The 115388-nt window shown below is 40.8% G+C and overlaps 1 protein-coding gene across 1 annotated transcript; it reads right to left on the bottom strand.

The window, feature by feature from the left end:
- Positions 1-9046: 9046 nt before the first annotated feature.
- On the bottom strand, positions 9047-97508 carry MAP3K2 (mitogen-activated protein kinase kinase kinase 2). The gene is made up of 17 exons (XM_074966768.1): positions 97422-97508; positions 56029-56098; positions 46382-46521; positions 43067-43107; positions 39294-39393; positions 36957-37070; positions 35952-36051; positions 33113-33243; positions 31523-31602; positions 26374-26441; positions 21872-21964; positions 19624-19830; positions 18779-18927; positions 16903-17034; positions 14932-15061; positions 12779-12956; positions 9047-10299 (listed from the first exon to the last, which is right to left on the bottom strand). The coding sequence occupies exons 2-17, from the start codon at positions 56033-56035 to the stop codon at positions 10074-10076; spliced, it is 1896 nt and encodes a 631-aa protein (XP_074822869.1). The 5' UTR covers positions 56036-56098; positions 97422-97508; the 3' UTR covers positions 9047-10073.
- Between the last annotated feature and the right edge of the window lie 17880 nt (positions 97509-115388).

The following is a 115388-nucleotide window of genomic DNA, read 5'->3' as shown; positions in this document are numbered from 1 at the left end:
GTGTTAAAAATTCACACCTTCTTTCCAGTTTTCAGAGTAGCAGCCGTGTTAGTCTGTATCCGCAAAAAGAAAAGGAGGACTTGTGGCACCTTAGAGACTAACACATTTATTTGAGCATAAGCTTTCGTGAGCTACAGCTCACTTCATCGGATGCATTTCCAGTCTGACCTTTAAGCCAACTTTAAGCCATTGGATCTTGTATACCTTTGTCTGCTATATTAAAGGTACCATTATAAAATAGATTGAGCTCCTTGAGTCTAACACTGTAAGGCACATAGCTACTGTTTCTACTGAAGTGTGAGGATGTGAAGCATTATATTAGTGAAGATTACTTAAAGAGCTCTAGTTTTGCTCTCAATTATTTTTAAAAGTTGTCCCTTTTCCACACGAAAGTTCTAGTTCTGAATGACAGCATACTTTGAGCCAGCTCCATTCTTACTTCCTTAAACTCAGAACAGATGATGTCTCTCCCTTGCCTGGTATGGTTGTGAAAAATCCCTCAGCATTTTTGCAGAAATGATCGTTCCAGGCAAAAAAAAGTTAAATTTAGGTGACAGGTCCCAATCCTGCAATTTACAATGCACAGACATGCTGCTGCAGCCCCATAGAGAGCCCTGTTGATTTCAATGGGGCTTCAGGCTGTAGTCTGCCTATACATTGAAAACTGCAGAATCAGTGCCTTAGAGAATATCAGTTAAAACTAAGTCATATAAATAAGTCACAAACGGACTACATTTTAAAAATACTTTTATGCTTATTGTCAAGCTCTGGGACAGTCACAAGGTTGCACTACATCAAAAAGCTGCCGAATATCTGCAATTTCTCTCCAACAAAGCGTGACTCTCCTCCCCAATTCTGAATATAGCCTGAATATTCCCTTGTTTGTATAAAGAAATACCCAGAAGTCAAATAAAAACATACCTAGTAAAGATGGGTTTTCCCCCATTCTACAACAGGAGTGTGTCCTTGCAGATGGTATTTCACATAGACAGCTACCTGCTGGAGCTTACTCGTGTCTAACAACCTCCTTTCGGCATGAGCAGGAGTTGAACACTGTGCTCCTGGTTCCCATCTCAGTTATGCAGGCCAGTTTTTACTGTATAACAAAAATCAGAGGCATTTGCTTTACAGCATGAGAGGGTGATCGTTTTTTATTTCCACGATCTTGGCATTTATAAGAGGACCTTTGTAGATTTAAACATTCTAGCTCATGGATGTTGAGAGATGCTTTCTGTACCATGTTATATACTTTGCTTTACTTTGAACAGACTTGTCTAGTGTTGCAGGCAAATGTAGTATGTGAAGTGTGTAAATTTGCTGTTTTGAAAATATAAAATAAATGAAGGGAAATACAATTGGAAATAAATATTTTGTTTTATTAACACTCAAAGTGCCATTATCTATAGTCGTTCCATAGTTCATAAGGTTACATCCAGTAAACCTCTGCACCATAACCTTTCAAAAATGAATAAAAATTTGGAAGAAAAAGCAATCTTTCATTGTGCTAATTCTTGCAGGTCCTCATGCATGATCAACCTAAACAAAGATGTGTACCAACAATATATAAATTTCATATAAACAAAGTCATTGGTCAAACACAAAATATAAACATGGCTTCTTTTACATCAGATACAAAAAAAACCCAACCCAAACAAAATAAAAGCCATTTACCAGCAAGAAAATAAAACAGGTAAATACATAAAAAAGTAAAAAAAAATCAAAAAAGTTTTTTATACATTTTTACAAGCACAATTTTGAGAATGGAACAAAGTCAAAATGTGCACGAAAAGTGGAAGAAACCACACCGTACCAGGCAATTAGTAGGTCCTTTGTTTGACAGAGTATACTGGCTCTTTTCCTAAACTATGGATTTAGAGACATTCAACAGTGCACTGTATACCTAGCATGAGAATTTTTACTTGGGTATCACTTTAAACATTATACAGGATTTTTTTTTTTTTAAAGCCACAAAAATGTTAATCAAAATGGAAGTCAAAAGTTTGACTGGTATTCCTGAAAGGAGTAAGCCACATTTTTAAAGCATGTTCTTATCTCATGCGCCAATCAATCAACAATATAGTAACATGCTTTATCTTTTCTAATACCAGAAAACTAGAAATGGGAAAGGATAAAGAAAGAGAAGCATTACCATTAAATGTAACACAAAGAACAGGAGATGGAAAAATCTGACTTTTCCAAGATTGATTTTTTCCCCCCTCACATTTTTTCAAGTAGCTCTGAGAATTCAAAGATTGCTTTCCCCTTTTCACAATAGTGGATTTTCTCCGTATCACTGACACATTAGCATTTTGGTTTTTTACAAAAGTCTTAAAGAGAAATCCCACTGTTGTCCCTCCAGAGTGTTTTAATATACTTCTAAGTACAATTCATGTCCAATTTTGGAAATACAAATACATTTTGAATGATTAAAAACAAAATTAAAAAAATATTTTCTGAACATCAGCCAGCTGAAAATATATTTATCTAGTAAATTATCTCTCAAAGCTTTTATATATTTAATTATTCTAACTAAACATAGTACCCTTAAAAAACAAGTTCATAAAAATGTAGAAATGAAACTGTGGAATAAGACAACTGGGATATTTGTGTGTGTGTGTGTGTGTGTGTGTGTGTGTGTGTACACACGCGCGTGCGCACACACACAGAGTTCATATACAGAATTACAAGTATACTTTAAAGTTGGGAAAGTTGTTAGACACATTATAGAACTAGTAAGCAATGCTCAACTCCTGAGTTCCTCAACCAAGATATAACCATAGGCTAATACACTTGTACACAAGATATTCCATTTAAAGCAGCAACAGCAGTGCAGTTACTGATAGCAACATCTCAAAAGTAATAAAAAACATACATCCAAACAGTAGTACATTGCACACATACTTGATTCTCATACGCCCATCAACAATTGGTCAGAGTATTAAATCAGTGTACAAATTAAACATTTTCAAAAATGTGCAAAAAAGTCAACATTGATAGAAAAAAACACCTTTGTGTATACATTACAAACTGTGCCCAGCATTCAACTGAGAGTAAAAACATATACAGAGAGAAACTGATAGATTAAATATAGAGAATTTAACAGCTACATAAAAATGTACATTAGATCAAAAGGGCAAATTTACACATTTATCCATAGCATTGTGAAAATTAAAAAGCCTACTTTCAAACTTATCCAAGTCTCCAACATTTATTTACAATGATATACCATTAAATGAACTGTGTGACATCTGAGATGGCAGACAAGTTTTAACAAACCATTTACATTTTAGAATGAATGACAACAAGATTTAAACCAGTATTAGCGAAAGATAAACACTGTGAAACTGACAAAAAATGCAATGCTTGTCTTTATATCCACATTTATATATTCTTGGGGGAGGGGGAAAGAAGATCTATTATAGGGGGAAAAGATGCAAAACTTTCTGAAATATTTCCCACCTTACATTCAGTGTAAACCCATATTATCTTTCTTCTCTCCTCCCCACAAGGAGCCTGATCCTGCAATCCTTACCAGCAGGAGTCCCACCAGCATAACGACTGAATGATCAGGGCCAAATTTTCACTAATTTTTATCCAGTTTTTCTCCCCTTTTAAAAAAATAATGGAAAAAAAAAAAGCTAGTCAAAATGAGCTTACTAAATTCTGTCCTTTCAATACGTGAGAGGTCAACTGAACTACACCTTTAGTTGCTACAGATTTTCCCCAAGGTATTGCTTAAATATGATCCAAAAAAGGTACTGAAGTAATGCCAAAGAAATTTAAAACATAAACCAGCCAAACAAAGGTTAAATGCAAAAGCACTCTTTGTTCCTGATGTGGAGTTTAATGACTTAGAAATCCTATCTTGGGGGAAATTCTGCTCCCTCCAGTGTGCATTCGTGGCTCTCCCCTTAAGGGCAGTGGAAGTCCCTTGTATCTAGGGGTGAGATTTGGCTCTTAAATTAAAAGGACTGCTTCCCGCAGCAACCTCTGAAGTCTTCTGGTTTGCTATGGCACTACGAGCAGTTCAGATCATAAATCTACTTTTCTTCATGGCTTTCCTTAAATGCCCCCAAGCTCAAACTTGGCTATAAAGAATATCACAGGAAAGGAATTTAATCACCAAGTTTGTGCATTATGTTAGTGATGTCAATAAGATCGTGTAGATCTTTGTTCAAACTTTTCCTTTTAATGCTGGAATGAATTTTGCATCTCAAAACAGCAACGAGGAGCCTCCAAACCTATCCTTAAAAATGGGCAGTGCTGGACATAACTTTTACTAGTACCTGTTTTATTCCATTTAGCAATAGTTTACTGGTAGATAAGGATGAGTAACAGTACTAATCTACAAAACATCACTTTTGGCTCTTGTAGCGGGGATAGAAAAGCTTTGGTTTTTTAAGTGATTTGACACTGCATACTTGTCATGAATACAAGATAGGAAGTTCCCAGCAATAAGAAATGGTATGGGCAGTAATACCTTTGCTAATCCAAAAAACACCATATGGGTTTGCATTCAAGCACACAAAAATATGCTTTTTTATATTCATGATAAAGTTTAAAGAACTAGACGATTAAAAAGCTAACAAATAAATTTAGTTCTAAACAACTGTAGATCTGACCAATTTGCTCAAGTCTCTGAAGCGGCAGTTTGACACTGGTCAATGTTGTCTGAAGGAATGGCTTACTACACTGCACTGCACCTTCTGCTTCTAGCGGGAACGCTTTCATTCAAGACAATGGCAGAGTTAGGATTATTTAAAAGAAGAGAACACAATATCATTGGAAACAAAGGTAGCTCATTTGAACCATCTGCTAATTTGTGCAGTAGTATTGGCTCCGTCTTAACACTTTTCTTAGCCAAACTTCCTTTATTATAGTACAGTACCACGTATAGCAAGTGGCATGTCTAAGCCTATGATCTTGGGCAAGTTATCTAGCCCACGTCTCAGTTTTCCAATCTGTAAAATGGGGATAACACTAACATCCTTGTTGGAATGTTTGTACAGTACTCTGAAAAAGGAGAGCACTGTAGGTGCTAAGTATTTTTATCATTTAAAAACAACTGTAGTAAATTCTCAACCTAAAAGTCTGCTACAGATACTAGTTAAAGTACAACTTTTGATGCAGTTAGTGAGTTCTGCCTTGGAAACTTGCATATATTTTTAAAGACTATTTTGGTGGCACTGAATAATTAGACGGCCATATGATTTAAATATGGTGTCTATACAAAAACAAAATTAAGGCATACAGATAAAAAGGCACTAGCTGAAGAGACAGCTGTTAAATTATTTTTCAATATTATAACCAAAAGGACAGTTTAACTCAATTCGAAACGTACCCTGAACTATTACACAAAAATTTTGCCTAAAAAAATTGGAAGGAATTATGTATGTATAAAGTATAGTTTGTGGATTAGATTTAACTGAAATTCTACTCACAATTCTTTTTTGTAAAGTAAGCATTTTCTTAAAATCATCACTGCACATCATTCTCCCCTTAGACAGGACTGCACTTGTACCAAAGCACATTGTTTGTTTTTACAAATGGAGTCTGTGCCAGCCAGCAGTTATTCATATTTTTCTCCATTTCAATCAGATAGAAACCAGCTTATTAAAAAATACACAGAAAACTGTAGTTTAATTAATAAGCTTATTTCTGACTGGCTGAAGTACAAACCTACTGGTTATATAAGCCAATAAGAATGCAGCATATCAGAATTATGCAGCGACTAGCTCACTATTAAAACCAATTTACAGACAAGTGGTTAAATATTTATTACTAAACAGATGTAACAGAAATAAAGTCAGTGTAATAAAAAATAGTTGCCAGATCAACAGCTCCTGATTTGAAAATAAGCATTTCTCCTCTCCCAATAAATCTTGACACTTCTGTAAGCCCAGTTCTGCTTTGGTATTGACATAGGAGGAGACCAAAACCCTGTGACAACATTCTGTCCCACTGACATTTTCTCATAATTGGACGTAGTACTCACAAGTTAACGATTCTAAAATACTCTAATGTTAGTTGGTAGGTTATTCAAAGTGGCGCAGAGAAATCTTGCTTCATGACCCTCATCTTCAATGGGATTTTAATCATGCAGCTCCATGCACCTTCAGAATTATAGACATAAATTGTATTAGTTATAGTGCCAGTGATGTGCTAGATGCCTTATGGACATGTAGGGATCTGCTGCACCATCATTAAAAGCAGATAACGCAAAAACCATTTTATCTCAACATGATCTTACCAAGTTTCCAAAAATGCAACATGCAAGGGAATGAATGTACTGCCTGTTTCTCAAAAGGCAGAATTTGACTAGCTTCAATAGTTCCTATTTCTAGCTCAAAATATAGTTTTATTTTATACAGTAATTGTTTAAAGGGTTATACATAAGTAGCTTAGATCGGTTGGGAGGTTCTCCCAAGGGTAAAAAAAATAGTTCAGTCCTTCTTGTGATTCATATGACAAGATCTTAATCATGAACAACAAAACTGGTGAAATTAGTCATAAGTAAAGAGGTACTATATTGTCTCAGTAGCTTTCTGATATGTCCAACAATTTACAATCCAGATGGAATTATATTTTAAGGGGAAACTATGCCTAAAAGTTTTTAAAACTTTGTATTATTCTGCAAGTTCTCTCTTTTCCCAATCTCAAACAAGTTTACCATTGTCAAGACAGAAAGCAATCTTTTAAAAAGGCACAAAAGCAGCCATCTTGGGTTTTTTTGTTTTGTTTTCCAGTCACAGCTAAGAAATGACACTGCAGCATAGAGAAGCCAACTCTGCCTTGCAAACAGGGTATGTTTTTAAAAAACTTCAAGCTTCAGAGAGTAGTTTCTTTTATTGATCCAAGAGTATCTTTAAAATTTCTGAGTGCTGCAGTTAAACCTGGTTACATTTTCCCTTTAAAGTTCATTTTTTTGTACTTTTTGGTAATATAAATAACTTTCTTACCCTTTCAGATACCACTGTCTATATATGTACATTTTCAGCTTGGCTTTTGATACCTTCTTAATTCGTTTGAAATCAATTTCAGATATATGGTTTGTACATTATGTAAACTATTAGTCTACAGTAGAACCTCAGAGTTTCAAACATCTCAGGAAAGGAGGTTGTTCATAAGTCTGAACAAAATGTTATGGTGATTCTTTCAAAAGTTTACAACTGAACACTGACTTAATACAGCTTTGAACCTTTATTGTGCAGAAGAAAAATGCAGCTTTAACCATCTTAATTTAAATGAAATAAGCACAGACAGTTTCCTTACTCTGTCAAACCTTTTTTAGTAGTTTACATTTAACACTGTACTGTGCTGTATAGTCTTTGCTGCCTTTTTGTCCTTGCTGCCTGATTTCGTACTTCTGGTTACAAATGAGGTGTGTAGTTGACCAGTCAGTTCGTAACTCTAGTGTTCATAACTCTGAGGTTCTACTGTATTTTAAAGACAGTCTCTACATAACTCTCCATACTGTCCCCACTGCCACTAAATTTTGCTTATGAAGCAAAGGTCCTTTACAGCACAAAGGTTCATGCAGATTCTTTCCATAGACTGCTTCCACAGAGTGACAAAGAAGCCAAAGAAAGTGAACACAAGTTTACTTTAATTTTGGCTCATGGGTTTTCCCTGACTGAACTCTCATCTCATGCATGTAAACCCTGCACTGCTGCTTACCATGACCAACAAAATGACCAACCAGATAAAAGTCACAATAATCACAGAAAACAGACAACTAGAATAGGCCACCTGTCCAAAATATTGTGATCGTGGCCCCAGTAGAAGAATAATTGTTCACCTACTACAGGTAAATGGATTAGGATAGATCCAGACTCCTAGTTATGCTGCTGATACACAATTTAGCAGCTAAATTAGCAAAATAAAAATTCAGAAACCTCAAGAGTCTGTCTCGTGAGCCAACACTTCAATTTCTCATTGTAGCCCCAATACATTCATTTCTTAATTTTCATGCACCTCAAGCTTTTGATAGTCCTAATAAGGACATAAAGCACAGTGGACTCTTGGAACCATTACACAAAGTCTTGCCAGAATGGTTTGATGTCCAAAGCATCAGGACATTCTGTCTTTACATAACTGTGAGGGTAAGATAGTATGATTGATTCACTGGTTGCCTATCAAGAATCAAACTTAAGTTATATAGGTCAAAGAACTTATTTCCAAACTCTCTCTCAAATTCTGTATATTGTATACTTTTATAAAGATGGGAGGGTTTGACTTCTCTCTCTAAAGTGAAGTCAGTTAGTAAATGCTTCTCATCAGTATTTTTCAGTGGAGCTGTTCAAGGACTGTGAGATTGTGTCTCAGAATTTTACTCTTTTACTGCCCTGTTCTAGAGATGGAAAAGATAAATAAACAGTTTATGACTGTCTGAGATCTAGCACAGTTTGATCCTTCTGGATTGCGAAATTGTAGACTCATACTATTTAGTTGCTTTGTTCCTTTTACATCTTTGGTCATTTTTAATGCAAAACTCAGCGGGACATATTGTGCTGCTGCTCTTTGTTTAGTTAGACTTCATTTTCAAAATTCATGTACAATTGCTACGTCACACAAGCAGCTTTAAAAATATTCCACTTTTTCTGTATGGTCTGTCCCTGATGTTTCTATGTTGACTGCTTTTAATGCTTTCCTTAGGAAAGAGGCATTTTAAAGTTTTTTTTATCATCATTGCTGCTTGAAAAATATATGACATAAGAAGTCTTGAAGTGCCCTGTTGTCATTTGACACTAATGGAATTAGACACAAGGAATTAGAATTCATTTTATTTCAGGGACTTTTTCTAACATCCTAATAACTGGATTGTGTTATTAAAACAATCGCATTTAAAACAATTTGAGAAGGATTATTATATTCAGAAAAAAGAAAAGGAGTACTTATGGCACCTTAGAGACTAACAAATTTATTATTAGTCTCTAAGGTGCCACAAGTACTCCTTTTCTTTTTGCGAATACAGACTAACACGGCTGCTACCCTAAAACCTGTTGTTATATTCAGGTGCATGACCTTCAAAATACATTCCTTCTCAGTCTCTGACAATTGTTCTGAATGTCTTATTCCTTGCAGTTCATTTGGATAGTCAGATAATGCATACAGTAAATAAGGATTAATTTTTTTCTTTGACATTCATTGGATGGTGAAGGACTTTATCTCACACCGTTTTGTGTCTTACAATCACCTAAGGGAAGTGACTCCTCCCACCCCCTTAACTTATATAGTAAGTGTATCTTTGGCAGCTGCAGGGCGTAAGGATTCTCCTGACTTATTTCTATTTATCTGTTGATCTTTTTGGTTATTTTTTGTTTCTTCATTATAGAGACTACCCCCTGAGCTTTGCAGTCTCTAGGAGTTTGGATCTATAATAATTGATTTACCTGTAATTCTTGATCTATGAATGTAATAGAATAACTTTATACCAGCTCCCACCAACTACTGATTTAGAGTTATGCTCCTGCCTTATTTTCTTTTGGTCACAAAGGAAGTGTCAGGCAGGTGCTCTATTATGCAGAGCATTCTCTACTGAGGGTTCTAAGTTCTTTGAGCTTTCTAATTAATTTCCAGAACTGTGGGTTCATGCCTCAAGTGTGATATTCAGAAACTGATTAACAAGCTAAAATATAACTTAAAACCCTCAGCAGCAACTACCTACAGTACAAAGAACAAATCACAGATAATGATTTTATTCTCCCTGCATGCTAGCTGCTTATGTATTTTTCCCTGCATCCTGAGACAGTCAGCGGTGTTACAGTTCTTGACAGTCCAAGTCACATGTCTGTTTTCCCCTTAGTTAAGGAATGAATATGTACTAAAGTGCTTTATCTGTGAACCACATCAGTACATTACAGAAACAAAAGGTTCTAGGTCGGGAGGGGGGACCCTCATTCTAAATACAAAAATTTAGATTCTTGCTTATAATCTAAGTGAAACAAAGAATCAAGAGAAATATGTTTTCTCTCTTGTCTTTTTTCCTCCTTTTTTTTGTACAAAAATAAAAATAAAAGTGCAGTCAAATAGAAAATAAATGCAGTAGATGCAAGCTGAGTTGAGGCAGGCTGTTAGTGATAATGTGCAAATGTGTGTCTTAGCAGTTCATCTGCAGATGGTCGCAACTTGGCCTCGATAAAAATCCGCTTGAGGAAATCCCGACCATGGTCCGAGACATGAGGTGGCAGCTGTGGATTGGTTGGCTGGGTGGCAATTTTAAAGATGGCAGCCATTGCTTCATACTCTGCCCAAGGGGGTTTCTCAGTGAGCATTTCTACAACCGTACAACCTACGCTCCTGAAACAGAGGTGAAAGTAAAAGAACAGGTTACAAACAGAATGATGTTCTCCCCCGTGGAAACAAAAACTACAACATGGAAGCTTACTGAAATGCCACAAATGGAAGACTGTTGCCCACACAACATTGCAACTCAATTCAATTGAAAAAAAACAGACTTTTATCACGTCTATAATTACGCACTTGATTTGAAGGTCATGCTAGCTACTGCAAATCACAACTTATGTCCTGCTCCACATGTCAGCTAACCTGAATGCAATTATTTCAGTGGCAGATGTTTATGTGACTTGCTCATGTGACCCTGGAATCCACCTTGTGCCTATAATTTTCCACAAATTGCGACTGAGAACTTTGTTTGGACCCTTGGAAACATCTCCATTTTGTCTTCATGTCCTGCTTCATTTTTCTGGACTGAATTTCTAACAAGGAAGCTCTAAACAAGGACTCATAATCCCCAAGCTATTTGGGTAACTTCCAGATAGACTTTTTCAAACTAGCAGTTTATTCCATCATTGTTTATTCCATCACTGATATAAGAATTTATGCATATAATCATTGCAATGAATTCCTCAACCATTTTAAACTACTTCTTTTCTCTTAAAAATAAATCTTTAGATTTTAGCCACTAAAGGACTGGCAACAGCGTGATTAGTAGGTAAGATCTGAGTTATATATTGATCTGGCGATATGGCTGATCTTGAGAGACCAGAAGAACCCTGTTTGATGAAATTGGTTTTCAATAACCACTCATCATAAAGTATAGTGTCTAGGTGGTAAAATAAGTGCTGGAATGCCTAAAGAGACTGCATTTTTTACTTCTTGTTAACCAGTGTGGTGAGACAGAAGTTTACTTTTGTTACTGGCTTGGTATATCTTATGATAGAATAACCATCAGTTCGGGGGTAAGTCTGCCCTATTTCTCAGCAGTTTGTCCTGAATCTGGCATCCTCAGCTGTGACCCACTGACACATGGTGAGTTTATCTAGACAGCACGTTAATTTCTTACTTGAAAAATAAGATATACAAATGCTAGAGCCAGCAATCTGAATTTCTGGGCCAACTCCACAGTTTAGTGGCAGTGCTATCAGACAGTGGTGTTAAAATTATTCTTATGGAGAAATCCCTGTCCCTCCTCGCTCTGGCTTTAAGGTTGCTGCAATGGGAACATTTTAGAGAAATGTGCTCCTCCCGTAAGCAGCGGACACACTGTGAGTATCCATCAGAGACAGGCATCTTTTAAACTCAGGAGAGCTTGGCATTTTCAGAGTCCAACTTAAGTCACAGGACAAGAAAAGAAAAAGGGGGAAAGGGAACTCCCGAGTCGTTTTTTTTTTTTTTTTTTAAAGGGAAAGTCTAAATGGTTAAAACGGAAACCTAAGACTAACAATGAACTAACTACTGGGGACTAAACTGAACTAATAACTATTTCGAATTCTTTTCTAGGTAATTTTGTGACACTGCTGTTGGAGCTCTGTCTGCAGCCAAGGACAGCTGAGAAGGAACTGAGGGGGGTTGGGACATGCGAGCACTAAATGAAGTGCCAACGACATCGCGAAACAGCTACTGCGCACGGGCATCCCGACCAGGCACTGCTACCAAAAAATCTCTGATCGGCGGCGCCAGGACGCACTGACACCTGAAGTGGAGCACCCACAGGGACAGCACTCAAAGAAGAATTATTCTCATTCTTGTAAGACGGTGATATTTCACTGTGTGTCCTGTGTCCCAAGCATTTTGATGGGGAATGGGACACTATATAAATAAAATTATTAATTTTGAGACCTTTTGAGTATCAACCATCCAGAGTACAATGCACTTGCAAATAGTTGTGTCATTTCACTCAAAGAGCTCTTCAAATCACAATGCTCCCTTAGTTCTACTGCTCTGAATGTTGCAGTTTCTTTTTTTAAATAAAATCTTCAGTATAAAATATGTTGGTGTTATATTTTGCGTGATAGCTAAGTAAACTCAACACGTAATCCATCCTCTTAACATATGGTAGAGACCTTCAGGTATATAAGGGAGCAGAAGGAAGAAATAAAACTAAAACAGATTAGCCTCTTCCCCTCTCAACATGGTAGTACTCATGATATGGTTTGGGCAAATGCTACTTAGGTAACTTTCATTAATCACTGAACTGAATTAATTGTGACATTTTCCTATGTTAGTGCCCCTCTAGCATTTACAAGTATGCCAGATAGGCCTAACTTCATGTGAGCTTGGTCCACAGTGTTCTCTTGTGGTCCTAAGTCAGTCAGCACAGTCGCTGATATACAAAAACCAATCTGTTTAGTGTTAACTGATCTCCTGCCCCAATATACTCTTCATTGTCTACATAGCTTGTTTTCACCTTGGGCAACCAGAAACACATAATGAGTGCGCTCATGCTTAAAATAATGAAAATTTATATTTTGCAGTGAAACCATCTCCTCTGGGGTAGTATGTAGCTGTCTTTCATTAGAATAGCTCTTTGACCTACCAGATATCTGCTTTTCTCCCATACCCTTCTCCACTGATAACTTCAGGACTCATCCAGTATGGAGTCCCCATGACAGACTTCATTCCCGTGCCAGAGAGACAGATAGTCTGAAGTCGCTTGCTGGCACCGAAATCACCTAGCTTCACATTGCCTGCTGAATCCCGCAGAATATTTGCTCCTGGAAGAAAAAGAAAAATCTCTGCTTTATATTCAGTAAAAGCCAAACAACTGCATGAGAGTGAATCAACACACATTTGGTTTAACTGATGCATTATAACAACAGCCCAGTATATTACATGGCACAGAACTTGCCCCTTGCTCAGAACTGTTCTCTAGAATCTGAGCTTTCATTTTAAAAATTATTTCTAGCCCCTGTGGTTGGAGAAAAAAACCTCTGAAATGTGAACCAAGTGTAACTGATGCAGTGTCATCTACCTGCATCTGCAGAGTCTGAAAATTATAGTCCTGAGGCATAACCTGCCCTATTTGTCTCACTCAAGTCTCTGTGGATGCCACAATTCCACAGCTGCATAATTTGGCATATTTCCAAAATGCCATGGAATTCATCATTTTGCTGCAGCCCGGCAACCAACATTTTTGTGTGTGTCCCTGGGCTGCCTGCACTACCTCTTGCTCTGCAGCTTTGCTCATAAGGGGAAGTTAATTGAATTACAGTGCATGATCCCTGCAGAGTTCGCTGGAGCCAGGTAACAGGAAGTTGGGGAGCCAGAGCTAGAATCCAGCTTGCATCTAAGGACCAGAGGAGATGGACGCATAGTTTGATAAGCTAGGAAGCAAGAGACTAGGTCAGCTAAGGAGGTAAACTGCTAAAGCTAGCTGCTTCCAACTTTCCTGACTCTTGTGAGAAAAAGGAAGATCTGAGCTGAGTTCTCTGGGCAACACCCTGGGAGCTGAGGCCCAGGTAGCGGAACTGGGCCACCCGGAGAACATAATAAAATCCCACCACTGACAATCATGAATGAATTTTACATTAATGACTATTTTCCACTCTGAGCCATAGCTGTGTGTGTACTGGCGGTCGTGGTGGGGATGGGGGCAAGAGACTATTTCATGGCCTTAGAATAAAGTGATGTTGCTGCAGAATTTAAGAGTTCTTGCTGTGGAATATATGGGGCCTGATTCTAATCTTAAATGAAGTTATATTTGAATTAATTTAATGAACAAAAATAAAGTCAAAATCCGGAGGGCAGAATATTAGGGGCACCTCTGTCATCTAAGAGTTTGCAGGTTGTTTCTATATCCTTCAAAAATTGACCAATTTGGAAAAAAAAAGTGCTGGATTAACTCAGAGCTTCTCAACCTTTTCCATTATCAGAGTGCTCTAGGGGTCTCCATTCCTCTAACCAGGACTACCTATCCCCCACCATTTAGCAATGTAAAAATGGCAGGGTGGCCACAACTCCCTGACACTGATTTGCAACCCCCTGGGAATTATGGAGGTCCTTTTTATGAACTTTCTGAGAAAGTTATTGACTTGCCAAATCTATCTTATATTAAGAATAAATAAAAGGGAACTGGGTGGGTAAGAAAGAAGTGAAGTAAGGAAGGAAAGTGCCTAGAGCACTCGGAAAATCTGCATCTTCATATCATGTTCAAAGTGAATGACATACTTTTAGGTTTACAAATTTATTTAACTTGGTATAAGCATGATAGACTAAATCTGTCACCTTGAAATTTACAAAAAAATTATATTGACACAAACAGGAAAATAATGTAGCAATTTTAGCAGCTATGATATAGTTATGTCCACCAGATTTAATCACGCTCGCTAAGGGTTTCAACATTGTGTTCGCTGGATTGTTGTTCATAAATAAATGTTTTGAAAAGTCCTGATATTAAAACAGTCATATATACCCCTATTAGTATCCCATTACTCACTAAAACATTTTTTTTCTCAGTTTGCAACACTGACAATTTTCAGGTTTGAAAAACATTACAAAGACTGGACTATTGAAGTAAATCCTGATGGAACTACTTGAAGTTAAGCCAATATTCTGGCATCACAAATTTAGCAGTGACCCTTCAATTTTATTGCAATCATTTCCCTTTGGTTTATGAAGCTTCAAATGTTTCAAGGTCATGTTGCTTATTTGGAGTAGAGAAAGCAGAACTCACATCTCTTCTTTAATTACCTTTAATATCTCTATGTACAATCATATTACTGTGCAAATAGTAAACTCCCTCCAAAATCTGCCGTGTGTATTTTCGGGTCACATTCTCTGTGAGTGCTCCATATGCTTTTAACTGGTCCTTAATGGAACCCTGTGGCCAAAAAGAAAAAGTATAAATGATTATAGCACTTTTAAGAATGATAGAATAATTTATTTTTAACCATTATTAAAAAATAACTGGATTGTATGAAGTTTGTACCAGAAATTTAGAGATGCAAGGCTCTACGACTTCTCTGGATCAGCTTAATTCACATTAACAGTTATATCTCCAGCTAAACTAAATAATTCAGCCTTTAACAGGAGCATAATGATACACAGAAATGTTATCAAGACAATGAATTTTAAAAATACCAAACAGTTTAAATGTTGCTGAGCTGCTGTACAGGTAATACAGTAGAGTATTTTCCTTCTAAGCATGACTTTTTAGAGATTTACTAGTTACATGATGATGCTGTGTTTGGCACTGTACATGACACAGCCATTGACCGTACCCAATCCATCTTACACTCTGAGAGACAACAAACGGAGAAAACGATCTGGACAACCCAGAGCATGACATTTAAAAAATGTTATTTAATAAGTTTTAGGTCTCAATAAAACAACAGGCAGAAACTTTGCATAAAAAAAAGTCTCAGCCTACATCTGATGTTTTTCTAAATATCTTAATACAATTTGGGTTGGCCATTTTAAATTACACACGTTTAATGGTTTAAAAGGAACAGTATCAAGACAAAAACCCAAAACTATACAGATCTTTAAAACTGCATATTTTGATACTCTGTCCTCCAGATCTCAGAAAATCTTACAAGTCTCTAAAATGAGATCCTCGTCTCATCTAAAATCCTAATTTTTCTTCTGTGCAGCCTTATAACAACAAACTAGAATGCAGCAATTACTTATGAACATTTAGGGATACATGAAACAACTGTATCTTACTATACTCAGGTCTGCTTGTTCTATTTTGGGAATAAGTGAAAATCTGCAGTTTTCAGAAAGCAAAATATTTCCATAAAGGAGTAGGCAGACAGGAGGGACAGTACAACACATGCCTCTGTGCCAACAAAAAGACAGCTGCAAGATCTAATTTTCAACTTATCTCTGGCTATTATTAACTAGTTTTTGCCCTCACAACATCTTTGATTGGCTGACGCAGTAACCTAGTAATAGTGCCCAATGCACTAAGAGAGGGACCTAAACCTTAGAACTCGAGCTTGATCTCTCTCTCTCTCCCCCCAAGTCAACAGGAGTCCTATGTATGGCTACTGTGATACTCCCTTCATAGGCTTGCTAATTGGTTCAAGAGGCAGCTGTGTATATTCCTCATCTGTTAGAAGCATCTCTAGAACACAGTCAAGCTGGAGGTGGATGCAAACTTAAAAAGGAATGTTAAACTTGAGATACATGATTAAAAGTTGTTAAAAAAAAGCTCACAAAACTGTTTTTAAAAGACATTTGTTGTAAGTAGTCAGCCAGAAGCACACAAATATTGTGCTCTCTAAATTAATTCTAATTCTGAATTAATAAGCAATTAATACAGTAGGCAAAACTCAAATATAATGTTATAATGCAGTTGTGTCTGTTTTTGGTTAACCATTTATCATCAGACATTTCCTTAACATCTGTGTGTGCTCCTGCAAATCTTATCCATTTATATCATTGGTTCTCAAACTTTTGCACTGGTGACCCCTTTCACACAGTAAGCCTCTGAGTGCGACCCCCCCTTATAAATTAAAAACACATTTAACACTATTATAAATTTTGAAGGTGAAGCGGGGGTTAGGGGTGGAGGCTGAGAGCTCGCAACCCTCCCTCTCCCCGTAATAACCTTGTGACCCCCTGAGGGGTCATGACCGTCTGTTTGAGAACCCCTGATTTAGATTGTCGGCACACATTCTGTAGAAATGATTGCCTGCAATGAGCTCTCTTGCTTACCCCTGGCATGTATTCCATGAATATAGAGAGTGTTCTTTCGGGGGGATCCCTCAAGCAGCCATAATACTGAACAATTCTTTCATGCAGCAGGTTTTTCAACAGCTGAATCTCACATTCAAGTGCATTTACCTCCTGAAAGGAAAATATTCAGTAAAACTTACTATAGTTGGGACAAATGATCTCACACAACTTTTAGATTTCTGTTAATAAGACTGACTTTATGAGGATTTACTCTGCAGTTTATGTAAAGTTAACACATTTTCTTGTTAGAAAACATCAGCAGTAGAAGAGGGAGAGCAGATCTACAGCATAATCTGAGAAATGTTTGACTTCTATAAATTCTTTAGGGATATTTTCCCGTTATTTCAGTTTCTTTTGATTTCAAGAATCATTCTCAATCTCATATACTCAGAAACTAGAACCTGTCAGGTACTTTATTTTAAAATGTCAACGAATTCAAGAGCTGTACTGTAATATTATGTTACAAATTTTCAGTTGGATGAAAAATTCTCAAATTAAGTCTTTCTTCGGGTATCACTAGAATTAGTTCATAAAAGCTTATCTCAAGTTAAGCAATACATTTATAAATCTAAACTATAGTTCACAATTAATTATATAATTTTAGTTTTGGTTTTCCTCCCAGATATATATTTCATTTTATTATTTATTTTTATAGCATGGAAGTGGTTAAGGGTGGAAAAGCCATTTATTCCCTGCTGTAAATTTCCCTATACAAGTTCATTAAAAAATAGGTATGATTTAGAATTTTAAGCATTCCAGAGATTCCATATGGAAGCCCTTCATCAAAACTTGGTATTTATCCATCACAGACCACTTGATGTTGCCACGGGTGTGTTACAAGAAGTAATGGCAAGTTTGGGTATCTTCTGAAAGGTAACTACTGCAAAAATGGCATCATGTGGTTCCACGTTTATTGTCTCTATGATTTCCAGAGCAAATTGGTTATTTTTACAATAATTTGTTTTTAAAGCACCAGCACTAAAAACTACAGCTGCAAGTCAATCTTTGTTCTGTCTAGCTCCTATGCCACCAGCAGTAATACAGTCTACAGCTGGAAGTCAGCCAGTTAATTCTGCAGATGACGCATGAGCCGGAATGGAATCCAGCCCACTCTCCCCACAACTGTACTGACTATGGAATCCTAATGAATGAAAAGAAGAATTTATTTTTGTCAGTAAAATTGGCAGCTACAAGTTGGAATACAAACAAGGAGCAGATCTGGGCAGTAACATGGTACCGCTTTTACATTTCTGACTGTAACTGTATTTAAAGAAGGACAAGTTCAGATTAGACATATGGAAATACTACCTGTCAACAAAAACACTAAAACAATGCTCTTGGGAGAGCAATATAGGGGACCAATTACAGTAGGTTCATTGGCATTGGACTTTACCTATAATGTCAATTTGTACATAACTGCAGTCGTATCCATTAAACAGTGTTCTTCATCAAAACATTCTCTATTGGTTTCATTATCAAATAAAGCTAATGTACGCTACGTTCCTATATTTTTCACTTTACTACTTAAAGTAATATTTCTGTAGAATGTACCTTCCATGTTAGATTATGGTTTAGCTTTATAGCCTCAGGCTGTGTTGAATTTGATAATACATGTTAGTTTCAGAGAGATATATCTGAAGATGAAATCATGTGTTACATACCACTATAATCATTCAACCGAGTTATGAAGATTTTAATGAAACGGGATATCTCTCTGTCGTATAGACTCATAGAAGTATATGTCCTCAAACATTTATAAAATTAAGTGAAAGCAAAAAGCAACATCAGTTTAGACCACACAGAAAACCACTCTTAAAGTGATCCCTTTACAAATATTTCTTTCAGGGTCTCTTACCTTGCTTGTCTCTGGACTGTCAGGGTCAAATTGAACCTGTTTAACAGCCAATTCTCTTCCGGTGTCAGCATCATAACATAGATATACTCTGCCAAAAGCACCCTGACCCAGCAGCTTGCCAAGTCTCCAGTTAGTTGGCGCTCGTGGTGCTGAAAAAAGTATGTTTTGTTTTTAGAATGAGTTTGTTATTCAGTTGTTCAAGAAAAACTGGAACACAAAAATAAAACTCTTGAAAAAATACTTTTTTAATTTTAAATCTCCATGTAAAAAGCATGGATTTATAAAATTTCCTCTAAATAGAAAATGTGATCCTGTCAGCTACCTAATAATCTATATTTTATCCATAAAAATACATCCAAACACATAAAGTACAAGATACGCACATCTGAGGTACTTACTAAAGTACCTGAAAAGGAGACTAAAATACATTTCATCACTGAAGTATTTTAAGAGTACCCTTTAAAAACAAGACACGATCTACACCAACTACAAAGCATACATAGCTAGTATAAACACACACACCCAACCACCATACTAATTAAGTCCCCTGTTTATCAAAACAAAAAAATTAAGCCCATAGCAGCAAGAGCAAATAAAGTTATCATTTGACTGGTAAGCATCTTACTACTTCAGGTCCAGATGTATAATAACATTATTAAATGTTAAGAAAATTAGTGATTAGTTATAATGTAAGTTATAATTATAATGTAATACTGTAATATTATTATGGATATGCCTTTAACAACATGTATTTTAGTAATTTTGTCGGTTCTGATGTATTATATATTTAACAAGATTTTTTTTAGATTTTCCTTTGAAGACTGTAATGTGCCTTTTTAACTTACAGCGGCTAGGTGGGCTGATGTCCATTACTGACAGGGTAGGATTGTCTATGTCACTTCCCCTTCTTCTCATTCGGTTCTCCTCATACTCTGGAGTAAAGGTGCTGCTCCCACTGCTTGTACTCAGGGAGTGATCGGTGGGGCTGAAACTGACTGGAGACCGGAAGCTGTTCCCCTGGGTCCTTCTAGCCCTTGGAAAGGTTTTACGACCTGTAATGATGCACAAAGACTACCTAGAATACTGTACCATGAAGAATAAGTACTAAACAATACGTGTCTGTATACTGCATGAAGTGTGCACTGAAAACATAACAATTCAAATCTTCCATAGAATATGATGAAATGATAATGAAAGTTACTGGTTTAGCCTGCTGAGAGGGAAAGTGTGCAGAATGCCTACATGTAGAGCTCAGACTTAAACTAGCTTAATGACTTAGTCCAAGACTGGCTAGCTGGGAGCAGTGTGTAAGTAACATCTGCAATTCCTGCAAACAGTTTCATAATTAAGTGACTCTTTCTACTGGTGGTTTGAAGAAAATGGAGACAAGTTCCAAAGGCAACAATACTTCTATCTTCACTGCTATGAGAGGCTATATGTATTCCTGGAAAACAGGCCAAAGATACACTAGAGTTCTAATGGCCCATCTAGTGAGGAATCCTCACGCAGAGGGTGTTTAAGTTCAGATGAAGACGAAAGATAGTCCATAATGGACACTACGGGAATTACCTGCCTGTAGAAGTTTCTTCCCGTCAACCACTAACTGATGGGAGCTAGGAAAAAACTTCTACAGGCATGGAAGCATGGATTCCCTCCCCTCTTTTTTCTCTATCTAATGTAACTCATTATCCAAATGTCTAATCTTGTTTTGAAATACAATACCTTCCAGCAATTAGCTCCACAGGTTAATTATGCATTAAGTTAACAAGTATTTTTGAGTTTTAAATTTATTGCTTTTCAATTTCATGACCTATCCTTCTCCTCTTTTATTATGAGAATCAGTAAACAGGAGCAACAATTTAGCTACTCTATGCTATTCCAGATTGAGTAACAGCGAAGTCTATTCTGGGTAGTAAAGTATCACAATGACTCATGGCATTCATTATATGTTCTGTATAGTTTGTGCATAGGCTTTTGGCAGAGATGGTTTCCATGTACAGCTGCTCCCATGATTCCCTAATATTCTAATCTACATCTTCACAGGAGCTGGGGTAGCTCAGCATCTTTGAAAAATCAGGCTACTTTAATTTAGGTGACTTGTGGTAGGGTGGTGCCCCACCCCCAGGCAAGATTGGGCTATAACAGGCCAGAGCGGCTGTGCGGAACGGCAGCCAAACAGAGAGGGCCTGTGGGGGAGCCAATCAGTGCAGAGCAGAGGGCAGCCAATCGGGGCCAGGCTAGACTCCTCTATATAAAGGCTGCCCAGGAGAGGAGCAGGGAGTTTCTCCCAGACCTTCAGAGGGGAAGGTCTGTCTCCTGAGCTAAGGAGACCAGCACCTTGGACAGCGCAGCGCAGCGCTGGGCAGGCTCAGGGCGCGCCCAGAGGAGAGCTCCAGCCCAATACCTGTCAGACTGCAGGCCCTGACCAGAAGGGCCTAGAGGGTGCAAGGGGTCAGAGGGGACGTGACCCAGGGAGGACGGACAGATGAGAGGAGAGGAGGAGGATGGAGAGGCTGCCACTACAGGGTCCCTGGGTTGGGACCCAGAGCAGTGGGAGGGCCTGGGTGTCTCCTCCCCCCCTCCCCCCCTTACTGCACCTGGCTGTGGAGGAGTGGCCGTGACAGACTGCAACTGGCCCTTGAGCAGAGGGACTAGACTTTGGGGGTTGTGGTTGGCCACTGTGGCAGAGGCGAGCTGGAAGACTGCTGTTAAACCCCCCTGGCCCAGAAGTGGGTAAGGATGGACTAAGGGGCACTGTCGGAGGGCAGTGACCAGAAGCGGATGTCTCCCATCAGGTAGCAACGTGGCTCTGGATATGAACAGGGGAGCAGATGATGAATGGGACACCACTGGCAGAGGGTGCCCTGCAGAGGACAGAGCTAATTCCCAGACGTGCCAGCGGGAAGCGCTGCAGTGGTGAGTCCCAACCCCGTCACATGCCTAAACACATTTGTGACTAACTTTAAGCATGCTTTACATTTATTTCAGAGAGAACACCTGTTTGCTTCTCCAACATTTTCAGATTATATTTAACTCTCAACTACTTTTTTGAAAAAAGAATAAATATTGAAAATGTTAGTGTCCCATACTCACCATCATTGTAATCTTGGTGATGATATGAAATATGATACCTTCGGGGATAAGTCCCGCCTTTTCCAAATTTCTCAAATATTGGGATATCATAGTCTATGGGGAACAAAGAAAATATTAGCATACATTGCAAAATTAAACACACGAGGAAAAATTCATAAAACAAACCAAATTTTAATTGGTCTTGCATCACAAGTTTTTAAAAAAGCAACCCTACACTTAACCCTGAAGTGGACTCTTGTATAAAGAGACTTGTAAACTGGAAGGCTGTGCATATAAAGATCAGCAAATTAACATTCAGCCTGCTAATCATGTTTTAGTCCCTATAAATGATAAAACAGCAAAACAATAAAAAAATAAATTTAATTAGATATCACATCCACTCAAACATGCTACCATCTGTTTCTAAGCAGGCACAAGATTACAATACCAATAGAACAGAAAATTATGTCTTAATAGATTTTTTTTCCTTCAATTGGCAAGTAAGGTTTTTATATAAAAACCTTAGTTAGTAAACTATCTGGAGCGGCAGCATTGTTTGTGGGAATTTTCTGCCTGAAATGTTAAAAGCAATCTCCTGTTTATGCTGAATGGAAAAAAGATTCATGGCACTTTCTGTAAAAATTTCTAAGGCATCTACAGACTTCATGTGTATGGAAACACTGCATCTCTGTTCATTTAACGTTCAACACATAAGAAGGGTTTGTCCTAGCATCCGTGGCTAAACCCCTCCCTTACTGGCGTATCCAGCTGTCTGCCACCCACTACCCCATAGGTCACTGCATGATTCCTATCATAAGCAGGGCTGGTTGCACCACCTATTAAGGTTGTCCAACACTTCTCCTTAAGACCCCGTTTTTCAGTTTTGTACCTTGCCAAACTATTTGGGCTGACATTTTCTATGCTGGTTGTCTGCCTCAGGCTCAATTTGTCTGGAAAATTTCTGCCAAAAGGGTTTAGATGTTTCTGAGAATGAGGCTCGGAAAATATATATATTTTAACCATGTTAAAAAATTCTGGTGACTTTCTTTGAAATGCTCGAACACCTGTATGCTTTGGAGTAGGTTCCTGAAATTTGGCAAGAAGTAGGAGTGGCCTTTGTTTCAAGGATGTGTTTTTTGCCATCTGGTAAAAAGGCCACTCAAATCTGGCTAAATTATAAACCTTTACAAAAAATTGTTTTCACATACTCAGTTTAGACTTGCTAGCTAAAATCTCAAAAGATTCCATCCTCCTGAGCATGCTCCAGCCTCTCAGCTCCTAGCACTGACCAGACTACACATGTATCATCCTCACAGATTGACTGAGCATGCTCCAACCCAGAACTACAAAGGCTGGGTACGGAAACAGAGAGCAAGTAGCTGGTCTCTCCTGTGCTCTCAACTCTCCTGCTGGCACTCAGGCAGTGTGAAGGAGTAAGCTGTCTCATTCGAATGCAGAAGGGACAAAAACCGGACCATGAGGGAGAGATAGGAGTAGATTGGAACAAGTGGCCTGGTGAGACAGGGATTGGCGGTGGAGAAACTGTGATTGGGAGTTGGGGAGGGGACAGACTGGGAATTGGGAGCTGGGACAGAGTTGGTGAGGGAAACGGGAGAGGGGTAGAAGGAGGAGCTGGTAGCCAGTTACCTGAGTAGGGAACACTGAGATTAGACGAGGAGCTGGGGAGACTGGGACCTGGAGCCGAGGAGGAGGTGGGGGGGTGGGGATGGGAGGCTGAAATTGGATGAGGAGCCCAGGGAGAGAGACTGAGCCATAGGTGGGGCAGGAGAAAGATATAGACTGTATGAGGAACCAGGGAAGGACGATGATGAGGGCTGTCTGGGCAATAAGACTGACGACAAGGAGCTGGGACAGGAAAGGAGGAACTGGAGCTGACTGAGCAAGGAGGCTGGAATCAGAAGCTAGGAGTGGGGAAGAGTCAGCACTGGGACAGGTTGGAAGGAATGGGGCAGAAGAGGTCAAGCTTTGAAGTAGGCCAACAGAGGACATTCTCTTCCAGAGCCTGGAATGGAACCCAAGATTCTCGAGTTTCTCAGTTTCTGCTGTCAGCAAATACTTGTCAACCCCACTGCCAAAGTATGTGTCATCTTCCATTAGTGCTGCTCCACATAGAGGATGACAACCTAATACTGCAATCATTTACTCTGTTAGCTCAAGTGGCAGAGATGTGGTGATCTGAAGGTTCAATATGATGACACCTGATGGAATTAGTGTGTAAGTGTAATTTCATAAGTTTTTTAAAAAAAACTTATCTTTAAAAATTCAGATTGCAGAGTCAAGCACACAAGTTAAGAAATGCCAGAATTCAGGTTGCCTGTGCAACCTTAATTAAGCTCCCTTATGTGTATGCATTATGACAGTCTTTAATGATCAGATCCTATTTTTTCCATAGGACGCCTGCCTCATTCACTACACCTGATAGACCTACTCTGGGAACAAATTAGGGATGTGCAATGAAGCAGGCTGTTGGCTATAGGACTACTGCCTCATTTGTTGTAGAAGTTGGAAGGTATGCAGTGACTGAGATAGGAAATAGCAGGAAGAGACAGGAAGATCCCATGGTTAAACCAGTTGAATGCTGCCCCAGAAAATTTGATTCTATCGTGTCTACCACAGAGTTCCTGTCTGATGCTAACCAAGTCACTTAAACCAAGCTTTTCACAGGTGGCCACTGATTGTCATTTTCCAGGTGTCTGCCTTCAGACTCTGGGGTCTGATTTGCAGAAGTTCCGAACACACTCAACTGCAACTGAAGTCAACTGGAGTTATGCTTCAATATAAAAACTACTACATAATACTAGCTACTCTGAAAAATCAGGTCCAGGCACCTCAAATTAGGCACCCAAAATTAGAGAATACTTTTAATCTTAATCTGTGCTTCAGCTCCCCATGTGTAAAATGGGGATAATATCTTGTCACCTCACAGCAGTTTTGTGAAGATTAATTAATAGATGTTTGTGAAGCACTTGGATACTATCGTGATGAGTGCCAATGAAAAACCTCTGACAAAATTAATAATCCTGCCTTTACAGAAGGGTTCGAATAGTGTGCACTAAGTAAGATCTAGGACCATATACTGAACAAAAAGGATCAAACAAAATATTGAATAGCTGCCCATTAATTGAGCATTGTCTATTCTGTGCATTGAATGAGGCATGGGACATGTGGAAAAAATAGTGAAATAAAGGCTCAGACAGGTTAAATAAATCACCCAAGGTTACACAACTATTCACTGGCAAACTGGAACTATGGTCCTGGTCTGACTCCTAGTCCTGCGCCACCAGACAAAGGTGTCTCTCTTGCTTTTGGATGAGAGGCAAAATTATCTTATCCTGTGACCCAGAAATCCCTTGGTGCCAACTGGCAGACAGTGCAGAGGGTTTCACAGGGATCCCTTGGGTATTTGTAGAATAGTTCACCAAAGGGTGGTATGTGAGGTCTCTATTGAGAGCGAGTAGCCACTGGTCATTATAATCAATGCAAAATGTGTGTACTAATTGGATAATACTTTAGGAGTTCTATATCTATACTGAAAATTACGTTCTTAAGGTCTTGGAATTAAGGCAGGTCACCAGGTGGTGACACACCACAGAAATGCTCCTTTCAGGCAGGAGGTAACAGACACCTATCTCCCCATTTGGCTGTTTGTGTATTATATGCCTGAGATGTATGCCTGTATGTATATGTATACTGAGCCAGGTGCCAGTTAAAAGATTGCAAAATCTACAAGAGAAGAAATCTATAGGAAGGAACAAACAGAAGGGGGATATTCTTCTTTATGAATAAAGACAAAAGATTGGTCAGGCCTATCTTGGCAGTCCAAAGGGACACACTGAATTCTTCACCTAGGAAACAAACTGACAGCATGCTTGTCTCATGAAAAGAGGGGCACAGCCAGCCAGGCTGTAAAGCACTGCAAAGATTCTGGGTGAGCAATACTCTACAAGACATGAGTATCTTAAGTTTAGGCTCTACAATGTGAGATTTTATTTCGTTTGTAATTTGTTTTCAATACTTCTACTTGCTACTACTTGATTCTCTATGCTTTGTTAAATAAACTTATACTTGATTTCACTATAAACAAATCTAAGTGTTGTGTTAAGCACAGCACTGATCTGAGGTGAAACTGGTAAGCTGAGGTGTTTTGAGTCTTTGGAAGCAGCGAATCTGTGAATACGGAGAGTGTTCAGCGGATGAGAGGATGTACTGTAGAGATACTTGAAGGGTTGAGGTGTGCCAACCACTGACCTGTAGAGGGACAGCTGGGCCTGTGAGGTCTAGAGGCAAGTGCTTGTATGGCCATGGCTGGTAGAGTTGGGGAGCTAAGCCATGGCAAACACAAACAAGGTTTCCTCACACTAAGGGAAGGTGGTAGTGAGGTGCCTCAAAACCCTGGGTACCCCAAGGAAGCATCACATATACTATGTACATGCATCCTGAGACATGTTACTTACAGCTGGATGTATCTGGTAAGACTAAATGGCCCCAATAGATTTACCTACCTGAAAACTCCTGGTGGTTATCTGGATAGCTCTGTGCTCGTGGCATCCGAGATTTGGGGTAGCTATCTCTAGAAGCGTAAGACAACATTTTAGATGCTCTGTTACTGGAGAGTCAGAGTAGTCAGGCAAGCACTTAAGTTTTACTGTTTTATAATTGTTGAATTATACAGTACAGTGTATGCTATCGTAGACATGAATGGGACTCAACTTTGAAATACCAAAGCTTGTAGATATCAATTACAATGGATGGATCTTGCTTGGGATAGGGAGGAAACGAATGGCACTGCTCACTAGTACAGTCTCTTAGTAGACACAGCAGTGCCAATGAAGCCACACAGGAGCTCGTGCTTTGCACCTTCATGGATAAACAAAACCAAAACATCAGTTACAGGATATTTAGCAAGAATTTTTGTAGCCTATTTAAATATTTTTTGCCAAAGAAATGCAGAGTCTTGCAACTCTCTGATTTCCTTTTTCCTTCTGTGAAGCTCAATAAAATTGCTTTTTAAAGTTTTTTATGAAAACACTTGAATTAAGGGGTTTTTCATGTGGTCAAATTTCTTACCTAGAAATTTGTCTTTATGTAACTCCCAGCCACCAAACAGGAATGGATGGGATTCCAGTCAGACAGAACAACCAATTGCAGTAGAGCACTTTCATAACCATACCACCCCAGCATCTTCCTTTTCCAGATAAGAATTTCTCTAGTAGGCAACAGAAGCAGAAATGGAGACACAAGCCTAAACCCCTGTTAGGAGTCCTTGAACAAAATAAGAGGCAAACTAAATGAGGATGACAAGAGTGTCTCTGGATTGGTTGAGGCAAGTCAAAAAATTTCTATGCAAGAAACGTTTTCATAGGATACTTTCAGTCTACCAATCAAGGTTAATTGGTTTTCTTAGAAAAAAATTAGGCAAAAAATGAAGGCTGTTAATCAATCGCAGTTAACTCACGTGATTAACTCAAAAAAAAATTAATCACACTGTTAAACAGAATACCAATTGAAATTTATTAAATATTTTGGGTGTTTTACTACATTTTCAAATATCTTTCAATTACAACACAGAATACGAAGTGTACAGTGCTCTCTTTATATTTTTTATTACAAATATTTGCAGTGTAAAAAATATTTTTCAATTAACCTCATACCAGTATTGTAGTGCAACCGCTTTATCATGAAACTGCAACTTACAAATGTAGTTTTGTTACATAACTGCACTCAAACAAAAGAATGTAAAATTTTAGCACCTACAAGTCCACTCAGTCCTACTTCTTATTCAGCCAATCGTTAAGAGAAAAGTTTGTTTAAATTTACAGTAGATAATGCTGCCTACTTCTTGTTTACAATATCACCTGAAAGTGAGAACAGGCATTCACATGGTACTTTTTTAGCTGGCACTGCATGGTATTTACGTGCTAGATATGCTAAACATTTGTATGCCCCTTCATGCTTCAGCCACCATTCCGGAGGACATGCTTCTGTGCTGATGAGGCTTGTTAAAAAAATAATGCGTTAATTAAATTTGTGACTGAACTCCCTGGGAGAGAATTGTATGTCTCTTGCTCTGTTTTACCCACATTCTGCCATATTTCTTGTTATAGCAGTCTCGGATGATGACCCAGCACATGTTCCTTTTTAAGAATACTTTCACTGCAAATCTGACAAAATGTAAAGATACCAATGTGAAATTTCTAAAGATAGCTACAGCACTCGATCCAAGAATCTGAAGTGCCTTCCAAAATCAGAGGGATGAGGGGGTGGAGCATGCTTTCAGAAGTCTTAAAAGAACAAACACTCTGAAGCAGCAACTACAGAACCCAAACCACCAAAAAAGAGAATCAACCTTCTGCTAGTGACATCTGGCTCAGATGATGATGATGAACCTGCATCGGTTCGCACAGCTTTGGATAGTTATTGAGCAGAACCCATCATTAGCATGGATGCATGTCTTCTGGAATGGTGGTTGAAACATGAAAGGACATATGAATCTTTAGCGCATCTGGCATGTAAATATCTTGTGACACTGGCTACAACAGTGCCATGCAAATGCCTGTTCTCACTTTCAGGTGATATTGTAAACAAAAAGCAGGCAGCATCATCTTCTGCAATTGTAAACAAACTTGTTTGTCTGAGTGATTAGCTGACCAAGAAGTAGGACTGATTGGACTTGTAGGCTCTAAAGTTTTACTGTTTTATTTTTGAATGCAGGGGTTTTTTGTACATAATTCTACATTTGTAAGTTCAACTTCCATGATAAAGCGATTGAAACCTCACTGATAACTGAAAAATACTATTTCTTTTGTTTGTTTTCAGTGTAAATATTTGTAATCAAAAGCAAGCACTGTATACTTTGTATTCTGTTGTAATTGAAATCAATATATTTGAAAATTTTTTAATTGTGCAATTAATCGTGATTTTTTTTAAATCATTTGACAGCCCAATAAAAACCCTAACTACCTAAAATCGAGTGCATAACCTTTTACACACCAGCTACAAAGTGGATATTTCAAGCATTGATGCAATCTCTCTGTACCATACATAGATTTTCTTATCTGTAAAATGGGGATAACAATTATCTCAAAGGGGTATTTGAGAGACTAAAATAATTGTGAAGCACTGATTCTCAAATGAAGAGTTGCTATAGAAGTGCAGATTATTCAGGAGTAGAAAGCTTTCTTTCCTACAGAAATGGAGTACTCTTATTAGAAAACAAATGCTATGAGGGTATGTTTGAGGAATGGAGATCTATGATTCAAGTTTTCTTGAGAAGTCTGAAGCTTCTTGAAACAACTTCTTAAACATGGTATCAATAGCTATAGAACTACTAATCTTTCCTTCCACTGGAAAGAATAGTAATTTCTCTCTCTCCTTCTCTAATTGGATAAGCATAACTAAATGAATTCATCCAGTAAGCAATCTTTTGCCCCTAAGTATTTCCAAGCTTCTGGAAAGTTCAAATCTCAAAAGTTTTCAAAGACCCTTTTGTGATACTTTGATGACATGAAATTGTAAGCTAACTGTCTTTCCCAAAAAATGGACATGAAGAGATACATGCCTTAACTCTGAAGGCTATAACTACTTAAAGTTTAAACAATGTGGAGTCCTTGTGGCACCTTAAACTAACCAATTTATTTGGGTATACATGGGCTATAATCCACTTCATCATATGCATCCAATGCAATAGGTTATAGCCCACGAAAGCTTATGCCCAAATAAATTTGTTAGTCTTTAAGGTGCCACAAGGACTCCTCATTGTTTTTGCTGATACAGGCTAACAAGGCTACCCCTCTGAAACTTAGTTTGCAGTCTAAGATGTATCTGACCTTCAACTCCAAGATAACCATATTCAATATGCCACTGATATCAAGCTAGATTTCAGAGTGACTCTCATACCCCATTGCTGTGCCAATATTTTGACTCATGGGACTCCAGTCTAGTTCTGAGTCCACTTAGCATGTGTTCCTGGACACAGCACTTTTTCCCTATTGGTATAAACATTTGAGAAGCGGAGATAGATCAGAAGCCCCTGTTGTTATTCTCTGTCCTATGCTCCATAAGCACAAAACAAGCTGGGAATGAATCTCTCCCCACACTTTTTACCCTCTTCTAGCCCTGCATTGCTAGTACAGGAAAGGAGTGCTGTTGATGTTTTGACAGTAAGAACAGATTAGAGGAAGACGTTCCTGCGGTGCTTTGGACATGGGAGGCTAGTCTTTTGGCTCTTGTCAGAGTGGAACAGGAAGAGAGCAAGACTTTTGAATGGATATTTATAACTCCATGAGCGCTTCAATCATCAACAGTTAATTACTGGCATGATCACAAAACTTTACAGCAAATTAAATTACAAGACAACACAAAGGGAAAGCATGGACATGTTTCATTTCTGATGACAATGCAGAAATTTTGAACCATGTGCTGGGTTGAAGAATTTTATTTATTTGAGTTATGTCTACCCACACCTTTAACCATCACCCAAAATTTAAGTATATTTTAGGGGTTTTTTTCCATGTATCATTATAAAGTTTTGATTCAAACTTCCAATTTCAAAGATTAATTTTTACTTTCCCACAAGAGAATAAATGCCCTCTCCACAACCATATGGTGAGACCCTCTCAGATCATCCTTCAATTTCCAACCCCCCGATTATTATAAATGCCGGAAAAAATGGACTTTGCAGCATGCGTGGAAGATAAATCCTTCCACAATGATATCTTCATCAAATAAGGAAAGGAGGCACAAGGAATTTACCTCAGCTATGACTGGCTGTTCTGCCAGTCTGACTGGTTCAACATGGGAACAACCATCCATTTCAGGTTGGTGGATCTGTGGTTCATAGATGTGTACTAATAATTTTAATTAAGTATTTAACTCCACACCTCCAAATATTAGACAAGAGTGGCACAAAATGACAAAACCTAAAGCAAATTTAAAACCAAACCAAGATAAGTTGACTGTATCTACTTGTTTCTCCTGTACAATGATTTCTTTCAGAACAGAAAATATTCAACTTAGCAAATACGAAGTCAGTTAGTTCATCTGGGAAATCTTCAAATTTTGTTTTATTTATAATATTTGGGCATGTAGGTGGAACTGAAATGTTCAGTAAAATGTGCCAACAATATAATCTTATGTTTTGAATGGATCTTTATCTGCAATGACTATACACAACTATCACTCACCTTCCCGTTTACGTTTGACTGTTTGCACTGATTTATCATGTGTGCAGTAATATTAAGCACAATGCTGGGTAACCTATTAGTAGAATGGAAGTTTCTTGCAGATTATGCCAAATTCTAAAGTGGATGTTTAATGGAGCTGTTCATGGCTGTGGAATACACTCAATTTACAAACAAGACAACGATGTCCAGATTTACAATAAATCTCTGTGTGCAACAAAAAGCAGCAAGTCCAGAAACTGATGTATTAAATTTCATGCATCTTCAAAAACAACAGGCTGATATGGTACTCTTCTCTTCTGTGCATCAGTAAGCAGTTAAATCCCAATAAGTTATATTATTTTTGCTTTTCTGTGTGTGTTTGAAAAAAGTACACCTAGAAATTGTTTCTGAAGGTTGACTTACTATGTTCTGTGGTCAGTACTTTCAAGCAATCTAGCAGAAAGAAGTGCTGAATGTAAGTAGTTCTTACCCATCTAAAGGACTGTCAAGTGAGGGGCAGCTTCCTGAGCCAGAGTTTTCAGGACTGCTCAAGGACAATGGATCCAGCATCTAGTAAGTAACCATAAGAGAGGGACTGAAATTTTTTTTTATTGTTGATGGTTCTTTGCATCACATTTTATAGCTCAAAACCCTAACACACTGATCATAAAAATCAGCAGTTATAACTGATGTGGCCGAAGTCATATTGTATGGAGTCCTGCTTGTTGAAAAGCACTCTGGTGCTCTTCTCCCACCTAATACAAACACAGTGTTTGTATTTAATTTACAGTGTTTAGGAAACAGTAAATTATAGCAATTATGTTAAAAGAAATGTATGTAGTACACACACAAAGAGGAAGTATTTGCAACACCTATATTAGATGAACAAAATTGCTTGGTCTCTATCTCAGGCTGAAATTTTTTGGAAAATATGAGCAAAAAAATTAAGCTACTAAAGGTAGTTAGCTGTGGCAATGTTTCAAAAAATTTTGTTTTTAAAGAAACGGCTCCAGGAGAAGGAACTTGAAATTTGGAAAAGAGATGGTTATGGGGTCAGAGGTGTGTCTTTTGCTGTGTCTGTGACAATCCAGGTTACATGCCCTTTTGAGTGGCTGGTCCAGAGAGGATAACAGTCTACTACTTCTACCAGCTAAGTGAGTTATTCCTATAGATTAAATGCTATAGAGGCATATGCTATAGAGCTGAAGGTCCTAGGTTTAAACACTGACTCATGGAGGTGGTTGTTACAGTTGCATGTGCTATAAATATTTTACATTTTGGAGTGTCCATACATGCAATCCTTGGTCTCTAATTCCCTGTGAGCATTTGTGTACTTGAAATGTCAGACTTTAGAAATGTCTGAAACTGACTTTATGCAGGCCAATGGTAATGATTATTATGTACAGAAATGGGCTGGATCTGATCAGAGGATTGGTAGGCAGCGTTGTTCAGAGGACAGGGCCTGGCGCTGAGGGTCTGGAGATGTAAGTTCTACTCCCAGTTCAGACACTGACTTGCTGTGCAACTGACAAGTCACTTTCACACTATGCCTCTGTTTTCTCTTCCACCCTCTCTCATCTCATCTCATTGTAAATGCTTCATTGTAAGTACTGACTCTTACTACTTGTGAGTACAAAGTCTTCCTGTAGGGGGTCCTGATCTCAAATGGGGCAATGAGACACCACTGTAATAAGGATAAATAATAATGGCCCAGATGTGAAAAGTACTACATATCCCATTTTCAATCCTCTGAGCTATTCAGACCCCACCCACCTTTTCCATCAGTATCCAGATAGGATAGAGAGAGAGAGAGAGAGAGCAGGAATTCTGGTAGATCCTAATAGCTTCATTCTGTAACAGTTGAGTAACAGACAGATCAGAGGAACAGAATGACATGCCCCTGTGCACCTGCTAGAGGAAGGTGGTAATGCTTACTAGGTTTATAGTACTTTACTTTACTTAAACCATTATAGAAACATTAACTGAAAAGCTGATAGGTGGTAATTGGTAGGTCGGTCAGTCAGTCGTCATGCCCACAGTGACATTTAATCAAGTGGAAATGGAAAAAAAAAATATTTACTTGATCCATGCTTTCTGGAATGAACTCTCCTTCACTATTGATACTAGTGAATGATCCATTTCGTACCACCTGGTGCAGCTCATCTGGAATGTATCCCGGGGGAGGTGAACTCCTATCACGTGTATTAGATCCTTTTAATAAAAAAAAAGGCAATATTGGAGAACAGTTTTCTTGGACTGGAGATTAAAAACAATCCTCTCCTGCAAAAAAGCTTACTATGGTATTTTTTCTTTTTGTAAAGCACAAAGTTTGCTTCTACATCTACCATGATTTATTTCACAGTCTTTAAAAGCTGACTGTTGCTCTCATGGAGCCTGATACTGCAAGGTGCTGATTTTCCAATGGCCAAGGATTCAAAAAACAACCGCTTCCCCGCCCCCCCACTAGGCACCATCAACTAAAACTTTAATGTCATCTCCTAAAATTTAATACTTTAAAATGTATTAAGTGACAAAATAAAGCCCCAATCCTGCTCAGTGGATGTGGACTCTGCTCATGCGGAGCAGCTTCCAGGATCAGGTCTGAAGACGACAAATTAAGGACTACTACACATCATAGGTAGGATTGCTTAAGAAAGTCAATCTACATATTGAAGGACTGGAAAAGTGTATTGGGGTACTTGAGTTTTCCATGATTAAAATTAATTTCCATTGTTTCTTATAGCAGAGAACAAGAACAATTCAGTTTACTAAAGAGGGTTTAAAGGAGACTGCAAATAATCCACTACCATCACATCACTATGCCCTTTCTATTCTGGAGAGGGTTCCAGAATGATTCTTTGGGATAAACCCCCAAATTAATTGACTCATATTATATGAAAGTGTGTGAAAGGAATGAATCTTAAGGTGCGCTTCAGACATCTTCCTTTCTCCCCACAGATTAGTATATATTTGTTTGTTTTCAGTGTTAGCTTTAAGGATAGAACTTACTTTTAAAAATATATATATATATATATATATATTCTCCTTTACATTCCTCAATAACCCCAAATTAAGGGCAGTCATAAGCTTCATGGGGCCCAGAGCAAGCTGTGATCACTTTCTCCTTTACAAACATTCCTAGACCTGTAGTCAACATTCTGTGTTTCTCCTGGCGTTTTTGGTGCCCTTAACTTCATTAGAAGAGATAATATAATTCTAAACCTATAATCTGGGAATTGTGTCCATCTACGTATCCGTCTCTGGATAAAAATTTGCCTCTGCCAACGTGCAAGCTAATCTGGTGCATTCTAAATCTTGCATTTAGAATGCACCAGATTGAATGTACTTTTCCACTGTACAGCACAGGCATATAATTCATTAATTCCCAGCACACCAGACGACTGGATCTAGATTTCATAAGAGAGGAGTATTTACTGATGCCAACTCTCATGATTTTTATTGAGAACCTCATGAAGTTTTACTTAAAACCCCAGCTCTTGGAGTCTTATGAGGATGTGAGAATTTCAGCTTTCACTAAACACACAACAAAAAATGTTTATAACCATCATCAGTGCAGAGAAGAGCTTGAAAACAAACCCTAAAGACTTAAAATCCAGAAGGCAAATAAAAATAATCCAAAATGTAAAAAAACAAGGAGTACTTGTGGCACCTTCGAGACTAACAAATTTATTTGAGCTTCACGAAAGCTTATGCGCACATAAATTTGTTAGTCTCTAAGGTGCCACAAGTACTCCTTTTCTTTTTGCGAATACAGACTAACACGGCTGCTACTCAGACAAATCCAAAATGTATTATTTATTTTAAAAAAAACTCATTTTTTGTGGCCTGACTCATTATTTGAAACCTCGCAGCAGGCACTACTGGGTGTTGTAAATAAAAAGCACATTTCAACTGTATCAAACCAGGTGTGACAAATTGTTACCTAAATACAAAGGTCCTTATATTACATTAACATCTGTATTTAATATGGTCATATTTAAAATTTTAAAGAAAAGATGTCTGAATATCCAATCCCAAAATAAAGTAAGCAAACATTTAATTAAGCATCCAACTATCTCCTTAACACAGATGAGTTACAGTGCCACACTATTTTCTTTTGTTTGTAACAGTGCAATATATACACTGCAAAAATATGCTTACATGATGTGCAAAATCAGAACGTAATTGACAATTAAACTGACAAACAAATGTTACTTGTTCAATTAATTCTTTAGTCACAGAAGACGTGAAACCAAGGAATCCACATAATTAAATTTCACAAGTTAACCTCACACTTCAAACTGTGCATAGGAGAAAAGGTTAATTAGCCCAATGCTAACACAGCTGCTTCTCTTAGAGGTACTTTAAAAGCAGCCTGAACAATCTAAATCACCAAACATAATTTTTAAGAATGAAATCTTGCAGTCAGGAAAATGCATTGCCATTTAAATAAATATGGCTTTGTTCAGAAGCTCAATCCTGCATGTAATGAAGTCAAAGAGAGAACTGACACTGAGTTTAATGGACAGAAGGGATGAGTCTGCAAATGAACAATAAAAAAGAAAATCTATAGGCTAACATTGGGGAACAAAGAATTAACCCATTTGCTAATATCCCAAATCTAATTCTATTACAGGGTTCTTTCAACTATGGATCAATTCTTTTTTTTGGTCAGTCTTTTCTGCACTAAACATTTAGGCAAATTAAAAAAAATATTTACCTTTATTTATTTTTTCTTTGATTTTTACAACTAAAAATTATCACCCAACTCATCAGCATGAATAAACCTCAGTAAAAGAAACATGACATCAACCAGTCAATCAGGATTAACGGAGATACTCTCTCAAAAGTATGAGTCTGCAGACAATTTAAAATGAAAGCTCATACACTTAAAGTCACAGGAATATTAATTGCTTTACCTATTACAGACAGCCTGTTTTTCCTCTCTGCCACTCCAAATACTGTATTATCCAAATCTTCCAGTGATGGCAAGGGTTCCATGTTACTCAGGACAGGAGCCTAAAAATGAAAAAAATATAAAATAACAAATGTTTAATTCTGTAGTCCCAAAAGGAGAAGAAATAAAGAAAAACACACTACAGATTTCCAAAAGCTCTTTATGTTACGAGAAATGTTTCCATGCGATATCCTTTTTTTGCGTAAGGAAAAGAAGCCAATTTGCTTCGAAGTCCATGTATTTCATATCATTTCAGTAGTTTATTCAAACATTTCTACAACCATGTCTTAAATTTCACTTAAATAGCAAGTTATGTTTTTGTTATAATTAGAATTTTTTTCAAACTTGCAATTTTCAGTTTGTGTCAAGAAAAATACACACTCTCTTTTAGCTCATAGAATCTGATGTTTGGATTTCAGCTTCAAAGAATCACTATACAAAATAATAATAATAACTTATAATGTGGTATAACTCAAATGACCAAAGTATTATTGTGCTCGTAATGTCCACATAAAGTGGTACTGTGGGACATGACAAAAACCTATTATCTTCACTGTTACCATTTGTTGTGACAGATACATTTGAACACCTCTTTTTATTTAAAGAAAATTTGAAATTATTAATTTAAAGTTAAATGCATTCGCCTCTGAAATTGCATGCCAATGTTAGCGATTTTACACATTTTCCTATTTTAAAAAATATCTTTTGCTGCTATATGAAAAACCCACACAAAGAGGGTAACTCAAATAATTTAACTCTCCAGGGAAACAGAGTGAAAATGACCAAACATGAAATGTTACATGCATAAAGTAAACAAACTCAAAAAACAGAAAAAACATTCTCTCTAATCTTAGATGTTACTTGTAACAATAATAGATAAATATTTCACAGAGAAGTGTAATTTTTAAGTAGGCAGTGTCCCGTTGAACTCTTTAATCTAGACATAAATAAATATACTAATTCATACCTGTGAATTTCCATGTATTACAAGCAATATCTTGAGGCTCTTCATGTGAACACTACGATCTAGCAGTTCAACAGCTTTGTCCAAATCATCCTGTGTGGTTAATGGAATCACCAGCTACAGGGAGAGAGAGGAAAAAAGTTGTCTTAGTAAGGGACAAAAAGAGTAGTGTTGATATAAACCTGATACTGTATGTGACTAAGAACCCCCCAAAAAATGTTTTTAAAATCAATTAATATAAAATACTATAATAATGCAGCATTGAGACACCTCAGTCAGGCACTGAAGAGAATTAGGAAATACTGTTAAATTTGAATCACAACTTTAACTTTGCCTTCTAGTCTGTAAAGCATTATGAAGCAGGCATTCATAACAAAGTAACAACCATTTCAAAATATACAATGTAACATTTTCTGCAACTTTAGATACATGTAGCATCTTATAGTATATTTTCTTCATTCTCCTACATAGAAGTATCATAATAAATCACTTTACCTTCCCCCCACAGAGCTCATATATAATTTTCTTTTCTACATCATTATGTACAGTATTGTCACCTCACATTCAAAATACATTTTTTAAAAACAATAATGTTGTTTATACACATTCCCCAATGACTTATCTATTAAGTAATTACATTGTTCAAGGAAGGTGCTAGACATGAACATTGCTACATGGGATAAATACAAGCCTCACTAGGAAGGCATGAACTGAATTAATTCTTTGCCCAGGCCAGGGTCACAAATTGCCAACTGAAATCCATTTAAATTATAATTAACATTTTTTAAACCATAACCAGATTTTAATCAAATTAGAATCGAAATATCTCCTGTTTATAAAAAGAAACTGCACAATACTGGTCTATATCAACGGATTTTCCCTGCCCACAAGTAACTATTGTAATGAAATTTGAGGAATGAAACATTTTGCAAATTTGGTTCTCTAGCAATCAATTAACCTCCATGTTACTCAAAGAAAAACACAATCAAACGGGTGTGTGTGGGGGTGCGGGGTGGTGTACGTTTTAGAATAAAACCAGAAACTAAGCTATTAATTAGTATTTGTATTATGTTAGTACCTAAAACCCATAATCAGGGATTGGGACATCACCATAACAGTCACTGTAGAGATATAAAGTACAGTAAAGACTGTCCTATCATACAATCCTAGAAGATTAGGGTTGGAAAAGACCTCAGGAGGTCACCTAGTCCAACCCACTGCTCAAAGCAGGACCAATCCCAACTAAATCATCCCAGCCAGGGCTTTTCAAGCCGGGCCTTAAAAACCTCTACGGATGGAGATTCCACCACCTCCCTCGGTAACCCATTCCAGTGCTTCACCACCCTCCTAGTGAAATACCTAGTCCTACCTCAAAGATCTTAATTACAATACAACAAGTGGACAACCCCAAACAAATGGTCAGGGGAGAAAAGAGGGGAGACAAGGTAAACAGTAGTTTCTAATATTTATTAGCTTAACAGTGGCAGGTTGTTTCTAACACACTTCTGACTATACCTTCTCCTTTCTCATTTTAACTCAAAAGGGGACAAGAAGAGCAGAAAATTCATTCACATGCCCCGAGGCAGATTACCCTTTTGTGGGGTCCTGGGCCAGAGCAAGTGGGTGCCCTCCCCACCCCTTCCGCCTGCAGTAGCTCCCTCTGCTGCTCCCCCTTCCCTCATGCTCCTACCAACAGGAGAGCCAGGCGGGTAGGCAGAGCGGGTCACGATGCAGGGGCACCCATTTTTCTGGGGCCCCTCAGTTGGCTGTGCTGCCCAGAACTAGGGGGAAGAAAACAATTAAGTCCAGAAATGGGACAGAAGGTCTGGCTCTTTACTCAAATGTCCTAATACTAATAATAGTATTTAACACTTACATAATATTAATCTTTAAATCTCCAAGCACTTTACTGTGAGGGTAAATATCATCCACATTTTACAAAAAGGAAGGGAGGCACAAGGAGAGATTAAATGAGTTGTCCAAAGTCACACAGCAGGTCAGTGGCAAAGCTGGGGATAAAAATCAAATTAACAACCCCCACCCCCAGTCTGGTGTCCCATCCATCAGGGCATGCTGCCTCCCTACAACATTTTGGGCTGCACCCTCTTCCGTATCCCTGTTTAGACAAATCCCATTCACCTGAGGGAATGGTGCACTGGAGACCCCGGCAAACTCATGGCAGAAGTGACTAACCTTGGCCATTCTGCAACTTTTTACGCAGGAGGCCATCAGGTGGCCTTCAGTCATTATGAAAATACGTTGGATTTCAGTCTTGAAATGTTCAGCTGTAAAAACCATTAATACATTAGAAACTGAAGATTTAGGAAGGCAGAATATTACCTCATTATTGCTGTAATGCAAGTCCATAGGCTGTCCAAAAGCAACTTTAGCTTTAGATGCAAGATCTTCTAGTTTGACAGGCCTGGGAAACTGTAGAATCCTGTAACACAAAAAATAATTTTTGGAAAATTTTTTAACTAATTTGAAAGGATCATTGTTTATTAATGAATTACCCATGAATGATCTTATAACAGGAAAAAGAAAAAACAGTTTACAAAATATTTGCTGCCTTTTTGGAACATTAATATGCAGAATAAATTAAAGCATCTTCTGCAGTAAAAATTAAAGGAATGCTCACAGTTTTTCATATTTTACTAGGCATAAAATTAGGTCCTGCTAGCTGTGCTTTAGTAATTTGCATATTGCTCCATTCTGGTGAGCATTCACAGCATTAAGTATTCCAGAATCCTGCTCCAACTATTCCAGAATGGAGGATTCTTGTAAATTTCAATAACTTCTGTTTAACAGAACTAAGTAGAACACGGGAGGCAGCTATCACTGAGGCCTGATCTGTTCAACGTACTTACTTCGGTATAATTACGCCACTTGGGTGTGAAAAATCCACACCCCGAACGAAGTAGTTACACCGACCTTAACACACACACACACACACACGTACGTAGACAGAGCTACGACGGCGGGAGAACTTCTCCCACTGACATAGCTACCACTTCTCGCAGAGGTGGAGTTAAGCCAATGAGAGAGAGTTCTCGCCCATTGGCTTTAAGCATCTTCACCAGATGTGCTGCAGCTGTGCCAATGTAAATTTGTAGTGTAGACCTGCCCTAAGAAAAACAGGATGTAGGCTAGTAATGGACTGACCAGCAGAAGAGTTAGAATTACATCAATATTACCGCCTTCATTTTAACTGGCTAACAAATTTTCTAGAATCAGGAGGAGAGTTTAAAAATACTATCCAGCCACCCCCCTTTTTGAAAGATATGATGTAGTTAAATTTTTGAGACTAACAACATTGACAGTGTTTCTTTAAGTAAAATTCCCTTAAAAATTTCTAAAATGTGGGTTAGAAACTTAAAGATTTCCTATTAGCTGAATGCCACCAAAACTAAAAGATCCTAAACGTGTGTCACTCTCAGAGCTTCCATTACATACAACTATCTCAAAAAGAAGCTATTAAATTATTTCAGCAGAAGGCCATATAACAGACTTTTGCTTCATCGCTATTCTAAGTGACCGAGGCAGATATGAACCACAAATCCTGAAGAGAAATTCCACTTGAATTTTATGGATATTATGCTGGAAAATTAACAATGGTTAATGGTCCCTTTTATCTGTATCTTCATTAACCAACATACCAGTAAGAACGTTGTTTCCTCGGGGAAAGGAGGAGAGAAGCTAGGTCATCGTCTCTTTCCTTTCTCACCTTAGTTAATTGTGCATTCAGCAAGCTTGGAACTTTGCTTACTAGAAGACTCTGGCTATCAGTTTAGAATGCCATATATATTATCTTAGGAACTCATGAATAGCTCTGACTCCTCCTTTCTGCCTCCTATTTTACAATAATGTAGAAGCACCATTCAAAATATTTATTTATTGCATAACCCTATGTCCATTGTGCCACCCCATCCTGGTATCTTTGGAACTGCATGTTCTTACACAGAACAGAGCTCAACCTGCATGTTGGACTTGGTTTGTCCAGTATCACCTGTTTGCAGTTGTAGCTATGTTGGTCCCAGGATACTAGAGGCACAAGGTGGGTGAGGTAACATCTTTTATTGTCGCCACTGCTGTTGGTGAAAAAGGCACGCTTTTACCAACAGAAGTGGGTCCAATAAAAGAATGTTACCTCACCCACCTTCCTTCTCCAGTATCACCTGGGCATTAGCTCCAAATCACTTCTATCTGGCCTGAATAGTCTTAATTTTAAAAGGAAGCTACAAGGCTGTCTTTTGCATTACATAAAACATTCTTCCACAAATGATGTGCTAATACATTTCAATTACAATTCTAGACACAGACAGTGAAGTCTGTTAATGGCCAGTAAGAGTACTTCTATTTTTCTAGCCATTTTAAAAGGTGGCCAACACTGCATTCTGATTAGCATGGAAGAACTTGCATTGATAGATTTTACAGGCCACTAACAACTGGTGACCAGTAGCACAGGCTTCAGTGTAATCTGGTTTTTTAAAAAGGAAAAGAGAACTGTTGCATTTGCTAGTGTTAAAAATGGGGTTCTCTATCATCATTATTACTGGTTACATAGTACTGAGTGTGCTTGGTGTTTCACCAATATAAGGATAAAGGTCCTTGCTCTGAAGAGTTTACAATTTACACAATGAATATGACCAGAATTTTTGAGGTTGTTTTTTTATTTTGAGTTAATTTTCAATAGTTTAATTTGAGACCACTACTCACAGGAAGGTCTAGGGATTTACTGGAAGAAGCATATTGGCAGGAAGTACTTGGAGAAGAGAAATGAGGCATGGCAAACCTGTTCAGGAACAGAGTTCCAAGCAAAGGAGATGCATGAAGGAGGAATGACAGTGAAGGAGGAGAGTGGGAGACCTCCACAAAGGGGAGATTGAGTCCTACATCTTAGCTTTAATTATGCATTTTAAGCTTTTGAATATCTCACTCTTTGCCCACAACATGAAGTTATATTTGAACTGAATTTTCAGTGGAAACCAATCAGAACAGCCCAGTTACAAATCTCAGAAGACTTTCCTATAGAAGAATTGCCAGTTAGGATTTTCCCACAAAATCACAGTCAGTACAGAAAGATCAAATCAAAATGTTTCCTTTTCTTACTAATGTAGGGCTTGATCCTGCAACCACTTATTCATATGAGCATAAGTCCCAGTAACTTCACTCGTGAATAAAGTTATTCATGAGAGAGCATTTAAAGAATCAGGTCCATTCTTTGGAATTTACATCTAAGTAAATCATATTTGACAATTCCTTGACTAATCGAAAGGGTATAAAGCTAACTATGCAATGAAAAATTTTCTAAATCCCACTTTTCACTCTTACAAATATCAACTTAATAAAGCTTAGGGCTGGAAGAAGTTTCCAGATTAGTCTGCCCTTCTGCAGAAGTGCATGAATTGCTCAACTCATTTCTCTGGAAGTTACATTGAGAGTTTGTCTACACATTTCTGGTAATGGTGTCAAAACCGCTCTGGGTCAGGTATTCCTCTGACCTCATGATCAACTTTTTTTTCTTAACATTTAAACTAGACTTTTATAGATCATTTTATAGATCATTGCTGCTAGTGACTACAACACACAGCATCAGACCCCAGCTAGGATGGCAGGCAAATATGGTAGTCTCAGTAATCACTATAAATTCTTTGTACTGATAACAAAATAGCTCTGGTGATCCAGTTTAGATTTTGCATTCTCACTTCATGTACCATGACCATACTGCTTCAACAATTCCTGACCACATATACAAATCTACTTATATTTGAGGTGTACACTCCTGGTTTGTGTAATTAATCTATGCTAGAAAGTTCTATTTTAAAAGTTAACGTATGAAGATTTGGTAAGACATTTGCTAATAAGATACCTTTTTAGTTTTAAGAACAGTTTGGGGTCTACATTTAACAGCTTTTAATTAATTTTGTTTAAATTATACATTTCTATTTTCTGCTTATTTGTGCTGACTGTTCTATTTCTCTTAAGCCATGTGTGTACATCAATTTCTATCAAGTACTTTTAATGGTTTCTTTGGGACACCAGCAGAGAAACAGCAATAAAACCCATAAACTAGCAACAGAAATGCATTAAAAAAGTTTCTTTTCCTGCCTTACCTTTTTTCACCTCTGTGTTCGAATTTGACTCTAACATCATTCTGTAATGAAAGAGAGAAATTATACATTTTTTAAAAAGCCATAATAGAAACCATTATAAATTATTAGTTGGTGACAAATTCTTACTCAGAAAACCATAAAAATACATTTAACATTCTCAGACATTTTGTTTAATCTTTAGAGGGGCCATAAGGTTTATTTATACTCTTTTCTGGCTTACTGAACATTTTGGCAGAAACTAACACAGACAAGTGGAAGACTATTTCTTCTGGTAAGGTAAGTCCAGAAATCCATGAGGATCAAAAGGATGGTTTTGAAGTAAACTAAATATTTGTGTGAGAAAAAACACACATTGGCCAGGAACGGCGAACCACAGCCACTGGGAGCTGCAGGGGGCAATACCTGCCAACGTAAACAAAATGTCTCACAGCCCCCCAGCGGATTACTCTGATGGGCCACGTGCCAAAGATTTCCGACCCCTGATTTACATTTAGCTGTATTAAAATGCATGTAGTTTGCTTGTGCCCACTTTACCAAACGATCCAGATCGCTCTGAATCAGTGACCTTTGCTCTTCATTATTTACTGCTCCCCAATTTTTGTGTCATCTGTAAACTTTATCAGCAATGATTTTTAGGTTGTCTTCCAGATAATTAATAAAAATATTAAAATAACTGAACGGAACCCTGCGGGACCCCATGAAAAACACACCAGTTCAATGATTCTCAATTCACAGTTACTTTTTCAGACTCATCAGTTAGCTAGTTTTTTAATTCATTTAACATGTGCCATTTTTCTTTTAGATCTTTCTAGTTTTTTAATCAAAATGTCATGCGGTACCAAGTCAAACACCTTAAAGAACTCTAAGGATATTATACCAACACTATTACCTGTATCAACCATAATTGATTTTTTAAATGAGATTAAAAGTTAGTTTAATGGGATCTATTTTCCCTAAACCCATGCGATTTGCATTAATTATATTATCCTCCTTTAATTATTTATTGAGTCCCATATCAGCCACTCCATTATCTTTCCAAGGATCAATGTCAGTCAGACAAGCCTGTAATTTACCTGGGTCATCCCATTTATTCTTTTTAAAAATTGGCACAACATTAGCTTTCTTCCAGTCTTCTGGAACTTCCCCAGTGCTCCAAGACTTATTGAAATTCAGCATTAATGGTCCAGTCAGCTCCTCAGCAAGCTCTTTTAAAATTCTTGGATGGGCAGTTATTTGGGCATGTTGATTTAAAAATGGTCAACTTTCCATTCCATTAATATCTCTGAAGGATGTTAAAGAGTGTTATCACCGTATGATGAGACCATATCATCTGTTTTTCCCCAAATACGGAAGAGAAATATTTATTGAACCACATCCACTTTTTCTGCATTATTATTGATAATTCTACCATTTCCGTGTAGTAATGGAGCAATACTACTGTCAGGATACTTTTTGTTCCTAATATATTTTTTAAAACTTGCTTTTTATCTTAATATACACAAATGCTTTACAGCTGCCTTCACTTCCCCTCTAAACCAGGTCAGTTTTTTTTTTTAACCAAGACAGCCTTCTTCCTTGATTATGACTCTCTGGGCAGCTAGCAAGGTGTTAAAGTATTCCCAATGATCATTCCATTTTTTCTGATTAAAATCTTCCTCTCATCTGATTTGGCTCACAATTGTTTTCAGCTTTCTGAAACTGGCCCTGTTAAAGCACCAAGTACACACATTACTGGTTTGGACTTTATTCTGCTTGCATATTATGATACAAGCTTGTATCTAAGCTACCATTAATTTTTAGTTTTGTAATCAGTTCCTCTTTATCGGTTAGGTCAAGGTCTAAGAAAGAATTACCCACATATTGGCTGCAACACTTTTTGAGTTAGGAAACTGTCATCTATAATGTCTAGGAATTCTAAGGCCGTTTTAATACTGGCAGCATGAGAACTCCAGCACATCACTCAAACTGAAGTTCTCCATGATCTCACAGTTCTTTTCCCTACACATTGTAAATAGGTACATAAGGAGGTTGTCATCCTGTTCCCTAGTATGATTGGGAGGTCTATAGCGGACACCAACTAGCACCCCATCTTGTGCTTTATTTGTTAGGATATTGATCCATAAACATTCAAGATCATTTTCTTCCAAGTTATCACTGACTCAAACAGATTATGCGATTTATGACAGAGTGCCTCTCCTCCCCTTCTGCCCGCTCAATCCTTCCTAAATCAGCATTGCCATTTTAACATTCCGATTGTGTGAATCAACCCATCAGGTTTCAGTAATACCAACCTCATCAAATTTATGCTCAAACGGAGAATTCCAATCACAATTCCTTGTTTGTTACAAGTGGAATATCTATGGCTTTTAAACCACCAATAAGGAATGACCCCCCCCTTCTTCCAAATACTGAAGATAAAATAGATTAATACATAAATACATGTAAAAATTCAAATGTCTTGATAGACCATCAATTTAGGCCCCAACCCAACAAACATCCATTTAATTCTATGGGATTATTCTCATGAGCAATGCTATTCACATGCCCTTATACAGAATGTACAGAATGTGACCTACTGTACAAAAGGCGAAAAACTGTGGCTTTTTGCTTCTTTATGAAGCTCACAGAAGCCCTGAATATTATTTTTCAAAATAAATACAAAATTTGAACCTTCTGACTAAAAACTCCTCCCCCCACCCAATTGTTCAGCTTTATCAATTCTCTTTTGCAATACCACAATCTCCACTAGTTCTCCAGCTGCCCATAGTCTCTGGGAAAAACACAGTTCACAAGAATTAGTATTTCTAATGTCAAACAAATAGAGAAGGTATGAAAGATTTTTTTTTCCATGTATTTCCCCCACTGCAAACCACCTTTAATATGACAGTTTCAATATCTGGATAGTGCAATTCAGTTGTATATGACTAAATTCAGTCTAAAGAAACAATTCAAAGAAGGGACGGCAGCAAATCTTGCTTTTAAAATAAAAATCCTAAAATAAGTCAGCAAAAAAGACTGTGATCCAAACCAAAGTGTGATCTTGACAATTAGTGTAATTCTCTGTCTTTAAATATTCAATTAGGGAGTAGGAAGGGGATGCTTTACCTTTACCAGATACATTTAGCGTGCATGTGTTTAGAATGTGTCCTGAAACATTACTCTTCATTTTTGTAACTAATTTCAAAAATATGCAGCATCCACAAGGGATTAGAATCACTCATTTAACACTGACTTTGGTCTTGCAATTGGAAAATTATAGAAGTCACAGTAGGATATACATTGTTCATTGTGTTAGACAAGAATGCAGAAAATTACCTGTTTTTTGGGTGAAGATGATTTTGGTTTTCCTGTTTCTTGTACTGGCAATGCAGGACGACTAGCCTTATGAAGGACAGCCAAATCCTGCATGATTGAATTCAAAGCTTGCTGCTCGATAGAATTGAAAGACTGATCATCTGTTTAAAAAAAAAAAAAACAAAAAACAAAAAACAAACACACCAACAATAGGACACTTAGAAGTTCAAATTGTTTCACTTGAAAGCTGCATTTAAAAATTGACTAGGAAAATAAACATGTTTCCTAAAAACTTAAGAAAGGGCACACACATTCATCACAATTAGCTTAAAAAAAAAAAAAAGAGATCCTGTAGCTAGCATGTTGCAATTACAAACATATTCATTTAATTTGTTTCCAGGAAGTAACATCATAAGCAGGACTTAAGGAACTAAACAACTTTTATTGTTAAGTACTTAAATTTAAATTTTTGAAAAAAAGTAAAATTAGCTTCCCAACAAATTAGGACTGACAATTCAATTCACCTCGATACAACTGCAGACTATAATTAGGAAAAAGGGTTTCAAAGGCTGTTTCGTGTAAAACGCTTAGGAAAATGTGAGAGGAAAAAAAATTAGATCTTCAATTTGTAAAGATGCACTATTATGGCAGTACTTGTTTGTGGCACAGAAAGACCAAAGTTAACAATTTACTGTGGGTATCATTCTTCCCCAACCTAAACCAGTAGAACTCAGGCACACCGAAAAAGCAACACATTGGAACTCTAATTAGAAGAGACTTTTGCTACTTGCTGATTGCTCTCAATGTAGTTTTTACATCAGGTTCACTCTTCCAGCACTGCAACTGCAGCATTCTAAGGCAAAGGGGGGCAAGCAAGGATTCAAAGACAAAAGGGGTAACCTCAGTACATTTGAGTGAAGGGACAGTTAGAAGCCAGTCTGGCTGGCAATGGGGCAACTACACAAAATTGGAGGTGTCCAAAAGTCAGAATTAGTCCTACGGCCACATTAAGATGAACAAACATTGGACAGTAAAGTGTTTGGAGGTTTTGTGGGGTGGTTGGGAGACGTACCCTTCATTACTCCAACTCCACATCACAGTGGTTGCTCCTATGTACACTGGCCTGTGGTTTACTCCAGATGTGTCCAAGGATAAATCTACACTTGGAGGTGTAAGGAAAGAAAGAATATCCCACTACTCACGCAAAAAAAAATTAAACAGTGACATAATGAAGAATGCCTCTCTGGATTTTCTTGATGCTGGACTAATTAGCTAGCTTCAGGACAAATTCTGCTGCAAAGTTCATGTAGACAGGTGGTGAAGAGCTCCCACTAGAATCTAGAGAACTGCTTAAATGGATTATGCATGCACATGACTTTATATTCCATACAACTAAAGCCGTTTGCACAGCAGGGAAAGCCTGGGAGATTGGTAGAAAGGAGAGAACAGTTACATATATTAAAACTTAGTTCCTTTTGGAAACTCACATTTTAAATGTGCATAACCCTCCTTTGAGGACAATACAAAGTCAAACAACTATATGAATGACCCCATCAGTCCTTCAAAAGGTGAAACACCAGAGTCTCTAATGTTTTAATAGAATGCCATTCACTGCAGTCAACCCTGTGGAAGAACTCTATTAGGTTATCAAAGTTAAATATTAATGGCTGCATTGGTCCTATGCATAAATGAATGCCAGGTTCAAAGATTCAATTTTATGATCCTTGACAAGCATTCTTGTGAAATGCAATTTTGTTATAATGTTAATTTTGCAGAAGTAGGAAGCAAGCAAGAATAATGTGCTCTCACTTGAAGAGGTGTCAGGGCTAAGTCAAATGTCACTGACAAATATGAATGGTGACTCCTCAACTACAGTATTTGCAACTGATACTGTTCATTTACGCCAACATCACCTTACACAAGGAAAGGAAGAGCTGGGGATAACAGCGATTCCATGTTCCTCTAGCTAACTTCTCTCTTCTTTAAAATAACTTGTACTGGGATTTACAGCAACTCAATATTTCACTGTCACGGTCCTTTTAAGCTGTGGTTTATGCTGAACACTAAAAAGTGGTTGAAAAGAATAAAATACAAACTTGTATAATGTATAAACAACTGTTTAATGTAAATAATAAATATAATCCAGATTTTAATTTTTTTAAATTATCCGAAGACCTTTGGCCATGAATGCCTAAAAATTAGTTAGACCAGGTAGGTAACGTAATATCTTTTATTGGATCAATTTCTGTTGGTGGAAGGGACACATTTTTGAGATTCACAGAGCTCTAAATAATAAATATGAATCTAATAAATATGAATCATCTATTATTGCTCATTGATCAAACTGAACTCAAAAATAAAAATCAAGTTACAGTACATTCATTTATTTAAAGATAAAAACACGGGCAAGTTCAAAAATACCATTTCCTGTCTTTAGTACCACAAGAATTGTCATAAAATATTGTAACAGTACCATATGAGTGCAGTAACACCACAATTGTAAATGTCTGCACACAACTGAAGATGTTAAAAATGTAGCTATCGTTAGCCAATAGCAGTAATGAGCTACTCAAGAGTTTGTGTGGGATGAAGGTTGATGATTCGATACATTCAAATAATTTAAATCTAGTTTACAGTCTTTATTCGTGAGCTACAGAGCTGTAGCTCACGAAAGCTTATGCTCAAATAAATTTGTTAGTCTCTAAGGTGCCACAAGTACTCCTTTTCTTTTTGAGGATACAGACTAACACGGCTGCTACTCTGAAACCTGTCAAAATAGGCAGGTCAAAACTTTTACTTGGAACTAACCAATAGTGAAAATCTGCATTCATAATAATGGTATAAAGCCTCTAAAATTTTCCTACCAAGGGAAAAATTAAAAGCAGATCTGCTTCTTACTGCAATGCTCTCAAGCAAGCCAACTGATGCACACTTGCTCTTTACTATGATTTATGGTGGAGTTTATGATGAGAATCCTGGACCTGGATCAAAGGATTTGAAGCATATCACCGATGTGTTTCATCAGTTGCTGAACTACCTGAAGTCATCTGCCATGGAAGGTGGTGGAGGCAGTACAGCTTCATCAGGCAATGACGACAATACAATTGTGTGAGGTGTCACCTCCTTGTCAGGCCTTGCTTCCTGCTCCTTGAAGGTCTCCTCCAGTGGTTCTGGATGAGACCGTGGAAGTAGAGGTTGGGGAGAATCTGTCTGCATATGTGCCCTATGACAGCGATTCAGGGCCCTAATGAACTATTGGTGATAAAGGACACGGGGTTCCAACAAGATTATTCTAGGAGCACAGGAGGAGGCATCCACCATTGATATCAGGTGCACAGGGGTCAAGGTAGAAAAATGATGTCTTGGCGGATAAACAGGAGAATGCTGTACTGAAATCTGAGAGTCGGAAGAGTCATCCTCAACATAATCCAGAGTTGGTGATAACTGTTCACTTTGGATGGTTCAAGTCTGTAAACAAGGTGGTCTCAATGAAAAAATGTGGAGTGAGCGACCAAGAGCATCTCTGTGCAGACAGCTGTCCGGTACCAGTAAGTAACAAGGATTCTAGATCACTGTAGACAAGCAGGTTTTTGAGTGTCTAAACTCCTGCGGTACTGGTGGTATGTAGGAGGGAGTTAAATGAGGTCTGGTGGAGAACGGCTTTGGTACCAAGGTAGGTACTTGTGTTGAGTGTATGAATGCTATGGATGTCAAACACTTGATATGAGGGACAGACTCCAATAGTATGATACAGAGGTATGAGATGATGGTATAGGGACCAGGTGTGACACTGCACCCCATATTCTTCTAGTGATATTAGTATGATATAATTATATCATGATTATGATGTATTTTATGCAATATAAGGCATGTGAGGTGTCATTGGAAAGGCTATGGTTTCCTGAATATGTATTATTTTTGTATCCAAAGTTATGACTATTGACTACGTATCTATTTCACACATAGCTATTCCTGGGCATCCCCCACTAGGCAAAATGCTCTCAGTCTAGATGACTGGCTGGGAAGGGCCTATTCAGGTTAAATGAGCCATTAGGAAGAAACAATAGGCCTTAGGAGAAGCTTATCTCCCATTTGGTGCGCCTTCCTGTGAAGGCTCCCAACAGCCTGTGGGAGATGGCTGCTGTGACTCTACAGGGACACATGACCAGGTAACCTGATGCTGGATTCCATCTTGGAATGTCAGTATTTTTCCACTGACTGGCATGGGAAGCAAGCTTTGAAACAAAGGGTTCCAACCATATGCAAAATCTATATAAGGCAGGGGAATGACATCATCTGGGTTCTTCACTCCCCACCCAAGACGACTCCTGGAAACACCTGAGGAATGAAGACTGAACTGGAGGAAGTGCTGGACCAAGGCTAAAGGGATTTTTAGCCTGTGAATGGAACACCTGGGGGTTCCAAATTGGAAGCAAGTGCAGCTTGACCCTTAAGAATCTGCAGCCTGCTTATATCATCACTTAGGGTGAGAATCTGCTATTCATATCCAACCTATTTAGTATATTAAGCTTAGATTGCATTTTTTGTTTATTTGCTAGGTAATCTGCTTTGATCTGCTTGCTTTATAATCACTTAAAATCTATCTTTTGTAGTTAATAAATTTGTTTTTGCATTATCGAAACTAGTGTATGGGAATCCTAACTCGGGGGGAAGAAGGCTGTTGCATATTCTTCTCCACACTGAGGGAGGGGGTGAATTTTATGAGCTTAGGCTGTAGTCCTCTGTGCAGCGCAAGATGGTATAATTTTGGGTTTATATTCTCGGGGAGGGGTTACGTGCTTAAGGAGCTGGGAGGTACCCTAGCTGGAGCCTTTCCATGCAGGGGCTGGTCAGAGAACCTAACTGCATGTAACCGCAGCTTAGTGTGTTCCTACCTGTATGTATGCTGGTGAAACGGGGTTTTGCAGCTTGTCACAGCAGTACAGTGTAAAGGGAGCCCAGTCTGGTGGGTCAGAGTGGGCTCAGTGGTACCCCAGTTCTAGGTGGTACCCCAGGGGGAACCCATCACACCAGGGATATGGAAGGGTACAATGGTGTAGACCTCTCTGACATAAAATTTCTAGACTGGGTATGGCCATCTGCAGTTGAAGTCCTCAGTACAGAGTCCCATTTCATAGTATGGCTCTTAAGGGACATTTTAGATGTTCTCAGGGTACTGGAGTGACTGGGAGCTTCAATGGAACTGAGGTCTCTGGAGCCTTCTTAAGAACATAAGAACGGCCATACTGGGTCAGACCATCTAGCCCAGTATCCTGTCTTCCGACAGTGGCCAATGCCAGCTGCCCCAGAGGGAATGAACGGAACAGATAATCATCAAGTGATTCATCCCCTGTCGCTCATTCTCAGCTTCTGGCATTGATGGACCTATCCTCCATGAATGTATCTAGTTCTTTTTTGAACCCTGTTATAGTCTTGGCCTTCACAACATCCTCTGGCAAGGAGTTCCACAGTTTGACTGTGCATTGTGTGAAAAAATACTTCCCTTTGTTTGTTTTAAACCTGCTGCCTATTAATTTCATTTGGTGGCCCCGAGGTCTTGTGTTATGAGAAGGAGTAAATAACACTTCCTTATTTACTTTCTCCACACCAGTCATGATTTTATAAACCTCTAGCTTATCCCCTCTTAGTCGTCTCTTTTCAAAGCTGAAAAGTCCCAGTCTTATTAATCTTTTCTCATATGGCAGCCGTTCCATACCCCTAATAATTTTTGTTGCCCTTTTCTGAACCTTTTCCAATTCCGATGTATCTTTTTTGAGGTTTGGCGATCCACATCTTGAATACTCCATGCAGATGTGGAGTACCATGGAATTATATAGAGGCAATATGATATTTGCGCTCTTATTATCTATCCCTTTCTTAACGATGCCCAACATTCTGTTAGTTTTTTTGACTGCCGCTGCACATTGAGTGGATGTTTTCAGAGAACTATCCACAATGACTCCAAGATCTCCTTCAGTGGTAACAGCCAATTTAGACCCCATCATTTTATATGTATAGTTGGGATTACGTTTTCCAATGTGCATTACTTGGCATTTATCAACATTGGGCAACAATACGGCAGATGAAATTCAATCACCCAGTTTTGAGAGATCCTTTTGTAGCTCTTCACAGTCTGCTTGGGACTTAACTATCTTGAGTAGTTTTGTAACATCTGCAAATTTTGCCACCTCCCTGTTTACCCCTTTTTCCAGATCATTCATGAATATGTTGAAAAGGACTGGGCCCAGAACAGACCCCAGGGGGACAACACTATTTGCTTCTCTCCATTCTGAAAACTGACCATTTATTCCTACCCTTTGTTTTCTTTTAACCAGTTACCAATCCATGAGAAGATCTTCCCTCTTTATCCCATGACAGCTTACTTTGCTTAAGAGCCTTCGGCGTGGGACCTTGCCAAAGGCTTTCTGAAAATCTAAGTACACTATATCCACTTGGTCCCCTTTGTTCACATGCTTGTTGACCCCCTCAAAGAAATCTAGTAGACTGGTGAGGCATGACTTCCCATTACAAAAAGCATGTTGACTATTCCCCAACAAACTGTGTTCATCTGTGTCTGACAGTTTTGTTCTTTACTTATCAGGTGATGACCAAGATTTCTTAAGACATCTAGTATTCCTATTTCCTTGTTGGTACCCTGAGATTTAGAAATTAAGCTCTCTTTACTGCAGACATCAGTACAAGTGCTGCCTCTCCTGAGCTGGTCACCAAGACTCGGAGGCAGACAGGGTAGCAACACTTGGATCCTTCGAGACTCCTGGTGACAGGGATCCTGAATTCTACGAGGCACAAAGAGTACTCAGAGGTCTGTGTGCAGAAGGGTTCTCAGAGCCTGGGTCAGAAGCTAGTCTTAGGGCTTACTCCCTCATCAATAATTTGATCTCCCTGTTTTCCCAAGATCTGGTTTTGAAGGAGCAGCAGATTTTACACTTCTTGGGGCAGATGGGTGTCTCCCCAATAGCAGAGGAACCAAGAATGGCGGTCATTGATTTGGGATAGCTTGCTGGCAGGAGACACTCTGCTTAAACCCTGGGGATCCTGCCATACCCCAAAGCAGAAGTTCAGAATCAACCCTCAATCGGGGAAATTGAACAAAAAGGGAAAGAAACTATTAAACTAAAACTATACTAGAAATTAAGTCTGAGTAAAGTGGGCATGGTTGATGTTCTGCCTCAAGCTGAAGGTGGTTGAGAAGGAACTGAGGGCAGTTTGCCTGGGCAGCCCTATATGACCTTGGTATAGGACACAAGGATGAGAAGGGTGCATGCATGGGCCAAACAGGCACTGTTCCCAAAAATCTCCCATCAAAAGCACATGGATGGGCACACAGTCAGATGGACACACAATCCTGAAGTGGAGCACTACTCAAAGAAGAATACCAAGTGTGATGGGGTCCCCCCCCACAAAGCCTGAAATTAGACCAATTAACCTTAGGCTGCACCTGGAGGAAACATAGGGACTGCTAGGGCCTAACTGCAGATGAAGTCCAGGTCGGGGGAGGAGCTCAGCAGGTCTATAGAGAGAGGAAGTTTATAGGTTGCAGGAGAGGAAACCTGCAGTTGTACTCCCTCACATAAGGGGGAAGAGCAGGAAGCAGTCCAGGGAAGGAACAGTAAGGGCTGGCAGAGTAAAAGCCCAGAGCTCCTGGGTTGAGGGTCCCTGGACTGGAAAACAGTGGAGAGTGCGCGTCCGGGTTCCCCTACCAGCTACTGAGAGAGCAGTGCACATCAGGCATGAGGAGAGGACTGCCTGGGACAGGTGGAAGGTCCGCCGTGGCCCCCAACAGCTGCCTCTTGCCGTGGCTGGGCTGTGGCTCTGAGCTGCCGCCCTCCTCCCCCACCTGGAGCCACGTTGGGGAGAGCTGAACTGGCAGCTATGGGGAACCTAAGTCTCTCCACCTGCCCTGGGTCAGAGGCCTGGAGGGCAGGGACACAGGCCTGGGGCTGCTCGGGCCCCCCACCCAGGGCAGGTGGAGGGACACAGGCTCCCCATAGCACATCTCTCCCTGACCCGGCTATGCAGGAGAGAGGGAGGTAGCTTGGAGCTGCAGCCCGGCCATGGTAAGAGCCAGGCAGGCAGCTGTGGGAAGCCATGGCAGACCCTCCACCTGCCCTGGACAGGGGGCCCAAGCAGCCCCCTGTCTGTGTCCCTGCCCCTCAAGCCTCCCGCCAAGGGCAGGTGGAGGGTCTGCACTGTGGTTCCTCACAGCTGCCCACCCAGCTCTTACCATCAGAGCACTGCACGGATACATAATTTGTATCTGCATGTTCGCTGCTATCTGCAAAAATGGTCCAGGGATATCCACATCTGTGGATACCTGCAGCTATAAAGTAGATACCCACGGATTTTCAGTGCTCCATGGGTATGATCTCCCCTTGAGAGTGGCCGTGCAGAGGAAGAAGTAATCCCATCCCTTGCCAACCCAGAAGACTAGCAGCTGGAGCATGGTGAATGGTGGGGGCACTCCCAGAAGCACAGGGGAGATCAGACCCACCTCCAGGAATCTCCCCCGGCTGCAGGAAGCTCTGTGGCTGCTGCCTGCAAAGCCCAGTTCTTAAGGCAATGCAGAAGTGAGGGTGGCAATCCCGCAACCACCCTATATCAGTTTTGCAACGTCCCACAACCCTCTTTTGAATCAGGAACCTCATGGTTACAATACCATGACATTTCCAGATGTAAATATCTGAAAACATGAAATTGACCAATTTAAAAACCCTCTGGCCATGAAATTGATCAAAATGGACTTTGAATTTGGTAGGGGCCCTACTTATAATGAAGAAGCATGCTAGACCACTGTATTTGATAAAAATAAGAAATTAAGTTTTAGCTTGAGGACACTAAATGCAATTTAACATCTAATGCATGTTATAATTTGACAAAATCCCTGTACTTACAAATTTCAGTGTGTGCAGAAACATTAGCAGCATGAAAAGCACTATATTCTTAAACAATCCTGGCTCATTGTTTTTTGGTTTTTTTTAAAGTATCAGATTAGGACCAACACTTGCACAAAAATCAGTTATATCATAATTCCCAGACAAAGAATACACTAAAATAGAGTTACGGTTGAGAGTATATATCAGTATTTTAGGTTAAAATTGGGATGGTGTAATCATTCCAAAAACTAATCATCCATCATAAACCCCAAAAATTCAGGTTAAATGTAACAAAAAATCCAAACATTTTGAGAAATGCATAGTTAGGACATCTAGTCAGCCTTTACGCCACCTTGTAGTGAAACTAGGCATCCAATGTGCTTATGATTAAGGCATTTGAGTGTTTGTAGTCTCAGATTAGATTAAAATCATTTTTAAAGAAAGATTTTGCCCCCCCCATGGTGTCATTAAAGAGTGAGTGTTGTGTATCCTAACAGCACATTTCCATACTTTAACTTATTTCAATGTCTTAAATTTATTCTATATCCACAGAGGAAGTGCTGTAATTTTGTCAACAATTTGCAATATTTTTCATATTCAAACTGGTTGAATGTCTGCTTTAAGTGCAAGCCTCAATTCAAATTTCACTATCAAAGCCATGACATGCACTTCCATCATAAAAAATAATGTTAATTACGTAAGTGGTCTTGTTCTTTTCACTAGGAATTAAGCCAAGGTAACAGTTTAATTGGATTCCACTTATAGGTAACTTACCCATCATGGCAGCCAGCCAGAAAACCTGAACCTCAGGGAAATGGCTGTCCCATTAGCATTCATTTATTTTCTAAAGAGAAAAACAATTAAAAAACATGTAAGCTCTGAAAACTTAAGAGTAAAGGTTTAAATGTAAAAAAATTTACATATGAAGTATAACTATTTTCATTAACTCCTATATTTCTTGAGAGTTTTAAACCACATGTCTGAAACGCTGGAAGTTTTAATGTAACATAACATCTACAACTACAATTTAAAGACCAAATTATGAATCTTCATTTCAGTTGTTATTTCTACCTCAACATATGGATGTGAAAGCTGAAAATCCACTAGAGCAATGGTTCCCAAACTTTTCACGTTGTGACACCTCACCCCCACCCCCGGTCCACACCCATAGCTGGGAGCAAGGCTGTGATGGGGGGAGAGAAAGAGGCTTAAGCCACAGACAGGAGTAAGGGGGCCAAGGCTGGGGATGGGAGTGGGGCCATGGCTCAGAGAGAAGCTGCAGCCGGGGGTTGAGGCACGGCCAGGAGCTGAGGCGGGGGGCTGAGTAGGGTTGGGGGCGCTCCCTCCTCATCCCGCATGGGGTCTGGCCCAGGTCCTGCCACACACCCCTGAATGTTCCTCTGTGCCCACCTTGGGGGGCATGCCCTAGAATTTGAAGACCACTGCACTGGAGGTATAGACAGCTGTATAAATGCCTATAACAGCGAATGCCTTAGGAAAATACTAGGTATTAAATGGAGTGAATTGATAACAAATACCAAGATTTGGCAGAAGGTTCAACAACTCATTATCTCTAAGTTCTCCAAAAAAGAATTCTGCTGCTGGATTTTCTTCCTCCTGGATCCTCTCCCACAAGAGGGAACAATGTGTTCCTCCACACAGTATTATAATCAAGACTTTCGACAAAAAAAAGTCAGGAAATTCAGATTTATGGTTCACCTTAATTTGGTCCCCACTGAACAAATAAAATATTTTCAGAACTAATTTCTTAGTATATGCAATGTGCTAACTTGCACAGATATTATGTGACTATACAGACACAAGTTAAAGTCACAGCCATAATAAAGTATTTGTATTTACATTTCTCAATTTCTTTTAAAGATATTTACACACAATTTATAAGGAAAAAATGCAAATGATCACTGAATAAAGACACATCAAGTCAAAGCACCCAGACAAATGAAGTATGATGGCACTAGAACTCAGAGCCAAACCCGAATCATTGTCACACATGAAGACGAAATCATCCTAAAAACATAAAGGACTACCTTTGACTCTCAATCGTTGGAAAAGTTCCAGGTCAGCTGTTTACATACACTATATGTTCATACATTCAGAATCCCCCAGTCACCTTACAGCCCAAGAGAAAGGCTGTAGAGAAGGCCAAGATAGGATAATAGCAATAATGTAAACAATTCAAAAAAAGAGTTGAGGCAAAGTAGGCAGCTTCTGTTTAAAAGTATAATTATCACCATATCTTAAACCACGCTAGGATCATGAGAAAAATCAGAAAAGCACACTTCCTAATTGATCTGCCAGAGTACCATCTCACACAACATAGGCAAGGACAGTCTTTTTGATCTGTGGCTGTATATCACTTAGCACAACAGTGTCCCACTCTTAGGTGCTACAGTAGTACAAATAAAAACAGACTTTAACCCTGCAAACAGAACTGGCAAGCACAGACACTTCCACTAGTGGCCTCCCACTGACTTCAATGATGTCATGCACATGTGCAGTGCTTTATGTTACAGGATCAAGCCCATAAAAAGACATCCACACATTTTTCCTTTTAATTTACTAAAGCATCTGGCAATACTGAAGGTACAAAATTTTATTTTCTTTAAACAAAAAGAAAAAGTTGTTTAACAAGGAAGTTTCTACACAAACTGAAAATAGCTTGCTTTCATATAACTGCTTACTTTTAAATCACTCAGCTTGATGGGATCAGAGTTCAGACGCCAAGAAGAGACTTTGAAACACAGAGGGACTGTGTACTTTAGGCAAAGAGGAAATGAATTACTCTCTAGGTGCCATTCTCCCTAGCAGCAAAAGACTATGGTCACTGCAAAGAGTGGTGGTAAGGAGTTCTGAAGGGAATAGCCCCTTGATTCTTTCTGCTAGAGCAAGTATCACAACAGCATAGGCTCTAGAAGGAGAATGGGGAGTGTAAGTGAGGATCTTTATGAACTATAGAGCTACTGAAAGGGGGTGGGAAGAAGAGGCTATGATCTTGTAACTATTTATAGCCATTAAAACTTGCCCTCCTAATTTAGAGATTAAAACATGCAGCTCAGCAAAATCTGCTAAAAATCCTTAAAATTATAACAGTAAGCATGTTTGTATCTTCTTTGAGCATTTGTCCATATATATTACACTTTTGGTACATATGAACTCAAGATCAGAATCATTTGACCAGCAGCATGCATTGGTGTCCACCCTCCCCAAGAGAACAAAGGGCACAGAGAAGGTAACCAACCTCACAGTTCCTTCACCAATACAGAATCCAGATGTTATAAAACTCTGTAGAAGTAGGCATGGACGGTGGGTTGTGGAATATACATATGGAAAACACATCTTTAAAAAAAAGTTATTTAAAGTAAGCAACTTTTCTTCTTTGAATGCTTGCCCATACATATATCACTCTTTATGGCCCACAAGCAGTAAACCTGTAAAACAGCTCTGCCAAAGGAGACATTCAGTCTAGAAGCTCCTATCAACGAATGGTGTTTTGAGAAAGTATGAATTGATCCCCAAGTACACCTCTACCCCGATATAACATGACCCAATATAACACAAATTCGGATAGAACGCAGTAAAGCAGTGCTCCAGGAGGGTGCTGCGCGCTCCAGTGGATCAAAGCAAGTTTGATATAATGCGGTTTCACCTATAACGCGGTATGATCTTTTGGCTCCCGAGGACAGCGTTATATCGGGGTAGAGGTGTAGCTGTTATACATATTTCTGAGACTGAACAATTCTGAAAAACTGCCTGAGCTCAAGTGAAATAAACCCTGACTTGATCTGGTGGATCTAAACTAGCTAACTGATAACATATCTTAATATAACCTGAGACCCACTTACACAACTTTTGAGATGAAATGGCTTGGCCCTCCCACACAAAGGCAACAAACAATATAAGTGAAATACGAAATGACTTTAATTCTATCCAGGTAAAGATAAAGGGGTTTGTGCATATCTGAAGAGTGTAGTCTAGACTGCCCTTGGTTGGAGTGGGGCTTGGGTAATAACACTGGTAGATGAATCCTGTGGTTTAGGTGGAAGTCAAAAACTGCTTTGGGTAGAAATTTTGAATGGGGCCTACGCATAGCCTCCCTATATGCACAAAAAAAAGGTTACCATGCGTGCAGGCAATTCCCCGATCCTACCGGCTGGTGACTGCCACTAAGAAGTCCGAAAGATAGTGTAAGGAACATGATGCTACAACTCAAAGGGAGGACTCATCAACCCACCTAAATCCACACTGAGATCCCAGTAGAGTGAAGGCTCCCACACTGGTGGGAATACATGTAGTAGTCCCTTAAGAAATCCCCCCAAATTGGGATGAAATCCTGAACAGGAGGATGGTGCCCTGATAGAGCTGCCAGGTGCACCTTATAGAACTGATAAAAAACCCTGATCTTTTTATCAACATTAAATAGTCCAGATATTTAGGAATGTTTGCTGCTGTTGGAGAAATATGATGTTGCTCTGCCAATAAGGAGAACTTTTCCACTTTGCAGCGTATGTGAACCTTGTAACATCCTTTCTATTTTGTAGGATAATGTTTTGGAAATCTCTAGAACAAGCTCTTTCGATGATTGTCAACATCCAGAATGTGAGAAGTAGAGAGGCCAAATTTGGATACTAGACATTTTCATTGTTCAGGAAGACAATGTTTGGACTCACTGGCAATGTTACTGAAGGCTAAATTGAAAGTCTCATGAAGGCTGGGTACCAGAACTGCCTGGGCCAAGCTGGTGCTATCAAGATCATTAGTCTTGTTTGAGTGTCCAGGAATGGAATCTATATATGGACAACACATTTTAAAGAACCACAATTACAGTACGATAAATAACCATATTTTTTACATGTAACAACTGCACTCAAAATTTGTCACCTTTTTTTGTATTAAGATTCTCAGCACTTACAACAGATGGTGTTAAACATGGTCTCTGAATGCAGATATAGCAGCATCCAACAAATGCCGCAACAGCAGAACATGCTCATACTCATTTTAAAAGCTTATGCTAAAGAAGGGGAAAATATATTCAAAGTTCAACCTGACACTCCTAAAATACAGACCCAGATGAGTCTCTGAGCACATAATCTTGTACTTTATCACACTCCCACCCACTATGGAGGTGCACGAAATTAAACCAAAGATAGAGGGGCACCATCAACTTTAAAAACACATTTGTATCTGAACATTTACCTGCCCCCTATCCTCCCAAGCAAACCTATGATTATTGTAGCAAAGATTAGAGAAAACACCTTTAATTTCAGTTTAATTGTGCATTTGTTGATACTTAGTTTCATTATTTCCCTTATGACCTTAGTTTCCCTTGTTTATGTGGCTGGTGTTTTGTACACCAAAGGAGGAAAAAGACATTTTTACAAACATGAAATTGTTATAGTAAACCTAAAAAAGTTGGCATGTTGATTTAAGAGTACATAGACTATTTTAACAAAAATTTAAAGTGGTTTCTAATTGCCAATGTCCCTTTAACAAGAGCCTATCAACCTGAAGCAATGATTAGTTCTATTCTGTTCAGGTTTTGACACCATGCCCATCACCAGGACAAGATTCCCTTTGTTTGACCCTTTGACCGCCTTCCTATTCCTGTTATTTTATTAGTTGTCCCCCGGAATTACTTGGCTTCCAGGTCCTGTGGATCCCCCCCATAGGCTGGGGGTGGGGACCCTTTAGCAGTGGGCGGGCGTCCGCCCATTTCCTGGGTCCCAGTAGGAGCAGGACAATATTAAGACATAGCCACTATAGGCCCACACCTAGCATTCCAGTGTTATCAAAATCTCAGCTTTCATTTTCTAAAAAAATAAGTTTATAGTCCTGATGGTTGTGAAGAAAAGCTTGAAAACATGACTCAAATGTAACAAACACAACGATGTCTCACATCTACTGACAGCCTAAAACAATAGCTCAGAATTGTGTGAACTTCCCCATGCACCTCAATGGGGTGTTACCTCCAAGACCTACTGTTCTGGGGGGCCCAGACAACACCATTCCTGCAGAGGACTGTGTGTGTCTGGCAAGAGGGGGAAAGAGTGCAGCAGAACTGTTCTGGTCCACCCACCCAAGCAGATACACCCTAAATACTGGGTGGAGCACCCTGCTGGCACTCTGCCTCTCCATGGTAGGAGAGCATGGTAGGACACCTTCCTCACTCCTTGTTTCCAAGGGGAGGAAGCTCCTGATACTGCTCCTGGAAGGAGAAGGAGTTCATGCTTCTGCCTCTCTGGGAGATTAAATGGACCATCTCCGTCCCCCCCAGTCCACGTGGGGAAAGGAACACAGGGGCATAAATATTGGGGCCTCCTGTCGCAAGTTGCCAAGGGGGCCTGGATTGCCTTTATCCAGCTCTAACCATCGGTATCTGATCACCTTCCAGGAGTTCATTAAGTGACATGACTACCATGTATGGTTCTCTCCTTCTCACCACTCAGATGGAAAGTTACATTTGAATGTTTTTCAAAAATAATTTTTATGTCTGATATACAATGTGATGTTTGTAGTAGTGCTCAGATGCCACAGGATTTTGTTCCACAGTCTTGGAGGAGTCCCATAAACGCTCTATTGCTCTATCAATTTGTTATATTGTTCTTAAAAGAAACATTTTACTCGCTATTTGTTTCAACTTCCCTGAAATGGAAACTGGGTCCTTTTAATAAATGTCATCTATTTTAATTAATTGTCTAATTGTATATTAAAGCACCAAAAATATGTTCTATATTCTCTGCTGAAATGCTGTATTTCCCTGACAACTGTGCTGCCAAATTAACCCCTCCATACACTTTTAAAAAAAGATTATATCCCATTTCTTCAAAAATGAAAGCGTCAAAGGCATTAGTAGGATCTGAAATAGGAAAAACTGGGAGTAAAGAGTCATAGGACTGGAAGGAGCATAGGGAGCAAGAGAGAAAGAAAGACGACAAAACCAGAGATGAAGCTGAGATGAGATTATAGCAAAGACTTGAAGACAAGGACAGGCAGCATGAGTTGAGACAGAGGATACCCAGGAAGGTATTTCAAAGAGAGGACATTGTGGTAAGAATGGCAGACAAAGAAGAAAACTAACAACTGCATTTTGGTTATATTGGAAAACGGTAGAGTATTCATATGCAAGGAGGCCAGAACAGAAGGTTACACTGGCCAAGCAAGAGGTGGATAACTAAGGTTTGGAGAAGGATTGTGGCCAGAGTGGTATAAAACAGCTTTAATTTAAATGAGAATCAGCTGTTTTATCTACAGCCCATTATTAAATATTTGTTCCCAATGCAGATACTTACAGATTGCAATCAAGTCACCCCTTAACTTCCTCTTTGCTAAACTAAATAGCTAGAGCTCCTTGAGTCTATCACTATAAGGCATGTTTTCTAATTCTTTAATCATTCTCAGAGCTCAACTCTGAACCCTCTCCAGTTGATCAACATTCTGCTTGAATTGTGAACAGACTAGGACACAGTATTCTGGCAGCAGTCACACCAGTGACACATCTAGAGGTAAAATAACCTCTCTACTCCTACTCAAGTCTTCCTTATGTATGCATCCAAAGATTACATTAGCCCTTTTGGCCACATCACCACATTAGGAGCTCATGTTCAGTTGCTTACTCATCATGGCTCCCAACTCTTTTTCAAAATCACTAGTTCCCAGGATAGAGTGGCTCATTAAGTAAGTATGGCCTTCACCAGAGAGGGGCAAACTTTTTGGCCTGAAGGCCATATCTGGGTATGGAAATTGTATGGTGGGCCATGAATGCGCACGAAATTGGGGGTTAAGGTGCGGGAGGGGGTGAGGGCTCCGGCTGGGGGTGTGGGCTCTGGGGTGGGGCCAGAAATGAGGAGTTCAGGGTGCGGATTCCCAGCCAATGGGAGCTGCAGAGCCAGTGCTTAGGGAGAGGGCACCGCGCAGAGCCCCCTGGCTCCCAGGCCCCTACGCGTAGGAGCTGGAGGGGGGGTATGCTGTTGCTTTTGGGAGCCGCGTGGAGTGGGGCAAGCACCCGACCCTGCTCCCCAGCGGGAGCTCGAGGGCTGAATTAAAAGGTCAAATGGTATGGATGCGGCCCGTGAGCTATAGTCTGCCCACCTTTGGCCTACACTCTGTGTTCCTACCTGTATATAGTTATATTTGGCCATAGAATCATAGAATATCAGGGTTGGAAGGGACCCCAGAAGGTCATCTAGTCCAACCCCCTGCTCGAAGCAGGACCAATTCCCAGTTAAATCATCCCAGCCAGGGCTTTGTCAAGCCTGACCTTAAAAACCTCTAAGGAAGGAGATTCTACCACCTCCCTAGGTAACGCATTCCAGTGTTTCACCACCCTCTTAGTGAAAAAGTTTTTCCTAATATCCAATCTAAACCTCCCCCATTGCAACTTGAGACCATTACTCCTCGTTCTGTCATCTGCTACCATTGAGAACAGTCTAGAGCCATCCTCTTTGGAACCCCCTTTCAGGTAGTTGAAAGCAGCTATCAAATCCCCCCTCATTCTTCTCTTCTGCAGACTAAACAATCCCAGCTCCCTCAGCCTCTCTTCATAAGTCATGCGCTCTAGACCCCTAATCATTTTTGTTGCCCTTCGCTGGACTCTCTCCAATTTATCCACATCCTTCTTGTAGTGTGGGGCCCAAAACTGGACACAGTACTCCAGATGAGGCCTCACCAGTGTCGAATAGAGGGGAACGATCACGTCCCTCGATCTGCTCACTATGCCCCTACTTATACATCCCAAAATGCCATTGGCCTTCTTGGCAACAAGGGCACACTGTTGACTCATATCCAGCTTCTCGTCCACTGTCACCCCAGGTCCTTTTCTGCAGAACTGCTGCCTAGCCATTCGGTCCCTAGTCTGTAGCGGTGCATTGGATTCTTCCATCCTAAGTGCAGGACCCTGCACTTATCCTTATTGAACCTCATCAGATTTCTTTTGGCCATATTAAAATGCATATTCTTTACCTACGCCCAGTTTACCAGATCACACTGCCTCTGTGACCTGTCCTCTTCATTACTTACAACTCCCCCAATGTGTGTGTTTGACAAACTTTATCAGTTATTTTATGTTTTCTTCCAGGTCATTAATAAAAATGCTAAATAGCAGAGGGCCAAGAACTGATCTATATGGGACCCCACTGGAAATACCCATTTGATGATGATTTTCCCATTTACAATTATGTTTTGAGACCTATCTGTACGCCAGCTTTTAATCCATTTAATGTGTGCCATGTTAATTTTATACCATTCTAGTTTTTTTAATCAAAAGTATTCAATACCAAGTCAAATGTCTAAGTCTATTACACAAACACTATTGCCTTCGTCAACCACACTTGGTTTCTGTTTTTGATGACATTACAAGCTAGACAGGATCTATTTTCCGTAAGTATAAGAATATAGGAACATAAGAATGGCCATACTGGGTCAGACCAAAGGTCCATCCCGCCTAGTATCCTGTCTACGGACAGTGGCCAATGCAAGGTGCCCCAGAGGGAGTGAACCTAACAGGTAATGATCAAGTGATCTCTCTCCTGCAATCCATCTCCACCCTCTGACAAACAGAGGCTAGGGACACCATTCCTTACCCATCCTTAACAGCCATTAATGGACTTAACCTCTATGAATTTATCTAGTTCTCTTTTAAACCCTGTTATAGTCCTAGCATTCACAACCTCCTCAGGCAAGGAGTTCCACAGGTTGTCTGTGGGCTGAGTGAAGAACCACCTCCTTTTATTTGTTTTAAACCTGCTGCCCATTAATTTAATTTGGTGGTCCCTAGTTCTTATATTATGGGAACAAGTAAACAACGTTTCCTTATTCACTTTCTCCACATCACTCATGATTTTATATACCTGTCACATCCCCCCTTAGTCTCCTCTTTTCCAAGCTGAAAAGTCCTAGCCTCTTAAATCTCTCCTCATATGGGATCCGTTCCAAACCCCTAATCATTTTAATTGCCCTTCTCTGAACCTTTTCTAATGCCAGTATATCTTTTTTGAGATGAGACCACCACATCTGTAGGCAGTATTCAAGATGTGGGCGTACCATGGATTTATATAAGGGCAATAAGATATTCTCTGTCTGATTCTCTGTCCCTTTTTTAATGATTCCTAACATCCCGTTTACTTTTTTGAGAGCCGCTGCACACTGCGTGGATGTCTTCAGAGAACTATCCACGATGACTCCAAGATCTCTTTCCTGATTAGTTGTAGCTAAATTAGCCCCAATCATATTGTATGTATCGTTGGCGTTATTTTTTCCAGTGTGCATTACTTCACATTTATCCACATCAAATTTCATTTGCCATTTTGTTGCCCAATCACTTAGTTTTGTGAGTTTTTTTAAAGTTCTTCACAGTCTGCTTTGGTCTTAACGATCTTGAGCAGTTTAGTATTATCTGCAAACTTTGCCACCTCACTCTTTACCCCTTTCTCCAGATCATTTATGAATAAGTTGAATAGGATTGGTCCTAGGGCTGAGCCTTAGGGAACACCACTAGTTACCCCTCTCCATTCTGAAAATTTACCGTGTATTCCTACCCTTTGTTCCCTGTCTTTTAACCAGTTCTCAATCCATGAAAGGATCTTCCCTCTTATCCCATGACAACTTAATTTATTAAGAGCCTTTGGTGAGGGACCTTGTCAAAGCCTTTCTGGAAATCTAAGTACATTATGTCCACTGGATCCCCCTTGTCCACATGTTTGTTGACCCCTTCAAAGAACTCCAATAGATTAGTAAGACATGATTTCCCTTTACAGAAACCATGCTGACTTTTACCCAACAATTTATGTTCTTCTATGTGTCTGACAATTTTATTCTTTATTATTGTTTTGACTAATTTGCCCGGTACTGACATTAGACTTACTGGTCTATAATTGCTGGGATCACCTCTAGAGCCATTTTTAAATATTGGTGTTACATTAGCTATCTTTCAGGCATTGGGTACAGTAGCTGATTTAAAGGACAGGTTACAAACCATAGTTACTACTTCGCAATCTCACATTTGAGTTCTTTCAGAACTCTTGGGTGAATGCCATCTGGTCCCGGTGACTGGTTCCTGTTAAGTTTATCAATTAATTCCAAAACCTCCTCTAGCGACACTTCAGTGTGTAACAATTCCTCAGATTTGTCACCTACAAAAGATCGTCCAGGGGCCCCACTGGTTGTTTAGCAGGCTTCCTGCTTCCGATGTGCTTAAAATATTTTGTTATTACCTTTTGAGGTTTTGGCTAGCTGTTCTTCAAACTCCTTTTTGGCTTTTCTTATTCATAGAATCATAGAATATCAGGGTTGGAAGGGACCTCAGGAGGTCATCTAGTCCAACCCCCTGCTCAAAGCAGGACCAATCCCCAATCAAATCATCCCAGCCAGGGCTTTGTCAAGCCTGACCTTAAAAACTTCCAAGGAAGAAGTTTCTACCACCTCCCTAGGTAACGCATTCCAGTGTTTCACCACCCTCCTAGTGAAAATTTTTTTCCTAATATCCAACCTAAACCTCCCCCACTGCAACTTGACATTACTTGACATTATTACATTTTTACACTTAATTTGGCAGTGTTTATGCTCTTTTCTATTTACCTCATTAGGGTTTGACTTCCACTTTTAAAAAGATGCCTTTTTATCTCTCTTACTGCTTCTTTTACATGGTTGTTAAGCCACGGTGGCTCTTTTTTAGTTCTTTTACTGTGTTTTTTAATTTGGGGTATACATTTAAGTTGGGCCTCTATTATGGTGTCTTTGAAAAGTGTCCATGCAGCTTGCAGGGATTTCACTCTCGTCACTGTACCTTTTAATTTCTGTGTAACTAACCTCCTCATTTTTGCATAGTTCCCCTTTCTGAAATTAAATGCCACAGTGTTGGGCTGTTGAGGTGATCTTCCCACCACAGGAATGTTAAATGTTGTTATATTATGGTCACTATTTCCAAGCAGTCCTGTTATAGTTACCTCTTGGACCAGATCCTGCCACTCCAGACTAAATCGAGAACTGCCTCTCCTCTTGTGGGTTCCTGTACCAGCTGTTCCAAGAAGCAGTCATTTAAAGTATCGAGAAATTTTGTCTCTGCATTTTGTCCTGAAGTGACACGTACCCAGTCAATATAGGGATAACTGAAATCCCGCACTATTACTGAGTTCTTTATTTTGGTAGTCTCTCTAATCTCCCTTAGCATTTCATCATTACTCTCACTGTCCTGGTCAGGTGGTCAATAATCGATCCCTAATGTTATATTCTTATTAGAGCATGGAATTACTATCCATCCAGATTCTATGGAACATGTGGCTTCATTTAAGATTTTTACTTCATTTGATTCTACATTTTCTTTCACATATAATGCCACTCTTCTCCCCTCCCGTTCGTCCCCCCCAGCGACCTGTTCTGTCCTTCAGTTATATTTTGTACCCCGGAATGATTATGTCCCATTGATTGTCCTCACTCCACCAGGTTTCTGTGATGCCTATTATATCAATATCCTCCTTTAACACGAGGCACTCTAGTTCACCCATCTTATTATTTAGACTTCTAGCATTTGTGTACAAGCACTTAAACTTGTCACTGTTTATTCGTCTGCCCTTTTCTGATGTGTCAGATTCTTTTTTATGTGAATGTTTCTCGTCTGATCTGGCCTGTACTTTATCCTCTTCCATCCTCTCCTCCTGACTAAAACCTAGAGAATCTCTATCAATAGACTCTCCTCTAAGAGAAGTCTCGGTCTGATCCACGTGCTCCTCCGCAGCAATCGACTTTCCCCCATCTCTTAGTTTAAAACCTGCTCTGCAACCTTTTTAATGTTAAGTGCCAGCAGTCTGGATCCACTTTCGTTTAGGTGGAGCCCATCCTTCCTGTATAGACTCCCCCATCCCAAAAGTTTCCCCAGTTCCTAAACCCCTTCTCTCTACATCATCGTCTCATCCATGCATTGAGACTCTGAAGCTCTGCCTGCCTACCTGGCCCTGAGCGTGGAACTGGAAGCCCATGTTGGTATGCATAAGTTATGTTACTCTCCTTTCATTCTTTATTAAGTCCCGTATCACCCACTCCATCCTCTTGATTGGGATGAATGTCAGACCGAAAGGCCTATAACATTAGCTTTCTTACAGTCTTCTGGAACTTCCCTTATCAACTGTCTGATTCCTAGCTTCTGATTTATATTCGTTACTATCTACTTCCCCTTTCTTTCATTTATGTAGATAGATATAGTTATATCTGTCTTAACTTCCCCTCAAAATCAGTGTTGTTTTTTTTAACCAATACAGCCTTCCCCCTCGACTGTAGCTTTTTGCGCATCTAATAATATATTCTTAAACAATTCCCAATTATCATTCACATTTTTCTGATTAAGCACTTCATCCCAGCTGATTTGGCTCATAACTGTTTTCAGCTTTGTGAAATTGGCCCTTTTAAGGCACTACGTTTATATATCACTGGCCTGGACTTTATTTTGTTTCCACATTATAAATGTGATCAAGTATGACAAAGTTTGAACTCTAACATTTGTGGCAGAGGTGAGAATGTTTTCATTTACTCTTTATGTTGTTTGTACTTGATAAAATTATAAATTCAATCTAGTTCCAACATTGTTCTTGGCTCTGATTTACAAGCAAGATCACTACATTTCTGTATAAGTACTGCCAGATCTCAGAATACTCTACAGAAAGGAATTCTTACTGTATATCCAAGTATGACATGATCTATTTGTCTGTGTCCTCCACTGTCTACAAAACAGACATGTTTCCCATTCAGTTTCTGCAGATGGACAACATACTTTATTTTCTTCGTTTGGATTTTTGCTTTCTTAATTTCTGCTGCATTTATAAGTCACCCAACAGCATGCTGATGTCATATTACAGGGCCTTAAAGGAAATATTTAATGGGTTTATCTTTATCTTCACTAAAATCATGCTTGATTACTATGCTAAGAGCCATACCCACATATTAAAAGGGTTTTTTGGTTTGTTTGCCCTTTGTTAGTTTTTTTTTGGTTTTGGGGGGTGGGGGTGTTTTTCTGCATTGCTGCTTGGTTTTTGTTTTTAAAGGCAGTCTAAGCTAAGGTACCATTAGCTTCTGGTGATCTTGGAAGGTCTTCTGCTGAAACTTTCACTGGGTGGCACTACTGCCAGTTCTAACTCAATCTTATGGCCGAAGAGTCAACCTATTTTCTTTGGTTTGGTAAACATGATATAATGAAAGCTCAGTATTTCTGTTACAGAAGCTTCAATGCATTAATTTTATTTCTTCAAGAAGCCATAGCTAAGGCCTTTTTAAAAACAAACATCCTAAGAGTTGTAAGCCATACTCCCTGAAGTGTATGTATGTACAGGATATTTCTGTTATTTATATTATAGAAGAACTCAGACACCAGTCAGAACTGAGGTCTAATTACACTATGCTGTACAAACAAAGTGAAATACACTTCAACAGTTGTTTCCGGTTTTAGAAGTATTACTGATTGCAGCATATTCCCCACTCTTAAAATGAGGCATAGCACTAAAAGTGGTAACATCTCTAAAGTTAGAATGAACTAAGTTCACCTACTTATTGAAAAGGCAATTCCTGCCCTCAAGGAGCTTATAATCTATTAACATTAATTTTAAGTAATAAGAATATAAATTAAAATTGAGATCTGACTCCCTATATACATTTAGCGCTACATACAATTAGGACAAAAGTGTTTCACTACCATAATTTAAGTATGAATAGCTACATTTTGCTCATGGATTGAGATACACTTTTGACAGCTCACCTCCATATGCACCCGAGTCTCAAGTACAGGGTACACACTTTAATATCCAGTATCTAGAACTTTACAATTATTCTTTTACAGGTTTATGCTTAAGTTCTATGACCCACGATGGGCTGAAAGTCTACCATTTTGGGAGAGCAAGAAAGCCAGAAATATGAATTCCTTGTACATGCTACCTGTAAAGAATACTTATTGTAGACTATATATTGGATTACTGTAGGCTATATTTATTATTCTGACTTTTTAAAAACAAACAATTACATGCAGAACAAAGAGGGAAAATTCAACATAAGTAATTTTTATAACTATATTAAAGATGGCAGTATTAGCTTTTTCAGGACATTGTGGTAAGACAAGACAATCTTTCATAAAGCATTTAATCAAGTCTCCAGGAAAAACAACATTTTCTATGCCTTGCAATACAACTAGTTATTAGACCAATACATTATTCTAAACTTGCTTGTGCATTCACACAAAAATCTGATGTAGCAACAGAACTGTATATTTCCAGTTTTGCTGAATGTGTTTTTGGAATGGGAAGTGTTCTCAAAATAAACTTTGTAAGCTATAGATGTGCCACTCTAATAGCTATCACATCCAAATAAGTTATGTTAAAAGAGTGTTAAGGTTGCAGAAGTACATACTCAAGTTAGGAAATGTCAAAAGTAAGGTTGCCTACGAAACTTTAATCCCTCCTGTATTTGTGATATGATCTTTAAATATATTATCACTTACTATTTTTTCCACAGTACTTCTGCCTCAATCAGTGCACAGGATGGATGATGCTAAATGAATGGGTAGCTATTCAATATTTATTTTTATCCTCTTTCAGAATGTGGCCCCATGCATCATTTACTGCACATCCTTAAGAGCCTGCTCTGAATACAAAATTAATTGTCCTTATAAGCTTTTCTATGGTGATCTTATTTTAGTATCTTAGTTCTTTACAAACCTTAATTTATCACCACAACACATCTATGAAGTGATATGGTATTATCCCCATTTTACATGAGGAACTGCGGCAAAGAGACGCCCAATTTGAGAAGCCTCGGGAAGGCCTGATTTTTCATATTACCTAGCTCTTTTCAGGTTCAGAGCACAGCTCCTCCTGACTTCAGTTGCGAATGCTAAGCACTTCTGTAAATCAGATCCCAAGTGTCTCAAGTTCCCTAACATTCTAAGAAACACCTGGATCATTTTAGCTGAAACCTTCCAAAACAAATTCAGCTTGAGGCAAACACTTGGCATGGAAAATTCCAGCCTTAAAGGTTAAAGTTTGGCAAAAAGTTATAAGCGCAACTCAAAACAGGGTCTTAATAATGGGAAACACTGGACAACTTTTACTATTGGCATCACTACCAGCATCATCAATAATATGGTAATGCACGACTTTCATGGCCTTTACACTTACATTAAAAGTGATGTTTATCCTAGATATGTTGTCACACAATATTTTACCATTTAACCTAGTTGAAAATTCCAACTTTCACCATCCATCTAGGTTACTAATACAACACTGAAATTTACTGAATCAGTCTCAGTCAGATGCAAGATTAGAAATGGTACTTTTATTATTTTTCTTATTAGTATTACCCTAGTGCCTACAAGCCCGTGTCATGGACCAGAACCCCATTGTGCTAGGCACTGCACAAACAGACCACAAACACTGTCCCCGACCCCAAAGAGCTTACAACTTAAGTAAAAAACAAGCATCAACAGCTGGATACAGACAAAATACTCTCCTAAACAATCAATCGACTGAGTATTGAGATGAAGGTGGCCTAGATGAAAAAAATTCTTCCAAGTATATGTTTTTGAGAGCATCAGCCTTTTAGGTGGGACCTGATATTTTTAGTCAGCATGTTCTGGAATTGCAGAGATGTGTGCTATGCCAGCATCTAAGTCTTTTGCAGGTTTAAGAATGCCCTCGTCGACAGGTAGGGCTACTCTATTTTGTGTAGATGGTTGAAGAATGTTGAAAAGTTAGTCTTCTTCTAAACCACCTCCAAAGGAATCTCAAATCACATCAACCATCCTCTAAGGGCTCCTGGAAAGTCTTAAAACCATTTATAGACACTGATACTGACAACACTAGTGTCTTATCTGGAGATGAAAAACATCTCTTTGGAGATGATTCTACCTGGTGTGCCTCTTCTTCCTCTTCGCTCAACTGTAGTGTTTCTGAAGTAATTTATCTTGAAGGAAAGAGCCTAGATACTTGAAGACACACCATGTCTTGAGAGAAGAGCAGATGGATGATTTGATGTTCTGGAATGTTTAAGATAAAGCACATCGGGCAAGGCAGCGGCATCTAGGGAGCAAAGGGGGTTTCTCATATGGGATTTCTAAATGTAGTTCAAAATGAGCCTTTCTTGAGCTGTCCACTACTCCAGGGTGGAACCTGTGTAAGCAATGGCTATTCTGGTGATAGGTCTGTACTGGAGACAGCAAATGAAAGAAGAAAACTCCAATAAAGGAGCTGTCCTTGGATGCATTATAATTTGTTTAGTAAAAGAATCACTGAAGTCACTTAGACAGTCACAGCAACCACCAGGACCCTGGATTCATGCTCCAGGGGAGATTTAGGTGTGCCAGATATTGGAGACATGTCCAACAGGGGAGATTCTAGCTACAAGTTATTGATATCAGCTGAGTGGTAAAAGGGACTGCCGGTTGAGTCCTATCACCAGCACATTCAGCACCAAAGTACCTGATACCGGTTCAGACAGCACCAATGCAATAAGCATCACCATTTTCACAGCTGGAACTGAATGCGCTAGTGCCACATGCATCAAGAGTGATCCACTGACAAAAACGATTGTTACGGTGGTACACCGAGTTAAGCAGTGCCAGAGTTTGCTGTTTTGGTGTCACGTTTAAAATGTGGTACCAATTGGAACAATGCCATTTAGCTAAATTTCTTGGTGACTGCTTCTCTGTGCCAAGAGATGACCTGTGCAATGCTTCTTTCTCCCGTGGGAAGCTAGAGTGTCTGACTGGTCTGACAGTGCTTGATGCTGAGATTTAGAGCTTTTGATAAAGAGAGTGAGGTCTTTATGATGCTCTGGCACCCATAGCCACCTCTCTCCTCGATGGAGCATTAAAAGTCTGACTTGGTTGACCTGGACCTGGACCTGACCTGGAAAGGGCTCAGATCTCCTGCCCTTGAGGTACCACTGAGTCAGATACTACTCTGAGAGACTTCTCCATGAGAAAATTTCAGTCTTGACTCCTGTACTTTGTGTGTGTGTGTTTTTTGAAAAAGATTTACAAATTGCACACACAGGTGATATGGCTCTCACCTAAACAAAGGCATATGTCATGTCCACCATTTAGGGCAATTACCCCTCCTCTAGATGGACAAGATTTCAATCCCAGTGACCAAGACTCAGCCAGATGGCCAAATATCAGTTCTGAGCAACTAACTCACTAAAACTAAATCTATATATAATTAGTTTTTCAACAGGTTAACTGAAGCTCTAAATACCTACAGTAACTATAATAAAAACAGTATCAACACTTTAACTATCGGAAAAAGGAACACTGTTGTTCCATTTCTCAGTCAAGAGGTAGTCAGAACAAACTGACCCCAGCCGCCACTCATTCTGTCCTTTATGACTTCAGAAGGGGAAACATAAGGGCATCTAGGGTGCACATGCAACCCATAATAGGCACGACTATAGAAAATTTTCAGAAACGCTGGTGCAGAGGGCACATGTGGACCATGAATGGGATACACACATACAGAAACTTGAAGAAATTGGTATTTCTTTAAACAAGCCAGGAGCATAACAACGTTTAACACAAAATTAATGGATAGGCTGGTGAGTGCCAGGGCACAGTTAGTGGCACAGGCCTATGTGAAGCATCTAGCACCGCTGATCAATGTATTGATTCTACTACTATCATCTTTGGCTGCCAGCTAGCCTCACTGAGGTGAAAAGGAGGCAGAGTGTACAAGTCCTCCCTGCTGGTACACGACCTTTCTAAAGGAAAGACCCTTGCAGTACCTCCTTAGTGGTACCAACTGGTAACTGGATCCTTGCATGCCATGGCAAATTCTGCAAGGGAACTCAGAGCAGCACCAGGCCCCATAGGTGTAGTGAACAGGACCACTACTGTGCAGAACATGCCTTGACCCTCACTATCATGCCCCTAGTTACGGTTAGTAGCGAAGAGCTCAGTGGTTTCTCTGGCAGATGAGAGCGTTACACTCTACAACAGCGCAGCACACAGATGCAAGCATAGCAGTTGTCTATTACTGTAGAGGGCGCATGGAACAATTCCACACTGACAGCCATAGAATACACACTAATCCCTGACAGCCATCCTGTGACTGCATGCCACCAGAGAAGTGGTTCTCAACCTGTGGTTTATGGACCCCTGGGGAACCACAGACTATATCTAAGATTTCCAAAGGGGTCAGCACCTCCATTTGAAATTTTTTAGGGGTCTACAAATGAAAAAAAGATTGAAAAACACTGCACTAGAGCACAGGTAAACAGAGCGTGGATGGTGCAATGCAAGCCATCGCCCCTGGGAACAACTCTCACGTGTGTTCACATGACAGAGGAAAGTTTTATCATCATTTGCGAGTGGTGAAGCGACAGGTGTGGTGATACTGGTGGTCATAGTCACAAATCTGCATATCAGCAGCTTATGACACCAATTATAATAGCTTTGTGGAACATCAGAACTCTATGCAACAACCCTACCACCAACCAAGCTGAGAGAGGCTCAGGACTTGATGCAACAGAACTGACCAGGTATTGGGTTAACACTGCCAGTGAAACCAGACTCACTGACAAAGAGCAACTCACAGAGATCAATGCAGGGTACATTGAACATTCTTCTGCTGAGGTTGTCCATGCTCAGAGCCATGACAATCAAGTAATGGCTTTGCGATTAGCAACTCCACTGCTTTCAAGCTTGAAAGTCTACCTAACGGCATAAGTGATCGGCTTATGGTTCTACAGTTGCCATTGAAACATGAGTGGTATGTTACCATTGCCAGCACTTTTGCTCCTTCCATGACAAATGCATATGATGAGAAAGAAAAGTTCTACAGTAACTTAGAAAAAAAACTCATGTCTTCATCAGTGTCAGATAACCTGATTACCATAGGGAACTCTAATGCCACAGTTGAAAGAAATGTGCTAACCTGGCAGCAGACAGCATGGGACTGGGAAGGAGACTAGCAATTTTATTTAGTATGTCAAGCAGCGATTAGCTATCAGGAATACCTTTTTCCAGATACCAGACAAAAACCAAAACATCCTGGATGCACCCAAGACCAAAACAATGGCATCTTATCGACTACATTATCGTCTGGCAATGAGATCTACAGGACTGTTATTTCATCAGCGGGAAAATTCCATTGTAGATTTATTCATGACGAAAGAGAACACAAAATATCCAGTCTTTTGTTTTAGAGGAGGTACGAGCTTGGGATGTTTACAAGATGTCTTTCTCATACAGTACCATGGAATCAAGACCTCATATATGCACTTTCCCTATTCCTCCGATACCCAGGGTGATATGGAAAAAAAAAACATAGAATGAAAGACCATTCATGATTGATGACAGATTGTCTGCTGACAAAATCTGTCAAGTTATTATGGGCTCCTGGGAGATGAAGAGCAATTCAGGTTATCCCATAAGTTGATACCACATCCATAATTTGATTGTCTTTTGGAACATCGGCGACAAACATTCACCTCTCTTGCTCTCCCCCTGCCCCCGTCATACACTAACTACACTGGGGATGTGTTGTCTGTGAGGATGTGTATGCTGGAATTCGTTTAGCCTGCAAAGCATTTCCGATTACCTTACTGAAATGGAGTCTCATCTCTTTCTGGGACCACATTCTCTATGTTTGGAAATGGTAAAGGTGAGCACTCCAACCTGTTCCGTATGCATCTGTGATCAGTGTCTTTAGAGGTGCAGGGGTGGAGGAAGAGTACCCTTATCCAAACATTCAGGGAGTACATCCACTAGTTTTGCGATGAAAGGATACGAGCTGGGACTATAATATGCATGTCCATATGAGGTGTCTCAGGGCAATACACGGACCTCAGCTAGCCCTGTAATGGGTGTAGGTGAAGTCTAGCTAGTAAATGCAAGCCTGCATATGACCTGTTTGAGATAGAGTCTCAATGTGATGGATTTATCTCGAAGCTAGAGACGATTATCTGGCTCTGTAACTGAAATCTCTCCTCTGGAAGGTATGCCTTTGCTAATTTGAAGTCAATTATAGCTCCTATGACCTCTATCCTCTGCGAATGGTTGAGCAATAACTTTCTCTAGCTCACTATCAGGCTCAACTCCCTGAACAGGTTGCAGATGGTCTCATGAGGCCTGTCTGATCAGCCAATTATCTAGATATAGACAGACATTAATTACTTGCCTCTACGTGTGTGGCCACCAAGGCTAGGCATTGTGTGAAGACTCTTGGAGCCACAGAGAGCACGAATGGCAGTATCTTGTACTGATAATGATTGGACCCTACTACAAAATGCAGATGCTTCCTGTGGGCTTGATGGGTCACAATATGGAAGTATGCATCCTTGAGGTCTAGAGCCACTAACCAGTCTTGTCTCATGCCTATAAAGAAGGGATGGTGGAGGCTAGCATTATTATTTATCCTTTGTATTATCGTAGTGCCTAGGAGCCGCAGTCATGGACCAGGACTCCACTGTGGTAGGTGCTGTACAAACAGAACATATCTGAGACTGTGTGTATAATTCTTCAGTCCTTTCAGATCAAGGATAGGAGAAACACCCCATCTCTTTTTGGAGTAAGAAAATATCACAAGTAGAAACCTTTTTGCCTGACTTCCAGAGATGGCAAAGCAGGGCAGCCACTTTTCAGTTGATTTTTGTGAGACACTTCCCGGAAGAATGATGGGGAAGCTGGTGGGTAGGATGCAGGGACCGAAATTGTTGAAAATAGTCTACTCTGAGACTGGAGTCTGAAGCGTTTCCATCTCAAGACCAGGGTATTGTTACCTAGTGATATCAGAGTGGCTCTGGAGTCCTATATTGAATGCAAAGCCTCATCAGTTCAGTTGCTGAATAGGTCTGTGCGCTCAAGAGCAAGTCCTCTACGGTATTCTGTACTACTTTTGGTACACTGGATGGTTGGTGCCACAAAGCCTTCCTGATTGTAACTGCCACAGCCATGGACCAAGATATGGTGTCAATGTAGAGATTTTTAAGATAACAGTTGATGTTCAGAGATTATGGCTTTAATTCCTCCCTGGTTTCTTGAGGAAGTTTGTTGAAAAAAAGGGGGACCCCTTGCCCCATGTAAAGAAATCATACTTCGTGACTATAACTTGGTATTTTGCTGTTCATAATTGGAGAGCAGCAGAGAAGTAAGCCTTTCCCCTCGCCCCCTTCCCACTATCTGGAGAAATTTAGCTTTTTCAGATCTTGTGGAATGGCTCTTGGAAGGTCAGGTTGTCTAGCTTTCCCTTAGACTACAGAGATTCCAGGGGCAGTTAGGTATAAAACAGTCTGAAGTCCCTCTGGAACACTAGATAACATTTTTTCCACTCTTTTTGCAGTTGGGGCAAGGTAGATGGCGTTTGCCAGAGCTTTTGCTGGCTCCAAAATGCCCTTCTTAACAGTCATTACTATCCTGCCCAGAAGTGCAAGATATCAAATAATTTGTGCACCTTTTCTTTGATTACTGAAGTCTCAATTTCTAAGGCGTCAGCAATCCAAGAGAGCAAGTTTTGAAGGCTCTGAAACAGTTAGGTGCTGGTATCAGGGATAATGAAGCTCCATCAAGAGATGATTGTGGATATTTAGAAGAGACTGATGGACACTGATCTGGTGGTTCAGGACCAGTTTCTTTTTTGTCTTTCAGTAACTCATGATTTGAGAACTTCAGTAACTCAGCCAGAGGTTATCGGTCTATTACAGGAGTGGAAGAGTGAGGTTCTCTGGCATGAAATGTTCAGGAGGACAGACTAGACGATCATGATGGTCCCTTCTGGCCTTAAAGTCTATGAATCTAATTCATCCTCCTTCTTATGCTGTTTAATAGGTACTGGCAGAGGCGCAGAAGGATGTCTTGAAATAAGCCTGTAGGAAGTCATGGATTCCGTGACTTTCCGGGACCTCTGTGACTTTTGCAGCAGCTGTTGCAACTGATCTCCGGGCCACCTGAGCAGCTTGGGCAGCCCCCAGGCCAGCCACACCGGCCGCAGCTGGGGCAGTCCCAGGCCACCCCCTCCCCGAGAGCACCCAAGCAATATGTCTTCATTATTTTTATTCTTGCACAGTATATGCAAAAATTCAACAGATTCAGTTTAAAAAAAACTTAAAGGAAAGTTATCTTCTCATCTCCCTTATAGTTTGCTCACTCAAGAAAACACATGCCTCACATTTTGCACACCTAACAGGGTAGTAGTGACTTCCTTTGAATGTGGAAACAGGAAGTGCTTGGGACAGTAGCAAAAAGCATGGGACAAAATGTTTCTCAGTTTCTGCAGGGAAAGAAGCACAGAAGATATATGTATATCAACTTTCTTTTAAATTTTACAAAGCTAACAAAGTTCTGCTTCGTAAACATTCAACAGCAAAAATATTTTAAAGGTAATTTAGAGGGGCTATCAACTTGAAATGTTTACATTTTTAATTAAAGTAGTTTTAAGGACTCTCTCTCTCTGCAAGTCTTCCTGCCAATTTATTATTTTACAAACACGTTTTCCTATTTTTTTTAAAAACACTTTTGTCTCCCTATTGCTGTCTGAAAAATCCACATAAACAGGGAAGACTGACTACTGAAAAGTAGTTGAACTGCATGTCTGTGAAGTGTTCTCCAATGTGAAAAGTCAAGTTGAAAAAGAAAAACGTTTAACTAATCTTTCAATACTAGTAATCTTTAGGGGATACTTGTAACATAAGATTTAAAAAATAAAGGAGGCCAACGGTTATCTTTCAGTTAGATGACACTCAAATATTAACACGTGATTATACTTTAAAAATTACACCAGTTCCAAGTTGTTTCCCCAATGATTCAATACCAAATTGCTTTCATTTTCCAAACTGTTAATGCTGCAAACTTATCCTGTGATCTGAAAGACAAGTTTTGTTTTGCTTTTCTTACTGTATACATCATCAGAAGAAACAATCTGCAAGTCAAATTCTGCCCTTAGTTACATGGCTTAGATCGGTTTAATAAAGCAGGATTTGACTTTGTAAATGTAACTTTCTGTCAGTGTGAACCAGAAGAAGAATCCATCTCTCTCAGCTATATTGGATCTGCAGTGCTAAGAGAAGTTAAAAGCAGTAAAAGTTTACTTCGTCGGAGAACCAAGAACCAAATACAAGTAGGAAGACAACATATCCTCACTTTGCTTCTTTCACACATTTCCCACACTCCATCATCGAAAGTCCTAGGGACAGGATCCTTGTTTTGGTATTTAGAGACATGTATAAAACACTTTCTGGTATTGTTTTAGATCACTTTTTTTTTTCTTCAATTGATAAAATACAAGAACACCAGATAGGATTAGGAAGAAACCTATGGGAAGTTGTTCTATAACTATGCAGTTAAGGGATTATCTGATGCTCTGAAGCAAGAATGTTTAAATCCCTATTCATTTTTGTCAATTCTAGTAAAATGTAACCATTCTGGCTACTGTTCCGATTCCTCACACTGATTCACTATTCCAACATGATTTTAGCAGCCAATATACTCATAAAGCCCTGAAGTTAGAAATTCACACTGTAGTATGCTTTTAGAAGGCATACAATAGTGTTCTAGTTCTAACTTATGGAGTCTACTAGAGTGGAAGCTTAGAGTCAAGAAAGAAATGTGATATACAATCAGAACACTGGCTTCTCAAATTTCCAATGATGCACAGTATTAGTTTTTCTAGTTCTTGTGGTTCCTGAGATCTCTGGAATGGTCACTAGTCTCTTGGCCCAGAAGTATTATTTTGGCACTGGTCCACTACTTCAAGGAAATCCTGGATCAGTGTCATTTTCAATCCATACTTTGTTTAGAGTTGCATCAGCAATTGTGTGATGCATCCATTTTTACAGAGTTATAAAACCAAGTGAAGCAGCATGTAATGGATTAAAACTCTGCAATACATATATTTTAAACATTTGCAAATTGGGATTTAAATTTAATTTCTCATTTGAAAGTTTTATTTGGTGCTCATGAATGGTGCCAAACTGACAGTTTTGGAGTCTCAAGACTTTTATTCACAGAACAGTTACAACACAGGCCACAGCAGTGAATAAAACAGCCTTAACCCTGATGTGAAGGGAGTTCTCGTAAGGGAGACAGGGTAGTTCATAGAGTTCAAACCTTCACCTCAAAAAAATATTAACTAGGATGCCAAATGTGGAAATGGTTTGTGAACTGAACATCAGCCCACTAGGAAGTGGGCCAAGACCACGAACCCATTTTATGCAGGCCAACATACATCCACCACTACTGCACAACAGATTGGGCTAGACTTTAACCAGGATAAAAGCTGAAATATTCTACACCTGGTTACAAATTACTTAATTATTCAATGCTGCTTTTTTTTTTTAAATGTAGTATTTATATATTAGCAAATAAAATAAACTTAGGGATAGTGCACCCAACCCCTCAAAAGCGTGGAAAGAAGAAGTTATGGGAAAAGACTTGTGCATTCCTTTCCACCTTCACATTGCTTACAAAACAGTCACCAACACTCCAATGCTCCATAAGGCTTTAAGGTATGTGTTGGGAAAGCAATACATACCCCAACTTCAAACTTACATTCGAATGCAAAATCTTAAGGGCCCACATTTGCTTTTATATCAGTTATATCAACAGATCAGCATGTATGAATGACTGTCACAATTTCTATGTATTTGGAAGTTATTTCGCCTTAATGTAGCTGACATTAGCTTGCTGTTCTGGCTAAAAACTAATAAAATACTTTACTGTCCTATACTCCCAATACATTTATGATTCTAGGACTCAGTACGAGGAATAATGTGGCCAAAGGACAGGGTCCCAGAGCATTTTAGATTTCTTGCAAAAGTGGTACAAAGAAAAGTGAGATGCTGCAGTGAAAAAAAATACATAAAGGGATGATGGATGGATTCATGAATTCATCAAGAGCAAGTCATGCCTGACTAATCTAATTGCCTTCGATGATGAGATAACTGGTTCTGTGGATGAGGGGAAAGCAGTGGACGTGTTGTTCCTTGACTTTAGCAAAGCTTTTGACATGGTCTCCCACAGTATTCTTGCCAGCAAGTTAAAGAAGCATGGGCTGGACGAATGGACTATAAGGTGGATAGAAAGCTGACTAGATTGTCGGGCTCAACGGGTAGTGATCAATGGCTCCATGTCTAGTTGGCAGCCGGTATCAAGCGGAGTGCCCAAAGGGTCGATCCTTGGGCTGGTTTTGTTCAATATCTTCCTTAATGATCTGGAGGATGGTGTGGATTGCAGAGGACACTAAACTAAGGAGAGGTAGATACGCTGGAGGGTAGGGATAGGATACAGAGGGCCCTAGATAAATTGGAGGATTGGGCCAAAAGAAATCTGATGAGGTTCAACAAGGACAAGTGCAGAGGACAGAAGAATCCCATGCACCGCTACAGACTAGGGACCGAATGGCTAGGCAGCAGTTCTGCAGAAAAGGACCTAGGGGTTATAGTAGATGAGAAGCTGGATATGAGTCAACAGTGTGCCGTTGTTGCCAAGAAGGCCAATGGCATTTTGGGATGTATAAGTAGGGGCATTAACAGCAGATCAAGGGACGTGATCGTTCCCCTCTATTCGACACTGGTGAGGCTTCATCTGGAGTACTGTGTCCAGTTTTGGGCCCCACACTACAAGAAGGATGTGGAAAAACTGGAAAATGTCCAGTGGAGGGCAACAAAAATGATTAGGGGACTGGAACACATGACTTATGAGGAGAGGCTGAGGGAACTGGGATTGTTTAGTCTGCAGAAGAGAAGAATGAGGGGGGATTTGATCACTGCTTTCAACTACTTGAAAAGGGGTTCTGAAGAGGATGGATGTAGACTGTTCTCAGTGGTAGCAGATGACAGAACAAGGAGTAATGGTCTCAAGTTGCAGTGGGGGAGGTTTAGGTTGGATATTAGGAAAAACTTTTTCACTAGGAGGGTGGTGAAACACTGGAAGTTTTTAAGGTGAGGCTTAACAAAGCCCTGGCTGTGATGATTTAGTTGGGATTGGTCCTGCTTTGAGCAGGGGGTTGGACTAGATGACTTCCTGAGGTCTCTTCCAACCCTGATATTCTATGATTTTTAAATTCTTATTCTCTGTATCGATTCATTTTTCACTGAACCATGAAAAATTCAAATAGTGATCCGTTTATTCTATGTTTTGGTTTTTGCCATTTCAATTAGATTTTTACAAAATAAAGAACTCTACCACTACTGCAACATAACAATTACGACACAGTGACATTAATCTGTCAGTAACTGAGCAATGGATACAGAGTGACTTTTTAAAATCAACCATATTCAAGCAGTCAGAACCTGCTTTTCAAAAATGTGTAGGGTATGAATTCCCCACCACTCTGCGATAAAACACGTCTGCTGCTTTCTTTAGTTCCCTGAAGAAGTTGGTAGGGATGTCAACATTTTAATTTCCTTTGTTACTGTGGTTGTCAGCAGAGTCAGATGTTCTAATTTTATATTCATTATCGGAGTGTTTGCTAGTCTCCAGCTGCTCTGCTGTAATGTAAAATCTTCATTCCAAGGTGAAATTCTGGTTCCCATTTGCATAGATTTGTCTCCATAGTGCTGAAAACTGTCAGAATTTAGATGGTTTAACCTTTCTTAAATTCTTTCTGCACCAGCAGCCCGTCCAATAGTTTTAGCTTAATCACCGTCTACACTGAGTTAACTTATCATTTGTATCCAAGATGACAAACCCCCTCCCATGCTTTCCTTAATGACCACCGTTGGTATTTGTTTTGTTCTTGGACACGATTCTCTATCGGTAGTGCCCTCAATCTGCCCCATAAGGACAATTGTCTGACTCCCTATCCCTTCCACTAAGGCCAGGTCTACCCTAGAAACTTTTGTTGATATAGTGTCAGTTCAGAGTGTGATTTTAATGATGTTTTATAATTGCAAAAGCACTATTTTAGGCACCAACTATAGTGAAACAAGTGTTTTGCCACTATAGCTTGTTTGGGAAACTGTTATAAGCTATACCAGCAAAAGCACATTTTTCCTCAAGAGAACCTGTTTCTATACTGGGAGGGTTTGTCAGTACACCTATATCAGCACACCTTTACTAGTGTAAACTAGACCCAAGTTTAGAAGTCCCAGGGATAGGGTCTGTTTGGAAAGGGTTGTGGAATAGTAGGAACTGTGTTTTCCCACATCATCCATTTGTTAACTCATCCAAGTGAGGGGATCCAACTCCTATTGCACCTGTGCTCCTGCAAAGAAGTGGTCCCTTCATAAGCATCAGCAGTTCAAAACAGATTTGAACGTCATTATTCAAACCATAGGGGCTATCTAACTATTGTTATTGTACTTAGCAGGGGAGCATTTCTTTGGTGTCCTTTGCTGCTGTGCATACTCGACAGAGATGCAAACTATGAAGGGGGTACTGGGAAAGAAACAAGCGACAAAAGAGACATAAAAACCAAGGTCTGCCGGAAGCAAGGCAGTGACAAGGAGAGAAACAGATCCCCATGTAACTGGACATTAGCATACATAAAATGATTTCACACTCAGCTGACACCAGGAACTAAACAACTTAATCTCTTGGCAAGTACACCTATTTTATAAGCATACAATATTTGACAAATGTGAACATGCAATAAGAGACTTCCAACTAATATGCACAAGAGATGAGTTAAGGGTGTATATGCCATCTTAATTTTGTCATTTTGTGACTTCAGCGCTCAACTCGTGTATGTGTGTGTTTTGCATTTTCTATCTTTACTGCACTTATATAACACTTGTTCATCTTGAGGTCTAGGGGGACTTTACAAAGATAAGAAAGAATACTTTAAAGCACCATCAAACTCAGGAGACAGAGTTGTGTGTGTAGACAGGAGGGAGGTTAGAAGCGACACCTGATTAAGAGCCCAAGTTAACTGCACAGTGAAGACGTACTCTCACAGGCCAAAGATCTAGGTTCCGTTCCAGGCAGCAAGTCACTTAAACCATGATGTTTCAGTTTCCCCAACTGTGAAAAGGGGTAATATTTCATAGTTGAGACAACCTGCTTGGTCCTGCACAAGTCATAACAAGAGCATTCTTGCCCCAGAGATCTACTTCCAGTTTGCAAGCTGACTTCAAAAAACAAGATGTATAAGGAGATTCAGGGGAGGGTTCTTGGGCAAATAGCAAAATAAAAAGATATAAGAATATTTACTTAAGTGAGGTGTTAGGCCTCACTAAAGTAAGTTCACAATAAGCAAAAAGTATTAAGGCCAATTAGTGGAAGAAGTGAACAGAATTCAAGTCCTCTGGACTCTCAAGCCCTAAAGCCAGTGCTTCTCAATGACCAGCCCATGGACCGGCACCAGTACCCGAGATCTCCCTGACACAGTTTAGGAAGGCAGCAAGCTAATCCCCGATAATCAAAAAGGTTGAGATACTATGCCCTAGGCTATGCGGGTTATTTTAGTGAGAAGAACAGCAATAGACAACCGATCATCAGGCAGTGGGATTTTCAAAAGCACTCCCTATTGTTCTAACCATTGAAGTCAATGGAAGTTTTACGATTGACTTCAGAGACCAGAGTTAGTCCAACGCTAAATGCTTTTGAAAATCCCACCATAGATTCCTGAAACATCTGTAATGTCTTTATTCATAAGTTGAATTTAAAATCAGAAATATAGGGCTGGACAGAAACTCAAGTAGTCACCTAGGCTATGGCTACACTACAGCTTATGTCGGCACAATTTATGCCACCCCCCCAACTGACATAAATGAATCACCCCCAAGTGACATAAATTACACCGACATAAGTGCCAGTGTGGACAGCTCTACTGCTCCTCGCAGAGGCTGGGGTAATTAAGCAGGCAGGAAAGCTCTCTCCCATCGGCTTAGAGTGGCTAATTCGGGAATTTATAGTGGCAAAGCTGTGCCCCTAGTCCAGCCCCCTGCACCGTGGCAGGCCCAAGTAGACCATCCCTGACAGGCGTTTGTCTAACCTATTCTTAAAAAACCCAAATGATGGGGATTCCACAACCTCCCCTGGTAACATATTCCAGAGCTTAAATATTCTCGTAGTTATAAAGTTATTTCTAATATCTAACCTAAATCTCTCTTGCTGCAGATTAAGCCCATTAGCTCTTGTCTTATCTTCAGTGGACATGGGGACCAACCGATCGTTGTCCTCTTCGTAACAGCCCTTTAAGACTTATCAGGTCCCGTCTGTCTTCTTTCCTGAAGACTAAATAGTTTTTTTAAACCTCTCCTTACATCATTTTTGTTGCTCTTCTCTGGACTCTTTCCAATACGGCCAGATCTTTCTTTAACTCACAGCAGTTCAAGTTAAAATAAATGTCAATGATCACAACTATCAAATCGAAACCAATTTCCTCTGGAATAAGGTGATGAACTACTCTTCAAAGGCGAGCTATAACAGTCAAATCATCACCATTTTTACTATAATCATACTCAGAAAAAGAACGTTAAAGGTTTTTCTTTCCTCTCAGAAGTTGCTGAACCATTTTATCCTCAGAATTAAAAAAAGAAAAAGAAAAATGTTCACCTTAGGGCACAGATGAAGCATGGAAAATTTAAGCCTCAAAGGTGATTACAATGACTAGTTGATGACAAATTTATAACAAACTGTTTTGCAACTAGAATTATAGACAAAAAGGCACTCTTTAAAAGTGAAAGTTAAATACTAGTGAGGAAAATAGAAAGGAGCATAAATTCTGGCAAATGAAGTGTAAAAATGTAATTAGGGAGTCCAAAAGAGAATTTGAAGACCAGCTAGCCAAAAAGAAATAGCCCCCCCCCCCAAAAAAAATTTAAGTACATCAGAAGCAGGAAGCCTGCTAAACAACCAGTAGGGCCACTGGACGATTGAGATGCTAAAGGAGCACTCAAGGATGATAAGGCCATTGCTGAGAAACTAAATGAATTCTTTGCTTCGGTCTTCACGGCTGAGGGCGTGAAGGAGATTCCCAAAACTGAGCCATTCTTTTTAGGTGACAAATCTGAGGAAATGTCGCAGATTGAGGTGTCAGAGGAAGTTTTGGAACAAACTCAAACTAAACAGTAATAAGTCACCAGGACCAGATGGCATTCACCCAAGAGTTCTGAAGGAACTCAAATGTGAAACTACAGGACTACTAACTGTAGTTTGTAACCTATCATTTAAATCAGCTTCTGTACCAAATGACTGGAGGATAACTAATGTGATGCCAATTTTTTTAAAAGGGCTCTAGAGGTGATCCTGACAATTACAGGCTGGTAAGCCTGACTTCAGTACTGGGCAAACTTGCTGAAACTATAGTAAAAAGTAAAATTGTCAGATACATAGATGAACACAGTTTGTTGGAGAATAGTCAACATGCTTTTTGTAATGGGAAATCATGCCTCACCAATCTACTAGAATTCTTTGAGAGGGTCAACAAGCATGTGAACAAAGGGGACCAAGTGGATATAGTGTACTTAGATTTTCAGAAAGCCTTTGGCAAGGTCCCCCACCGAAGGCTCTTAAGCAAAGTAAGCTGTCATGGGATAAAGAGGGAAGATCCTCTCATGGATTGGTAACTGGTTAAAAGAAAACAAAGGGTAGGAATAAATGGTCAGTTTTCAGAATGGAGAGAAGCAAATAGTGTTGTCCCCCTGGGGTCTGTTCTGGGCCCAGTCCTTTTCAACATATTCATGAATGATCTGGAAAAAGGGGTAAACAGGGAGGTGGCAAAATTTGCAGATGTTACAAAACTACTCAAGATAGTTAAGTCCCAAGCAGACTGTGAAGAGCTACAGAAGGATCTCTCAAAACTGGGTGATTGAATTTCATCTGCCGTATTGTTGCCCAATGTTGATAAATGTAAAGTAATGCACATTGGAAAACGTAATCCCAACTATACATATAAAATGATGGGGTCTAAACTGGCTGTTACCACTGAAGGAGATCTTGGAGTCATTGTGGATAGTTCTCTGAAAACATCCACTCAATGTGCAGCGGCAGTCAAAAAAATTAACAGAATGTTGGGCATCGTTAAGAAAGGGATAGATAATAAGAGCGCAAATATCATATTGCCTCTATATAATTCCATGGTACTCCACATCTGCATGGAGTATTCAAGATGTGGATCGCCAAACCTCAAAAAAGATACATCGGAATTGGAAAAGGTTCAGAAAAGGGCAACAAAAATTATTAGGGGTATGGAACGGCTGCCATATGAGAAAAGATTAATAAGACTGGGACTTTTCAGCTTTGAAAAGAGACGACTAAGAGGGGATAAGCTAGAGGTTTATAAAATCATGACTGGTGTGGAGAAAGTAAATAAGGAAGTGTTATTTACTCCTTCTCATAACACAAGACCTAGGGGCCACCAAATGGAATTAATAGGCAGCAGGTTTAAAACAAACAAATGGAAGTATTTTTTCTACACAATGCACAGTCAACCTGTGGAACTCCTTGCCAGAGGATTTTGTGACCCTCCCCAGCCCAGTGCAAATGAGCGAATGAGGGAGCTACAGAGGATGGAGTGAGCGGGGTGCAGTCTCGGAGAAGGCGTAGGGCAAGGGCGTTCGGTTTTGTGCGATTAGAAAGTTGGCAATCCTATGTGAAGGCCAAGACTATACATAACAAGGTTCAAAAAAAAAAAAAAAGAACTAGATAAGTTCGTGGAAGATAGGTCGATCAATAGCTATTAGGCAGGATGGGGTCTTTAGCCTTTGTTTGCCAGAAGTTGGGAATGGGCGACAGGCGGTGGATCACTTGATGATTACCTGTTCTGTTCACTCCCTCTGGGGCACCTGGCATTGGCCACTGTCGGAAGACAGGATACTGGGCTAGATGGACCTTTGGTCTGACCCAGTATGGCCGATCTTATGTTTTTATTCACCATTGCTATAATAAAGTCCAATGGCTTTTGCCCAATTTTCCCAAATTTAAGATATCTAGCACTGAGTGTTAAATATAGTCTATTTAACATAATATAAATATAGTCTATTTAACACACACACACACTAAATATACCCCTTTTATTTGCCCTCCATAAAATAATCTCTTGTGGTGGTGGTTTTGGGTTTTTTTGTGTGGGAGAAGTTCGAAAAAAGTTACTCTGTTCACATTTTATTATACTTTCAATTTAAGAACATAAGAACAGCTATACTGGGTCAGATCAAAGGTCCATCTAGCCCAGTAATCTGCCTTCCGACATATATTACACTTTACAAACAATAATCTTCACCTTCATGATACTGTGTTGAAATGTGATATCACAAATATTACCATTTTGAGTCCAGAGGATGTTCAGTAGTTTTGACATATCGGGTCTGTAAACAAGTCCCATCAAAACACACTGTTACACTTAATTCGTAACTTAAAATGTAATCCTATAATTTATAAAAAAGTCAGCCTGTAGTCAAATTTACATAAAATGTAACACAGATGAAGATGGTTAACAAATACCACTTGAAACTACTAAATACATGGAACCTCCCTCAAGAGGGTTTCTCCAAGCGTATGTATCAATACTACAAAATTTTCATACCACATCTGACTTGAACCAATTATTTATAAACAGTAGCTGAGGAAAGGTTAACAGAAGAAAAACCCAAGAACAGTACTGGCAACATGCGTGAAGGAAATTTACAGAGTGACTGATTTTCTAGCCCTCTAAAGCAAAAACTTTATGTTTACAATAAAACAAAGCATGCTTCTGTATCTAGCTACAGTCATTTTTAAAGATTCAAAGCTCTAGACTCCGAATAACTTTCCTAGGGACCACATGAAAGAAGCAGAGATGGAATTATAACCAAATTATAAAGTCTATTTACCTCACATTTTTACTTTAACTACACATCTACATATTCGTACAAATATTATATTAAACTGTGTATATATAAATTCAATGTGTGTTTATGCAAGGTTTTTTTACTCCACAAGACCATTAAAATATCTTAAACGAAAACAGCATTATTGCAACATTATATGGTGACAAATTTTAAGAATTGAGGAAGTTCTCTCAAACCTCAGTTGTCTCCAAAATATGCACATTTACATGTAAGCAGTGTTGTTGTAGCCATGTCAGTCCAAGGATATTAGAGGGAAAAGATGGATGAGGTACATTAGCATCTCAGAATTATGACGAACACCAGAGTTACGAACTCACAGGTCAAACACACACCTCATTTGGAACCAGAAGTACACAGACAGCAGCAGAGACAAAAAATAATAATACAGTACAGTACAGTGTTAAATGTAAACTACTACAAAAATCAAGGGAAAGTTTAAAAAAAGATTTGACAAGGTAAAGAAACTGTTTCTGTGCTCGTTTTATTTAAATTAAGATGGTTAAAAGCAGTATTTTTCTTCTGCATAGTAAAGTTTCAAAGCTGTATTAAGTCAATGTTCAGTTGTAAACTTTTGAAAGAACCATACATTTTGTTCAAAGTTACAAACATTTCCGAGTTATGAACAACCTCTATTGCTGAGGTGCTCATAACTCTGAGGTTCTACTGTGATATCTTTATTGGACCAACTTCTGTTGGAGAGAGAGAGAAGCTTTCGAGCTTACACAGAGCTCTTCTTCAAGCCTGGAAAATTAACTCAGGTATGTCTACATGGCAAAGAAAAACCCGTGGCTCACCTGTGCCAGCCAACTCAAGCTCACAGGGCTCAGGGCTGTTTCACTGCTGCGTAGACCCTGTGCGGGTCCTACAGCCAGGGCTTCAGCCTGAGCCTGGAAGTCTACACAGCACTGAAACAGCCCCCCAGACCAAGCCCTGTGAGCCGGAGTCAGCTGGCATGGGCCAGTCAGGGATTTTCTTTGCTGTGCAGACATTGACTCAGAGTGTCACTGCTAAATACAAGGTGGAACAGACTGCTTAGCATAAAGAAAAGGAGGACCTGTGGCACCTTAGAGACTAACAAATTTATTTGAGCATAAGCTTTTGTGAGCTACAGCTCACTTCATCGGATACATCGGGGTGTTACCAGCTGAAGGGCTCGCCCCCTTCTCAGCAGACCCCGCCTGGCGTGGGACAGGTGGCAGCTGCCTGGCCATGGCGGGGTTGGTCCCAGCCTTTCACCCCACATCACAATTCCACCTTGAACCTGACCTCTGACTAGGAGCAGCAATGGCCCAGTGGCCTGAGCACAGGGACGGGAATAGCCTTGGTGCTGTGCCTAGCTCTCCCATTATTTGCTCATGACCTTCTGATTACTCAATTTTAATCAAAGTGGACACTGATTTGGAGGCGATCACCCATAAATGGCACTTTTGGAAGATGCTGGCGTTCAGTGCAGTGCCTCTGGAAATCAGGCATAAAAGTGTCCCCAGTTAGGCATCCAAAATTACTGACAGCACATTAAAAGTTTTGCTCTGAAACTCCACCTCAGTTACTCCATCTGTAAAAGGGGAACAATGCTTGAAACTTCTGTCAAAACCTCTGACATCTACTGATGAAAAGTTCTATTTAAGTGCAAGTAATAGTATTAAAATTAGAATCTATACACACAGTGGTTCTTTTATTAACGGTCTTCCAAGGGTCCAGGGAAAAAATAATTTTCCTACTACAAGTGGTAGTAGGTAATAGTTAAATTGTTTTCAAACATATCCTGTTACAAACACTTCCCATCCCAGACCTCTCACCTCCCATTCCCTACAGAAACTCAGGGCTTGTCTACACTGGCAATTTACAGCGCTGCAACTTTTTCGCTTAGCGGTGTGAAAAAACACCCCCCTGAGCGCAGCAAGTTTAAGCGCTGTGAAGCAACAGTGTAGACAACTGGGAGCTCACTTGAGCTGTAGCTCACGAAAGCTCATGCTCAAATAAATTGGTTAGTCTCTAAGGTGCCACAAGTCCTCCTTTTCTTTTTGCGAATACAGACTAACACAGCTGTTACTCTGAAACCTATTAAAGATACAGGATCAAAATAAGCTTGCTTTAATTCGGTAGGTAGGTATGCATGGTGTCTTCCAGTCTGCTGTTTAATTTTAAACTATTCCTAGCCATTACAGTTGTGAAGAGTGTTCTGAATACAAACGTGATGCAGTGGTGTCATGCTGGGTTTGCAAAAAGCAGCTCCACTGCCCCAGCTGCTGCTCAGAACTTTCCCAAGCAGCAGCACAATGAAACTTGGGACATTCTGGATACTGTCAGTGATGCTGTATAGAACTCTGTGGGTAGTAATGAAAACGAGCTGCAAAGGAAAGCTATGTGAAGCCCTAGTTTTGTGTTTGTTAGTACCATATCTTTCCACTCAAACCACTTTGATTCAAGACCACAAAACGGCATGGAGAGATTAGTCTTCTTGTGTGTTAGAAAACACAAACTCTTCTTTGAAAATTGTCCATAGGGATCCCCATTCTGAGAAAAATATGCTCCCAGAAACCTCTAGTAAGCAGCAGCTATGGAGGGTCACTAATGCTGGTTAATCTTCTAAGAAGAGGGATTCACAGGGTAACTATGGGAAGAACAACAACTCACTCATATGGATCCACCCTCTTTGACCACCGTCCCCATTTTTTAAGTCTCCAGTTAAGGATTCAAGAACTAACAGAGTGAACTAAAACACAAATCGGACCCCTCTTGCTCTCAAAACCAGAGTGAGGGAGAAGGACGAGAAAGCACAGGGACATAACCAGGGTGGGGCAAGCAGGGCAGCCGCCCAGGGCACAGAGCAACGGGGCGCAAAAATGACAAAAAAATGGTAGCGGGGCTGATACACTCCCTCGCCCTTTGGAAACGGGGCAGAGGTGCGTTACAGCCCCACCGTTGAGTCAGTAGTACAGCCCTGGCTATCGGGGCAGTGCAGCCTAGCGACCAGAGTCAGTAGTGGTGGTGAGCTGGGCCACCACCCTGGGGTGGGTGGTGGCCAGGATAGGAGGACCTGGGCCTGCCCTCTCCACCGGACAGCTTGGCGGGGATCCTACCAAAACACGATGAGCCCGTCTATGGTCCTACAACCGCTTCCCTGCAACATTTCCCTGAGTCACTTTCTAACCGATTCTCTGCAGTTTGCTGTCTCCGAGTCTCCACAGTCTCTCCCCTCTCTGCGGGATCCCAAGCCTGTGTGTCGGGGTCCATCTGCATCTTGCTGGCCTCCTGTTCCTGGAGTGCAGGCGGTCCTACCACAGGAGTCAGTTGTGCACCTCCTTCCTCATCTGCGGTCAGTCCCAACTGAGCTGCTCTGCTGCCTTTTATATCCTGTCTCCAGCTGGAACATAGCCAGCAGAGCCACGGGGGCGTGGCCTCCTTGGCCCAGAGAGGAGGATTAATCCCTGCTGCATGCAGGGCTGATGCACTCAGTCACACACCCTCTTCCTTAAGATGGTATCTGGGAGCTGTCTTCCTTGCCCTTCTTCCCCTCCCTCACGGGAGAAGTCATCTGCATCTGCCTTGGCCTTCCCTGGCCAGTGCAGCACATGGAAGGCATAAGGTTGGAGGGAGAGGTACTACCGCATGATTCACACATTGGTTTCCTTCATACTATGGATCCGTCGGAGGGGTGCGTGGTCAGTTACCAAAAGAAAGGGGTTCTCTAAGAGGTAATACCTTAAGGTGTCGACCGCACACTTAACGGCAAGGGCCTCTTGTTCTACCATGGAGTAGTGGGTCTCCCAGGGCAACAACTTGCGGCTGAGGTACAGGATTGGGCGCTCCTCCCCCTCTAGTTCTTGTGACAACACTGCTCCCCGTCCTGCCTCCGAAGTATCTGTTTGGAGGATGAAAGGTTTTGGGAAGTCAGGCTGGGACAACACTGGCTCTCGTAGGGCTTGGAAGATGGCCTCACAGTCCTCTGACCACTGGACTTTCCGTAGTTGGGAGTTTATTGTCAAGTCCATCAGTGGAGTGGCAAGTGTGGTGAAGTTGAGCACAGATGGTAGTAGTACGCAGCCAGCCCTAAGAATTTCCGTACTTGTCCCTTTGTCGTGGGGGTGGGGTAGTCCCATAAGGCCAGCACCTTTTCTATTAAGGAGCATAGCTTTCCCTTACCCACAGTGTAGCCCAGTTAAGTCACCTCCCGCTGGCCTAAATTACACTTGCCCAGGTTTGCGGTGAGGCCTGTGACTCCCAGGGCTTGCAGTACGCTGATGAGATGTTCCTTTCAGCCCACGCTATAGTCAACAATATCGTCGATGTACACAGCAGCATACAAATTATGGAGGCTCAGTATTTGGTTCATAAGCCGTTGGAAGGTGGCTGCAGCCCCATGCAACCCAAAAGGCATCATGGAGGACTTGTATCTTCTTGGGGAGCGGACGGTGGTTCTCTCTCACTTTCTGTCCAGGGATGGTGGCGATGTGATGGCTTCTCACATTCGTTCACATTCACACATTCGTTCTCCCTGACCAGGCTGGCAAGATGGACGGGAAGGCTGACATTAGTGGTCATAACTGATCCTGCTATTCGGGGTTGAGCTACTGGATGATTGCCACTGGCCCTGGTTCAGAGGGTTTGTCGGCCAGCAGCCCCAACTCGGGTTCCAGGAGGTATAGTGCAATCATCAGGCCTTCCCAATCCTTCCAGGCCTTGAGGAGGTTCACGTGATAAACCTGTGCGCCTCTCCTGAGTCCTGGTAGCCATATCTTGTAGTCAACAGGCCCAACCTATCTAGTTACCTTGCGGGGCCCTGACACTTGGCCAGCAGCTTAGACTCTGAGGAGGGTAACAACAACAGGACTTGGTCTCCAGGCTCAAAGGTCCTCATCTTCATTCCCCTGTTGTACTGGCTCTCTTGGGCACATTGGGCCCGCAACAGGTTCTACCACGCCAAGGTACCCAAGATAGGGGGACCCAGGTCCACGCTCTCCACCGGGTCCTAACCGCCACCAGCTTGTCAGGGATCCTACCGAAACACGCCGAGCCCATCTATGGTTCTACAACCGCTTCCCTGCAACCTTTCCCTGGGTCGCTTCCTACCAGATTCTTTGCAGTTTCCCGTCTCCGGATCTCCCTGGTCTCTCCCCTCTCTGTGGCATCCCGAGCCTGTGTGTCAGGTTCCGTCTGCCTCTTGCTGGCCTACGCTTCCTGGAGTGCAGGCGGTCCTATACCAGGAGTCAGTAGTTCACCTCCTTTCTTATCGGCGGTCAGCCCTAACTGAGCTGCTCTGCTGCCTTTTATATCATCTCTCCAGCTGGAGCATACCCAGCAGAGCCACGAGGGCGTGCCCTCCTTGGCCCAGAAAGAAGGATTAACCCCTGCTGCACCAGTGCTGATACATCCCATCACAGAGTGCAAACATGTTTACTCACCCTGGGTGCTAAAATGCCTAGTTATGACTCTGATGCAATCCATAATTTTTAGTGTCCACCAAAGTTATGAATTATCCGTATGGTAAGGGACTGAACTTCTGCCCCACCACAGACCAAATATGATGCTAACGTGGAGAACTAAGAGTTTTCCCACCGACTCCACCTCAAAGAATTATTTCACAACAATGACACTCTACTCACAGTTACCACGTCCCCACGGATATCATAAGGAAAAAAGTGATCTAGCTGACCACCACAGAGCAGATGAAATCACACTCTTGACCGTTACATTGATTGCGTCAGGAAAAAAAATCCTAAACAAACATCACATCAACCAAAATCTCTCCAGCTCCGAGAGGACAGCTACACAGTCCCTGAAATCTAACCACCAGACAGTGATCAAACCAGCAGACAAAAGAAGGCACCACTGTAGTCCTCAACTATGACGACTACATTAATGAGGCCAACCAACAAGTCTCCAACACCACCTTCTATGAAGAACTAAAGGTGACTTCAGACCACAATTTCCCCAGGAATTTAAGGATATCAAATCCTTCCCCAAACAACTCCAAGAGAAACTCTACAAACTCATCTCCCACAAATCTGCTCCGGGGAACTTTTACATGCTTCCTAAGATACACAAACAAGAGAACCCAGGCAGACCCACCAGATCTAACCATGGCTCTCTTACTGAAGGAATATCAGCACTGTTAGAAACCATCCCCAAACCTCTCATCACACAAAAGGTTCAGCTTCCTCCAAGACACTGACTTCCTCCACAAACACAACATTAACAACCGCAGTGAGAACAGCATTCTTGCCACTATGTATATGTCACCTCCCTATACACTATGCACTGTAAGATTTCTAGATACTTGAACACTGTCGTTATTTCTAAACAAAGTTTCCTTTCACACTTTCATTTAGAACTCTCTCAAACAACTGGAGACGAACTATTTAAAAACGTGGATATTTTCTTCACAATAGCCCTCCATTAATGTCATGTAAACAAATGATACAAAGAATTTCACAAGACAAACAGGATATACATATTTTCTCCAAATATAAGTCGATTTGTAAAATACCAGCTTGTCATTCTGCTTTATGAAAACCTGGTGGCCCTTTTACTCTGTATTTAGTGACACTAACAACTGACATTACCAGTTTGCTTCAATATGTCCTATGTCGTGGTTGTTACTGAAACAAATGTCCAGGGAAAAAACCAAGTATTAGTTACAAGATGTTCACATTTTTAAATACTGTGTGTGTGTGTGTGTGTGTGTGTGTGTGTGTGTGTGTGTGGAGAGAGAGAAAGAACAGTGTATATCAAAGAAAATATCAATTTCCCATATTTCTTACTATGTTGCTGTTAATGAGGGAGTTTTTTTAGTCTCAGAAACATTCTATTAAAAATTTCATCATTGCAATGTAGTGTCCAGAGTCTTTCCTAACAACTTCTTCATTTTCTCCTTCCTCCAATAAAATAAATGAATCACAGAATTTTCTGCTATTTCCCCCCCTTCCCTAACAAGTGCCACTCCACAAGAGAATCCAAGATGTTTTGCAAGACAAGCATGTAGACCTTCATCTTGCAAATACTAAGCCTTTGCCACATATGTAGCAGTGAATTTCTGAAGGCCTCTTGTACTCAGCAAAATACTGCATTGTTTTAAAGTGAATCTCACAGTTTAGAGCTATTTGTGTATACCATAAGCTCCCCTTCTATCAAAGATGCAAGACAGACTTCCCTTATCCTCTTCAACACTCCCCACAAATAGAACTTTAATATAATATCCATAATTGGTTAGCACCTTTCATGCTTTGATCTTTAAAACCAAAAATCTTGTGGCAAACCTTTAAAAATTTGTTTGCCAAGAAAAAGCAGAAGCCAAGGAAATACCTTACATGTATTGCAATGCACTTCACAACTGAGAGGAAAAAAAGAACCTAATGTTCTCTCTTTTCCGACAAAAATACCTGCTGATAGCCAGCCCACATAAACGGCTACAGTGCTGCCACCATCACAGAACTCTTTAAAGGAATGAGACTTAAAGGAAGGAGACTACTTATCTCAATGATGGCATACTGTCAAAAGCCTAAGTGACATTATAATTAAATATTATGTATTTATTTATTTTTTTTATAAAACACCCAATTCCAACAAGGCTCTATAATTACAACGTAAACACTACTATTATGTCCAATTAACACACACAAAAGCCACAAACAACTAATTTATTGTGCTATTTTGTTTAAACAGCTTTGTTACTTGGTCTGGGGGTAGCCCTGTTACTGTTTGTTTGTAGTAACCCACAAGATACGTTTCAGAGTAACAGCCGTGTTAGTCTGTATCCACAAAAAGAAAAGGAGTACTTGTGGCACCTTAGAGACTAACAAATTTATTTGAGCATAAGCATACTGGTCACTTTCCGGGCATTCAGGAAGGAGCGCTTTGCTGTGAAGAACTCAGCTCATCAAGACCCCCCCCTCCCATCAAGACCCCCCCCATACTTGGGGACTGGTCCTGCTTTGAGCAGGGGGTTGGACTAGGTGACCTCCTCAGGTCCCTTCCAACCCTGATATTCTGGGATTCTATGATCACCTGACACCAACATGTCATCCCCAAACTGATGGCTCCGGACTCTCTACCCCTCATTGTCTTCTGCACCCCCCTCGACTGCTGGGGTGTCATCCCCCCCAAACCCACCACTGCAATTCAGCAGCTCAGTGGCTCCCCCCGCTCCCCCCCACTCCACCTCGGCAGCTCACTTTCCCCCGCCACACACATACTCAGGGTCCCCCTCCCCCACCAGCTCAGGCTCTTCCCCCCCACCCCGGACAGCTAAATGGCTCCCCCTCACCACGGCAACTCAGGGGCCCCTCCCTCTCCCTTCCCCCCAGCTGGGCAGCTCAGGCACCCCCCCCCATACACACATTCAGGCCCTCCCCTCCCCCAGGCAAGCCCCCTCCGGACCTCGGCACCCCCCGCTCCCTCCACACCTGCCACACACCTACCTGGGTCCCAGCCGAGCCCCGAGTGGGGGTAAGGAAGCCGTTGGTGCCCGAGCCCAGGGAGCCCCCCCACAGCTCCCTGCCCGGTGCAGGCTCGGGGGGGGGAGGGGGGCGCAGCCAGGTTTCCGGGCACAGGCGGGAGGGGCGCGGGCAGGACCCTGCAGCCCGCCTGCCCCCCGGGGCGGCGGGACTGGGGGGCCTATCGGCGGGGGTGACGGCAGACGAGGCCGCAACAGGAGACACCCGGGAGAAGGCGGGCGGGCCAGAGGCCGGAGTGGAAGGGGGGGGCCGAAGATGGGGAGCGAGCTGCCAAAGGGAGGGCGCCCGCCACCCCTCACGCGGATCGAGGGCAGAAGGGGGAGGGGGGGCGACCCTTCAACGTGAGGCGCCCGCGACCGCCACTACCGTCCCCGCTGAAAGCTCCACCTCCTCCACCCAGAAACTCGTGACGTAAACCGCAGGGGCCGTCAAAGCCGGGGCCTACGGGGCGGGGAGCGCTTGAGGAGAACGTCATCCCGCCGGACAAGACCTGTAGGCTCACGCACAGCACGCCAACCCTCTCGCGCTCCTCACAACGCGACCTGGGAACGCTGGGGGGGAAGTAACGCGGCTCCCGGTGGCGCATGCGCAGTGGGAAAGCCACCCGTTGTTGCGATTCCGGCGCGTGCGCCTGAAGAGCGGCGCGGGAGGCTTCTGTCAAAGCTTCTTCATAGGCAGGGTCGTTGAAAGAACCTGTCTTCGCACCATCTCGCTGTGCGCGTGCGCATGCGCAATTAGACTCCCCTGAGGCGCCAGGATGATGCCCTGTGACCCTTGAGGGCCTGCAGGAGCTGTGGTAGGGCAGCTGGGGGCTGGGTTCTCACTAGCTGCCCTTGGGCCACCATTGGCCTTAGCCTACTGCTGCCAACCCCGTGCCCCTGCCCTAGAGCTATAGGGGAGTCTCCACTCGCTGTATAGGAGCTTTGACACACAGTGGGGCAAGAGTGCTGCCAGGCACCAGCACTTAGTTGACATCAGGTTTGGGGGAGGGAGGTGTTCCCCCCAAATTGCAGGGACACTCCACAGTGTGGGGGAGAATGGGAGGGTCAGGCAGGAGGAAGAATTTGGGCACCTCTGTTTCTCCATGGGTGTAGGCACTGTTTGCTGGCTATGCACAGTCCTGTCTGCCGCCTTCTGGGCCACCGGCTGAGGGGTGCATTGAAATTAGGCTTGGATGGAGTCGATTTTTAAAGGTAAACATCAATTCTACCATACACACATGCAGCAAGTGATATACAAATATTTCCATCAGTAATTGAAATTTACAGATAAGCAAAATAACTAAAAAGCTACACGAGGACTTATTAGAGTCAAACTGTACTGATTTAGGCTTTTGAATAAGGCTTGTTCGAATAGCCTAGCAAATGAATGGTAAAAACAGTTCCGGTTTGTTGACTTAAGAATATTTACTTTGTATATTTTGACATGATGTTAATTTGTTTAAAGTTTATAAAGCTTTAATTTTTTGACTCTCAACAGTTACTGTCATTAAATTATCTGACCTCCCCAGTTTCTCTCAGCTGTGAAAATCTAAATCTATCAAAATTAAAAAATGCTTAAAGCCCATAATTTCATGCAACTATGAACATTTAAATAGATAAAAGTTTAAAAGAAATGCTTAAACATTGATATCCGTCAAAATTAAAATATAAATTTTTTTGCCAACCCTAAGAATAATGTACCAAAGAGGCTCAAAGAAGGGAGCTTGTAGGGGGAGCAATTTTTTACCACAAAGTGAGACCGTTGCCAATCACACTGACCAGTACTGTCTCATTGTTTCCTTATACGCCCCATCTGTTTGTATCCATCTGATGTCTTGGACTGTAAGCTCTTTGCGGCAGGGACAGTCTTTTTGTTTGGTGTTTGTACAGTGCCTAGCACAACAGGGTCCTGATCCATGACTGGGGCTCCCAGGTGCTACAACAGTACAAAATAAAAATTAATAAGTGCAAATGCCCCAAATGCAAGGCAGAATGCACAGACTCTTCCACACAGAGAGCCAGTCAACTTTTCACATTGCTCCTTCACTGTATTTTCTGTGTATCTCACAAAGAGATCATTACCAGTATAGCTGTACTATCAGAGAATTCAGGTTTCCCAGTAGAAAAAAAGAAAGTGATTCAGGTTTAAAGTCATATATTTAAGCAGTAATACCACTACGTGCCAGTCTATTACACACATCTCACTCTCTTCTTTCAAGTCACGGGGGGCGGGGGGGAGAATGATTTTGGTCAAGAGTAGCATTTAGTGAGCTACCTTTTAACTACCTGAAAGGGGGTTCCAAAGAGGATGGATCTAGACTGTTCTCAGTGGTAGCAGATGAGAGAATGAGGAGTAATGGTCTCAAGTTGCAGTGGGGGAGATTTAGGTTGGATATTAGGAAATACTTTTTCACTAGGAGGGTGGTGAAACACTGGAATGCGTTACCTAGCGAAGTGGTGGAATCTCCTTCCTTAGAAGTTTTTAAGGTCAGGCTTGACAAAGCCCTGGCTGGGATGATTTAGTTGGGGATTGGTCCTGCTTTGAGCAGGGGGTTGGACTAGATGACCTCCTGAGGTCCCTTCCAACCCTGATATTCTATGATTCTATGATTCTAAGAGGTCAACCATCTCCATCCTTTTATGACCAAGAGGCAAATTCAGTTACAAGCAACCTAAGCAACAACAGCAAGTTGTTTCTGGACTCCTTGTGTCAAATTGTGCTATCTTGAGAGAGAGGATTGTGACAACTGCACTTGAAATTAGGGGAAGTTTTCAATGACCTCTGAGTAGTGACTTCCTCAAAACCTGTTGTTGAGATTACAAGGCTTCAGATGATTATTGCATCATTATGTTGATGTTTATGTACTATATCCCCTGGTGCTTCTCACTTTGCTATAGATTTTTGAAAAGGAGATTAGTTTGCCAGCCCATGGCAGAAGGAAAGTTTTAGAGCAATACTGAACTTTACCTTCTGAAGAGATATGGGACCAGATAGTTATTCTCATTAGCAGGATGGTTCTGCAGTTAAGGTGCAGAAATTACCTAAATTAACTGTTCAGCATGCAGGCCAAGACCCATGAAGGGGGAAAGGCATAACGATGCTGAGTCTTGCAGCACCTACCTTTTAGGCACCTAGAAAAATCACAGGAACAACACTTCAGTACACAAAGCCTGAATTAGGTGCCAAACATGTGGCTAATTTACAGTTAAAGTGCAGCTCATAGAGTCCCCCATGCATCCTCCATTCTCCTCCTACCAGACTGGGCAGGGTGGAGCTCGGGGCTTCTGCCCTGCGGCTGGGTGGTGGGACTAGGGGCTTCTGCCCTGTGGCGGGGTCTTTCTCCTGAAGGGAGGAGGTCTAACGGCTTTAGCCCCATGGGAGAGAGTTGGGGCAGAAGCCTCACACCCTGGCAGGCGCCACCCCATGGAGCAGGTTGTGTGTGTCTTGTGGCTCTCGAACTTCTGAAGATTATTGTATGCGATTTGGGGGGTCAGTAATTTTGGCCTTTCCTGTTCTATACAACGAAGCAGGAGAGAGAGGTGCCTTACACTGTGATCCACAAAGGCAGCAAGCTATCCAGGGAGCTGCCTAAGCTAGCCAAGGTGAGACACTGACCAGAGGGATGTGTGCTAAGCCTTGCCCTTTTCTCAGAGGCAGGTGCCAAAGTCCAGCTGTGGGGAGGCGCCTAGCAGTGCTAGCAATCCACGAACTGGCAGAAGATGAGATTTGGCCACCTCAGTTGCGTCCGGGGCCTGAAACAAAATGGCGGGGGAGGGAAGAGAAGGATCTCCCTTATAACCTTTAGCCTCTAGTGAATACATACTCAGCCTGAATGTGGGAGACCCCCCAATTAAGTCCCTCCTCCTCCTGAGAGGAAGAAGGGATTTGAACAGGGATGTGCCACCTGTCAGGCTAACAACTAGGTTCTGGAATATTCTGATGTGGGTCTCCCTCAATCTTGCTGATTGAAGTTGATCCACTTTAATTAATTAATATTAATTGGGCCAGTAAAAATTAGAATGACTATATGGCCTAACGGTTATGGCACTCACATGATAGTTCAAATCCTTTCTTCCCCTTGGCCCTTTTGTGTGAGCTCACTTAAGGGGCCTGCTCCAGTTCGCAGCCTCTGACCACAGCTACCGGATCAGGTCTCCATACATAACTTAGTTGGATAGGCACCTGTCTTTCCCAGTTTGGGAATCACTCTGGGGCTTAGGCAAGAGATGGGTGTCTGGATGCCAATCATGAGGCCGTAGTGCGCATGCTCAGGCAGGAGAAGCTGGAGTGTGCATGCCCAGAGGCAGAAACTCAGTCGCTGAGTTTTAGGCACCTACAGGATTTGCTAGCAGACAAGCAGGGATTTTATGAATTGCAGTGGTGCCTAAAAATGGGACTTCCGTGCATAAGTAACTTTGTGGATCGCACGCATCCTTAGATACTATCATGATAGCCATTGTAGAAATCCATGTTTATTTTTCATAAACATTTATGTTACTATAACTCCCACATGGGGCTCCATTGTATTGGGCATTGTATAGCTACACAGATGAGAGACGATTCCTGCCCCAGAGCGTTTACAGTCTAAAAGACAGGAGGAGACAAAGGATTGAGCAGGGACGGGCCAAACAACATATGCACGAACATCAACAACTTTTTTAGTGACGTGTTATTGTCTGGCTTTTTAATTAGGGGTAGAGATAGGGGATGAAATCCTGGTCCCGTTGAAGTCAATGGCAAAACTCCCATTGACTGCAGTGAGGCCAAGGTTTCAGTCAGAGCAAGGAACAGCTGGAATGCGGAAATTAGAGAGAGCAAAGGACTGGGAAAAAGGAAAGGGAAGGGGACAGGTAAGAGGGATGTCACACCTCATTACCTGCCTGCTCTTGATTACCAAGCAGGGTACCCTAGGCACCACAGCAGGGAGTATGTCTTACAGTGAGATTTGAAAGAAGATAAGGTAATAACCATATGGATTTTATCAGGGAGTTTTTCCCATGCAGAAGGAGCAATGTGGGAGATATCACAAAAGTGTTTCAGGGAGAAACTGACTGGTGGGCAGAAAGGCTGGGAATGCTCTCAGAGCAATGGTTGCAGTTGTTATTGCAGCAAGTTGTATGCAGTGTTGTTGTAGCCGTGTTGGTCCCAGGATAGTAGAGAGGCAAGGGGGGTGAGGTAATATCTTTTATTAGACCAAGCAACTTCTGCTGGTGAGAGAGACAAGCTTTGGAGCAGAGTTCTTCTTCAGATCTGAGAAGGATACTCAAAGTGTCACTGTGACAGTCTGTATCCCTATGGTCACCCTTTTTACAAAACTATAATGGATTATGTACAAAGTATACCTTGTGAGGTATCATTTTAAAACTCACAATGGGCTGATCATTATTATCCTGGTAAAATATGTGTGGCAACGTTGCATGTAAAGTTACAAGATTCTTCTGTATAACATTACTGAGACATATTTCAAGTTTAGAAAAACAGGCACAAACCAGTTCCTCAAAGACAAAAGGCAAACTGATGTCTCAGGCAGGTGTTAACAAAATCAAATGGACCATCACCTGGTTACATGGCCATTCCTTGGCAGGAAAAGGGTGTGAGTGAGAAATGTACATCTTGGTAAAGAAACAGCTGTGAGTTTTCGTCGCAGAGATTTTCTGTCTCCTGAACCCCACCTGGAGATGATTCTCAAAGAGGAGGAAAAGATATAAAAATGGGGAACAGATGCCCCAAAGGATCTCTCTCCCTTCATCTCTACTCATGGCATCGACAACACTTGAAAGACAAAAGAAGCATCACTGGACTGGGGATGGATCCTGGCTGAAAGATTCAGCCAATAAGGCTGTTAGAACATGTGGTGAGAGAGACCTTTTGGTTTGAATTCATTTGAACTTAAGTTAGAATTAATTGTGTTTTACCTTGTATTTTCTTGGAACCAATTCTGACTTTTATGCCTCATTACTTGTAATCACTTCAAATCTATCTTTCTGTAGTTAATAAACTTTCTTTATTGTTTTATCTAAACTAGTGTGTGTTTGGACTGAAGTGTTAGGGAGACTTCATTTGGGATAACAAGGTTTGTGCATATCATTTTCTATTAATGAAGTGATGGGCTTTACCTGAGCTTGTATTGTCCAGAAGGGGTGCTGGGCAATACAAGATACACATATCTGGGGGTAAGGCTGGGACTGGGAGTCTGCTGGTGTTGCTCTGCAGTGTAATTCATGGGTGTCTGAATATAGTACTCATACCGGATACCTGGGAGTGATTTACATGCTGAAGGCTGTGTGTGGGCAGACCAGGAGTGGTTGCTCTCACAGCGAAGCAGTGTAAAAGGCACCCTAGGTTAGAGAATTGAGGGGACACAGCTGTCCAGCAGTCCAGATTGTACCCTGGGTAGTGTCGGAATCACAGTTAAGTATGAGGTCAAACAGATAAGTAGTTAGCACATATTCTAACCTATGCTAAGAGACCATTCAAGATGAAATGGCCTGTTAACACCCCTGTAGTCATAGGACAGAGAGGGGGGTTAGCGGATTACAGATTGTTGTAATAAGCCATAAATCCAGTGTCTCTGTTCAATCCATGATTTTTAGTGTCTAGCAAAGTTATGAATTTAACTTCCCAGGCTCATCTTTTGAAAGTGGTGTGCAGGTTTCCTTTGAGGATGAGGACTGATAGGTTAGGTATACAGCAATCCTTTGTGAAAAGTGTTCACCCACAGGTGTTGGGATGGTTTTGACATTTATCAGTTTCCTGTGTGAGTTCATTCAAAAGTGCAGTGATTGTCTTTTTTCACTCCCATAGTTATTGGGGCTTTTAGTGCCCTGGATGAGGTATACCACATGCTGTGATAGGCATGTGTAGGACCCACGTGTTTTGAAAGGTGTGTTGTGGGGCTTGTTTATCATTGTAGCGGTGGAGGTGTGTCTGTAGGTTTTGCATCTGTTCTTCTGGCAGGGTCTGGTGCCACTTAGAGTTGGTGTGTCGTGGTCTGTGTGGAGCTTGCTTCTGATGACAAGGTTGGGGGTTGTTTGAAGGCCAAAAGTAAGTTATTAGACAGATTGATCTAACTAGTAAAGTACAGAAACATTCCTAACAAAGTTTACAAGTTTGAGTGAGCAAAATGTTGTAGGTCTATTATTATTTTTATGCCACTAAGTGTTTTTGGTAGAAACACAAGTACCAAAATAAAAAAAATATTCAGAAAGTATAGTATCTTCTGTTAATGTATATGAATGAAATTACCATAACTTCTGCTAAACTCCTAAAAATATTATTGGTCACACATGATATACATAGCCCCCTGGTTAAAATTAATCCACATAGCCTGATATAATACAATATGCTATTTTACATTTTAGGTCACTTTTTTTATATTAAGTGATCTTTAGTCTAATTTGGTATTGTGGGTTTTTTGCTATGCTGGGTGTTTTCAGGTCTTTTTCTGTGTTGATTTTATTGGGAAGAATATAACTAAAAGTCTAGTTTTTGGTGAATGTTTCCTCCAACATTTGCCTTAAAATATATGTTCATGGCTATTTTAAAAAAAATGGAACTTAATACATGATGTATAAATAGGATGTGCTCCTATTTAAACTAAACTGCTAACAAAGGTTTCCAAAATCTAGGGTGGATAGCTATCCCCACTTCCCCTCCTCACCCCCTGCCCTTAAGTTTGCATTGCTACTAGTTCTGCCGGTTTCTGTGTAGTGTTAAAAATCAGCTCATCTCAAACCCATAGGAGGCTACCTGCCAGTGGCAGCAGATCCTGTCTCCCTGCCAGGGGTGCTGTAAGAAAAAGGCTTGTCTTCATGGGGAAATTTACTAGTATAATTGCTCATGTGGATACTCTTAGGCTATATCTATATTGCACTTTTGTCAGTCGGGGTGTGAAAAAAACAAAAGTTTTATTGACGAAAAGCACTGGTGTGGACAGTGCTTTGTCAGCAGGACACTGATAAAGTTACCACCCCTCGTTGGGGCAGTTTTATTTTGTCGGCAGGAGAGCTCTGCATAGCTAACAGGTGCACTGCTGCAGCAGTATATCTGTGTCACTGTAAGGGATGCAGTGTAGACATAGTCTTATTTTGGAATAAGAGTGTTCTTAGGGGAAGTTATACCTGTTTAACTATAGCAGTATAATTATGCTGGTAAGTTTCCCCGTGTAGACAAGCTCTTTTATAAGGGCCCAATCATTCAAATCCTTAGACGTAGCTAGTAATCTTTCAGTGGGGTTTCCTCACATAAGGGCTATGTACATGTCTAAGAGAATTACAGGATAAGCCCATGCTATTTTTATGTGCTTTGAGATCCTTCAAAGGTAAATGCTGTTGTGAAAGATAATTGAAATAGTTCATACAAATGTCTCTTTAAAAGTGCCAAATAAGTACACAACTGATGAGCATCCAAATGAGAGGCATGAGGCTCTGAATCACACTAATGAATAAGGGTCCCATTTAACACTATTTTGTCAGGACCCTGAGAATTAAAGAACAGAGGGTGCACAAGGGTCCTGCCAAGTCAGGCAGCTTCATCCCACAGCAGACAAAGCCTTGCCAGGCATGTTCCTCCTAGCATGCTGAGATGATGACTATCATTGATCAAAGCTCCGTTCAGAACTCTTAACTAGTCAGTAACCAAGGTGACCTTTTGCACTAAGTGACAGGAGAAGAGCCAAGAGAAATGCTGACATTGTGTGATGCTTCTGTATTGTCTAGTACAGTGTTTTTCAACGACCGCTAGCAGATCAATGAGCCACAGCTAACTACTGTGCTTTGAAAACACATCCAACATTCCCCCCTTTTATTCCTGTTCCAGCCCACAGCCATTTGTCCGTTTTAAACATCTTTAGAAAGGAATTTCACTGAAGGGGAAAGAATAGCTCGAGGGTGGGGTATTGAAGGTAGCTTCTACCATCTTAGAGGAACTCTTGTGAGGTTGGAGAGAGCTCATCATTTCACCTTTTTCCCCCCCTTATATCTGGCTCAAATCATGCAAACCCTCCTAGCATACAGCTCCCATCCACTGTAATGGTAGTTCAAGGGCTGGGGCACTTTGAAAAGTCAGTTAGTTTAGTTAGTTCCTTGCAGGTGCCAGTTTTGCTTGTGTCAGAAGAAATAATCCCAGGAGTTCAGAGTCTGTGGTATAAATACCCAGAACACATCTACCTCTTTTTAAATTTAAAAAAAAAAAAGCGAGAGAGAGAGAACACATCACCAGAATGGGCTAGCACTTTTAGAATGACTTCACTTATGCCTTAGCAAGCTGGGTCTATGCCAAGATCTCAGCATTAGGTGTGATTATTACTTGCTAAACAACTTGTTAGCACAGACAAAGTCTCCTGGACTTCCTCCCTTCAGTGCAACTTCCTGATCTTTGATATGGGGAGCCCCTCATTCAACCCAGGTGTGGCTCATCCTGTAATCAGGGCTGGCTTAGCCCCAGGCTCTCCAGCCCATAGGCAAGCCACCCTATTACAGGTATATTAACAGGAGTGTCATATCTAAGACACAGGAAGCAATTGTCCTGCTCTGTTCAGCACTGGTGAGGCCCCAGCTGGAGTGCTGTGTCCACTTCTGGGCACCAAACTTTCAGAAAGCTGCAGGGAAACTGGAGAGGGTCCAGAGGAGAGTAACATAAATGATAAAAGGTTTATACAATCTGACCTATGAGGAAAGGTTAAAAAACTGGGCATGTTTAGTCTTGAGAAAAGAAGACTGAGGGAGGACCTGATAGGAGTTTTCAGATATGTTAAGGACTGTTATAAAGAGGAGAGTGATCAGTTGTTCTCCACATACTTTGAAGGTAGCACAAGAAGTCTTCTTAGCGTATACGCAACATGTCTCAGGTGGCACGTGATCAGGATTCATCACCGAATTTTAGTCTGCTGTCTGGATCATTAGCTTCCCCAGCCTGGGCCTGGTACTGATGGCGAGTGCAATGTGAATGCTGATCCATGCCCCCAAGGATAAGGAGTAATGGGCTTAATCTGCAACCAGGGAAATTAGGTTTAGATATTAGAAAAACTTTCTAACTACAATGATATTTAAGCACTGGAATAGGTTTCCAAGGAGGGTTATAGAATCCTCATCACTGGAGGTTTTAACTAACAGGTTAGACAAACACCTGTTAGGGATGGTCCAGGTATACTTGGTCCTGCCTCTGTACAGGGGACTGGACTAGATGACCTTTTGAGGTCTCTTCCATCCCTAAATTTCTTTGATTCTGTGCTGGTGCAGTGAACTGGAAAGTCTGTGACAGCTTAATTATATTAAGCTGCTGAAGATTTGAATTCATTAAATATGAAAATGAATAATATAATGGACACAAGAAAGCCTGTTATTTAGGTATTAAATTCAACACCTGCAGAGGCATAGGAAGCATTAGGTTAGGAGACTGTAGAATAAGTACTAGCCATTTCTACAAAAGTAACTGACAGTGAAATAGTCAGTTTGGCATAAAGCCGGGGTAAGAAGTTGGGCGGTGGGGTTTGCCCCTGTGTAAACTCATGCACACAGGGGTTGGGCTGGAGGCAAGAACAGGACCTGGAGGGACTTAAGTTGCTGCCACGGAGCTGAGGATTTGGCCTCAGAGTAGGTAAGAACTGCTGGGATCCTCCTTTCCAGCCTGGAGCCGACTGCCCATCCCTGCCCCACCAGGTCTGAGCAGCTCCCTTCTCTCCTTCTCCTCCTCCTATCTCTCTGTCCCCCCATTCACAGTGTTTCCTTGTACCAGTTGGTTTCCATTCACGTGGGAGTCTGTGTTGAGATCAGGAGTATGCGACCCTGCCACAGCCAGCACTTCCTTCTGATTCTGGTGGAAACAAACTGCTGATTCATGATCTCTTTGTTGGTACTGAAGTCTTTCCAACCAATTCCTGGAATCTCTCGTAGGCACTTAGTTTCATTTTAGTCGAGCTCCAGCTCTCACCGTGGTACGTTAGCACTGAGATTACATTTGAATGGAAAATTCTCAGTTTTGTTCTGATGCTATCCACAACCTCACCTGCTGCACTTTGTTGTGCTGCACTGGTCCCAAGCCCGGATAAAATAGGGAAGACTGAGTGCAAAGTTAACCAGCTAAACTTGTAAAAAAAAGCTTCACTGGCTTCAGAAATTGAACCAGGCTACCATTCTGGTAAAGACGGTTGCTCAGCATAGAGCACTGCTGACCCCTTGTGCTGCATGAAGGTTCCTGGTGAAAGCCAGTCTTTGGAAGCCAGGGCCCTGTAAAGTTTGATTCTGGCCACAGGAAAACACTTTGAAGTGGCCTCTACTGCATTGTTCTCCATCTTCCACCACAGGACATGTTATTTCTGAGACAGTCTGTACTGTATGTTCACCCCTTTTTCAAGACTATGATACATTTTGTACAAACTCTGCCTTCTAAGGTATCATTTGAAAACACATGATTTGCTGATCATTATAGTCCTGGTAAAATATGTGGGGCTACATTGTATGTAAAGGTATAAGATTCTACTGCATGATATTACTAAGACATATGCCAAATCTGGGGAAGCAGCCACAAACCAGTTCCTCAAAGACAAAAAGCAAACTGACTCCTCAGGCAGGTGTTGACAAAATCAAATGGACCATTACCTGCTTAAGTGACCATTCTTTGGCAGGAAAAAAGGTGTGATCGAGAAATTCACATCTTGGCAAAGCAACAGCTGGAGATTCATGTACCCACAGACTCTGTCTCCTGAACCCCAGCTGGAGAGGATTCTCAAAGAAGAGGAAAAAGTATAAGAACGGGGAACAGATACCCCAAGTTATTCCTCCTTTTCTCTCTATCCACAGAAGCCAGACCTAAGGAACAGACACAGCTTTGGACTGACGGAGGGAGGGAACCTGTCTGAAGGGAATTCAGCCAGTAAGACTGCTGCCTGAAGCATGCAGGGAAAGAGACTTTTGCTTTGAATTAATTTAGGCTTGTTAAATTAAGCTGCATTTTACCTTTTATTTCTTTGTAAGCAATTCTGACTTTATGCCCCATTACTTGTAATCACTTAAAGTGTATCTTTCTGTAGTTAATAAACTTGTTTTATCTAAACCAGTGCTTGGATTGAAGTGTTTGGGAAACTCCATTTGAGAGACTAGAAAAATGATATGCACAAATCCTGTTAATAAAATGACAGACTTTATATGAGCTTGTGTTGTCCAGAAGGTGGGCAGTACAAGACACACATTTCTGGGGGAAAGTCTAGGACTGGGAGTTTGCTAGTGGTGCTCTACAGTACAATTTAAGAGTGGCTGGCCATAGCATTCATATTGTTAAGCCTGGCCAGGGACTTACATCGGTTTACACCCCTGCATCCCGCATCTATCATCAGGTGCTTTTACCCCAACAGAGAACCTGACAGAACATAAGGTGCAAAACAGATAAAGTTTATTAACAAGGTGGGACTCCGGACACCCAACTTAAACAGATAGACCTAGAACAATATCTCACCTGTTAACTCCCCAACCAGGGCTTAAAGCCCAGGGCCAAAAATATTTACAATAGGTAGGAATAAGATATGACAAGCTGACACTGTACCATCTCTTGTTGACAAGTAGGGCACATCTCACCAGCAGGACAGGAGCACTGGCCACATAGATGGAGAACCAGATCCTGGAATTGGGCGCACGAGGACTTCTTCAGGTAAGTAGCTCTTCTTCTTGGTCTTCTCCCCAGCGCTGTCCTGGGTGCAAGTATGAGTTGAAGGTGGATAGCTGATGGACTGCTATCCTGAGTGGAAGTAAGAAACCCTCCTCAATATGCTGCAGATGTTACACCAATGGTACAGATACCTGGAGGTAATCCCACCTATGGACTGGCTACCCCCCACGGGCTCTGAATGCCGCTAGAGCAAACAGAATCTGCTGCTACCTCCAGTACAAACCGCTTTCACTGCTGCTTCTAGGGTGGACAGCCCCGAGTGACTGGATTGTTGGCCTTATATAATCTCCTGTTGCTGAGCAGATTAGCCAGTCACATGACCCCCCCTACCTGTTCCCTCTATGGCATGAAAAGAGCACCCAAATGAAAAAGGGTGTCAAAGCCTGGATGAAGAAAGGGAACCAAGATGTATGCCAAACAACGACATAGGGAATCCAAGATGGCCTGATAGGGAATAAAATCAAAAGTTCCCTTACAATATAGTGTAGCTGGGAGTAATTTACACGTTGGAGGCTGGGCGTGAGCATGGTTGCTCTCACAGCGAAGCACCTATTGAATTCCAGGGGTGGGTGGGTGGAAGCCTGCCCACATCTGAAAGCTCTCCCCCAGCCTAAGGGGAGGAGCTACTAGACCCAGGGTTCAAATGAAAGCAGAGGACAACAAATGATAAAACGTGAATGAGCATGAGGGTCATAGGTTAAAAATCAGGGATCTGGAAGGGGCCCCTGAGCAGAGAACCCTGGACAGTGCCCACTGGTCCTCAAAGGGAGCCAGCAGAAGCAGCGCAGAGGAACTCTTCCTGGATATGTGAGCTAAGGGAGGAGTGGAAATAGGTCCCACAGTCACAGAACACCTCCCCGTCCAGCATCCTCCTCCTGGGGTGGTGAACGGCCACTTTGGCCAGCACCAGGAGGAGACTGACGAGGAGGTCTCGCAACTTCATGGGGCCACAGACAGGGTGTACGTAGATCCGGCGGTGCGGGGAGAAGTGCAGCCAGAACCTCAGCAGAAGGTTCTGGAGGAGCCAGAAAAGGGACTGCAACCTGGTGCACTCCAGAGAGATGTGTGCCGGGGTCTCCCACACGCTGAAAAAAGGACAAGTGTCAAAAATGGGGTTGAACCAGAGACAGACGCATCCCCTTCAGCTTCCTGACCCACATGCCACCCTTCTCCATTCCGTATTCACCTCCTGAGATCACTGCCCTTGCCCATTGCTCTGACCACATCAAATACGTATTCCCAGGGCTGGCCTTAGGGAAAATGGCACCGTGGGTGAACATGTATTTTGGTGCCTTTCCTTTGAATGCAGATGCACAGGGGTTGGGTGGACAGGAGGGCAGCTCGTTGCATGGTGACTCCTCCCACAGCAGCAGGGGAACGATTGGGGCAGGAAGTGGGTGGGGGAGAGTGCGGAACTTCTTGCAGCCAGGGGAGGTTTTCAGAGGTGGATTGGACCCAGAATTGGGAGCGACCCATGCAGGGGAAGAGGAAGTCCTATTCCTACCCAGCCTGGCAGGGACTAGCAGCTGGAGTCTGGCACATGGTAAAAGGTCCCCGGCCAGAACACCCCGAGCCCTGACCCTCCCCGGCTCTGGGCCAGCACTCAGGTGTTAAAGGGGGCTTGAACTGGCTTTGTGTGTGTGGTGGCGGTTGACCACTGTGCCCCCATGCCCACAGCACCCTGGGTGGTCACCCACAGCAGTCGCCCACCTGTAAGGCTGGCCCTGCATATCCCTTCTTTGAATCCTTCCCCTGGCTCCCCATTTTTCACTGCATCAATTCCTTGTCCTTATGTCCCTTCACGAGTCTCTTCCTTAACAGTTATCTGCTCTAGTCTCATCACTGTCACCTCCTGCTGTTATACCAATAAAATAAAAACCAGCAGGATCTTATTAAAGGGGAAAAGCAAAATGCCACATTTATTGTGAATACAGAAAGAATCATAGTAAACAGTTAGTTATAGCTATAACATTCCATTCAATTTCATATTTATTCTCACACACACAGATTCTGCAAGGTTGTTATCATAATTACCAGCCTTAGAGTTGCTCATGCCAAGCCACTGGCCAGATGGCCTGGACATGAGGAGGGAGCAGGGCCTCATCAGATGCGCATCTGATGCTCCTGGAAGTTGGTTTGCAGAATCAGACCCCAAAGTTCTCACTTTCTAGAGTCCATTTTTATAGGAATTTCTTCCTATGCCAGTCTATGGGAATTGCTTCATCATGCTGTTGCTGAATCAATCACCAGATGGCACATTCCTGACGGCTCCGTGCTATCTTGTTTTCTTGTTCTTTGGTTCTCCTATCCTTGAGGCCGTTGGGTGGATTCCAGTCTGCCCTCCGGGGGTCCTCTGGTTGTTTCCACTTGACGCCTTCTTCAGCCAATGGACACTGGATTCTTAGGCTGGCACCTCCCTGATCATTCAGTTATTATCCACACCAAGCATCCATCCACATACATCCTCTATCTCTATTTTAATCACAATTGTTAACAAAGCGAGATGAATACAACAAAAGGGAGGGGAGTCTGTGGGTGCTGTTTCTGTTGTTACAGAGTATTGCTTTGGGTCTCTCTCTGTGTGAGTAGTTGTTGTTACAAAGAATTGCTTTGAGAACAGACTCTGTCTTAGAATGTACTAACACAATTAGCAGCTTGCAAGTTTCACACAGAGAGGGAGAGAAACAGTACCAAAAACCAAGAGACCTCTTAATTAGTAATACCCTGGAATTTAAACTATGGGGAATCAAACTCATTTGTGATTTTAATACAGAACTTCTTTAATATGATCCAACACTGCCCCTTCCACCAGCGATAGCAGCCTGTTTATCTCGTCCTTCAATTACCACCTTTGGACTTTCTTCCACACCAGAACGCCTTCCTTGCACTAGTCCATAAAGGCACTACTCTTTCCTTCAGATGCCACTCTCAGAACCCTCTTGTACCCTGACGCCTCCAAGAAACTGACCAGCATATAATGGCTGGAGTGGAGGGCAGCTGCACAAGTTTGTTTAAATCCTCCCCAAAAAACCCTAACAAGCCATGGCCGTATCATCTCCCTGACCACTGTGCATGTACATTGTATCCTCTTATCCTTCCCTTCATTCCTTTTTGTCATCTTAGATTGTAACCTCTGACACATGGATCATCCATCTGTATACTTACACAAACTTATCATGGTAGTATCTGAGCACGCTCCTGAGGCACAAAGAGGCTAAAGGTCACAGGAAAACTACCATACTTGTCTTCTGAGGGTCAGTCTAGTGCTTTAACCACAAGAACATCCTTCCACCTCGTCTATAAGTTTATACCGACAACATAGAACCCACATCCTCACTGGAGGCTTTGGACACTATCCCAGCATAGATAAATAATAATGACCCCTGATTTTCTCATTGGCCTAAGATGCTCCCCAGTTATCTGCTGCTCCCATGGGACCATCTCCCTTACAGACAGTTTTCCCCCCCACTCCTCTGCCTTTTCCTGCTAAGGCTTAATAAAGTTAACAGGCACTTGTTTAGACAATTGCTCGAGTGAGCTATACAATGTGGGGATGGGAGGGGAAAGAATCTAGATCCTTACATTACAATGGGAGGCATGCGAGTTACATTAGAAAATCAAGAGCATGATCGTTCCTTTTAAAAAAAATAAGTTGGGTCAACAACTTCAGCAAGTGACTAGTGATTTTGGGCACCCAAATTTAGGGGTCTCAACTTCCAACAGGGCCGAGCACCCATCCTGTGAAAGTCAGATCCCTTTAAAAGGTGTCTTAAGTTGGGCACCCAAGAATGGAGGCATACAAAAATAATTTTAAAATACTTTTGAAAGCATTGGCCAACGATATTACACCAAATGTTTGAACAAGCAAGGCCAAGAAAGGAGGGAGGTGTGATGGAGATAAATGTAGCAATGGCAGGGCAAGAGATATTTGGGAAAAAAAAAAAAGAGAGAGAGATCAAAGCTTCAAGGCAGGGGAGAAGGAGTTACAAGTTGCTAACTGACTGTTTATTACTGTGGTAATCATTACAACTTATATTTATGGAGCATCCTGCAATACCATGGCTCTGGGAACTGTATAGTTAACCGTGGAAATAGAACCATGACAACTTAAGACAGTTGAAAGTTAGTGAACCTATTTCTTTAGCCTAGGCATGAAGAAAGAAACTCTGCATCTCTAATTGCAACAGGCCGCAAGCGCAAGAGCTTGGGGGCACAGGTACAAGAGACCCTATATACCACTGAAGCTTAGGAGTAGAGGAAAAAATAACAATGAACGGCTGATTTAGATTGTAATATTTGGGAGGAAAATTAAGTGATGGGAAATAATGGCATCATTTAGGACCTTGGAAGGGATTTCTTGAGCTATTTCTATGGGGGGAAAAACACATTGTAAATCAGATCAGGGAGAGGCATCTAAGCTGACAGGTTTGTCTGCTCAAGCCCCATAAACGTAAGTTTATGAAGCAGCTCATCTGTCTTCAGACAGAGACTCAACCATTCTCAGCAATCCGGAACACTGGCAATGTTGATTTTTTAAAACAAGATTATTTTCCTTAATGTCAGCCTGCAGCAAGCTGGCCCAGCTACCTGAGACAGTGCAAGAGTGGATGGTTGTTAGAAGGGGATGAAATTATTCCATTATGGCACACGCTATGCTCTGCTTCCTTTGAGATTATACAGGATGTCCTACTTGTCCATTCAAAGACTAAACACAGCTATAAATTTGGTCCCAGGCAGCTTTTGCCTCATCATACTCGTTAAAAATTACATACACTGAGGCAGACACTTCATAGAATCATAGAATATCAGGGTTGGAAGGAACCTCAGGAGGTCATCTAGTCCAACCCCCTTCTCAAAGCAGGACCAATCCCCAACTAAATCATCCCAGCCAGGACTTTATCAAGACTGACCTTAAAAACTTCTAAGGAAGGAGATTTCACCTTACTGCTGACTTGCATTGAGAACCAGAACATACTCCCTGCAACAACCACAATGATAATCATTAACCTCTAAAGAATGAAGTTTTTACAACTGGTTCTTCCTTATTGTCTAAATAAGTATGCAAAATGCTGATAATTCAGGCTGGTAGAAAGGTAACTGTCTCTACAGTGTAGGTCAAGTATGATTAAAAGATAGCCATTCATGGAACCATATCGGTTTTGGGGTTGGGTGAAGCACTCCTGTATATTCACACACAATAATAAGAAAGATCAGCAAGGAAGTAGTTTATCAGTTTGGTGAAAAGACACTAACTGAATAAATGGATGCTTAACTGGTGTCATGAGGCGG

Source organism: Natator depressus, chromosome 11 (assembly GCF_965152275.1).
Source record: "Natator depressus isolate rNatDep1 chromosome 11, rNatDep2.hap1, whole genome shotgun sequence".
Lineage (NCBI taxonomy): Eukaryota > Metazoa > Chordata > Testudines > Cheloniidae > Natator > Natator depressus.
This window is presented reverse-complemented; position numbering and strand designations above follow the sequence as displayed.

Coding starts and splice junctions, on each gene's coding strand:
- MAP3K2 (XM_074966768.1), bottom strand. Junction 31,603..33,112: donor TTCCAGAAAGCATGGATCAA/GTAAATATTTTT, acceptor GTTACTTACTAG/ATGCTGGATCCATTGTCCTT. Junction 17,035..18,778: donor ACAGTCCAGAGACAAGCAAG/GTAAGAGACCCT, acceptor TTTTCCTTTCAG/GAGGTAAATGCACTTGAATG.